Source organism: Rhinoderma darwinii, chromosome 3, assembly GCF_050947455.1.
Source record: "Rhinoderma darwinii isolate aRhiDar2 chromosome 3, aRhiDar2.hap1, whole genome shotgun sequence".
In the NCBI taxonomy this organism is placed as follows: domain Eukaryota; kingdom Metazoa; phylum Chordata; class Amphibia; order Anura; family Rhinodermatidae; genus Rhinoderma; species Rhinoderma darwinii.
In genome coordinates this window covers 351,102,134-351,234,440 of record NC_134689.1, presented here as the reverse complement: position 1 = coordinate 351,234,440, position 132,307 = coordinate 351,102,134, and the positions used below count along the sequence as shown (strand labels likewise).

The 132,307-nt window shown below is 43.8% G+C and overlaps 1 long non-coding RNA gene across 8 annotated transcripts; it reads right to left on the bottom strand.

The window, feature by feature from the left end:
- Nucleotides 1–21,010: 21,010 nt before the first annotated feature.
- Nucleotides 21,011–129,923, bottom strand: LOC142748222 (uncharacterized). 8 transcript variants are annotated; one of them, XR_012882188.1, is made up of 14 exons: nucleotides 129,849–129,923; nucleotides 126,431–126,504; nucleotides 119,708–119,781; nucleotides 79,482–79,555; nucleotides 75,803–75,876; nucleotides 55,315–55,388; nucleotides 51,113–51,186; nucleotides 46,781–46,854; nucleotides 42,474–42,547; nucleotides 38,193–38,266; nucleotides 33,901–33,974; nucleotides 29,608–29,681; nucleotides 25,324–25,397; nucleotides 21,011–21,081 (listed from the first exon to the last, which is right to left on the bottom strand). It is a non-coding gene; the product is annotated as an uncharacterized LOC142748222 (long non-coding RNA). The 8 variants fall into 8 exon arrangements; XR_012882191.1 differs by lacking the exon at nucleotides 42,474–42,547; XR_012882190.1 differs by lacking the exon at nucleotides 75,803–75,876.
- Between the last annotated feature and the right edge of the window lie 2,384 nt (nucleotides 129,924–132,307).

The window sequence follows — 132,307 nt, the reverse complement described above, 5'->3', positions numbered from 1 at the left end:
TGGACCATTTACAACTCATATATGACATGGGCCTAAATGTGACCTAGAGAGGACACAATATAGCTATTATCAGTCATCATGAAGAATATCACACATTCAACAAAGACCTCACATGCGCCAGGTTAAGACACAAAGTGATATCACTAGTAGCGAAAATAGCTAGATGCTGACTTGCAACTTGTGGCCAAATCCCTAGAGAGGCAAAGAAAATTAGACACATCAACTATACTGTGCCACTCATAGTAAAAAAAGAAACATCGTCCACGCAAACCCTAAATCAAAAAGCCACGACAGTCATAGTTTTCCAATGACAGCCAAAATGCACCTATGACAGCTACATTGTCCCACCAGATCTAAATGGCTCAAATGACAGCCACAAAGTCCTCAGTGCCAGCCACATTTCCCGCACATGACAACCACAAAGTCATCAATGCCCCCTATGCAAATCACCATGCCTTCAATACCTGCTAAGCCAACCAAAATTCCCACATGACAACCGTAGTGCCTGCCGTGCCAGCTACAAGACCTTAAAAAAAGCCACAATGCTTTTCAGGTTAGCCACAATGTACTCATAACACCCACAATGCACCTTATTCCATCTACAATGTGCCATGCCAGCCACAAGGTTCTTATAATAGCCACATTATGCCCCATGTCATTTACATGGTCTCCTAAGTCACTAAAACCCCATGACACCCCCATTGATCCCATGACACACGCAATCTACGTTATCTCCACAAAAATGCCTTAATGGCAGCAACCACGCGGTCAGTGGCCACTATGCCAGCCACAAAGTCCCCATGCCAGCTACAGTGTACTTTATCCCAGCAGCAATGCCGGTGATACCCCTTATCCAAGCTACAATGACCACCCAAATGTCCTTTATTCAACACACAATGGCCTCAGTATCTATATGCAAACTACAATTAACCACATGACAGCCACAAAGCTCCCATGTAAGGCACAATGCGCCAATGACAATGACATTGCGCTCAATGACACCAAGGCATTTACAATGCCCAATGCTGGCAATAATGCTCCTATAAGAGTGACTATGCCTTTATGAAACCCACAATGTCATTTATAAGGGACACAATGCCACTATGACAGTCAAATGCCCTCCATGACAGCCACAAAGCCACCAGAAAATCAACAATCATGCGACCACAATGTACTTTATCCATGCAACAATGCCGTCAATGCCCCTTATGCCAGCCCGAAGGTCAAAATGGAAACCACCAAATGTCAATGCTCCTTTGCAAGCCACTATGCCTTTATTAAAGCCACAATGAACTCACTTTCCCCTTTGCTAACCAAGACATGACAGACACAAGTCCCCGTGCCAGCCATAATGACACCTGCAAGCCACAATATCCTCATGACACTCGCTATGTCCCATATCCCAGTCATAATATCCTCAATGTTAGCCACAACTTCCTCCCTGCCAGCCAACCACAAAGCCCCCATTACATCCAATACCACGTGACAGCCATAATGCTTCTAACCAATATCCCATATGGCAGCTAAAATGTCCCCATGACAGATACAAAGTCCAGTGTCCCTTATTCCTTTCACAATGCCCCTTATCCAAACCACATTGCTCTCAATGCCGCCTAAGTTAACTGCAATACAACCATGACAGCCACAATGGCTTCAATAGCCCTATGACAACTACAATGTCCCATGACAGTCATTATGCCAGGAGCCACAATGCCACTATGCGAGCCACAATGTACTTTAGCGCAGACACAGTGCTGCCAATGCCTCTTCTGCCAGCCCCAATGCCCCCATGATCGTAAATTGTCCTCCATGCCAGCCACTGTGCTCTAAATGCCAGCTAAATTGCCCCCATGAAATCAACAATGTCCCATTTCCCAGACAAAATGCAGCCATGACATCTGCAAGGTCCACAATGTCCCTTATCCCAGCCACTATGCTCCATGATAATCTAATGCTCTCAATGCCAGCCATATTGTCCTCAATGCTCCCTAAGCCAACATCAATAGAACCAGGACAACTAAAATGCCCCATGACAACCACTATGTCCTCATTGTCCACTTTACCAGACACAATGCTTACCTAAAATCCACAATGCCCCCCATGACAGCCACTATCCCCAAATTACTCATATGCGAGCCACAATGCCCTAAGTGCCAATTACAAATTTATCGAACAACCAGAAATCCCTCAATTCTATCTATGCCAGCATCAATGCCACCACAAACGCCACATTGCACTCCATATCAGCCACAATGGCCTGAATGGCTTTTTTGCTGCCTTTTTTGCATACCTCAACGCTCCCATAACAACTACAAAGTCCCTATGTCAATCACAATTCCTCCTATGGCAGCAATGCGCACGTGCCAGCCACAGTGTTCCTCTGGAGCCATTATGCCCACATGTCTGCCACACTGTCCCTGAGCCCAGGCACAATATCTCCATTACAGCCACAATGTTCTCAATTCCCCTTTTGCCAACGAAAATGAAGAAATGGCACAATGCCCTCCATGCCTTTCACAATGCCATTAATAGCCCTATTCCAACTAGATTGCCCCCATTCTACGCACAATGCCCCCAATGCAAGAAGAAATGCCCACAGAACACCCACTATATATCTTATCCAAATAGCCAAATACCAGCCACAATGGCTCCCATTCAAGCAACAATGCACTCATAAGAGCCACTATGCCCCCATGACATCCACAATGTCCCTTATCCCAGCTACAAAAGCTCTATTACAGCCACAAGTCCCACAATGCCAGCCACATTATCCTTAATGCCCCCTTAGCCGTCCCACAATGCCACACACATTATCCTTAATGCCCCCTTAGCCATTCGGAATACAACCATGACAACCACAATTCACTTATTGCCTCTTAAGAGAACCATAATGCCCCAAGACAAACAAAATGATTTCATGACAACTACCACTTTCCCAAACACAATGCCCATTTTAATACCACATCTCCAACTAAGTCACAATGCCATCTAATGACAGCAACAATGCCTTCAATGCTAATTACAATTCTGCGAGGACAGTTACAATGTCCACATGACACCGGCTATATGTCTTATCCAAATAGCCAAATACCAGCCAAAATGGCTCCCATTCATCAAACAATGCCCTCATGAGAGCCACTATGCCACATGACATCCAAAATGTCCCTTATCCCAGCCACATTACTCTCCATGCCCTCTTAGCCATTCGGAATACAACCATGGCAACCACAATTCACTTATTGCCTCTTAATAATGCCCCAAGACAAACAAAATGCTCTCATGACAACTACCACATTCCCAAACACAATGCCCATTTTAATACCACATCTCCAACTAAGTCACAATGCCCTCATTGTTCACTTTACCAGTCACAATCCCAACACAAATATCACAATGCCTCCAAAAAAGTCACAATGTCCTCATGACAGCCACACTATCCCTAATTCCCAGTCACGATGTTACCATAAAAGCCACAATGTCCTCTGACAACAACAATCACGGAATGCATCGTATTACAGCAACAATGTCTTCAATGCTAATTACAATTCCGCGAGGACAGACCCTATGCCCTCAATTCTCCCTATGCCAGCCACAATACTCTCCATATCAGCCAAAAATTTCCCATTGGGGAAGTGGAGATGGTGATGAATGTGTATGTTGGAATGTAAATGCAGTGCACCCATGTGTAGAACACAAAGGCATTTACAATGCCCTTAAATATCTATAGCCAATATATGTACAACTAGACATATATCCTTATATACCGGGAAGGTATTACCACACCTCTGAAAGTCCAGAGCTAGAAACTAGCCTGATAATTATCAGTAATTAATAATAATATTAATTACCAGTCATTTGATTCCTCTATTGCCGCTGTCTGGAGGATTCCATATCTTGCTTCTCTTCACTTTCAAATAGACACCTAGAAAAAAAAATCAAGAAAGAGGTGTGATAATACATTCCTGGTATATGCTATAGATGTATTGGAAACAGTAAAGAGATTTTAGTGTACCTAGTTTCTAATGAAACCCCCAAATATTTTAAGGGCCAATTAAACCCTTTCTGTGATACATTCTGAGGAGCCAAATTAGAGATCCAACCCCAAGTCTTCCTATCCAAGAGTATGCACAAACCACCCCATCTTGACTAGAAGCTATAAGTAGGATATAATCAACTCTGATCACAACCCCAAAATTAGTCACCAATCACATCAAAGATCAGATGTCTAGAAGAAATAGCACTCTCCTCCACATCTGTATAAAACAGAAAACCATTCTACAATCTATTCAGTGGACCATTTACAACTCATATATGACATGGGCCTAAATGTGACCTAGAGAGGACACAATATAGCTATTATCAGTCATCATGAAGAATATCACACATTCAACAAAGACCTCACATGCGCCAGGTTAAGACACAAAGTGATATCACTAGTAGCGAAAATAGCTACATGCTGACTTGCAACTTGTGGCCAAATCACTAGAGAGGCAAAGAAAATTAGACACATCAACTATACTGTGCCACTCATAGTAAAAAAAGAAATATCGTCCACGCAAACCCTAAATCAAAAAGCCACAACAGTCACAATTTTCCAATGACAGCCAAAATGCACCTATGACAGCTACATTGTCCCACCACATCTAAATGGCTCCAATGACAGCCACAAAGTCCTCAGTGCCAGCCACATTTCCCGCACATGACAACCACAAAGTCATCAATGCCCCCTATGCAAATCACCATGCCTTCAATACCTGCTAAGCCAACCAAAATTCCCACATGACAACCGTAGTGCCTGCCGTGCCAGCTACAAGACCTTAAAAAAAGCCACAATGCTTTTCAGGTTAGCCACAATGTACTCATAACACCCACAATGCACCTTATTCCATCTACAATGTGCCATGCCAGCCACAAGGTTCTTATAATAGCCACATTATGCCCCATGTCATTTACATGGTCTCCTAAGTCACTAAAACCCCATGACACCCCCATTGATCCCATGACACACGCAATCTACGTTATCTCCACAAAAATGCCTTAATGGCAGCAACCACGCGGTCAGTGGCCACTATGCCAGCCACAAAGTCCCCATGCCAGCTACAGTGTACTTTATCAAAGCAGCAATGCCGGTGATACCCCTTATCCAAGCTACAATGACCACCCAAATGTCCTTTATTCAACACACAATGGCCTCAGTATCTATATGCAAACTACAATTAACCACATGACAGCCACAAGGCTCCCATGTAAGGCACAATGCGCCAATGACAATGACATTGCGCTCAATGACACCAAGGCATTTACAATGCCCAATGCTGGCAATAATGCTCCTATAAGAGTGACTATGCCTTTATGAAACCCACAATGTCATTTATAAGGGACACAATGCCACTATGACAGTCAAATGCCCTCCATGACAGCCACAAAGCCACCAGAAAATCAACAATCATGCGACCACAATGTACTTTATCCATGCAACAATGCCGTCAATGACCCTTATGCCAGCCCGAAGGCCAAAATGGAAACCACCAAATGTCAATGCTCCTTTGCAAGCCACTATGCCTTTATTAAAGCCACAATGAACTCACTTTCCCCTTTGTTAACCAAGACATGACAGACACAAGTCCCCGTGCCAGCCATAATGACACCTGCAAGCCACAATATCCTCATGACACTCGCTATGTCCCATATCCCAGTCATAATATCCTCAATGTTAGCCACAACTTCCTCCCTGCCAGCCAACCACAAAGCCCCCATTACATCCAATACCACGTGACAGCCATAATGCTTCTAACCAATATCCCATATGGCAGCTAAAATGTCCCCATGACAGATACAAAGTCCAGTGTCCCTTATTCCTTTCACAATGCCCCTTATCCAAACCACATTGCTCTCAATGCCGCCTAAGTTAACTGCAATACAACCATGACAGCCACAATGGCTTCAATAGCCCTATGACAACTACAATGCCCCATGACAGTCATTATGCCAGGAGCCACAATGCCACTATGCGAGCCACAATGTACTTTAGCGCAGACACAGTGCTGCCAATGCCTCTTATGCCAGCCCCAATGCCCCCATGATCGTAAATTGTCCTCCATGCCAGCCACTGTGCTCTAAATGCCAGCTAAATTGCCCCCATGAAATCAACAATGTCCCATTTCCCAGACAAAATGCAGCCATGACATCTGCAAGGTCCACAATGTCCCTTATCCCAGCCACTATGCTCCATGATAATCTAATGCTCTCAATGCCAGCCATATTGTCCTCAATGCTCCCTAAGCCAACATCAATAGAACCAGGACAACTAAAATGCCCCATGACAACCACTATGTCCTCATTGTCCACTTTACCAGACACAATGCTTACCTAAAATCCACAATGCCCCCCATGACAGCCACTATCCCCAAATTACTCATATGCGAGCCACAATGCCCTAAGTGCCAATTACAAATTTATCGAACAACCAGAAATCCCTCAATTCTATCTATGCCAGCATCAATGCCACCACAAACGCCACATTGCACTCCATATCAGCCACAATGGCCTGAATGGCTTTTTTGCTGCCTTTTTTGCATACCTCAACGCTCCCATGACAACTACAAAGTCCCTATGCCAATCACAATTCCTCCTATGGCAGCAATGCGCACGTGCCAGCCACAGTGTTCCTCTGGAGCCATTATGCCCACATGTCTGCCACACTGTCCCTGAGCCCAGGCACAATATCTCCATTACAGCCACAATGTTCTCAATTCCCATTTTGCCAACGAAAATGAAGAAATAGCACAATGCCCTCCATGCCTTTCACAATGCCATTAATAGCCCTATTCCAACTAGATTGCCCCCATTCTACGCACAATGCCCCCAATGCAAGAAGAAATGCCCACAGAACACCCACTATATATCTTATCCAAATAGCCAAATACCAGCCACAATGGCTCCCATTCAAGCAACAATGCACTCATAAGAGCCACTATGCCCCCATGACATCCACAATGTCCCTTATCCCAGCTACAAAAGCTCTATTACAGCCATAAGTCCCACAATGCCAGCCACATTATCCTTAATGCCCCCTTAGCCGTCCCACAATGCCAGCCACATTATCCTTAATGCCCCCTTAGCCATTCGGAATACAACCATGACAACCACAATTCACTTATTGCCTCTTAAGAGAACCATAATGCCCCAAGACAAACAAAATGATTTCATGACAACTACCACTTTCCCAAACACAATGCCCATTTTAATACCACATCTCCAACTAAGTCACAATGCCATCTAATGACAGCAACAATGCCTTCAATGCTAATTACAATTCTGCGAGGACAGTTACAATGTCCACATGACACCGGCTATATGTCTTATCCAAATAGCCAAATACCAGCCAAAATGGCTCCCATTCATCTAACAATGCCCTCATGAGAGCCACTATGCCACATGACATCCAAAATGTCCCTTATCCCAGCCACATTACTCTCCATGCCCTCTTAGCCATTCGGAATACAACCATGGCAACCACAATTCACTTATTGCCTCTTAATAATGCCCCAAGACAAACAAAATGATCTCATGACAACTACCACATTCCCAAACACAATGCCCATTTTAATACCACATCTCCAACTAAGTCACAATGCCCTCATTGTTCACTTTACCAGTCACAATCCCAACACAAATATCACAATGCCTCCAAAAAAGTCACAATGTCCTCATGACAGCCACACTATCCCTAATTCCCAGTCACGATGTTACCATAAAAGCCACAATGTCCTCTGACAACAACAATCACGGAATGCATTGTATTACAGCAACAATGTCTTCAATGCTAATTACAATTCCGCGAGGACAGACCCTATGCCCTCAATTCTCCCTATGCCAGCCACAATACCCTCCATACCAGCCAAAAATTTCCCATTTTGGAAGTGGAGATGGTGATAAATGTGTATGTTGGAATGTAAATGCAGTGCACCCATGTGTAGAACACAAAGGCATTTACAATGCCCTTAAATATCTATAGCCAATATATGTACTACTAGACATATATCCTTATATACCGGGAAGGTATTACCACACCTCTGAAAGTCCAGAGCTAGAAACTAGCCTCATAATTATCAGTAATTAATAATAATATTAATTACCAGTCATTTGATTCCTCTATTGCCGCTGTCTGGAGGATTCCATATCTTGCTTCTCTTCACTTTCAAATAGACACCTAGAAAAAAAAATCAAGAAAGAGGTGTGATAATACATTCCTGGTATATGCTATAGATGTATTGGAAACAGTAAAGAGATTTTAGTGTGCCTAGTTTCTAATGAAACCCCCAAATATTTTAAGGGCCAATTAAACCCTTTCTGTGATACATTCTGAGGAGCCAAATTAGAGATCCAACCCCAAGTCTTCCTATCCAAGAGTATGCACAAACCACCCCATCTTGACTAGAAGCTATAAGTAGGATATAATCAACTCTGATCACAACCCCAAAATTAGTCACCAATCACATCAAAGATCAGATGTCTAGAAGAAATAGCACTCTCCTCCACATCTGTATAAAACAGAAAACCATTCTACAATCTATTCAGTGGACCATTTACAACTCATATATATTACATGGGCCTAAATGTGACCTAGAGAGGACACAATATAGCTATTATCAGTCATCATGAAGAATATCACACATTCAACAAAGACCTCACATGCGCCAGGTTAAGACACAAAGTGATATCACTAGTAGCGAAAATAGCTAGATGCTGACTTGCAACTTGTGGCCAAATCACTAGAGAGGCAAAGAAAATTAGACAAATCAACTATACTGTGCCACTCATAGTAAAAAAAGAAACATCGTCCACGCAAACCCTAAATCAAAAAGCCACAACAGTCACAATTTTCCAATGACAGCCAAAATGCACCTATGACAGCTACATAGTCCCACCACATCTAAATGGCTCCAATGACAGCCACAAAGTCCTCAATGCCAGCCACATTTCCTGCACATGACAACCACAAAGTCATCAATGCCCCCTATGCAAATCACCATGCCTTCAATACCTGCTAAGCCAACCAAAATTCCCACATGACAACCGTAGTGCCTGCCGTGCCAGCTACAAGACCTTAAAAAAAGCCACAATGCTTTTCAGGTTAGCCACAATGCACTCACAACACCCACAATGCACCTTATCCCATCTACAATGTTCCATGCCAGCCACAAGGTTCTTATAATAGCCACATTATGCCCCATGTCATTTACATGGTCTCCTAAGTCACTAAAGCCCCATGACACCCCCATTGATCCCATGACACACGCAATCTACGTTATCTCCACAAAAATGCCTTAATGGCAGCAAGCACGCTGCCAGTGGCCACTATGCCAGCCACAAAGTCCCCATGCCAGCTACAGTGTACTTTATCCCAGCAGCAATGCCGGTGATACCTCTTATCCAAGCAACAATGACCACCCAAATGTCCTTTATTCAACACACAATGGCCTCAGTATCTATATGCAAACTACAATTAACCACATGACAGCCACAAAGCTCCCATGTAAGGCACAATGCGCCAATGACAATGACATTGCGCTCAATGACACCAAGGCATTTACAATGCCCAATGCTGGCAATAATGATCCTATAAGAGTGACTATGCCCTCATGAAACCCACAATGTCATTTATAAGGGACACAATGCCACTATGACAGTCAAATGCCCTCCATGACAGCCACAAAGCCACCAGAAAATCAACAATCATGCGACCACAATGTACTTTTATCCATGCAACAATGCTGTCAATGCCCCTTATGCCAGCCCGAAGGCCAAAATGGAAACCACCAAATGTCAATGCTTCTTTGCAAGCCACTATGCCTTTATTAAAGCCACAAAGAACTCACTTTCCCCTTTGCTAACCAAGACATGACAGACACAAGTCCCCGTGCCAGCCATAATGACACCTGCAAGCCACAATATCCTCATGACACTCGCTATGTCCCATATCCCAGTCATAATATCCTCAATGTTAGCCACAACTTCCTCCCTGCCAGCCAACCACAAAGCCCCCATTACATCCAATACCACGTGACAGCCATAATGCTTCTAACCAATATCCCATATGGCAGCTAAAATGTCCCCATGACAGATACAAAGTCCAGTGTCCCTTATTCCTTTCACAATGCCCCTTATCCAAACCACATTGCTCTCAATGCCGCCTAAGTTAACTGCAGTACAACCATGACAGCCACAATGGCTTCAATAGCCCTATGACAACTACAATTCCCCATGACAGTCATTATGTCAGGAGCCACAATGCCACTATGCGAGCCACAATGTACTTTAGCGCAGACAGTGCTGCCAATGCCTCTTATGCCAGCCTCAATGCCCCCATGATCGTAAATTGTCCTCCATGCCAGCCACTGTGCTCTAAATGCCAGCTAAATTGCCCCCATGAAATCAACAATGTCCCATTTCCCAGTCAAACTGCAGCCATGACATCTGCAAGATCCACAATGTCCCTTATCCCAGCCACTATGCTCCATGATAATCTAATGCTCTCAATGCCAGCCATATTGTCCTCAATGCTCCCTAAGCCAACATCAATAGAACCAGGACAACTAAAATGCCCCATGACAACCACTATGTCCTCATTGTCCACTTTACCAGACACAATGCTTACCTAAAATCCACAATGCCCCCCATGACAGCCACTATCCCCAAATTACTCATATGCGAGCCACAATGCCCTAAGTGTCAATTACAAATTTATCGAACAACCAGAAATCCCTCAAATCTATCTATGCCAGCATCAATGCCACCACAAACGCCACATTGCACTCCATATCAGCCACAATGGCCTAAATGCCTTTTTTGCATACCTCAATGCTCCCATGACAACTACAAAGTCCCTATGTCAACCAAAATTCCTCCTATGGCAGCAATGCCCACGTGCCAGCCACAGTGTCCCTCTGGAGCCATTATGCCCACATGTCTGCCACACTGTCCCTGAGCCCAGGCACAATATCTCCATTACAGCCACAATGTTCTCAATTCCCCTTTTGCCAACGAAAATGAAGAAATGGCACAATGCCCTCCATGCCTTTCACAATGCCATTAATAGCCCTATTCCAACTAGATTGCCCCCATTCTAAGCACAATGCCCCCAATGCAAGAAGCAATGCCCACAGAACACCCACTATAAATCTTATCCAAATAGCCAAATACCAGCCACAATGGCTCCCATTCAAGCAACAATGTACTCATAAGTCACTATGCCCCCATGACATCCACAATGTCCCTTATCCCAGCTACAATAGCTCTATTACAGCCACAAGTCCCACAATGCCAGCCACATTATCCTTAATGCCCCCTTAGCCGTCCAACAATGCCAGCCACATTATCCTTAATGCCCCCTTAGCCATTCGGAATACAACCATGACAACCACAATTCACTTATTACCTCTTAAGAGAACCATAATGCCCTAAGACAAACAAAATGATTTCATGACAACTAATACCACATCTCCAACTAAGTCACAATGCCATCTAATGACAGCAACAATGCCTTCAATGCTAATAACAATTCCGCGAGGACAGTTACAATGTCCACATGACACCGGCTATATGTATTTTCCAAATAGCCAAATACCAGCCACAATGGCTCCCATTCATGCAACAATGCACTCATGAGAGCCACTATGCCACATGACATCCACAATGTCCCTTATCCCAGCCACAATATCTCTATTACAGCCACAAGTCCCTCAATGACAGCCACATTACTCTCCATGCCCTCTTAGCCATTCGGAATACAACCATGGCAACCACAATTCACTTATTGCCTCTTAATAATGCCCCAAGACAAACAAAATGCTCTCATGACAACTACCACATTCCCAAACACAATGCCCATTTTAATACCACATCTCCAACTAAGTCACAATGCCCTCATTGTTCACTTTACCAGTCACAATCCCAACACAAATATCACAATGCCTCCAAAAAAGTCACAATGTCCTCATGACAGCCACACTATCCCTAATTCTCAGTCACGATGTTACCATAAAAGCCACAATGTCCTCTGACAACAACAATCACGGAATGCATCGTATTACAACAACAATGTCTTCAATGCTAGTTACAATTCCGTGAGGACAGACCCTATGCCCTCAAATCTCCCTATGCCAGCCACAATACCCTCCATACCAGCCAAAAATTTCCCATTGGAGAAGTGGAGATGGTGATGAATGTGTATGTTGGAATGTAAATGCAGTGCACCCATGTGTAGAACACAAAGGCATTTACAATGCCCTTAAATATCTATAGCCAATATATGTACTACTAGACATATATCCTTGTATACCGGGAAGGTATTACCACACCTCTGAAAGTCCAGAGCTAGAAACAAGCCTGATAATTATCAGTAATTAATAATAATATTAATTACCAGTCATTTGATTCCTCTATTGCCGCTGTCTGGAGGATTCCATATCTTGCTTCTCTTCACTTTCAAATAGACACCTAGAAAAAAAAATCAAGAAAGAGGTGTGATAATACATTCCTGGTATATGCTATAGATGTATTGGAAACAGTAAAGAGATTTTAGTGTGCCTAGTTTCTAATGAAACCATCAAATATTTTAAGGGCCAATTAAACCCTTTCTGTGATACATTCTGAGGAGCCAAATTAGAGATCCAACCTCAAGTCTTCCTATCCAAGAGTATGCACAAACCACCCCATCTTGACTAGAAGCTATAAGTAGGATATAATCAACTCTGATCACAACCCCAAAATTAGTCACCAATCACATCAAAGATCAGATGTCTAGAAGAAATAGCACTCTCCTGCACATCTGTATAAAACAGAAAACCATTCTACAATCTATTCAGTGGACCATTTACAACTCATATATGACATGGGCCTAAATGTGACCTAGAGAGGACACAATATAGCTATTATCAGTCATCATGAAGAATATCACACATTCAACAAAGACCTCACATGCGCCAGGTTAAGACACAAAGTGATATCACTAGTAGCGAAAATAGCTAGATGCTGACTTGCAACTTGTGGCCAAATCCCTAGAGAGGCAAAGAAAATTAGACACATCAACTATACTGTGCCACTCATAGTAAAAAAAGAAACATCGTCCACGCAAACCCTAAATCAAAAAGCCACGACAGTCATAGTTTTCCAATGACAGCCAAAATGCACCTATGACAGCTACATTGTCCCACCAGATCTAAATGGCTCAAATGACAGCCACAAAGTCCTCAGTGCCAGCCACATTTCCCGCACATGACAACCACAAAGTCATCAATGCCCCCTATGCAAATCACCATGCCTTCAATACCTGCTAAGCCAACCAAAATTCCCACATGACAACCGTAGTGCCTGCCGTGCCAGCTACAAGACCTTAAAAAAAGCCACAATGCTTTTCAGGTTAGCCACAATGTACTCATAACACCCACAATGCACCTTATTCCATCTACAATGTGCCATGCCAGCCACAAGGTTCTTATAATAGCCACATTATGCCCCATGTCATTTACATGGTCTCCTAAGTCACTAAAACCCCATGACACCCCCATTGATCCCATGACACACGCAATCTACGTTATCTCCACAAAAATGCCTTAATGGCAGCAACCACGCGGTCAGTGGCCACTATGCCAGCCACAAAGTCCCCATGCCAGCTACAGTGTACTTTATCCCAGCAGCAATGCCGGTGATACCCCTTATCCAAGCTACAATGACCACCCAAATGTCCTTTATTCAACACACAATGGCCTCAGTATCTATATGCAAACTACAATTAACCACATGACAGCCACAAAGCTCCCATGTAAGGCACAATGCGCCAATGACAATGACATTGCGCTCAATGACACCAAGGCATTTACAATGCCCAATGCTGGCAATAATGCTCCTATAAGAGTGACTATGCCTTTATGAAACCCACAATGTCATTTATAAGGGACACAATGCCACTATGACAGTCAAATGCCCTCCATGACAGCCACAAAGCCACCAGAAAATCAACAATCATGCGACCACAATGTACTTTATCCATGCAACAATGCCGTCAATGCCCCTTATGCCAGCCCGAAGGTCAAAATGGAAACCACCAAATGTCAATGCTCCTTTGCAAGCCACTATGCCTTTATTAAAGCCACAATGAACTCACTTTCCCCTTTGCTAACCAAGACATGACAGACACAAGTCCCCGTGCCAGCCATAATGACACCTGCAAGCCACAATATCCTCATGACACTCGCTATGTCCCATATCCCAGTCATAATATCCTCAATGTTAGCCACAACTTCCTCCCTGCCAGCCAACCACAAAGCCCCCATTACATCCAATACCACGTGACAGCCATAATGCTTCTAACCAATATCCCATATGGCAGCTAAAATGTCCCCATGACAGATACAAAGTCCAGTGTCCCTTATTCCTTTCACAATGCCCCTTATCCAAACCACATTGCTCTCAATGCCGCCTAAGTTAACTGCAATACAACCATGACAGCCACAATGGCTTCAATAGCCCTATGACAACTACAATGTCCCATGACAGTCATTATGCCAGGAGCCACAATGCCACTATGCGAGCCACAATGTACTTTAGCGCAGACACAGTGCTGCCAATGCCTCTTCTGCCAGCCCCAATGCCCCCATGATCGTAAATTGTCCTCCATGCCAGCCACTGTGCTCTAAATGCCAGCTAAATTGCCCCCATGAAATCAACAATGTCCCATTTCCCAGACAAAATGCAGCCATGACATCTGCAAGGTCCACAATGTCCCTTATCCCAGCCACTATGCTCCATGATAATCTAATGCTCTCAATGCCAGCCATATTGTCCTCAATGCTCCCTAAGCCAACATCAATAGAACCAGGACAACTAAAATGCCCCATGACAACCACTATGTCCTCATTGTCCACTTTACCAGACACAATGCTTACCTAAAATCCACAATGCCCCCCATGACAGCCACTATCCCCAAATTACTCATATGCGAGCCACAATGCCCTAAGTGCCAATTACAAATTTATCGAACAACCAGAAATCCCTCAATTCTATCTATGCCAGCATCAATGCCACCACAAACGCCACATTGCACTCCATATCAGCCACAATGGCCTGAATGGCTTTTTTGCTGCCTTTTTTGCATACCTCAACGCTCCCATAACAACTACAAAGTCCCTATGTCAATCACAATTCCTCCTATGGCAGCAATGCGCACGTGCCAGCCACAGTGTTCCTCTGGAGCCATTATGCCCACATGTCTGCCACACTGTCCCTGAGCCCAGGCACAATATCTCCATTACAGCCACAATGTTCTCAATTCCCCTTTTGCCAACGAAAATGAAGAAATGGCACAATGCCCTCCATGCCTTTCACAATGCCATTAATAGCCCTATTCCAACTAGATTGCCCCCATTCTACGCACAATGCCCCCAATGCAAGAAGAAATGCCCACAGAACACCCACTATATATCTTATCCAAATAGCCAAATACCAGCCACAATGGCTCCCATTCAAGCAACAATGCACTCATAAGAGCCACTATGCCCCCATGACATCCACAATGTCCCTTATCCCAGCTACAAAAGCTCTATTACAGCCACAAGTCCCACAATGCCAGCCACATTATCCTTAATGCCCCCTTAGCCGTCCCACAATGCCACACACATTATCCTTAATGCCCCCTTAGCCATTCGGAATACAACCATGACAACCACAATTCACTTATTGCCTCTTAAGAGAACCATAATGCCCCAAGACAAACAAAATGATTTCATGACAACTACCACTTTCCCAAACACAATGCCCATTTTAATACCACATCTCCAACTAAGTCACAATGCCATCTAATGACAGCAACAATGCCTTCAATGCTAATTACAATTCTGCGAGGACAGTTACAATGTCCACATGACACCGGCTATATGTCTTATCCAAATAGCCAAATACCAGCCAAAATGGCTCCCATTCATCAAACAATGCCCTCATGAGAGCCACTATGCCACATGACATCCAAAATGTCCCTTATCCCAGCCACATTACTCTCCATGCCCTCTTAGCCATTCGGAATACAACCATGGCAACCACAATTCACTTATTGCCTCTTAATAATGCCCCAAGACAAACAAAATGCTCTCATGACAACTACCACATTCCCAAACACAATGCCCATTTTAATACCACATCTCCAACTAAGTCACAATGCCCTCATTGTTCACTTTACCAGTCACAATCCCAACACAAATATCACAATGCCTCCAAAAAAGTCACAATGTCCTCATGACAGCCACACTATCCCTAATTCCCAGTCACGATGTTACCATAAAAGCCACAATGTCCTCTGACAACAACAATCACGGAATGCATCGTATTACAGCAACAATGTCTTCAATGCTAATTACAATTCCGCGAGGACAGACCCTATGCCCTCAATTCTCCCTATGCCAGCCACAATACTCTCCATATCAGCCAAAAATTTCCCATTGGGGAAGTGGAGATGGTGATGAATGTGTATGTTGGAATGTAAATGCAGTGCACCCATGTGTAGAACACAAAGGCATTTACAATGCCCTTAAATATCTATAGCCAATATATGTACAACTAGACATATATCCTTATATACCGGGAAGGTATTACCACACCTCTGAAAGTCCAGAGCTAGAAACTAGCCTGATAATTATCAGTAATTAATAATAATATTAATTACCAGTCATTTGATTCCTCTATTGCCGCTGTCTGGAGGATTCCATATCTTGCTTCTCTTCACTTTCAAATAGACACCTAGAAAAAAAAATCAAGAAAGAGGTGTGATAATACATTCCTGGTATATGCTATAGATGTATTGGAAACAGTAAAGAGATTTTAGTGTACCTAGTTTCTAATGAAACCCCCAAATATTTTAAGGGCCAATTAAACCCTTTCTGTGATACATTCTGAGGAGCCAAATTAGAGATCCAACCCCAAGTCTTCCTATCCAAGAGTATGCACAAACCACCCCATCTTGACTAGAAGCTATAAGTAGGATATAATCAACTCTGATCACAACCCCAAAATTAGTCACCAATCACATCAAAGATCAGATGTCTAGAAGAAATAGCACTCTCCTCCACATCTGTATAAAACAGAAAACCATTCTACAATCTATTCAGTGGACCATTTACAACTCATATATGACATGGGCCTAAATGTGACCTAGAGAGGACACAATATAGCTATTATCAGTCATCATGAAGAATATCACACATTCAACAAAGACCTCACATGCGCCAGGTTAAGACACAAAGTGATATCACTAGTAGCGAAAATAGCTACATGCTGACTTGCAACTTGTGGCCAAATCACTAGAGAGGCAAAGAAAATTAGACACATCAACTATACTGTGCCACTCATAGTAAAAAAAGAAATATCGTCCACGCAAACCCTAAATCAAAAAGCCACAACAGTCACAATTTTCCAATGACAGCCAAAATGCACCTATGACAGCTACATTGTCCCACCACATCTAAATGGCTCCAATGACAGCCACAAAGTCCTCAGTGCCAGCCACATTTCCCGCACATGACAACCACAAAGTCATCAATGCCCCCTATGCAAATCACCATGCCTTCAATACCTGCTAAGCCAACCAAAATTCCCACATGACAACCGTAGTGCCTGCCGTGCCAGCTACAAGACCTTAAAAAAAGCCACAATGCTTTTCAGGTTAGCCACAATGTACTCATAACACCCACAATGCACCTTATTCCATCTACAATGTGCCATGCCAGCCACAAGGTTCTTATAATAGCCACATTATGCCCCATGTCATTTACATGGTCTCCTAAGTCACTAAAACCCCATGACACCCCCATTGATCCCATGACACACGCAATCTACGTTATCTCCACAAAAATGCCTTAATGGCAGCAACCACGCGGTCAGTGGCCACTATGCCAGCCACAAAGTCCCCATGCCAGCTACAGTGTACTTTATCAAAGCAGCAATGCCGGTGATACCCCTTATCCAAGCTACAATGACCACCCAAATGTCCTTTATTCAACACACAATGGCCTCAGTATCTATATGCAAACTACAATTAACCACATGACAGCCACAAGGCTCCCATGTAAGGCACAATGCGCCAATGACAATGACATTGCGCTCAATGACACCAAGGCATTTACAATGCCCAATGCTGGCAATAATGCTCCTATAAGAGTGACTATGCCTTTATGAAACCCACAATGTCATTTATAAGGGACACAATGCCACTATGACAGTCAAATGCCCTCCATGACAGCCACAAAGCCACCAGAAAATCAACAATCATGCGACCACAATGTACTTTATCCATGCAACAATGCCGTCAATGACCCTTATGCCAGCCCGAAGGCCAAAATGGAAACCACCAAATGTCAATGCTCCTTTGCAAGCCACTATGCCTTTATTAAAGCCACAATGAACTCACTTTCCCCTTTGTTAACCAAGACATGACAGACACAAGTCCCCGTGCCAGCCATAATGACACCTGCAAGCCACAATATCCTCATGACACTCGCTATGTCCCATATCCCAGTCATAATATCCTCAATGTTAGCCACAACTTCCTCCCTGCCAGCCAACCACAAAGCCCCCATTACATCCAATACCACGTGACAGCCATAATGCTTCTAACCAATATCCCATATGGCAGCTAAAATGTCCCCATGACAGATACAAAGTCCAGTGTCCCTTATTCCTTTCACAATGCCCCTTATCCAAACCACATTGCTCTCAATGCCGCCTAAGTTAACTGCAATACAACCATGACAGCCACAATGGCTTCAATAGCCCTATGACAACTACAATGCCCCATGACAGTCATTATGCCAGGAGCCACAATGCCACTATGCGAGCCACAATGTACTTTAGCGCAGACACAGTGCTGCCAATGCCTCTTATGCCAGCCCCAATGCCCCCATGATCGTAAATTGTCCTCCATGCCAGCCACTGTGCTCTAAATGCCAGCTAAATTGCCCCCATGAAATCAACAATGTCCCATTTCCCAGACAAAATGCAGCCATGACATCTGCAAGGTCCACAATGTCCCTTATCCCAGCCACTATGCTCCATGATAATCTAATGCTCTCAATGCCAGCCATATTGTCCTCAATGCTCCCTAAGCCAACATCAATAGAACCAGGACAACTAAAATGCCCCATGACAACCACTATGTCCTCATTGTCCACTTTACCAGACACAATGCTTACCTAAAATCCACAATGCCCCCCATGACAGCCACTATCCCCAAATTACTCATATGCGAGCCACAATGCCCTAAGTGCCAATTACAAATTTATCGAACAACCAGAAATCCCTCAATTCTATCTATGCCAGCATCAATGCCACCACAAACGCCACATTGCACTCCATATCAGCCACAATGGCCTGAATGGCTTTTTTGCTGCCTTTTTTGCATACCTCAACGCTCCCATGACAACTACAAAGTCCCTATGCCAATCACAATTCCTCCTATGGCAGCAATGCGCACGTGCCAGCCACAGTGTTCCTCTGGAGCCATTATGCCCACATGTCTGCCACACTGTCCCTGAGCCCAGGCACAATATCTCCATTACAGCCACAATGTTCTCAATTCCCATTTTGCCAACGAAAATGAAGAAATAGCACAATGCCCTCCATGCCTTTCACAATGCCATTAATAGCCCTATTCCAACTAGATTGCCCCCATTCTACGCACAATGCCCCCAATGCAAGAAGAAATGCCCACAGAACACCCACTATATATCTTATCCAAATAGCCAAATACCAGCCACAATGGCTCCCATTCAAGCAACAATGCACTCATAAGAGCCACTATGCCCCCATGACATCCACAATGTCCCTTATCCCAGCTACAAAAGCTCTATTACAGCCATAAGTCCCACAATGCCAGCCACATTATCCTTAATGCCCCCTTAGCCGTCCCACAATGCCAGCCACATTATCCTTAATGCCCCCTTAGCCATTCGGAATACAACCATGACAACCACAATTCACTTATTGCCTCTTAAGAGAACCATAATGCCCCAAGACAAACAAAATGATTTCATGACAACTACCACTTTCCCAAACACAATGCCCATTTTAATACCACATCTCCAACTAAGTCACAATGCCATCTAATGACAGCAACAATGCCTTCAATGCTAATTACAATTCTGCGAGGACAGTTACAATGTCCACATGACACCGGCTATATGTCTTATCCAAATAGCCAAATACCAGCCAAAATGGCTCCCATTCATCTAACAATGCCCTCATGAGAGCCACTATGCCACATGACATCCAAAATGTCCCTTATCCCAGCCACATTACTCTCCATGCCCTCTTAGCCATTCGGAATACAACCATGGCAACCACAATTCACTTATTGCCTCTTAATAATGCCCCAAGACAAACAAAATGATCTCATGACAACTACCACATTCCCAAACACAATGCCCATTTTAATACCACATCTCCAACTAAGTCACAATGCCCTCATTGTTCACTTTACCAGTCACAATCCCAACACAAATATCACAATGCCTCCAAAAAAGTCACAATGTCCTCATGACAGCCACACTATCCCTAATTCCCAGTCACGATGTTACCATAAAAGCCACAATGTCCTCTGACAACAACAATCACGGAATGCATTGTATTACAGCAACAATGTCTTCAATGCTAATTACAATTCCGCGAGGACAGACCCTATGCCCTCAATTCTCCCTATGCCAGCCACAATACCCTCCATACCAGCCAAAAATTTCCCATTTTGGAAGTGGAGATGGTGATAAATGTGTATGTTGGAATGTAAATGCAGTGCACCCATGTGTAGAACACAAAGGCATTTACAATGCCCTTAAATATCTATAGCCAATATATGTACTACTAGACATATATCCTTATATACCGGGAAGGTATTACCACACCTCTGAAAGTCCAGAGCTAGAAACTAGCCTCATAATTATCAGTAATTAATAATAATATTAATTACCAGTCATTTGATTCCTCTATTGCCGCTGTCTGGAGGATTCCATATCTTGCTTCTCTTCACTTTCAAATAGACACCTAGAAAAAAAAATCAAGAAAGAGGTGTGATAATACATTCCTGGTATATGCTATAGATGTATTGGAAACAGTAAAGAGATTTTAGTGTGCCTAGTTTCTAATGAAACCCCCAAATATTTTAAGGGCCAATTAAACCCTTTCTGTGATACATTCTGAGGAGCCAAATTAGAGATCCAACCCCAAGTCTTCCTATCCAAGAGTATGCACAAACCACCCCATCTTGACTAGAAGCTATAAGTAGGATATAATCAACTCTGATCACAACCCCAAAATTAGTCACCAATCACATCAAAGATCAGATGTCTAGAAGAAATAGCACTCTCCTCCACATCTGTATAAAACAGAAAACCATTCTACAATCTATTCAGTGGACCATTTACAACTCATATATATTACATGGGCCTAAATGTGACCTAGAGAGGACACAATATAGCTATTATCAGTCATCATGAAGAATATCACACATTCAACAAAGACCTCACATGCGCCAGGTTAAGACACAAAGTGATATCACTAGTAGCGAAAATAGCTAGATGCTGACTTGCAACTTGTGGCCAAATCACTAGAGAGGCAAAGAAAATTAGACAAATCAACTATACTGTGCCACTCATAGTAAAAAAAGAAACATCGTCCACGCAAACCCTAAATCAAAAAGCCACAACAGTCACAATTTTCCAATGACAGCCAAAATGCACCTATGACAGCTACATTGTCCCACCACATCTAAATGGCTCCAATGACAGCCACAAAGTCCTCAATGCCAGCCACATTTCCTGCACATGACAACCACAAAGTCATCAATGCCCCCTATGCAAATCACCATGCCTTCAATACCTGCTAAGCCAACCAAAATTCCCACATGACAACCGTAGTGCCTGCCGTGCCAGCTACAAGACCTTAAAAAAAGCCACAATGCTTTTCAGGTTAGCCACAATGCACTCACAACACCCACAATGCACCTTATCCCATCTACAATGTTCCATGCCAGCCACAAGGTTCTTATAATAGCCACATTATGCCCCATGTCATTTACATGGTCTCCTAAGTCACTAAAGCCCCATGACACCCCCATTGATCCCATGACACACGCAATCTACGTTATCTCCACAAAAATGCCTTAATGGCAGCAAGCACGCTGCCAGTGGCCACTATGCCAGCCACAAAGTCCCCATGCCAGCTACAGTGTACTTTATCCCAGCAGCAATGCCGGTGATACCTCTTATCCAAGCAACAATGACCACCCAAATGTCCTTTATTCAACACACAATGGCCTCAGTATCTATATGCAAACTACAATTAACCACATGACAGCCACAAAGCTCCCATGTAAGGCACAATGCGCCAATGACAATGACATTGCGCTCAATGACACCAAGGCATTTACAATGCCCAATGCTGGCAATAATGATCCTATAAGAGTGACTATGCCCTCATGAAACCCACAATGTCATTTATAAGGGACACAATGCCACTATGACAGTCAAATGCCCTCCATGACAGCCACAAAGCCACCAGAAAATCAACAATCATGCGACCACAATGTACTTTTATCCATGCAACAATGCTGTCAATGCCCCTTATGCCAGCCCGAAGGCCAAAATGGAAACCACCAAATGTCAATGCTTCTTTGCAAGCCACTATGCCTTTATTAAAGCCACAAAGAACTCACTTTCCCCTTTGCTAACCAAGACATGACAGACACAAGTCCCCGTGCCAGCCATAATGACACCTGCAAGCCACAATATCCTCATGACACTCGCTATGTCCCATATCCCAGTCATAATATCCTCAATGTTAGCCACAACTTCCTCCCTGCCAGCCACAATGCCAACCAACCACAAAGCCCCCATTACATCCAATACCACGTGACAGCTATAATGCTTCTAACCAATATCCCATATGGCAGCTAAAATGTCCCCATGACCGATACAAAGTCCAGTGTCCCTTATTCCTTTCACAATGCCCCTTATCCAAACCACATTGCTCTCAATGCCGCCTAAGTTAACTGCAATACAAGCATGACAGCCACAATGGCTTCAATAGCCCTATGACAACTACAATGCCCCATGACAGTCATTATGCCAGGAGCCACAATGCCACTATGCGAGCCACAATGTACTTTAGCGCAGACACAGTGCTGCCAATGCCTCTTATGCCAGCCCCAATGCCCCCATGATCGTAAATTGTCCTCCATGCCAGCCACAGTGCTCTAAATGCCAGCTAAATTGCCCCCATGAAATCAACAATGTCCCATTTCCCAGTCAAAATGCAGCCATGACATCTGCAAGGTCCACAGTGTCCCTTATCCCAGCCACTATGCTCCATGATAATCTAATGCTCTCAATGCCAGCCATATTGTCCTCAATGCTCCCTAAGCCAACATCAATAGAACCAGGACAACTAAAATGCCCCATGACAACCACTATGTCCTCATTGTCCACTTTACCAGACACAATGCTTACCTAAAATCCACAATGCCCCCCATGACAGCCACTATCCCCAAATTACTCATATGCGAGCCACAATGCCCTAAGTGCCAATTACAAATTTATCGAACAACCAGAAAGCCCTCAAATCTATCTATGCCAGCATCAATGCCGCCACAAACGCCACATTTCACTCCATATCAGCCACAATGGCCTGCATGCCTTTTTTGCATACCTCAATGCTCCCATGACAACTACAAAGTCGCTATGTCAACCACAATTCCTCCTATGGCAGCAATGCCCACGTGCCAGCCACAGTGTTCCTCTGGAGCCATTATGCCCACATGTCTGCCACACTGTCCCTGAGCCCAGGCACAATATCTACATTACAGCCACAATGTTCTCAATTCCCCTTTTGCCAACGAAAATGAAGAAATGGCACAATGCCCTCCATGCCTTTCACAATGCCATTAATAGCCCTATTCCAACTAGATTGCCCCCATTCTACGCACAATGCCCCCAATGCAAGAAGAAATGCCCACAGAACACCCACTATATATCTTATCCAAATAGCCAAATACCAGCCACAATGGCTCCCATTCAAGCAACAATGCACTCATAAGAGCCACTATGCCCCCATGACATCCACAATGTCCCTTATCCCAGCTACAATCGCTCTATTACAGCCACAAGTCCCACAATGCCAGCCACATTATCCTTAATGCCCCCTTAGCCGTCCCACAATGCCAGCCACATTATCCTTAATGCCCCCTTAGCCATTCGGAATACAACCATGACAACCACAATTCACTTATTGCCTCTTAAGAGAACCATAATGCCCCAAGACAAACAAAATGATTTCATGACAACTACCACTTTCCCAAACACAATGCCCATTTTAATACCACATCTCCAACTAAGTCACAATGCCATCTAATGACAGCAACAATGCCTTCAATGCTAATTACAATTCCGCGAGGACAGTTACAATGTCCACATGACACCGGCTATATGTCTTATCTAAATAGCCAAATACCAGCCACAATGGCTCCCATTCATGCAACAATGCACTCATGAGAGCCACTATGCCACATGACATCCACAATGACCCTTATTCCAGCCACAATATCTCTATTACAGCCACAAGTCCCTCAATGACAGCCACATTACTCTCCATGTCCTCTTAGCCATTTGGAATACAACCATGGCAACCACAATTCACTTATTGCCTATTAATAATGCCCCAAGACAAACAAAATGCTCTCATGACAACTACCTCATTCCCAAACACAATGCCCATTTTAATACCACATCTCCAACTAAGTCACAATGCCCTCATTGTTCACTTTACCAGTCACAATCCCAACACAAATATCACAATGCATCCAAAAAAGTCACAATGTCCTCATGACAGCCACACTATCCCTAATTCCCAGTCACGATGTTACCATAAAAGCCACAATGTCCTCTGACAACAACAATCACGGACTGCATCGTATTACAGCAACAATGTCTTCAATGCTAATTACAATTCCGCGAGGACAGACCCTATGCCAGCCACAATACCCTCCATAGCAGCCAAAAATTTCCCATTGGGGAAGTGGAGATGGTGATGAATGTGTATGTTGGAATGTAAATGCAGTGCACCCATGTGTAGAACACAAAGGCATTTACAATGCCCTTAAATATCTATAGCCAATATATGTACTACTAGACATATATCCTTATATACCAGGAAGGTATTACCACACCTCTGAAAGTCCAGGGCTAGAAACTAGCCTGATAATTATCAGTAATTAATAATAATATTAATTACCAGTCATTTGATTCCTCTATTGCCGCTGTCTGGAGGATTCCATATCTTGCTTCTCTTCACTTTCAAATAGACAACTAGAAAAAAAATCAAGAAAGAGGTGTGATAATACATTCCTGGTATATGCTATAGATGTATTGGAAACAGTAAAGAGATATTAGTGTGCCTAGTTTCTAATGAAACCCCCAAATATTTTAAGGGCCAATTAAACCCTTTCTGTGATACATTCTGAGGAGCCAAACTAGAGATCCAACCTCAAGTCTTCCTATCCAAGAGTATGCACAAACCACCCCATCTTGACTAGAAGCCATAAGTAGGATATAATCAACTCTGATCACAACCCCAAAATTAGTCACCAATCACATCAAAGATCAGATGTCTAGAAGAAATAGCACTCTCCTCCACATCTGTATAAAACAGAAAACCATTCTACAATCTATTCAGTGGACCATTTACAACTCATATATGACATTGGCCTAAATGTGACCTAGAGAGGACACAATATAGCTATTATCAGTCATCATGAAGAATATCACACATTCAACAAAGACCTCACATGCGCCAGGTTAAGACACAAAGTGATATTACTAGTAGCGAAAATAGCTAGATGCTGACTTGCAAGTTGTGGTCAAATCACTAGAGAGGCAAAGAAAATTAGACACATCAACTATACTGTGCCACTCATAGTAAAAAAAACAAACATCGTCCACGCAAACCCTAAATTAAAAAGCCACGACAGTCACAATTTTCCAATGACAGCCAAAATGCACCTATGACAGCTACATTGTCCCACCACATCTAAATGGCTCCAATGACAGCCACAAAGTCCTCAGTGCCAGCCACATTTCCGCCACATAACAACCACAAAGTCATCAATGCCCCCTATGCAAATCACCATGCCTTCAATACCTGCTAAGCCAACCAAAATTCCAACATGACAGCCGTAGTGCCTGCCGTGCCAGCTACAAGACCTTAAAAAAAGCCACAATGCTTTTCAGGTTAGCCACAATGCACTCACAACACCCACAATGCACCTTATTCCATCTACAATGCGCCATGCCAGCCACAAGGTTCTTATAATAGCCACATTATGCCCCATGTCATTTACATGGTCTCCTAAGTCACTAAAACCCCATGACACCCCCATTGATCCCATGACACACGCAATCTACGTTATCTCCACAAAAATGCCTTAATGGCAGCAACCACGCTGTCAGTGGCCACTATGCCAGCCACAAAGTCCCCATGCCAGCTACAGTGTACTTTATCCCAGCAGCAATGCCGGTGATACCCCTTATCCAAGCTACAATGACCAACCAAATGTCCTTTATTCAACACACAATGGCCTCAGTATCTATATGCAAACTACAATTAACCACATGACAGCCACAAAGCTCCCATGTAAGGCACAATGCGCCAATGACAATGACATTGCGCTCAATGACACCAAGGCATTTACAATGCCCAATGCTGGCAATAATGCTCCTATAAGAGTGACTATGCCCTCATGAAACCCACAATGTCATTTATAAGGGACACAATGCCAGTATGACAGTCAAATCCATGACAGCCACAAAGCCACCAGAAAATCAACAATCATGCGACCACAATGTACTTTATCCATGCAACAATGCCGTCAATGCCCCTTATGCCAGCCCGAAGGCCAAAATGGAAACCACCAAATGTCAATGCTCCTTTGCAAGCCACTATGCCTTTATTAAAGCAACAATGAACTCACTTTCCCCTTTGCTAACCAAGACATGACAGACACAAGTCCCCGTGCCAGCCATAATGACACCTGCAAGCCACAATATCCTCATGACACTCTCTATGTCCCATATCCCAGTCATAATATCCTCAATGTTAGCCACAACTTCCTCCCTGCCAGCCAACCACAAAGCCCCCATTACATCCAATACCACGTGACAGCCATAATGCTTCTAACCAATATCCCATATGGCAGCTAAAATGTCCCCATGACAGATACAAAGTCCAGTGTCCCTTATTCCTTTCACAATGCCCCTTATCCAAACCATATTGCTCTCAATGCCGCCTAAGTTAACTGCAATACAACCATGACAGCCACAATGGCTTCAATAGCCCTATGACAACTACAATGTCCCATGACAGTCATTATGCCAGGAGCCACAATGCCACTATGCGAGCCACAATGTACTTTAGCGCAGACACAGTGCTGCCAATGCCTCTTATGCCAGCCCCAATGCCCCCATGATCGTAAATTGTCCTCCATGCCAGCCACTGTGCTCTAAATGCCAGCTAAATTGCCCCCATGAAATCAACAATGTCTCATTTCCCAGTCAAAATGCAGCCATGACATCTGCAAGGTCCACAATGTCCCTTATCCCAGCCACTATGCCCCATGATAATCTAATGCTCTCAATGCCAGCCATATTGTCCTCAATGCTCCCTAAGCCAACATCAATAGAACCAGGACAACTAAAATGCCCCATGACAACCACTATGCCCTCATTGTCCACTTTACCAGACACAATACTTACCTAAAATCCACAATGCCCCCATGACAGCCACTATCCCCAAATTACTCATATGCGAGCCACAATGCCCTAAGTGCCAATTACAAATTTATCGAACAACCAGAAATCCCTCAATTCTATCTATGCCAGCATCAATGCCACCACAAACGCCACATTGCACTCCATATCAGCCACAATGGCGTGAATGGCTTTTTTGCTGCCTTTTTTGCATACCTCAACGCTCCCATGACAACTACAAAGTCCCTATGTCAACCACAATTCCTCCTATGGCAGCAATGTGCACGTGCCAGCCACAGTGTTCCTCTGGAGCCATTATGCCCACATGTCTGCCACACTGTCCCTGAGCCCAGGCACAATATCTTCATTACAGCCACAATGTTCTCAATTCCCCTTTTGCCAACGAAAATGAAGAAATGGCACAATGCCCTCCATGCCTTTCACAATGCCATTAATAGCCCTATTCCAACTAGATTGCCCCCATTCTACGCACAATGCCCCCAATGCAAGAAGAAATGCCCACAGAACACCCACTATATATCTTATCCAAATAGCCAAATACCAGCCACAATGGCTCCCATTCAAGCAACAATGCACTCATAAGAGCCACTATGCCCCCATGACATCCACAATGTCCCTTATCCCAGCTACAAAAGCTCTATTACAGCCACAAGTCCCACAATGCCAGCCACATTATCCTTAATGCCCCCTTAGCCGTCCCACAATGCCACACACATTATCCTTAATGCCCCCTTAGCCATTCGGAATACAACCATGACAACCACAATTCACTTATTGCCTCTTAAGAGAACCATAATGCCCCAAGACAAACAAAATGATTTCATGACAACTACCACTTTCCCAAACACAATGCCCATTTTAATACCACATCTCCAACTAAGTCACAATGCCATCTAATGACAGCAACAATGCCTTCAATGCTAATTACAATTCTGCGAGGACAGTTACAATGTCCACATGACACCGGCTATATGTCTTATCCAAATAGCCAAATACCAGCCAAAATGGCTCCCATTCATGTAACAATGCACTCATGAGAGCCACTATGCCACATTACATCCACAATGTCCCTTATCCCAGCCACATTACTCTCCATGCCCTCTTAGCCATTCGGAATACAACCATGGCAACCACAATTCACTTATTGCCTCTTAATAATGCCCCAAGACAAACAAAATGCTCTCATGACAACTACCACATTCCCAAACACAATGCCCATTTTAATACCACATCTCCAACTAAGTCACAATGCCCTCATTGTTCACTTTACCAGTCACAATCCCAACACAAATATCACAATGCCTCCAAAAAAGTCACAATGTCCTCATGACAGCCACACTATCCCTAATTCCCAGTCACGATGTTACCATAAAAGCCACAATGTCCTCTGACAACAACAATCACGGAATGCATCGTATTACAGAAACAATGTCTTCAATGCTAATTACAATTCCGCGAGGACAGACCCTATGCCCTCAATTCTCCCTATGCCAACCACAATACCCTCCATACCAGCCAAAAATGTCCCATTGGGGAAGTGGAGATGGTGATGAATGTGTATGTTGGAATGTAAATGCAGTGCACCCATGTGTAGAACACAAAGGCATTTACAATGCCCTTAAATATCTATAGCCAATATATGTACTACTAGACATATATCCTTATATACCGAGAAGGTATTACCACACCTCTGAAAGTCCAGAGCTAGAAACTAGCCTGATAATTATCAGTAATTAATAATAATATTAATTACCAGTCATTTAATTCCTCTATTGCCGCTGTCTGGAGGATTCCATATCTTGCTTCTCTTCACTTTCAAATAGACACCTAGAAAAAAAAAATCAAGAAAGAGGTGTGATAATACATTCCTGGTATATGCTATAGATGTATTGGAAACAGTAAAGAGATTTTAGTGTGCCTAGTTTCTAATGAAACCCCCAAATATTTTAAGGGCCAATTAAACCCTTTCTGTGATACATTCTGAGGAGCCAAATTAGAGATCCAACCTCAAGTCTTCCTATCCAAGAGTATGCACAAACCACCCCATCTTGACTAGAAGCTATAAGTAGGATATAATCAACTCTGATCACAACCCCAAAATTAGTCACCAATCACATCAAAGATCAGATGTCTAGAAGAAATAGCACTCTCCTCCACATCTGTATAAAACAGAAAACCATTCTACAATCTATTCAGTGGACCATTTACAACTCATATATATTACATGGGCCTAAATGTGACCTAGAGAGGACACAATATAGCTATTATCAGTCATCATGAAGAATATCACACATTCAACAAAGACCTCACATGCGCCAGGTTAAGACACAAAGTGATATCACTAGTAGCGAAAATAGCTACATGCTGACTTGCAACTTGTGGCCAAATCACTAGAGAGGCAAAGAAAATTAGACACATCAACTATACTGTGCCACTCATAGTAAAAAAAGAAACATCGTCCACGCAAACCCTAAATCAAAAAGCCACAACAGTCACAATTTTCCAATGACAGCCAAAATGCACCTATGACAGCTACATTGTCCCACCACATCTAAATGGCTCCAATGACAGCCACAAAGTCCTCAGTGCCAGCCACATTTCCCGCACATGACAACCACAAAGTCATCAATGCCCCCTATGCAAATCACCATGCCTTCAATACCTGCTAAGCCAACCAAAATTCCCACATGACAACCGTAGTGCCTGCCGTGCCAGCTACAAGACCTTAAAAAAAGCCACAATGCTTTTCAGGTTAGCCACAATGTACTCATAACACCCACAATGCACCTTATTCCATCTACAATGTGCCATGCCAGCCACAAGGTTCTTATAATAGCCACATTATGCCCCATGTCATTTACATGGTCTCCTAAGTCACTAAAACCCCATGACACCCCCATTGATCCCATGACACACGCAATCTACGTTATCTCCACAAAAATGCCTTAATGGCAGCAACCACGCGGTCAGTGGCCACTATGCCAGCCACAAAGTCCCCATGCCAGCTACAGTGTACTTTATCCCAGCAGCAATGCCGGTGATACCCCTTATCCAAGCTACAATGACCACCCAAATGTCCTTTATTCAACACACAATGGCCTCAGTATCTATATGCAAACTACAATTAACCACATGACAGCCACAAAGCTCCCATGTAAGGCACAATGCGCCAATGACAATGACATTGCGCTCAATGACACCAAGGCATTTACAATGCCCAATGCTGGCAATAATGCTCCTATAAGAGTGACTATGCCTTTATGAAACCCACAATGTCATTTATAAGGGACACAATGCCACTATGACAGTCAAATGCCCTCCATGACAGCCACAAAGCCACCAGAAAATCAACAATCATGCGACCACAATGTACTTTATCCATGCAACAATGCCGTCAATGCCCCTTATGCCAGCCCGAAGGCCAAAATGGAAACCACCAAATGTCAATGCTCCTTTGCAAGCCACTATGCCTTTATTAAAGCAACAATGAACTCACTTTCCCCTTTGCTAACCAAGACATGACAGACACAAGTCCCCGTGCCAGCCATAATGACACCTGCAAGCCACAATATCCTCATGACACTCTCTATGTCCTATATCCCAGTCATAATATCCTCAATGTTAGCCACAACTTCCTCCCTGCCAGCCAACCACAAAGCCCCCATTACATCCAATACCACGTGACAGCCATAATGCTTCTAACCAATATCCCATATGGCAGCTAAAATGTCCCCATGACAGATACAAAGTCCAGTGTCCCTTATTCCTTTCACAATGCCCCTTATCCAAACCACATTGCTCTCAATGCCGCCTAAGTTAACTGCAATACAACCATGACAGCCACAATGGCTTCAATAGCCCTATGACAACTACAATGTCCCATGACAGTCATTATGCCAGGAGCCACAATGCCACTATGCGAGCCACAATGTACTTTAGCGCAGACACAGTGCTGCCAATGCATCTTATGCCAGCCCCAATGCCCCCATGATCGTAAATTGTCCTCCATGCCAGCCACTGTGCTCTAAATGCCAGCTAAATTGCCCCCATGAAATCAACAATGTCTCATTTCCCAGTCAAAATGCAGCCATGACATCTGCAACGTCCACAATGTCCCTTATCCCAGCCACTATGCTCCATGATAATCTAATGCTCTCAATGCCAGCCATATTGTCCTCAATGCTCCCTAAGCCAACATCAATAGAACCAGGACAACTAAAATGCCCCATGACAACCACTATGCCCTCATTGTCCACTTTACCAGACACAATGCTTACCTAAAATCCACAATGCCCCCCATGACAGCCACTATACCCAAATTACTCATATGCGAGCCACAATGCCCTAAGTGCCAATTACAAATTTATCGAACAACCAGAAATCCCTCAATTCTATCTATGCCAGCATCAATGCCACCACAAACGCCACATTGCACTCCATATCAGCCACAATTGCCTGAATGGCTTTTTTGCTGCCTTTTTTGCATACCTCAACGCTCCCATGACAACTACAAAGTCCCTATGTCAACCACAATTCCTCCTATGGCAGCAATGCGCACGTGCCAGCCACAGTGTTCCTCTGGAGCCATTATGCCCACATGTCTGCCACACTGTCCCTGAACCCAGGCACAATATCTCCATTACAGCCACAATGTTCTCAATTCCCCTTTTGCCAACGAAAATGAAGAAATGGCACAATGCCCTCCATGCCTTTCACAATGCCGTTAATAGCCCTATTCCAACTAGATTGCCCCCATTCTACGCACAATGCCCCCAATGCAAGAAGAAATGCCCACAGAACACCCACTATATATCTTATCCAAATAGCCAAATACCAGCCACAATGGCTCCCATTCAAACAACAATGCACTCATAAGAGCCACTATGCCCCCATGACATCCACAATGTCCCTTATCCCAGCTACAAAAGCTCTATTACAGCCACAAGTCCCACAATGCCAGCCACATTATCCTTAATGCCCCCTTAGCCGTCCCACAATGCCACACACATTATCCTTAATGCCCCCTTAGCCATTCGGAATACAACCATGACAACCACAATTCACTTATTGCCTCTTAAGAGAACCATAATGCCCCAAGACAAACAAAATGATTTCATGACAACTACCACTTTCCCAAACACAATGCCCATTTTAATACCACATCTCCAACTAAGTCACAATGCCATCTAATGACAGCAACAATGCCTTCAATGCTAATTACAATTCTGCGAGGACAGTTACAATGTCCACATGACACCGGCTATATGTCTTATCCAAATAGCCAAATACCAGCCAAAATGGCTCCCATTCATGTAACAATGCACTCATGAGAGCCACTATGCCACATTACATCCACAATGTCCCTTATCCCAGCCACATTACTCTCCATGCCCTCTTAGCCATTCGGAATACAACCATGGCAACCACAATTCACTTATTGCCTCTTAATAATGCCCCAAGACAAACAAAATGCTCTCATGACAACTACCACATTCCCAAACACAATGCCCATTTTAATACCACATCTCCAACTAAGTCACAATGCCCTCATTGTTCACTTTACCAGTCACAATCCCAACACAAATATCACAATGCCTCCAAAAAAGTCACAATGTCCTCATGACAGCCACACTATCCCTAATTCCCAGTCACGATGTTACCATAAAAGCCACAATGTCCTCTGACAACAACAATCACGGAATGCATCGTATTACAGCAACAATGTCTTCAATGCTAATTACAATTCCGCGAGGACAGACCCTATGCCCTCAATTCTCCCTATGCCAACCACAATACCCTCCATACCAGCCAAAAATGTCCCATTGGGGAAGTGGAGATGGTGATGAATGTGTATGTTGGAATGTAAATGCAGTGCACCCATGTGTAGAACACAAAGGCATTTACAATGCCCTTAAATATCTATAGCCAATATATGTACTACTAGACATATATCCTTATATACCGAGAAGGTATTACCACACCTCTGAAAGTCCAGAGCTAGAAACTAGCCTGATAATTATCAGTAATTAATAATAATATTAATTACCAGTCATTTAATTCCTCTATTGCCGCTGTCTGGAGGATTCCATATCTTGCTTCTCTTCACTTTCAAATAGACACCTAGAAAAAAAAATCAAGAAAGAGGTGTGATAATACATTCCTGGTATATGCTATAGATGTATTGGAAACAGTAAAGAGATTTTAGTGTGCCTAGTTTCTAATGAAACCCCCAAATATTTTAAGGGCCAATTAAACCCTTTCTGTGATACATTCTGAGGAGCCAAATTAGAGATCCAACCTCAAGTCTTCCTATCCAAGAGTATGCACAAACCGCCCCATCTTGACTAGAAGCTATAAGTAGGATATAATCAACTCTGATCACAACCCCAAAATTAGTCACCAATCACATCAAAGATCAGATGTCTAGAAGAAATAGCACTCTCCTCCACATCTGTATAAAACAGAAAACCATTCTACAATCTATTCAGTGGACCATTTACAACTCATATATATTACATGGGCCTAAATGTGACCTAGAGAGGACACAATATAGCTATTATCAGTCATCATGAAGAATATCACACATTCAACAAAGACCTCACATGCGCCAGGTTAAGACACAAAGTGATATCACTAGTAGCGAAAATAGCTACATGCTGACTTGCAACTTGTGGCCAAATCACTAGAGAGGCAAAGAAAATTAGACACATCAACTATACTGTGCCACTCATAGTAAAAAAAGAAACATCGTCCACGCAAACCCTAAATCAAAAAGCCACAACAGTCACAATTTTCCAATGACAGCCAAAATGCACCTATGACAGCTACATTGTCCCACCACATCTAAATGGCTCCAATGACAGCCACAAAGTCCTCAGTGCCAGCCACATTTCCCGCACATGACAACCACAAAGTCATCAATGCCCCCTATGCAAATCACCATGCCTTCAATACCTGCTAAGCCAACCAAAATTCCCACATGACAACCGTAGTGCCTGCCGTGCCAGCTACAAGACCTTAAAAAAAGCCACAATGCTTTTCAGGTTAGCCACAATGTACTCATAACACCCACAATGCACCTTATTCCATCTACAATGTGCCATGCCAGCCACAAGGTTCTTATAATAGCCACATTATGCCCCATGTCATTTACATGGTCTCCTAAGTCACTAAAACCCCATGACACCCCCATTGATCCCATGACACACGCAATCTACGTTATCTCCACAAAAATGCCTTAATGGCAGCAACCACGCGGTCAGTGGCCACTATGCCAGCCACAAAGTCCCCATGCCAGCTACAGTGTACTTTATCCCAACAGCAATGCCGGTGATACCACTTATCCAAGCTACAATGACCACCCAAATGTCCTTTATTCAACACACAATGGCCTCAGTATCTATATGCAAACTACAATTAACCACATGACAGCCACAAAGCTCCCATGTAAGGCACAATGCGCCAATGACAATGACATTGCGCTCAATGACACCAAGGCATTTACAATGCCCAATGCTGGCAATAATGCTCCTATAAGAGTGACTATGCCTTTATGAAACCCACAATGTCATTTATAAGGGACACAATGCCACTATGACAGTCAAATGCCCTCCATGACAGCCACAAAGCCACCAGAAAATCAACAATCATGCGACCACAATGTACTTTATCCATGCAACAATGCCGTCAATGCCCCTTATGCCAGCCCGAAGGCCAAAATGGAAACCACCAAATGTCAATGCTCCTTTGCAAGCCACTATGCCTTTATTAAAGCAACAATGAACTCACTTTCCCCTTTGCTAACCAAGACATGACAGACACAAGTCCCCGTGCCAGCCATAATGACACCTGCAAGCCACAATATCCTCATGACACTCTCTATGTCCTATATCCCAGTCATAATATCCTCAATGTTAGCCACAACTTCCTCCCTGCCAGCCAACCACAAAGCCCCCATTACATCCAATACCACGTGACAGCCATAATGCTTCTAACCAATATCCCATATGGCAGCTAAAATGTCCCCATGACAGATACAAAGTCCAGTGTCCCTTATTCCTTTCACAATGCCCCTTATCCAAACCACATTGCTCTCAATGCCGCCTAAGTTAACTGCAATACAACCATGACAGCCACAATGGCTTCAATAGCCCTATGACAACTACAATGTCCCATGACAGTCATTATGCCAGGAGCCACAATGCCACTATGCGAGCCACAATGTACTTTAGCGCAGACACAGTGCTGCCAATGCCTCTTATGCCAGCCCCAATGCCCCCATGATCGTAAATTGTCCTCCATGCCAGCCACTGTGCTCTAAATGCCAGCTAAATTGCCCCCATGAAATCAACAATGTCCCATTTCCCAGACAAAATGCAGCCATGACATCTGCAAGGTCCACAATGTCCCTTATCCCAGCCACTATGCTCCATGATAATCTAATGCTCTCAATGCCAGCCATATTGTCCTCAATGCTCCCTAAGCCAACATCAATAGAACCAGGACAACTAAAATGCCCCATGACAACCACTATGTCCTCATTGTCCACTTTACCAGACACAATGCTTACCTAAAATCCACAATGCCCCCCATGACAGCCACTATCCCCAAATTACTCATATGCGAGCCACAATGCCCTAAGTGCCAATTACAAATTTATCGAACAACCAGAAATCCCTCAATTCTATCTATGCCAGCATCAATGCCACCACAAACGCCACATTGCACTCCATATCAGCCACAATGGCCTGAATGGCTTTTTTGCTGCCTTTTTTGCATACCTCAACGCTCCCATGACAACTACAAAGTCCCTATGTCAATCACAATTCCTCCTATGGCAGCAATGCGCACGTGCCAGCCACAGTGTTCCTCTGGAGCCATTATGCCCACATGTCTGCCACACTGTCCCTGAGCCCAGGCACAATATCTACATTACAGCCACAATGTTCTCAATTCCCCTTTTGCCAACGAAAATGAAGAAATAGCACAATGCCCTCCATGCCTTTCACAATGCCATTAATAGCCCTATTCCAACTAGATTGCCCCCATTCTACGCACAATGCCCCCAATGCAAGAAGAAATGCCCACAGAACACCCACTATATATCTTATCCAAATAGCCAAATACCAGCCACAATGGCTCCCATTCAAGCAACAATGCACGCATAAGAGCCACTATGCCCCCATAACATCCACAATGTCCCTTATCCCAGCTACAAAAGCTCTATTACAGCCATAAGTCCCACAATGCCAGCCACATTATCCTTAATGCCCCCTTAGCCGTCCCACAATGCCAGCCACATTATCCTTAATGCCCCCTTAGCCATTCGGAATACAACCATGACAACCACAATTCACTTATTGCCTCTTAAGAGAACCATAATGCCCCAAGACAAACAAAATGATTTCATGACAACTACCACTTTCCCAAACACAATGCCCATTTTAATACCACATCTCCAACTAAGTCACAATGCCATCTAATGACAGCAACAATGCCTTCAATGCTAATTACAATTCTGCGAGGACAGTTACAATGTCCACATGACACCGGCTATATGTCTTATCCAAATAGCCAAATACCAGCCAAAATGGCTCCCATTCATCTAACAATGCCCTCATGAGAGCCACTATGCCACATGACATCCAAAATGTCCCTTATCCCAGCCACATTACTCTCCATGCCCTCTTAGCCATTCGGAATACAACCATGGCAACCACAATTCACTTATTGCCTCTTAATAATGCCCCAAGACAAACAAAATGCTCTCATGACAACTACCACATTCCCAAACACAATGCCCATTTTAATACCACATCTCCAACTAAGTCACAATGCCCTCATTGTTCACTTTACCAGTCACAATCCCAACACAAATATCACAATGCCTCCAAAAAAGTCACAATGTCCTCATGACAGCCACACTATCCCTAATTCCCAGTCACGATGTTACCATAAAAGCCACAATGTCCTCTGACAACAACAATCACGGAATGCATTGTATTACAGCAACAATGTCTTCAATGCTAATTACAATTCCGCGAGGACAGACCCTATGCCCTCAATTCTCCCTATGCCAGCCACAATACCCTCCATACCAGCCAAAAATTTCCCATTGGGGAAGTGGAGATGGTGATGAATGTGTATGTTGGAATGTAAATGCAGTGCACCCATGTGTAGAACACAAAGGCATTTACAATGCCCTTAAATATCTATAGCCAATATATGTACTACTAGACATATATCCTTATATACCGGGAAGGTATTACCACACCTCTGAAAGTCCAGAGCTAGAAACTAGCCTCATAATTATCAGTAATTAATAATAATATTAATTACCAGTCATTTGATTCCTCTATTGCCGCTGTCTGGAGGATTCCATATCTTGCTTCTCTTCACTTTCAAATAGACACCTAGAAAAAAAAATCAAGAAAGAGGTGTGATAATACATTCCTGGTATATGCTATAGATGTATTGGAAACAGTAAAGAGATTTTAGTGTGCCTAGTTTCTAATGAAACCCCCAAATATTTTAAGGGCCAATTAAACCCTTTCTGTGATACATTCTGAGGAGCCAAATTAGAGATCCAACCCCAAGTCTTCCTATCCAAGAGTATGCACAAACCACCCCATCTTGACTAGAAGCTATAAGTAGGATATAATCAACTCTGATCACAACCCCAAAATTAGTCACCAATCACATCAAAGATCAGATGTCTAGAAGAAATAGCACTCTCCTCCACATCTGTATAAAACAGAAAACCATTCTACAATCTATTCAGTGGACCATTTACAACTCATATATATTACATGGGCCTAAATGTGACCTAGAGAGGACACAATATAGCTATTATCAGTCATCATGAAGAATATCACACATTCAACAAAGACCTCACATGCGCCAGGTTAAGACACAAAGTGATATCACTAGTAGCGAAAATAGCTAGATGCTGACTTGCAACTTGTGGCCAAATCACTAGAGAGGCAAAGAAAATTAGACACATCAACTATACTGTGCCACTCATAGTAAAAAAAGAAACATCGTCCACGCAAACCCTAAATCAAAAAGCCACAACAGTCACAATTTTCCAATGACAGCCAAAATGCACCTATGACAGCTACATTGTCCCACCACATCTAAATGGCTCCAATGACAGCCACAAAGTCCTCAATGCCAGCCACATTTCCCGCACATGACAACCACAAAGTCATCAATGCCCCCTATGCAAATCACCATGCCTTCAATACCTGCTAAGCCAACCAAAATTCCCACATGACAACCGTAGTGCCTGCCGTGCCAGCTACAAGACCTTAAAAAAAGCCACAATGCTTTTCAGGTTAGCCACAATGCACTCACAACACCCACAATGCACCTTATTCCATCTACAATGTGCCATGCCAGCCACAAGGTTCTTATAATAGCCACATTATGCCCCATGTTATTTACATGGTCTCCTAAGTCACTAAAACCCCATGACACCCCCATTGATCCCATGACACACGCAATCTACGTTATCTCCACAAAAATGCCTTAATGGCAGCAACCACGCTGTCAGTGGCCACTATGCCAGCCACAAAGTCCCCATGCCAGCTACAGTGTACTTTATCCCAGCAGCAATGCCGGTGATACCCCTTATCCAAGTTACAATGACCACCCAAATGTCCTTTATTCAACACACAATGGCCTCAGTATCTATATGCAAACTACAATTAACCACATGACAGCCACAAAGCTCCCATGTAAGGCACAATGCGCCAATGACAATGACATTGCGAGCAATGACGCCAAGGCATTTACAATGCCCAATGCTGGCAATAATGCTCCTATAAGAGTGACTATGCCCTTATGAAACCCACAATGTCATTTATAAGGGACACAATGCCACTATGACAGTCAAATGCCCTCCATGACAGCCACAAAGACACCAGAAAATCAACAATCATGCGACCACAATGTACTTTATCCATGCAACAATGCTGTCAATGCCCCTAATGCCAGCCCGAAGGCCAAAATGGAAACCACCAAATGTCAATGCTCCTTTGCAAGCCACTATGCCTTTATTAAAGCCACAATGAACTCACTTTCCCCTTTGCTAACCAAGACATGACAGACACAAGTCCCCGTGCCAGCCATAATGACACCTGCAAGCCACAATATCCTCATGACACTCGCTATGTCCCATATCCCAGTCATAATATCCTCAATGTTAGCCACAACTTCCTACCTGCAAGCCAACCACAAAGCCCCCATTACATCCAAAACCACGTGACAGCCATAATGCTTCTAACCAATATCCCATATGGCAGCTAAAATGTCCCCATGACAGATACAAAGTCCAGTGTCCCTTATTCCTTTACCAATGCCCCTTATCCAAACAACATTGCTCTCAATGCCGCCTAAGTTAACTGCAATACAACCATGACAGCCACAATGGCTTCAATAGCCCTATGACAACTACAATTCCCCATGACAGTCATTATGCCAGGAGCCACAATGCCACTATGCGAGCCACAATGTACTTTAGCGCAGACACAGTGCTGCCAATGCCTCTTATGCCAGCCCCAATGCCCCCATGATCGTAAATTGTCCTCCATGCCAGCCACTGTGCTCTAAATGCCAGCTAAATTGCCCCCATGAAATCAACAATGTCCCATTTCCCAGTCAAAATGCAGCCATGATATCTGCAAGGTCCACAATGTCCCTTATCCCAGCCACTATGCTCCATGATAATCTAATGCTCTCAATGCCAGCCATATTGTCCTCAATGCTCCCTAAGCCAACATCAATAGAACCAGGACAACTAAAATGCCCCATGGCAACCACTATGTCCTCATTGTCCACTTTACCAGACATAATGCTTACCTAAAATCCACAATGCCCCCTCATGACAGCCACTATCCCCAAATTACTCATATGCGAGCCACAATGCCATAAGTGCCAATTACAAATTTATCGAACAACCAGAAATCCCTCAATTCTATCTATGCCAGCATCAATGCCACCACAAACGCCACATTGCACTCCATATCAGCCACAATGGCCTGAATGTCTTTTTTGCATACCTCAATGCTCCCATGACATCTACAAAGTCCCTATGTCAACCACAATTCCTCCTATGGCAGCAATGCCCACGTGCCAGCCACAGTGTTCCTCTGGAGCCATTATGCTCACATGTCTGCCACACTGTCCCTGAGCCCAGGCACAATATCTCCATTACAGCCACAATGTTCTCAATTCCCCTTTTGCCAACGAAAATGAAGAAATGGCACAATGCCCTCCATGCCTTTCACAATGCCATTAATAGCCCTATTCCAACTAGATTGCCCCCATTCTACGCACAATGCCCCCAATGCAAGAAGCAATGCCCACAGAACACCCACTATATATCTTATCCAAATAGCCAAATACCAGCCACAATGGCTCCCATTCAAGCAACAATGCACTCATAAGAGCCACTATGCCTCCATGACATCCACAATGTCCCTTATCCCAGCTACAATAGCTCTATTACAGCCACAAGTCCCACAATGCCAGCCACATTATCCTTAATGCCCCCTTAGCCGTTTCACAATGCCAGCCACATTATCCTTAATGCCCCCTTAGCCATTCGGAATACAACCATGACAACCACAATTCACTTATTGCCTCTTAAGAGAACCATAATGCCCCAAGACAAACAAAATGATTTCATGACAACTACCACTTTCCCAAACACAATGCCCATTTTAATACTACATCTCCAACTAAGTCACAATGCCATCTAATGACAGCAACAATGCCTTCAATGCTAATTACAATTCCGCGAGGACAGTTACAATGTCCACATGACACCGGCTATATGTCTTATCCAAATAGCCAAATACCAGCCAAAATGGCTCCCATTCATGTAACAATGCACTCATGAGAGCCACTATGCCACATGACATCCACAATGTCCCTTATCCCAGCCACATTACTCTCCATGCCCTCTTAGCCATTCGGAATACAACCATGGCAACCACAATTCACTTATTGCCTCTTCATTATGCCCCAAGACATACAAAATGCTCTCATGACAACTACCACATTCCCAAACACAATGCCCATTTTAATACCACATCTCCAACTAAGTCACAATGCCCTCAAAGTTCACTTTACCAGTCACAATCCCAACACAAATATCACAATGCCTCCAAAAAAGTCACAATGTCCTCATGACAGCCACACTATCCCTAATTCCCAGTCACGATGTTACCATAAAAGCCACAATGTCCTCTGACAACAACAATCACGGAATGCATCGTATTACAGCAACAATGTCTTCAATGCTAATTACAATTCCGCGAGGACAGACCCTATGCCCTCAATTCTCCCTATGCCAGCCACAATACCCTCCATAGCAGCCAAAAATTTCCCATTGGGGAAGTGGAGATGGTGATGAATGTGTATGTTGGAATGTAAATGCAGTGCACCCATGTGTAGAACACAAAGGCATTTACAATGCCCTTAAATATCTATAGCCAATATATGTACTACTAGACATATATCCTTATATACCAGGAAGGTATTACCACACCTCTGAAAGTCCAGAGCTAGAAACTAGCCTGATAATTATCAGTAATTAATAATAATATTAATTACCAGTCATTTGATTCCTCTATTGCCGCTATCTGGAGGATTCCATATCTTGCTTCTCTTCACTTTCAAATAGACACCTAGAAAAAAAATCAAGAAAGATGTGTGATAATACATTCCTGGTATATGCTATAGATGTATTGGAAACAGTAAAGAGATATTAGTGTGCCTAGTTTCTAATGAAACCCCCAAATATTTTAAGGGCCAATTAAACCCTTTCTGTGATACATTCTGAGGAGCCAAACTAGAGATCCAACCTCAAGTCTTCCTATCCAAGAGTATGCACAAACCACCCCATCTTGACTAGAAGCCATAAGTAGGATATAATCAACTCTGATCACAACCCCAAAATTAGTCACCAATCACATCAAAGATCAGATGTCTAGAAGAAATAGCACTCTCCTCCACATCTGTATAAAACAGAAAACCATTCTACAATCTATTCAGTGGACCATTTACAACTCATATATGACATGGGCCTAAATTTGACCTAGAGAGGACACAATATAGCTATTATCAGTCATCATGAAGAATATCACACATTCAACAAAGACCTCACATGCGCCAGGTTAAGACACAAAGTGATATCACTAGTAGCGAAAATAGCTAGATGCTGACTTACAAATTGTGGCCAAATCACTAGAGAGGCAAAGAAAATTAGACACATCAACTATACTGTGCCACTCATAGTAAAAAAAGAAACATCGTCCACGCAAACCCTAAATCAAAAAGCCACGACAGTCACAATTTTCAAATGACAGCCAAAATGCACCTATGACAGCTACATTGTCCCACCACATCTAAATGGCTCCAATGACAGCCACAAAGTCCTCAGTGCCAGCCACATTTCCCCCACATGATAACCACAAAGTCATCAATGCCCCCTATGCAAATCACCATGCCTTCAATACCTGCTAAGCCAACCAAAATTCCCACATGACAACCGTAGTGCCTGTCGTGCCAGCTACAAGACCTTAAAAAAAGCCACAATGCTTTTCAGGTTAGCCACAATGCACTCACAACACCCACAATGTACCTTATTCCAGCTACAATGCGCCATGCCAGCCACAAGGTTCTTATAATAGCCACATTATGCCCCATGTCATTTACATGGTCTCCTAAGTCACTAAAGCCCCATGACACCCCCATTGATCCCATGACACACGCAATCTACGTTATCTCCACAAAAATGCCTTAATGGCAGCAAGCACGCTGCCAGTGGCCACTATGCCAGCCACAAAGTCCCCATGCCAGCTACAGTGTACTTTATCCCAGCAGCAATGCCGGTGATACCTCTTATCCAAGCAACAATGACCACCCAAATGTCCTTTATTCAACACACAATGGCCTCAGTATCTATATGCAAACTACAATTAACCACATGACAGCCACAAAGCTCCCATGTAAGGCACAATGCGCCAATGACATTGCGCTCAATGACACCAAGGCATTTACAATGCCCAATGCTGGCAATAATGCTCCTATAAGAGTGACTATGCCCTCATGAAACCCACAATGTCATTTATAAGGGACACAATGCCACTATGACAGTCAAATGCCCTCCATGACAGCCACAAAGCCACCAGAAAATCAACAATCATGCGACCACAATGTACTTTTATCCATGCAACAATGCTGTCAATGCCCCTTATGCCAGCCCGAAGGCCAAAATGGAAACCACCAAATGTCAATGCTTCTTTGCAAGCCACTATGCCTTTATTAAAGCCACAAAGAACTCACTTTCCCCTTTGCTAACCAAGACATGACAGACACAAGTCCCCGTGCCAGCCATAATGACACCTGCAAGCCACAATATCCTCATGACACTCGCTATGTCCCATATCCCAGTCATAATATCCTCAATGTTAGCCACAACTTCCTCCCTGCCAGCCACAATGCCAACCAACCACAAAGCCCCCATTACATCCAATACCACGTGACAGCTATAATGCTTCTAACCAATATCCCATATGGCAGCTAAAATGTCCCCATGACAGATACAAAGTCCAGTGTCCCTTATTCCTTTCACAATGCCCCTTATCCAAACCACATTGCTCTCAATGCCGCCTAAGTTAACTGCAATACAAGCATGACAGCCACAATGGCTTCAATAGCCCTATGACAACTACAATGCCCCATGACAGTCATTATGCCAGGAGCCACAATGCCACTATGCGAGCCACAATGTACTTTAGCGCAGACACAGTGCTGCCAATGCCTCTTATGCCAGCCCCAATGCCCCCATGATCGTAAATTGTCCTCCATGCCAGCCACAGTGCTCTAAATGCCAGCTAAATTGCCCCCATGAAATCAACAATGTCCCATTTCCTAGTCAAAATGCAGCCATGACATCTGCAAGGTCCACAGTGTCCCTTATCCCAGCCACTATGCTCCATGATAATCTAATGCTCTCAATGCCAGCCATATTGTCCTCAATGCTCCCTAAGCCAACATCAATAGAACCAGGACAACTAAAATGCCCCATGACAACCACTATGTCCTCATTGTCCACTTTACCAGACACAATGCTTACCTAAAATCCACAATGCCCCCCATGACAGCCACTATCCCCAAATTACTCATATGCGAGCCACAATGCCCTAAGTGCCAATTACAAATTTATCGAACAACCAGAAAGCCCTCAATTCTATCTATGCCAGCATCAATGCCGCCACAAACGCCACATTTCACTCCATATCAGCCACAATGGCCTGCATGCCTTTTTTGCATACCTCAATGCTCCCATGACAACTACAAAGTCGCTATGTCAACCACAATTCCTCCTATGGCAGCAATGCCCACGTGCCAGCCACAGTGTTCCTCTGGAGCCATTATGCCCACTTGTCTGCCACACTGTCCCTGAGCCCAGGCACAATATCTCCATTACAGCCACAATGTTCTCAATTCCCCTTTTGCCAACGAAAATGAAGAAATGGCACAATGCCCTCCATGCCTTTCACAATGCCATTAATAGCCCTATTCCAACTAGATTGCCCCCATTCTACGCACAATGCCCCCAATGCAAGAAGCAATGCCCACAGAACACCCACTATATATCTTATCCAAATAGCCAAATACCAGCCACAATGGCTCCCATTCAAGCAACAATGCACTCATAAGAGCCACTATGCCCCCATGACATCCACAATGTCCCTTATCCCAGCTACAATCGCTCTATTACAGCCACAAGTGCCACAATGCCAGCCACATTATCCTTAATGCCCCCTTAGCCGTCCCACAATGCCAGCCACATTATCCTTAATGCCTCCTTAGCCATTCGGAATACAACCATGACAACCACAATTCACTTATTGCCTCTTAAGAGAACCATAATGCCCCAAGACAAACAAAATGATTTCATGACAACTACCACTTTCCCAAACACAATGCCCATTTTAATACCACATCTCCAACTAAGTCACAATGCCATCTAATGACAGCAACAATGCCTTCAATGCTAATTACAATTCCGCGAGGACAGTTACAATGTCCACATGACACCGGCTATATGTCTTATCTAAATAGCCAAATACCAGCCACAATGGCTCCCATTCATGCAACAATGCACTCATGAGAGCCACTATGCCACATGACATCCACAATGACCCTTATTCCAGCCACAATATCTCTATTACAGCCACAAGTCCCTCAATGACAGCCACATTACTTTCCATGTCCTCTTAGCCATTTGGAATACAACCATGGCAACCACAATTCACTTATTGCCTCTTAATAATGCCCCAAGACAAACAAAATGCTCTCATGACAACTACCTCATTCCCAAACACAATGCCCATTTTAATACCACATCTCCAACTAAGTCACAATGCCCTCATTGTTCACTTTACCAGTCACAATCCCAACACAAATATCACAATGCATCCAAAAAAGTCACAATGTCCTCATGACAGCCACACTATCCCTAATTCCCAGTCACGATGTTACCATAAAAGCCACAATGTCCTCTGACAACAACAATCACGGACTGCATCGTATTACAGCAACAATGTCTTCAATGCTAATTACAATTCCGCGAGGACAGACCCTATGCCAGCCACAATACCCTCCATAGCAGCCAAAAATTTCCCATTGGGGAAGTGGAGATGGTGATGAATGTGTATGTTGGAATGTAAATGCAGTGCACCCATGTGTAGAACACAAAGGCATTTACAATGCCCTTAAATATCTATAGCCAATATATGTACTACTAGACATATATCCTTATATACCAGGAAGGTATTACCACACCTCTGAAAGTCCAGGGCTAGAAACTAGCCTGATAATTATCAGTAATTAATAATAATATTAATTACCAGTCATTTGATTCCTCTATTGCCGCTGTCTGGAGGATTCCATATCTTGCTTCTCTTCACTTTCAAATAGACAACTAGAAAAAAAATCAAGAAAGAGGTGTGATAATACATTCCTGGTATATGCTATAGATGTATTGGAAACAGTAAAGAGATATTAGTGTGCCTAGTTTCTAATGAAACCCCCAAATATTTTAAGGGCCAATTAAACCCTTTCTGTGATACATTCTGAAGAGCCAAACTAGAGATCCAACCTCAAGTCTTCCTATCCAAGAGTATGCACAAACCACCCCATCTTGACTAGAAGCCATAAGTAGGATATAATCAACTCTGATCACAACCCCAAAATTAGTCACCAATCACATCAAAGATCAGATGTCTAGAAGAAATAGCACTCTCCTCCACATCTGTATAAAACAGAAAACCATTCTACAATCTATTCAGTGGACCATTTACAACTCATATATGACATTGGCCTAAATGTGACCTAGAGAGGACACAATATAGCTATTATCAGTCATCATGAAGAATATCACACATTCAACAAAGACCTCACATGCGCCAGGTTAAGACACAAAGTGATATCACTAGTAGCGAAAATAGCTACATGCTGACTTGCAACTTGTGGCCAAATCACTAGAGAGGCAAAGAAAATCAGACACATCAACTATACTGTGCCCCTCATAGTACAAAAAAGAAACATCGTCCATGCAAACCCTAAATCAAAAAGCCACGACAGTCACAATTTTCCAATGACAGCCAAAATGCACCTATGACAGCTACATTGTCCCACCACATCTAAATGGCTCCAATGACAGCCACAAAGTCCTCAGTGCCAGCCACATTTCCCCCACATGACAACCACAAAGTCATCAATGCCCCCTATGCAAATCACCATGCCTTCAATACCTGCTAAGCCAACCAAAATTCCCACATGACAACCGTAGTGCCTGTCGTGCCAGCTACAAGACCTTAAAAAAAGCCACAATGCTTTTCAGGTTAGCCACAATGCACTCACAACACCCACAATGTACCTTATTCCAGCTACAATGCGCCATGCCAAGCCACAAGGTTCTTATAATAGCCACATTATGCCCCATGTCATTTACATGGTCTCCTAAGTCACTAAAACCCCATGACACCCCCATTGATCCCATGACACACGCAATCTACGTTATCTCCACAAAAATGCCTTAATGGCAGCAACCATGCTGTCAGTGGCCACTATGCCAGCCACAAAGTCCCCATGCCAGCTACAGTGTACTTTATCCCAGCAGCAATGCCGGTGATACCTCTTATCCAAGCAACAATGACCACCCAAATGTCCTTTATTCAACACACAATGGCCTCAGTATCTATATGCAAACTACAATTAACCACATGACAGCCACAAAGCTCCCATGTAAGGCACAATGCGCCAATGACAATGACATTGTGCTCAATGACACCAAGGCATTTACAATGCCCAATGCTGGCAATAATGCTCCTATAAGAGTGACTATGCCCTCATGAAACCCACAATGTCATTTATAAGGGACACAATGCCACTATGACAGTCAAATGCCCTCCATGACAGCCACAAAGCCACCAGAAAATCAACAATCATGCGACCACAATGTACTTTTATCCATGCAACAATGCTGTCAATGCCCCTTATGCCAGCCCGAAGGCCAAAATGGAAACCACCAAATGTCAATGCTTCTTTGCAAGCCACTATGCCTTTATTAAAGCCACAAAGAACTCACTTTCCCCTTTGCTAACCAAGACATGACAGACACAAGTCCCCGTGCCAGCCATAATGACACCTGCAAGCCACAATATCCTCATGACACTCGCTATGTCCCATATCCCAGTCATAATATCCTCAATGTTAGCCACAACTTCCTCCCTGCCAGCCACAATGCCAACCAACCACAAAGCCCCCATTACATCCAATACCACGTGACAGCTATAATGCTTCTAACCAATATCCCATATGGCAGCTAAAATGTCCCCATGACCGATACAAAGTCCAGTGTCCCTTATTCCTTTCACAATGCCCCTTATCCAAACCACATTGCTCTCAATGCCGCCTAAGTTAACTGCAATACAAGCATGACAGCCACAATGGCTTCAATAGCCCTATGACAACTACAATGCCCCATGACAGTCATTATGCCAGGAGCCACAATGCCACTATGCGAGCCACAATGTACTTTAGCGCAGACACAGTGCTGCCAATGCTTCTTATGCCAGCCCCAATGCCCCCATGATCGTAAATTGTCCTCCATGCCAGCCACAGTGCTCTAAATGCCAGCTAAATTGCCCCCATGAAATCAACAATGTCCCATTTCCCAGTCAAAATGCAGCCATGACATCTGCAAGGTCCACAGTGTCCCTTATCCCAGCCACTATGCTCCATGATAATCTAATGCTCTCAATGCCAGCCATATTGTCCTCAATGCTCCCTAAGCCAACATCAATAGAACCAGGACAACTAAAATGCCCCATGACAACCACTATGTCCTCATTGTCCACTTTACCAGACACAATGCTTACCTAAAATCCACAATGCCCCCCATGACAGCCACTATCCCCAAATTACTCATATGCGAGCCACAATGCCCTAAGTGCCAATTACAAATTTATCGAACAACCAGAAAGCCCTCAATTCTATCTATGCCAGCATCAATGCCGCCACAAACGCCACATTGCACTCCATATCAGCCACAATGGCCTGCATGCCTTTTTTGCATACCTCAATGTTCCCATGACAACTACAAGTCCCTATGTCAACCACAATTCCTCCTATGGCAGCAATGCCCACGTGCCAGCCACAGTGTTCCTCTGGAGCCATTATTCCCACATGTCTGCCACACTGTCCCTGAGCCCAGCCACAATATCTCCATTACAGCCACAATGTTCTCAATTCCCATTTTGCCAACGAAAATGAAGAAATGGCACAATGCCCTCCATGCCTTTCACAATGCCATTAATAGCCCTATTCCAACTAGATTGCCCCCATTCTACGCACAATGCCCCTAATGCAAGAAGCAATGCCCAGAGAACACCCACTATATATCTTATCCAAATAGCCAAATACCAGCCACAATGGCTCCCATTCAAGCAACAATGCACTCATAAGAGCCTCTATGCCCCCATGACATCCACAATGTCCCTTATCCCAGCTACAATATCTCTATTACAGCCAAAAGTCCCACAATGCCAGCCACATTATCCTTAATGCCCCCTTAGCCGTCCCACAATACCAGCCACATTATCCTTAATGCCCCCTTAGCTATTCGGAATACAACCATGACAACCACAATTCACTTATTGCCTCTTAAGAGAACCATAATGCCCCAAGACAAACAAAATGATTTCATGACAACTACCACTTTCCCAAACACAATGCCCATTTTAATACCACATCTCCAACTAAGTCACAATGCCATCTAATGACAGCAACAATGCCTTCAATGCTAATTACAATTCCGAGAGGACAGTTACAATGTCCACATGACACCGGCTATATGTCTTTTCCAAATAGCCAAATACCAGCCACAATGGCTCCCATTCATGCAACAATGCACTCATGAGAGCCACTATGCCACATGACATCCACAATGTCCCTTATCCCAGCCACAATATCTCTATTACAGCCACAAGTCCCTCAATGACAGCCACATTACTCTCCATGCCCTCTTAGCCATTTGGAATACAACCATGGCAACCACAATTCACTTATTGCCTCTTAATAATGCCCCAAGACAAACAAAATGCTCTCATGACAACTACCACATTCCCAAACACAATGCCCATTTTAATACCACATCTCCAACTAAGTCACAATGCCCTCATTGTTCACTTTACCAGTCACAATCCCAACACAAATATCACAATGCCTCCAAAAAAGTCACGATGTCCTCATGACAGCCACACTATCCCTAATTCCCAGTCACGATGTTACCATAAAAGCCACAATGTCCTCTGACAACAACAATCACGGAATGCATCGTATTACAGCAACAATGTCTTCAATGCTAATTACAATTCCGCGAGGACAGACCCTATGCCCTCAATTCTCCCTATGCCAGCCACAATACCTTCCATACCAGCCAAAAATTTCCCATTGGGGAAGTGGAGATGGTGATGAATGTGTATGTTGGAATGTAAATGCAGTGCACCCATGTGTAGAACACAAAGGCATTTACAATGCCCTTAAATATCTATAGCCAATATATGTACTACTAGACATATATCCTTATATACCAGGAAGGTATTACCACACCTCTGAAAGTCCAGAGCTAGAAACTAGCCTGATAATTATCAGTAATTAATAATAATATTAATTACCAGTCATTTGATTCCTCTATTGCCGCTGTCTGGAGGATTCCATATCTTGCTTCTCTTCACTTTCAAATAGACACCTAGAAAAAAAAATCAAGAAAGAGGTGTGACAATACATTCCTGGTATATGCTATAGATGTATTGGAAACAGTAAAGAGATTTTAGTGTGCCTAGTTTCTAATGAAACCCCCAAATATTTTAAGGGCCAATTAAACCCTTTCTGTGATACATTCTGAGGAGCCAAATTAGAGATCCAACCTCAAGTCTTCCTATCCAAGAGTATGCACAAACCACCCCATCTTGACTAGAAGCTATAAGTAGGATATAATCAACTCTGATCACAACCCCAAAATTAGTCACCAATCACATCAAAGATCAGATGTCTAGAAGAAATAGCATCTCCTCCACATCTGTATAAAACAGAAAACCATTCTACAATCTATTCAGTGGACCATTTACAACTCATATATGACATGGGCCTAAATGTGACCTAGAGAGGACACAATATAGCTATTATCAGTCATCATGAAGAATATCACACATTCAACAAAGACCTCACATACGCCAGGTTAAGACACAAAGTGATATCACTAGTAACGAAAATAGCAAGATGCTGACTTGCAACTTGTGGCCAAATCACTAGAGAGGCAAAGAAAATTAGACACATCAACTATACTGTGCCACTCATAGTAAAAAAAGAAACATCGTCCACGCAAACCCTAAATCAAAAAGCCACGACAGTCACAATTTTCCAATGACAGCCAAAATGCACCTATGACAGCTACATTGTCCCACCACATCTAAATGGCTCCAATGACAGCCACAAAGTCCTCAGTGCCAGCCACATTTCCCGCACATGACAACCACAAAGTCATCAATGCCCCCTATGCAAATCACCATGCCTTCAATACCTGGTAGGCCAACCAAAATTCCCACATGACAACCGTAGTGCCTGCCGTGCCAGCTACAAGACCTTAAAAAAAGCCACAATGCTTTTCAGGTTAACCACAATGCACTCACAACACCCACAATTTACCTTATTCCAGCTACAATGCGCCATGCCAGCCACAAAGTTCTTATAATAGCCACATTATGCCCCATGTCATTTACATGGTCTCCTAAGTCACTAAAACCCCATGACACCCCCATTGATCCCATGACACACGCAATCTACGTTATCTCCACAAAAATGCCTTAATGGCAGCAACCACGCTGTCAGTGGCCACTATGCCAGCCACAAAGTCCCCATGCCAGCTACAGTGTACTTCATCTGAGCAGCAATGCCGGTGATAACCCTTATCCAAGCTACAATGACCACCCAAATGTCCTTTATTCAACACACAATGGCCTCAGTATCTATATGCAAACTACAATTAACCACATGACAGCCACAAAGCTCCCATGTAAGGCACAATGCGCCAATGACATTGCGCTCAATGACACCAAGGCATTTACAATGCCCAATGCTGGCAATAATGCTCCTATAAGAGTGACTATGCCCTCATGAATCTCACAATGTCATTTATAAGGGACACAATGCTACTATGACAGTCAAATGCCCTCCATGACAGCCACAAAGCCACCAGAAAATCAACAATCATGCGACCACAATGTACTTTATCCATGCAACAATGCTGTCAATACCCCTTATGCCAGCCCGAAGGCCAAAATGGAAACCACCAAATTTCAATGCTCCTTTGCAAGCCACTATGCCTTTATTAAAGCCACAATGAACTCACTTTCCCTTTTGCTAACCAAGACATGACAGACACATTTCCCCGTGCCAGCCATAATGACACCTGCAAGCCACAATATCCTCATGACACTCGCTATGTCCCATATCCCAATCATAATATCCTCAATGTTAGCCACAACTTCCTCCCTGCCAGCCAACCACAAAGCCCCCATTACATCCAATACCACGTGACAGCCATAATGCTTCTAACCAATATCCCATATGGCAGCTAAAATGTCCCCATGACAGATACAAAGTCCAGTGTCCCTTATTCCTTTCCCAATGCCCCTTATCCAAACCACATTGCTCTCAATGCCGCCTAAGTTAACTGCAATACAACCATGACAGCCACAATGGCTTCAATAGCCCTATGACAACTACAATTCCCCATGACAGTCATTATGCCAGGAGCCACAATGCCACTATGCGAGCCACAATGTACTTTAGCGCAGACACAGTGCTGCCAATGCCTCTTATGCCAGCCCCAATGCCCCCATGATCGTAAATTGTCCTCCATGCCAGCCACTGTGCTCTAAATGCCAGCTAAATTGCCCCCATGAAATCAACAATGTCCCATTTCCCAGTCAAAATGCAGCCATGACATCTGCAAGGTCCACAATGGCCCTTATCCCAGCCACTATGCTCCATGATAATCTAATGCTCTCAATGCCAGCCATATTGTCCTCAATGCTCCCTAAGCCAACATCAATAGAACCAGGACAACTAAAATGCCCCATGACAACCACTATGTCCTCATTGTCCACTTTACCAGACATAATGCTTACCTAAAATCCACAATGCCCCCCCATGACAGCCACTATCCCCAAATTACTCATATGCGAGCCACAATGCCCTAAGTGCCAATTACAAATTTATCGAACAACCAGAAATCCCTCAATTCTATCTATGCCAGCATCAATGCCACCACAAACGCCACATTGCACTCCATATCAGCCACAATGGCCTGAATGCCTTTTTTGCATACCTCAATGCTCCCATGACAACTACAAAGTCTCTATGTCAACCACAATTCCTCCTATGGCAGCAATGCCCACGTGCCAGCCACAGTGTTCCTCTGGAGCCATTATGCCCACATGTCTGCCACACTGTCCTTGAGCCCAGGCACAATATCTCCATTACAGCCACAATGTTCTCAATTCCCCTTTTGCCAACGAAAATGAAGAAATGGCACAATGCCCTCCATGCCTTTCACAATGCCATTAATAGCCCTATTCCAACTAGATTGCCCCCATTCTACGCACAATGCCCCCAATGCAAGAAGCAATGCCCACAGAACACACACTATATATCGTATCCAAATAGCCAAATACAAGCCACAATGGCTCCCATTATCCCAGCTACAATAGCTCTATTACAGCCACAAGTCCCACAATGCCAGCCACATTATCTTTAATGCCCCCTTAGCCGTCCCACAATGCCAGCCACATTATCCTTAAAGCCCCCTTAGCCATTCGGAATACAACCATGACAACCACAATTCACTTATTGCCTCTTAAGAGAACCATAATGCCCCAAGACAAACAAAATGATTTCATGACAACTACCGCTTTCCCAAACACAATGCCCATTTTAATACCACATCTCCAACTAAGTCACAATGCCATCTTATGACAGCAACAATGCCTTCAATGCTAATTACAATTCCGCGAGGACAGTTACAATGTCTACATGACACCGGCTATATGTCTTATCCAAATAGCCAAATACCAGCCAAAATGGCTCCCATTCATGTAACAATACTCATGAGAGCCACTATGCCACATGACATCCACAATGTCCCTTATCCCAGCCACATTACTCTCCATGCCCTCTTAGCCATTCGGAATACAACCATGGCAACCACAATTCACTTATTGCCTCTTCATAATGCCCCAAGACAAACAAAATGCTCTCATGACAACTACCACATTCCCAAACACAATACCCATTTTAATACCACATCTCCAACTAAGTCACAATGCCCTCATTGTTCACTTTACCAGTCACAATCCCAACACAAATATCACAATGCCTCCAAAAAAGTCACAATGTCCTCATGACAGCCACACTATCCCTAATTCCCAGTCACGATGTTACCATAAAAGCCACAATGTCCTCTGACAACAACAATCACGGAATGCATCGTATTACAGCAACAATGTCTTCAATGCTAATTACAATTCCGCGAGGACAGACCCTATGCCCTCAATTCTCCCTATGCCAGCCACAATACCCTCCATACCAGCCAAAAATTTCCCATTGGGGAAGTGGAGATGGTGATGAATGTGTATGTTGGAATGTAAATGCAGTGCACCCATGTGTAGAACACAAAGGCATTTACAATGCCCTTAAATATCTATAGCCAATATATGTACTACTAGACATATATCCTTATATACCGGAAAGTCCTCTGAAAGTCCAGAGCTAGAAACTAGCCTGATAATTATCAGTAATTAATAATAATATTAATTACCCGTCATTTGATTCCTCTATTGCCGCTGTCTGGAGGATTCCATATCTTGCTTCTCTTCACTTTCAAATAGACACCTAGAAAGAAAAATCAAGAAAGAGGTGTGATAATACATTCCTGGTATATGCTATAGATGTATTGGAAACAGTAAAGAGATTTTAGTGTGCCTAGTTTCTAATGAAACCCCCAAATATTTTAAGGGCAAATTAAACCCTTTCTGTGATACATTCTGAGGAGCCAAATTAGAGATCCAACCTCAAGTCTACCTATCCAAGAGTATGCACAAACCACCCCATCTTGACTAGAAGCTATAAGTAGGATATAATCAACTCTGATCACAACCCCAAAATTAGTCACCAATCACATCAAAGATCAGATGTCTAGAAGAAATAGCACTCTCCTCCACATCTGTATAAAACAGAAAACCATTCTACAATCTATTCAGTGGACCATTTACAACTCATATATGACATGGGCCTAAATGTGACCTAAAGAGGACACAATATAGCTATTATCAGTCATCATGAAGAATATCACACATTCAACAAAGACCTCACATGCGCCAGGTTAAGACACAAAGTGATATCACTAGTAGCGAAAATAGCTAGATGCTGACTTGCAACTTGTGGCCAAATCACTAGAGAGGCAAAGAAAATTAGACACATCAACTATACTGTGCCACTGGGGGGGCGGAGCTAACCGCACTGTGAGATGGTCGCTTGATCCCGGCGCTCCTCACTGAGACGCAGATTTCCACGGCTGGAGGGCTGTTAACTACACGACAATGGTCCGTACAAGTCGGGACAAATCGAGTGACTCCCGGGGGACTCCGAAAACCGGTAAAGCGCAGTCGGAGATGGAGAAATTCCTCCATAAAAAGCATCTCTCCCCGGCCGGGAAAAGCAAGATGGCGCCGGAGAAATCACTCCCGCCGGAAGCACCCCGCGGCGATGACTCTGATGAAGAGAGCTCCTGTACGCACTCTGATGCTGGAGGTGGGTCAGATCCCTTACCCATTACTAGAGCTTTCTTGAAAAAAGCATTGGCTAGCGCGATGTCCCCAGTCCTAAAGGAATTGTCTTCCATTAATGTGGACATACAGCACGTGGGGCAAAGAGTGGCAGTATTGGAGGACACTCAATCCGCCATTATTCAACAAGTGGAGGCCGTGCAAGGTGCAGTAGCTTCACATTTCTCCCATCTAAATCACACTTACCTACAGCTGGAGGATCAGGAGAACCGCAGCAGGCAGAAAAATGTTAGGTTGAGAGGCATCCCAGAGACGGTATCCACAGAGGAGATTTTGCCAACAGTGAGGATCATTTTCTCGACCATTCTGGGACAGGAAAAAGCGGCGCAGGTCATTATTGAGAGGGCCTACCGAGCACTACGACCTAAGCCATCCCGAGACGAACCTCCCAGAGATGTTATCTGCGGTCTGCTCAATTTTTTGGACACGGCTGCCATTCTCTCGGCTGCACGAGTGATTCCCGACTTGACATTTGAGGATAGCAAGATACTGGTCTTCCAGGATCTAGCTGCCAGCACCTTGGCCAAACGACGGCTGCTGAAGCCCTTGACCGAAGCCTTGAGGCTAAGGAAGATACCCATACGATGGCTGTTCCCGTTTGGCCTGGCGATTCTGAGGGAGGGTCGACAGATTACTATCAGGACGCCAGAGGATCTCGCTAAAGCCTGGCCGAAAATAGGCATGGAGAAAATCGTCATACCGGACTGGATGCCGATACAGCGAGATGCCCCGGCATGCGAGGTTCCTGATCCGCACACTTGGCAGAAACCCCAGAAGTTTAAGGCCCCGCGTAACAACACAAGGAGAGGGTTTGGACAGCATCTGGAAGCCCCCTGAGCCCGTTCGGGGTCCCTGCTAGAGGGGATTTGACCACTGTATATCCTTTATTTGTTGGCAAAGATGTTGTAGGATTTATGCCCTACCATTGTGTTATTATGGTGTTCATCAGTATGTTCACCCTCCTTCTATTGCACAAGATTTGTAGCTTATATAGAAGTCTGTGTTCTCTCTTAACATTGAATGAGGTTGGTTTCCTCGTTTCAACCCCCCCCCCGCAACTCTATAGTCGGGCCGCGACATTTTAAGACAAGGGACATCCTCTGTGGGATAGGAGGTTCCCCCTTAATCCCTTTTTGCCTCTGGAATGTCGCTGCCTCACTACATCTTTTTCTATTTTCTCATTTGTATATAGTTTTATGTGTGTTCTGCATCTCTCCGGTGTTCACGCCTACATTGTATTATGAAGCTAATTGTTTTCTGAATGGGTCATGGCCCCGATTACTTTCTTGACACTAAATGTAAATGGGTTTGGTACGCCGCAAAAGAGGTCTCAAGTTTTCAAAATGCTTAAACAGGATAAGCCGGACGTCTTGATGTTGCAGGAGACTCATTTCCGCCATGAGCGGCTACCACGCTTGCCGCTGTCCTCATACAGCCAGTGGTTCCATAGTACCCATACATCGGCCTCTAGAGGTGTGACTGTTGGTATTCATAAAGATTTTCCATTTAAAGTAGAAAATTCAAAGGCTGACCCGGCAGGCCGATATATTTTTCTTAAGGGTTCTCTCTGCAACACCAAAATGACTTTAGCATGTTTATATGCCCCGAATGATAAACAGATTCCGTGGTTGCTGAAGACATTACGTATACTTAAGGGTTTTGGGGAGGGGATGTCAGTTGTGGGAGGGGATCTAAATGTGGCGCTGGAATCTGATCTTGACTCTACCTCGACCGCCCGTGTGTTCACTCATCGAGCTATGCACAAACTTAAATTGATGTTATATAATTGCCAACTAACGGATGTATGGCGTCTCTCCCATCCACAGGAGAGAGATTATACTTTTTATTCACATCGACATAAAGTATATCGCAGACTAGACTACATCTTTATGTCTACGCCGCACCTTTCAAATTTGCAGTCAACATCCATAGGGCATATTACAGTTTCAGATCATGCCCCGGTGCTAGCTAAAATACACGTTCGAGATCTGCCGGCCAGATCTTGGTCTTGGCGGCTTAATGACACGATACTCTCAGATGAGGTGCACGCGGGGGTCATGGGTGCGAAATTGGAGGAATAATTTGCCTGAATAGTACACCTGATGTTGCAGTGCCAGTAATATGGGAAGCCCATAAAGCATTTATCCGAGGTGAATTTATTGCATTATGCTCTCGTTTGAAGAGGGATAGAAATAAGAAAATGCAGTCTTTGCTGGCGCAGATCTCGGCTCTTGAACGACTGCATCAGCAAACTCTGACAGCTCCCTTACGCACGGACTTAGACTCCCTCCGTCATCAACTTAAAGATATGCTAAATATACAGGCGGCAAAAGCCTTCCAGAGACTCAAATGTCGTATATACTTACATGGGGATAGGGGCTCAAAATTGATGTCCAAAATGCTCAAGACACAGACGGAGAAATCCTTTGTTTCCTCTGTTAGAACTGCCTCGGGTCAGCGGGTTTCTACCACTCCTCAAGTGGCTGAAGCCTTTAGACAGTTCTACGCTAACTTATACAATTTAGATGCTCAAGGTCCAGCGAGTTCATTAGCCTCAGCACATGAAGACAGAGAGGTGGCGGTTCGGTCTTTTCTCAGCAAACTGACTTTTCCCCAATTATCAGATAGTGAAAATACATCCTTATTGGCCCCCTTCACGATAGACGAGTTGCAGGCCAGTTTAACTAGCATCCCCTCGGGGAAATGTCCAGGGCCAGACGGCCTACCCATTACGTATTACAAAAAATTTAGTAGCATACTTCTCCCACACTTTCTGGAGGTGTGTAATTCTCTCCTGAGTGGTACTTCCCTCCCACCGCAGGCTCTGGAAGCCTTCATTACTCTCATTCCAAAAGAAGGAAAGAGTCCTGATGACTGTGCAAGCTATAGGCCGATTTCACTGTTAAACACAGATGTGAAGTGGTGGGCCAAACTATTGGCTAGCAGAATAGCTAAATTTTTACCGAAATTGATAGCAGAGGAGCAGGTGGGGTTTGTCCCGCGGCGGGAAGGGAAGAATAATATCACTAGAGTTATAAATGCGATCCACCTCGCGCGAGGGAAGGGGGTTCCTCTTGTCCTTCTGGGAACTGACGCTGAAAAGACCTTCGATAGGGTCGACTAGAGGTTTATTCAAAGTGCCTTAGAAAAATTTAAGTTTCCCCAGCCCTTTATAAGTGCTATATTCTCCCTATACTCAAAGCCTTCAGCCAAAATTAGAGTAAATGGAATATTGTCCGCCCCTTTCTTCATAAAAAATGGTACCAGACAGGGCTGTCCCCGGGGGGCGTGGCTTAGCGGCATATGTGAGCAGACGCAGGAACCGGAGCTCCCGCTGCCGATATCCTGAAATACATCCTGTGGCTGAATTTCTCTAACAAAGACATACCTGTGCAGAGAGGGGAGAAGGAGGAGAACCTGGTGACACTATTCTGCAGAATCTGGAGGCTGTAATGACCCGTTCAAGGAAGTCTAAGGCGGCAGAGGAAGGTGAGCTGGGATTACAAGATGGCGCCGACATGTGCGTGATGGCAGAGAGCAGAGACTTGAGAGGGGCGGCGGCATCCCGACTGGAGCGCTTTGCCAGAAAGACACCCGTGAAGGCAGATGCTGGAGGAGAGATGACAGGAGGAGGGAAAAAGCAGGCAGGCTGCTCCGGGTCCAGATATGAACCGCTGCGGGCACAGGTGGACTCAGAGGAGGAGGAGGAGAATGGAGAAGATGTTGCAGGCAGCTCAGGAGGAGGGCTGGATCGAGGCCCGCACAATTCAAATAAGCCTGGGCCTACGTTGGCAGATGTTTTTTCGGCGGTAAGCCTATGTAATGCCACGCTAGCTAAACTCACTTGCCAGGTGGGCGGAATAAAGGAGGATATTTCCATAATACGGCACGATCTGCAGAAGGTGTCGGAGCGTACAACAGCGGTGGAAGGTAGAGTCAGTGATGTGGAAGACAGAATGCTGCCCATGAGGAGAGATGTAAATGCGGTAGCTGTGGATGTTACTTATTTGTTATCTAAAACGGATGACCTGGAGAACCGTCTACGTCGCAATAACGTACGGATGGTGGGAATACCCGAAAAAGTGGAAGGGTCCAATCCGGATTCCTATTTCGAAAAATGGTTACTGGAGGTGTTTGGCAAGGAGTCGTTGACACCATTGTTTGCGGTGGAAAGAGCCCATAGAATACCAACTCGCCCGGGTCCACCTGGACGGCCGCCAAGACCTGTGCTGGTAAAGCTGCTTCATTATAAGGACAGAGATTTAATTCTTCGCCAGGCCCGGGAAAAGCAAGATATACGGGTGAATGGTGTGAAAGTGTCATTTTACCCGGATTTTTCTGTAGAGGTCCAGAAAAGAAGGATGCAATTTCTGGATATCAAACGACGACTGAGGGATCTGCGTGTTCAATACTCCATGCTGTACCCGGCGAAACTTCGAGTTGCGGCGCTGGGATCTGTACAATTTTTTGAGAACTCAAAAGATGCGTTAAGATGGCTGGACAGTCACGAGGATCGACTTCGTCAGAATCGAGAGGAAGCTGCTGCGTGATTATCAGGTGGATGGTTGAAGAGGGGACTCTGCTTACTATGAAAAAGGAGGATGCGCCGCACAGGGGAATAAGGCATTGTTTTTTCTGCATTTTATTTACTGTTCTAATTTGGGGCTGCAGCCTCTAGGTTTATAATGCTGAAGGAAAGAGAGATGTCAGGTTAATTGAAGATGTTGGAGTCACTAAAATGCTATATGTCTATGGTAGTAAGGTGGCGGGAGGTTTGTGGTTCTCAGGTTTATATTGTGGGAAAAGATGTGTTTCTGCAGTGTAAATGGGAAGCTGAACAGTCACATTGGTGGAGATTTCTTCACCAGCCCGGGCCCTCTTTGGAGGGTAAGTTTCTGGAATGTTGGGCGGGCTAGGGAGGGGGGAGGAGGGAGGAGAATGTTTTGGAGGGAAAGGGAGTTGGAAATGCAGTACGCTCTGATTGGCACTGGATTCAAGGGTAATGGCCTCTGTCAGTTCATAAAAAAAATGGATAGATGGGGGGTAGGGTAAATCTTTTGTCCTGGAATGTGAGAGGTATGGGAGAGGCAACAAAACGGCGAGCTATATTTGACTTTCTGAAAGGGCAGTCTGCTGGAGTGATGGGACTACAGGAGACGCATCTTACCGCTGATACTGTGCAACAGGCACATAGGGTGTGGATTAGACACAGCTTTCACTCCTATCATTCCACATATTCAAGGGGGGTTAGTCTCCTGGTTCATAGGGATGTACCTTTTTGCTGTTTGGCTTCCTTTAAAGATGGAGAGGGCAGATATGTAGGGGTACATTGTAAGTTGTTTAATTGGGAATGTATAATTGTGGTACTGTATGTGCCTCCCCCATACTCGGTGGTTCCAATAAGAGAAGTGTTGGAAAGGCTGGCTAGTTGGCCGATGGTCCCGACTATACTTATGGGAGACTTCAACAATGTAATGGATATAAGACGTGATAAATTTCCAAAAGGGGGGGGGGGTAGGTGAGGCTGTTCTGACGCGGTTTGGGAAGTACATGATAGAGGTGGGGTACACGGATATTTGGCGGGCAAAGTGGCCCTCTACTACGCAATATTCTTGTGTGTCATCTACTTATGGATCGTTGTCTAGAATAGATTTGATGTTTAGTAACGGGTTAGGGATTGAGTGTGTGGAAGGGGTGGAATATCTGCCAAGGTCACTGTCTGATCACTCCCCAATGATATTGAAAGTTCGAACTAGTCCGCAGATAGGGGGGCTAAGACTGCATTGGAGGCTAAATCCGTTCTGGATACGACTAGTGGGGGAGGAGATAATAACTGCGAGCTTGCAGGAGTACTTTGAGTTTAATAAAGGTACGGTACCTATAGATATCTTATGGGATGCTATGAAGGCGAATATCAGGGGGGTGTATATCCGTGAAATCACGACCATTAAAAATAGATCACGACAGGTGGGAAAACATCTACTGGAAAGGGTGACATTATCCGAGGAGACTCATGTAGCTAATAATACAGCAGAAACGAAGGCCCAGTGGAAGGTAGCCCTAAAATTACTAAAGGAACATCAACTAGAACAGGCAGCTAATAAAAGGTTGTTTTTGCAGCAAAAATATTATGAGGAGGGGGAAATGACGGGCAGATTGTTGGCAAATATGGCTAGGCCTCAGCGGGAGGGTGCGTTCATCCACCAATTGCAGGATAAAGAGGGGACACTGGTTGGAGAAACAGGGGACATACTGGATGTGTTGAAGTCCTTCTATACCGAGCTGTATCGTACGAGGGTAGATTATCCGGAAGATCTATTGACAGACTATCTAGAGGAAATGGAGTGGGTTACCTTAGGGGAGGAGGAGAGAGAGTGGCTGGAAGAGCCAATTACATTGGAGGAATTGCAGGAAGCAGTGAGTTCTATGGCAAATGAAAAGGCTCCAGGCATGGATGGTATACCTACTGAGATGCACAAAACATATGGGGGGGAGCTTCTGCCAGAGTTATTAGAGGTGTTCCAAGATAGTTTTGCCAGGGGACGATTGCCACAGACTATGTATGAAGCGGCAATAGTAGTCATTCCTAAAGAGGGGAAGGATCGAGCACAGCCGGATTCTTATAGACCAATATCCCTGCTGTCCGCAGATGTAAAAATTTTGGCAAAGGTTCTGGCTAATAGGCTGACAAGAGTGGTGACTAAGATAGTGGGCCCGGATCAGTCGGGATTTATGCCATCAAGATCTACAGCAGTTAATCTGAGAAGATTATTCTTGAATTTGCAGACAGAGGCTGCAGATACACAAGGTAGAGCAGTGTTGTCCTTAGACGCGGCTAAGGCATTTGATAGTGTGGAGTGGGGGTATCTGTGGGCTGTTTTGGAGCGGTTCGGATTTGGGAATAATTTTATAACATGGGTAAAATTGCTGTATAAGGAACCGGTGGCTAGGATTCGAGCCAATGGGCGGATGTCAGATTCCTTTAGACTAGAGAGGGGGACGCGTCAGGGATGTCCACTTTCCCCGCTATTATTCGCTCTAGCGATCGAACCTCTGGCAAATGTGGTAAGGCAACATCCGGGTATAGAAGGGTTTCGATGTGGGGAGCTGGAGGAACGCATAGCATTATATGCGGATGATATTTTACTATTCCTGGGAGAGATAGTTCGGTCACTGCCGTTGATAATGACCATATTGGAACGGTTTGGCAAATTTTCAGGGCTTCAAATTAATTGGAGTAAGTCGACATTGCTGCCACTCAAACCATTGGAGGGGCCACTGGTGGTGGGGGGAATTGCTGTACCTTGTGTTAAGGAATTTAAATATCTGGGGATTAAGGTCTCGGGGAGGGTGCAGGATTTTGTTGCGCTGAATGTGAAACCATTATTGGACAAACTAAAAGATAAGACCAGAATATGGCTTGGACTACCACTTTCAGCGCTAGGAAGAGCAAACCTGATTAAAATGATTCTGATGCCTCAGGTTCTTTATGTGGTGTATAATGCCCCAGTGTGGTTGCCTAAATACTGGTTCAGGAGAATACATAATCTGTTTAGGGACTTAGTGTGGAAAAGGGGGATCCCCAGGATTAAATTGGAAAAATTACAATTACCAACGGAAAAGGGAGGATTAGCTATTCCAAATGCGTGGATATATTACTTAGCAGCCCAAGCACAACATTTTAAAGGTTGGAAGAATAGGGAAGAGTGGGACTCTAGTGGGAAACTGGTGCATCATTTGAGTCGGGGCGAGGATATACTAGAGGCAATGGAGTCTCATAAACTGAGGAGGGAGGCGAAAGGGAAACCGACTTTGTTATTGATACATAGGGTCTGGTGGGAATGCAAAAAAATACTGGGCGTTACTGGGTGCTCCAATTATATGCCTCTATGGGATAATCCATACTTATGGGAATTCCATATCTTGGACGGCTTTCAGGAGTGGGAACAAGCTGGGGTCAGATATGTATACCAGGTATATGAGGGGGGAAGTCTCAAATTGTTCTCACAGTTACAGGAGGAGTTCGGACTCCCACATCGGATGTTTTATCAATACCTCCAGTTGCGGCATGCGGCGCAGGCCCAGGGTAGATTGGTGGACTTGGGCTGCTCTACTATGGGAGTGATGGAGCAGGTATTGGGAGCAAAAGACACTAAAGGGATTATTTCTGTGATCTATGGTACATTACTTTCCAAATTCCTTGGAGATCCGATGGGGGTGATCAGATGCAAATGGGAAGAGGATGTGGGGAATATAACTGATGATGAGTGGGAGGAGATACTGGAATCGCCCAAAATGCTCTCCATTAATGTAGCACACAGGAGGTCACAACTTTTTCTCCTACATAGAGTGTACAGGACACCTAAGGTGTTAATGCAAATGAGACTCAGACCAACGCAGGAGTGTCCCAGGTGTTCGTTTGAGGGGGCAGACATAAAGCATATGTTCTGGAGTTGTCCGAAGCTGAATGATTACTGGAAGGAGGTTGGAGGCATGGTAGAGAGGGTATTTGGGAGAGTTTTTCCGTTGGAACCTAAGATCTATGTTTTGGGCTGCATGGGGGAGGAGGGAGGTGATGGAGCTGAATTGCTGGCTATAAAAAAGGTTTTGTATCATGCTAGGAAACTAATAGCAAAATATTGGTTGAATGCGGATCCCCCGGAGGGGTCTGAGCTAGTGGAATACGTTAATCACACGGTGGCATTGGAACATCGGATATACCTAAAACGTGGGGCAATACACAAATACGATAAGCAATGGGGAAAATGGGAACACAATTATGGCACTGCAGGGAGGTAGAATACACCTTAAGGTGGAATGATCAGGAGGCAAGTATGGATATATCAGTAGGAGGCAGGAGAGAGAATGGTTATAGGAGTCAGGGAAAGGAGGAGGTACTGCGGGGGGGGGGGGGGGGGGGAGTTGGGATGGAGGGAAGTGGGAGTTAGGATACATATAACTGTATATGTTGTACAAAACTGAAAATGTATTGACGGTTGGAACCAAGTTAATGTACATGAGTTGTATGATATATGTTGTATTATCAATAAAAACTGGTTTGATTTAAAAAAAGACAGGGCTGTCCCCTCTCCCCGGCTCTTTTTATTTTGGCTCTAGAGCCACTATTATTACATATTAGACAACATGAAGAGGTTAGAGGATTGAAGGTAGGGGCGGTAGTGCATAAAATTGCAGCATTCGCCGATGATCTCCTTTTATTTATCACCAACCCACTGTCGGCCCTGCCACACCTACTGACGCTATTCGATGAGTTTGGTTTTGTTTCCAACTTCAAAATAAATCTCAGCAAGTCGGAAGCGTTAAATATTAATGTCTCCTCCCGGACCATTCTTAAATTGCAAAGTTGTACCCCCTTCAGGTGGCCACCCAGGGCTATAAAATTTCTGGGGGTTATGATTCCTGCTGACCTGAGGGAGCTCTTTAGTCTCAATTATAAAGCCCTCTTTGCCAAGATCCGTAAGCAATTGTTATCCATGAGACTACCGTTTCTGTTGTGGTTTGGTAGGAAGAACTTACTCGCCACTTACATACTTCCGCAGATTACGTATCTGGTGTGTGCTTTACCTATAGATGTTCCGAAGAGCTACTTTAGGAACTTCAAGTCCCTGTTCATTTCCTTTCTATGGGGTTCTAAGAGGTCCAGATTAGCATACTCCTTCCTGATACAAAAGAAGGAGCAAGGGGGCATCTCCTTACCGGATCTGGAAACATATTTTATAGCGAACCATTTAGCCCGCTGGACGCAACTGGCAGACGGGGGTAATACCTCTCTGTCTGTGGTTATGGAAAGAATCCTCATGGGACCAGAGATGCTTGGATTGCTATGGGTTCGTTCTGCCTCGCACTACCCAAAGGGATATTTTTGCCCAATCATTTTTGCCCATTTTTGCCCAGGGGAACGATGGCGGTGTGTCACACGGCAAGAGCCTTGAATATGTCAAAACAGCTCCTCTCACCCCTTGCTCCCTTGAGTGTCCTGCCCTCATATTTGGGTAGACCGTCCGATAGAACAGCAGATTTTTGGAGGTGCTTAAATAAGGTACAAATATCTGAATTGTGGGGGCTAGATGGGCCGCCTGACTTGCGCTCGGTCTTTAGGGGACGGGATCTGAAACAACCAAACGCACTACAACTGGCAGATTATACAACTACCATTGCTATGTTCAAAGCTCAGTCACCTCCTTTAAAAGTAGACCCGACCTGGTTAGAAAACTATATATTATTACCGGCCACCCCGCCTAAGGTTCTGTCTAAATTGTATAAAGGCATTCTATTGGAGACATCTTCGCAAAAACCTCATTTTGTGAGACAGTGGGAAAGGGAGTTGGGCTTGTCTTTCTCCAAAGAGGAAGTAGGGTTTATATTAAAAGCCGCTCAGGGGTTTTCTACGTGTGTACGCATACGAGAGAATTCCTACAAGCTGGTTACGCGTTGGTACCGAACCCCGGACTTCCTATCCTCTATAGGTTTAGTCCCTGAGAATTTATGTTGGAGGTGCCGAGAGGGTCCAGGCACCTTCCTTCACATCTGGTGGTCGTGCCCCAAAATGTTAAGCAATTGGAGGGGGGTTGAAAAAATAATAAATTCTGTCTGCTCTACAAATATTACACTAACACCTGCATTGGTACTGCTCTGGTTGCCAATACCTGATTTTACTCCGTCTGTACACAGTCTCCCGACCCACATGATCTCTGCTGCTAAATTGCTAGTACCTACCTTTTGGAGACAGCCTTACCCGCCGACAGTGGAGCTATGGTTAGATAAAATGCAGCAGATATGTAGATTGGAGGAAATGGCTGCCTGGATAAATCATTCAAGGGAGAGATATCTGAAGATATGGAAACCATGGTTGGTCAGGGGGGTGGGGGGGTCATAAGAACAAGCGTGATCCGCTTGCCTGCTCCTCTTCACGAGTAGATTGGGGGAGGTATGTACTACTGGATGGTCTGGGGTAGGGGTGCGAAGGGGCATGATATATGATATACGATATGTGGACAGGAGGGGAGAGTATACCATGTGTGTTATATTTTCTTTATGCATTTTTTGAGTCCGGCCTACACTGTATCCATAAACACTGTCTCCATAACTCAGCACAATCTGTTATTCACGTTATGTTATGCATTAAGAGACCCTTCAATTCAAGTCAAGTCAAGTCGAGTCCTGTTTGCATATTTTCGACCATTGTAATATGGTAAAGTGACATAAAGGCGTGACACCGGAGGATGCTACTACCATGTTTTTATTTCCTCGTATTATGTCTTAGCTATTTTGAACCCTTACCTGAGATGCATGTCAGTTCAGGGTTTTTGTGGGTTAGCTTGTATTGTGAGGATGTTGTTTCCTTTGCGATGTCTATCTGACGTCATTTTCAGAGAGGTGTAATGACACCCATGACTCGTATTCCTGCTTTGTTTTCATTTTGCAAACCCTGATACCTGACCTGTATTGTATCGTATGATGTCTTCCCTTGTATGTTATGTTTATCAGTTTAATAAAAAGAGATTTTGCAAAAAAAACTATACTGTGCCACTCATAGTAAAAAAAGAAACATCGTCCACGCAAACCCTAAATCAAAAAGCCACGACAGTCACAATTTTCCAATGACAGCCAAAATGCACCTATGACAGCTACATTGTCCCACCACATCTAAATGGCTCCAATGACAGCCACAAAGTCCTCAGTGCCAGCCACATTTCCGCCACATAACAACCACAAAGTCATCAATGCCCCCTATGCAAATCACCATGCCTTCAATACCTGCTAAGCCAACCAAAATTCCCACATGACAACCGTAGTGCCTGCCGTGCCAGCTACAGGACCTTAAAAAAAGCCACAATGCTTTTCAGGTTAGCCACAATGCACTCACAACACCTACAATGCACCTTATTCCATCTACAATGCGCCATGCCAGCCACAAGGTTCTTATAATAGCCACATTATGCCCCATGTCATTTACATGGTCTCCTAAGTCACTAAAACCCCATGACACCCCCATTGATGCCATGACACACGCAATCTACGTTATCTCCACAAAAATGCCTTAATGGCAGCAACCACGCTGTCAGTGGCCATTATGCCAGCCACAAAGTCCCCATGCCAGCTACAGTGTACTTTATCCCAGCAGCAATGCCGGTGATACCCCTTATCCAAGCTACAATGACCACCCAAATATCCTTTATTCAACACACAATAGCCTCAGTATCTATATGCAAACTACAATTAACCACATGACAGCCACAAAGCTCCCATGTAAGGCACAATGCGCCAATGACAATGACATTGCGCTCAATGACACCAAGGCATTTACAATGCCCAATGCTGGCAATAAGGCTCCTATAAGAGTGACTATGCCCTCATGAAACCCATAATGTCATTTATAAGGGACACAATGCCACTATGACAGTCAAATGCCCTCCATGACAGCCACAAAGCCACCAGAAAATTAACAATCATGCGACCACAATGTACTTTATCCATTCAACAATGCTGTCAATGCCCCTTATGCCAGCCCGAAGGCCAAAATGGAAACCACCAAATGTCAATGCTTCTTTGCAAGCCACTATGCCTTTATTAAAGCCACAATGAACTCACTTTCCCCTTTGCTAACCAAGACATGACAGACACAAGTCCCCGTGCCAGCCATAATGACACCTGCAAGCCACAATATCCTCATGACACTCGCTATGTCCCATATCCCAGTCATAATATCCTCAATGTTAGCCACAACTTCCTCCCTGCCAGCCAACCACAAAGCCCCCATTACATCCAATACCACGTGACAGCCATAATGCTTCTAACCAATATCCCATATGGCAGCTAAAATGTCCCCATGACAGATACAAAGTCCAGTGTCCCTTATTCCTTTCACAATGCCCCTTATCCAAACCACATTGCTCTCAATGCTGCCTAAGTTAACTGCAGTACAACCATGACAGCCACAATGGCTTCAATAGCCCTATGACAACTACAATGCCCCATGACAGTCATTATGCCAGGAGCCACAATGCCACTATGCGAGCCACAATGTACTTTAGCGCAGACACAGTGCTGCCAATGCCTCTTATGCCAGCCCCAATGCCCCCATGATCGTAAATTCTCCTCCATGCCAGCCACTGTGCTCTAAATGCCAGCTAAATTGCCCCCATGAAATCAACAATGTCCCATTTCCCAGTCAAAATGCAGCCATGGCATCTGCAAGGTCCACAATGTCCCTTATCCCAGCCACTATGCTCCATGATAATCTAATGCTCTCAATGCCAGCCATATTGTCCTCAATGCTCCCTAAGCCAACATCAATAGAACCAGGACAACTAAAATGCCCCATGACAACCACTATGTCCTCATTGTCCACTTTAGCCAGACACAATGCTTACCTAAAAACCACAATGCCCTCCCATGACAGCCACTATCCCCAAATTACTCATATGCGAACCACAATGCCCTAAGTGTCAATTACAAATTTATCGAACAACCAGAAATCCCTCAATTCTATCTATGCCAGCATCAATGCCACCACAAACGCCACATTGCACTCCATATCAGCCACAATGGCCTAAATGCATTTTTGCATACCTCAATGCTCCCATGACAACTACAAAGTCCCTATGTCAACCACAATTCCTCCTATGGCAGCAATGCCCACGTGCCAGCCACAGTGTTCCTCTGGAGCCATTATGCCCACATGTCTGCCACACTGTCCCTGAGCCCAGGCACAATATCTCCATTACAGCCACAATGTTCTGAATTCCCCTTTTGCCAACGAAAATGAAGAAATGGCACAATGCCCTCCATGCCTTTCACAATGCCATTAATAGCCCTATTCCAACTAGATTGCCCCCATTCTACGCACAATGCCCCCAATGCAAGAAGCAATGCCCACAGAACACCCACTATAAATCTTATCCAAATAGCCAAATACCAGCCACAATGGCTCCCATTCAAGCAACAATGTACTCATAATTCAGTATGCCCCCATGACATCCACAATGTCCCTTATCCCTGCTACAATAGCTCTATTACAGCCACAAGTCCCACAATGCCAGCCACATTATCCTTAATGCCCCCTTAGCCGTCCAACAATGCCAGCCACATTATCCTTAATGCCCCCTTAGCCATTCGGAATACAACCATGACAACCACAATTCACTTATTACCTCTTAAAAGAACCATAATGCCCCAAGACAAACAAAATTATTTCATGACAACTACCACTTTCCCAAACATAATGCCCATTTTAATACCACATCTCCAACTAAGTCACAATGCCATCTAATGACAGCAACAATGCCTTCAATGCTAATAACAATTCCGCGAGGACAGTTACAATGTCCACATGACACCGGCTATATGTATTTTCCAAATAGCCAAATACCAGCCACAATAGCTCCCATTCATGCAACAATGCACTCATGAGAGCCACTATGCCACATGACATCCACAATGTCCCTTATCCCAGCCACAATATCTCTATTACAGCCACAAGTCCCTCAATGACAGCCACATTACTCTCCATGCCCTCTTAGCCATTCGGAATACAACCATGGCAACCACAATTCACTTATTGCCTCTTAATAATGCCCCAAGACAAACAAAATGCTCTCATGACAACTACCACATTCCCAAACACAATGCCCATTTTAATACCACATCTCCAACTAAGTCACAATGCCCTCATTGTTCACTTTACCAGTCACAATCCCAACACAAATATCACAATGCCTCCAAAAAAGTCACAATGTCCTCATGACAGCCACACTATCCCTAATTCCCAGTCACGATGTTACCATAAAAGCCACAATGTCCTCTGACAACAACAATCACGGAATGCATCGTATTATAACAACAATGTCTTCAATGCTAGTTACAATTCCGTGAGGACAGACCCTATGCCCTCAATTCTCCCTATGCCAGCCACAATACCCTCCATACCAGCCAAAAATTTCCCATTGGGGAAGTGGAGATGGTGATGAATGTGTATGTTGGAATGTAAATGCAGTGCACCCATGTGTAGAACACAAAGGCATTTACAATGCCCTTAAATATCTATAGCCAATATATGTACTACTAGACATATATCCTTATATACCGGGAAGGTATTACCACACCTCTGAAAGTCCAGAGCTAGAAACTAGCCTGATAATTATCAGTAATTAATAATAATATTAATTACCAGTCATTTGATTCCTCTATTGCCCGTGTCTGAAGGATTCCATATCTTGCTTCTCTTCACTTTCAAATAGACACGTAGAAAAAAAAAATCAAGAAAGAGGTGTGACAATACATTCCTGGTATATGCTATAGATGTATTGGAAACAGTAAAGAGATTTTAGTGTGCCTAGTTTCTAATGAAACCCCCAAATATTTTAAGGGCCAATTAAACCCTTTCTGTGATACATTCTGAGGAGCCAAATTAGAGATCCAACCTCAAGTCTTCCTATCCAAGAGTATGCACAAACCAACCCATCTTGACTAGAAGCTATAAGTAGGATATAATCAACTCTGATCACAACCCCAAAATTAGTCACCAATCACATCAAAGATCAGATGTCTAGAAGAAATAGCATCTCCTCCACATCTGTATAAAACAGAAAACCATTCTACAATCTATTCAGTGGACCATTTACAACTCATATATGACATGGGCCTAAATGTGACCTAGAGAGGACACAATATAGCTATTATCAGTCATCATGAAGAATATCACACATTCAACAAAGACCTCACATGTGCCAGGTTAAGACACAAAGTGATATCACTAGTAACGAAAATAGCAAGATGCTGACTTGCAACTTGTGGCCAAATCACTAGAGAGGCAAAGAAAATTAGACACATCAACTATACTGTGCCACTCATAGTAAAAAAAGAAACATCGTCCACGCAAACCCTAAATCAAAAAGCCACGACAGTCACAATTTTCCAATGACAGCCAAAATGCACCTATGACAGCTACATTGTCCCACCACATCTAAATGGCTCCAATGACAGCCACAAAGTCCTCAGTGCCAGCCACATTTCCCCCACATAACAACCAAAAAGTCATCAATGCGCCCTATGCAAATCACCATGCGTTCAATACCTGCTAGGCCAACCAAAATTCCCACATGACAACCGTAGTGCCTGCCGTGCCAGCTACAAGACCTTAAAAAAAGCCACAATGCTTTTCAGGTTAGCCACAATGCACTCACAACACCCACAATTTACCTTATTCCAGCTACAATGCGCCATCCCAGCCACAAGGTTCTTATAATAGCCACATTATGCCCCATGTCATTTACATGGTCTCCTAAGTCACTAAATCCCCATGACACCCCCATTGATCCAATGACACACGCAATCTACGTTATCTCCACAAAAATGCCTTAATGGCAGCAACCACGCTGTCAGTGGCCACTATGCCAGCCACAAAGTCCCCATGCCAGCTACAGTGTACTTCATCCGAGCAGCAATGCCGGTGATACCCCTTATCCAAGCTACAATGACCACCCAAATGTCCTTTATTCAACACACAATGGCCTCAGTATCTATATGCAAACTACAATTAACCACATGACAGCCACAAAGCTCCCATGTAAGGCACAATGCGCCAATGACATTGCGCTCAATTACACCAAGGCATTTACAATGCCCAATGCTGGCAATAATGCTCCTATAAGAGTGACTATGCCCTCATGAATCTCACAATGTCATTTATAAGGGACACAATGCTACTATGACAGTCAAATGCCCTCCATGACAGCCACAAAGCCACCAGAAAATCAACAATCATGCGACCACAATGTACTTTATCCATGCAACAATGCTGTCAATGCCCCTTATGCCAGCCCGAAGGCCAAAATGGAAACCACCAAATGTCAATGCTCCTTTGCAAGCCACTATGCCTTTATTAAAGCCACAATGAACTCACTTTCCCCTTTGCTAACCAAGACATGACCGACACAAGTCCCCGTGCCAGCCATAATGACACATGCAAGCCACAATATCCTCATGACACTCGCTATGTCCCATATCCCAGTCATAATATCCTCAATGTTAGCCACAACTTCCTCCCTGCCAGCCAACCACAAAGCCCCCATTACATCAAATACCACGCGACAGCCATAATGCTTCTAACCAATATCCCATATGGCAGGTAAAATGTCCCCATGACAGATACAAAGTCCAGTGTCCCTTATTCCTTTCACAATGCCCCTTATCCAAACCACATTGCTCTCAATGCCGCCTAAGTTAACTGCAATACAACCATGACAGCCACAATGGCTTCAATAGCCCTATGACAACTACAATGCCTCATGACAGTCATTATGCCAGGAGCCACAATGCCACTATGCGAGCCACAATGTACTTTAGCGCAGACACAGTTCTGCCAATGCCTCTTATGCCAGCCCCAATGCCCCCATGATCGTAAATTGTCCTCCATGCCAGCCACTGTGCTCTAAATGCCAGCTAAATTGCCCCCATGAAATCAACAATGTCCCATTTCCCAGTCAAAATGCAGCCATGACATCTGCAAGGTCCACAATGTCCCTTATCCCAGCCACTATGCTTCATGATAATCTAATGCTCTCAATCCCAGCCATATTGTCCTCAATGCTCCCTAAGCCAACATCAATAGAACCAGGACAACTAAAATGCCCCATGACAACCACTATGTCCTCATTGTCCACTTTACCAGACACAATGCTTACCTAAAATCCACAATGCCCCCCCATGACAGCCACTATCCCCAAATTACTCATATGCGAGCCACAATGCCCTAAGTGCCAATTACAAATTTATCGAACAACCAGAAATCCCTCAATTCTATCTATGCCAGCATCAATGCCACCACAAACGCCACATTGCACTCCATATCAGCCACAATGGCCTGAATGCCTTTTTTGAATATCCTCAATGCTCCCATGACAACTACAAAGTCCCTATGTCAACCACAATTCCTCCTATGGCAGCAATGCCCACGTGCCAGCCACAGTGTTCCTCTGGAGCCATTATGCCCACATGTCTGCCACACTGTCCCTGAGCCCAGGCACAATATCTCCATTACAGCCACAATGTTCTCAATTCCCCTTTTGCCAACGAAAATGAAGAAATGGCACAATGCCCTCCATGCCTTTCACAATGCCATTAATAGCCCTATTCTAACTAGATTGCCCCCATTCTACGCACAATGCCCACAATGCAAGAAGCAATGCCCACAGAACACCCACTATATATCTTATCCAAATAGCCAAATACCAGCCACAATGGCTCCCATTCAAGCAACAATGCACTCATAAGAGCCACTATGCCCCCATGACATCCACAGTGTCCCTTATCCCAGCTACAATAGCTCTATTACAGCCACAAGTCCCACAATGCCAGCCACATTATCCTTAATGCCCCCTTAGCCGTCCCACAATGCCAGCCACATTATCCTTAATGCCCCCTTAGCCATTCGGAATACAACCATGACAACCACAATTCACTTATTGCCTCTTAAGAGAACCATAATGCCCCAAGACAAACAAAATGATTTCATGACAACTACCACTTTCCCAAACACAATGTCCATTTTAATACCACATATCTAACTAAGTCACAATGCCATCTAATGACAGCAACAATGCCTTCAATGCTAATTACAATTCCGCGAAGACAGTTACAATGTTCACATGACACCGGCTATATGTCTTATCCAAATAGCCAAATACCAGCCAAAATGGCTCCCATTCATGTAACAATGCACTCATGAGAGCCACTATGCCACATGACATCCACAATGTCCCCTATCCCAGCCACATTACTCTCCATGCCCTCTTAGCCATTCGGAATACAACCATGGCAACCACAATTCACTTATTGCCTCTTAATAATGCCCCAAGACAAACAAAATGCTCTCATGACAACTACCACATTCCCAAACACAATGCCCATTTTAATACCACATCTCCAACTAAGTCACAATGCCCTCATTGTTCACTTTACCAGTCACAATCCCAACACAAATATCACAATGCCTCCAAAAAAGTCACAATGTCCTCATGACAGTCGCACTATCCCTAATTCCCAGTCACGATGTTACCATAAAAGCCACAATGTCCTCTGACAACAACAATCACGGAATGCATCGTATTACAGCAACAATGTCTTCAATGCTAATTACAATTCCGCGAGGACAGACCCTATGCCCTCAATTCTCCCTATGCCAGCCACAATACCCTCCATACCAGCCAAAAATTTCCCATTGGGGAAGTGGAGATGGTGATGAATGTATATGTTGGACTGCAAATGCAGTGCACCCATGTGTAGAACACAAAGGCATTTACAATGCCCTTAAATATCTATAGCCAATATATGTACTAGACATATATCCTTATATACCGGGAAGGTATTACCACACCTCTGAAAGTCCAGAGCTAGAAACTAGCCTGATAATTATCAGTAATTAATAATAATATTAATTACCAGTCATTTGATTCCTCTTTTGCCGCTGTCTGGAGGATTCCATATCTTGCTTCTCTTCACTTTCAAATAGACACCTAGAAAAAAAAATCAAGAAAGAGGTGTGATAATACATTCCTGGTATATGCTATAGATGTATTGGAAACAGTAAAGAGATTTTAGTGTGCCTAGTTTCTAATGAAACCCCCAAATATTTTAAGGGCCAATTAAACCCTTTCTGTGATACATTCTGAGGAGCCAAATTATAGATCCAACCTCAAGTCTTTCTATCCAAGAGTATGCACAAACCACCCCATCTTGACTAGAAGCTATAAGTAGGATATAATCAACTCTGATCACAACCCCAAAATTAGTCACCAATCACATCAAAGATCAGATGTCTAGAAGAAATAGCACTCTCCTCCACATCTGTATAAAACAGAAAACCATTCTACAATCTTTTCAGTAGACCATTTACCACTCATATATGACATGGGCCTAAATGTGACCTAGAGGGGACACAATATAGCTATTATCAGTCATCATGAAGAATATCACACATTCAACAAAGACCTCACATGCGCCAGGTTAAGACACAAAGTGATATCACTAGTAGCGAAAATAGCTAGATGCTGACTTGCAACTTGTGGCCAAATCACTAGAGAGGCAAAGAAAATTAGACACATCAACTATACTGTGCCACTCATAGTAAAAAAAGAAACATCGTCCACGCAAACCCTAAATCAAAAAGCCACGACAGTCATAGTTTTCCAATGACAGCCAAAATGCACCTATGACAGCTACATTTTCCCACCACATCTAAATGGCTCCAATGACAGCCACAAAGTCCTCAGTGCCAGCCACATTTCCACCACATAACAACCACAAAGTCATCAATGCCCCCTATGCAAATCACCATGCCTTCAATACCTGCTAAGCCAACCAAAATTCCCACATGACAACCGTAGTGCCTGCCGTGCCAGCTACAAGACCTTAAAAAAAGCCACAATGCTTTTCAGGTTAGCCACAATGCACGCACAACACCTACAATGCACCTTATTCCATCTACAATGCGCCATGCCAGCCACAAGGTTCTTATAATAGCCACATTATGCCCCATGTCATTTACATGGTCTCCTAAGTCACTAAAACCCCATGACACCCCCATTGATCCCATGACACACGCAATCTACGTTATCTCCACAAAAATGCCTTAATGGCAGCAACCACGCTGTCAGTGGCCACTATGCCAGCCACAAAGTCCCCATGCCAGCTACAGTGTACTTTATCCCAGCAGCAATGCCGGTGATACCTCTTATCCAAGCTACAATGAACACCCAAATGTCCTTTATTCAACACACAATGGCCTCAGTATCTATATGCAAACTACAATTAACCACATGACAGCCACAAAGCTCCCATGTAAGGCACAATGCGCCAATGACAATGACATTGCACTCAATGACACCAAGGCATTTACAATGCCCAATGCTGGCAATAATGCTCCTATAAGAGTGACTATGCCCTCATGAAACCCACAATGTCATTTATAAGGGACACAATGCCACTATGACAGTCAAATGCCCTCCATGACAGCCACAAAGCCACCAGAAAATCAACAATCATGCGACCACAACGTACTTTATCCATGCAACAATGCTGTCAATGCCCCTTATGCCAGCCCGAAGGCCAAAATGGAAACCACTAAATGTCAATGCTCCTTTGCAAGCCACTATGCCTTTATTAAAGCCACAATGAACTCACTTTCCTCTTTGCTAACCAAGACATGACAGAAATAAGTCCCCGTGCCAGCTATAATGACACCTGCAAGCCACAATATCCTCATGACACTCGCTATGTCCCATATCCCAGTCATAATATCCTCAATGTTAGCCACAACTTCCTCCCTGCCAGCCAACCACAAAGCCCCCATTACATCCAATACCACCTGACAGCCATAATGCTTCTAACCAATATCCCATATGGCAGATAAAATGTCCCCATGACAGATACAAAGTCCAGTGTCCATTATTCCTTTCACAATGCCCCTTATCCAAACCACATTGCTCTCAATGCCGCCTAAGTTAACTGCAATACAACCATCACAGCCACAATGGCTTCAATAGCCCTATGACAACTACAATGCCCCATGACAGTCATTATGCCAGGAGCCACAATGCCACTATGCGAGCCACAATGTACTTTAGCGCAGACACAGTGCTGCCAATGCCTCTTATGCCAGCCCCAATGCCCCCATGATCGTAAATTGTCCTCCATGCCAGCCACAGTGCTCTAAATGCCAGCTAAATTGCCCCCATGAAATCAACAATGTCCCATTTGCAGCCATGACATCTGCAAGGTCCACAATGTCCCTTATCCCAGCCACTATGCTCCATGATAATCTAATGCTCTCAATGCCAGCCATATTGTCCTCAATGCTCCCTAAGCCAACATCAATAGAACCAGGACAACTAAAATGCCCCATGACAACCACTATGTCCTCATTGTCCACTTTACCAGACACAATGCTTACCTAAAATCCACAATTACCCCCCATGACAGCCACTATCCCCAAATTACTCGTATGCGAGCCACAATGCCATAAGTGCCAGTTACAAATTTATCGAACAACCAGGAAGCCCTCAATTCTATCTATGCCAGCATCAATGCCACCACAAACGCCACATTGCACTCCATATCAGCCACAATGGCCTGCATGCCTTTTTTGCATACCTCAATGCTCCCATGACAACTAGAAAGACCCTATGTCAACCACAATTCCTCCTACGGCAGCAATGCCCGCGTGCCAGCCACAGTGTTCCTCTGGAGCCATTATGCCCACATGTCTGCCACACTGTCCTTGAGCCCAGCCACAATATCTCCATTACAGCCACAATGTTCTCAATTCCCCTTTTGCCAACGAAAATGAAGAAATGGCACAATGCCCTCCATGCCTTTCACAATGCCATTAATAACCCTATTCCAACTAGATTGCCCCCATTCTACGCACAATGCCCCTAATGCAAGAAGCAATGCCCACAGAACACCCACTATATATCTTATCCAAATAGCCAAATACCAGCCACAATGGCTCCCATTTAAGCAACAATAAACTCATAAGAGCCACTATGCCCCCATGACATCCACAATGTACCTTATCCCAGCTACAATAGCTCTATTACAACCACAAGTCCCACAATGCCAGCCACATTATCCTTAATGCCCCCTTAGCCGTCCCACAATGCCAGCCACATTATCCTTAATGCCCCCTTAGCCATTCGGAATACAACTATGACAACCACAATTCACTTATTGCCTCTTAAGAGAACCATAATGCCCCAAGACAAACAAAATGATTTCATGACAACTACCACTTACCCAAACACAATGCCCATTTTAATACCACATCTCCAACTAAGTCACAATGCCATCTAATGACAGCAACAATGCCTTCAATGCTAATTACAATTCCGCGAGGACAGCCACAATGCTCACAATTCTCCCTATGCAAGCCCACCCATGTCAAATGCAGCCCACCCATGTGTAGAACACAAAGGCATTTACAATGCCCTTACATATCTATAGCCAATATATGTACTACTAGACATATATCCTTATATACCAGGAAGGGATTACCACATCTCTAAAAGTCCACAGCTAGAAACTAGCCTGATATTTATCAGTAATTAATAATATGAATTACCCATCCTCTGATTCCTCTATTGCCGCTGACTGGAGAATTCCATATCTCGCTTCTCTTCACTTTCAAATAGACACCTAGAAAAAAGAAAGAAAGAGGTGTGATAATACATTCCTGGTATATGCTATAGATGTATTGGATCAGTAAAGAGATGTTACTGTGCCTAGTTTCTGATAAAACAAAAATTATTTCATAAGGGGCAATCAAACCCTTTCTGGGATACCTTCTGAGGAGTCAAACTAGAGATCCCGCCTCAAGTCTTACAATGCAAGGATGCACAGACCACCCCATCCTGACCATAAGCCTCAAGAAGCCACAAGTAGCATGTATTTGGTTCTGAGCAAAACCCCTAAATGAGGCCCCATGCACATGACCAAAGTTTCTATCTGTAATTACAAATACATAATTAAGGATAATCTGGTGACCCACAAATTTCTATTGGCCAAGGACACCTTTCCGTATATTTACGGATGTGTGTCCGGGCCGTAGAACTAAAAAGCAAAATATAGAACATATCCTATTCCTGTCTGCAATTGCGGCACAGACTCACCCATAGAAGTCTAACGGAGCATGCAAAATTTTGGACGGCTATAGTATATAGTGGATCGCTAGTTGAAGTCCCCTAGAGGGGACTAATAAAAAAAAAAGTAAAAATTAGTAAAATAAAGTATTTTTTGTTAATGTAATAAAAAAAAAATATTATAAGTAAAAAAAAAAAACACTTTTCGCATTTACCCACTAAAGCATTGGAAAAAAATAAAAAAAAATAAACATAATTGGTATCGCCACATCCGTAAAGGTCTGAACTATTACAATATATTCTTATTTAACCCGTACGATGTACGCCGTAAAAAACAAAAAATGTAAATGCGAGAATTTATATTTTTTGGTCACCTCATCTCCCACAAAAAATGTAATGAAAAGTGTTCAAAATCTTACATGTACTCCAAAAATTGTAGCATTAAAAACTACAGCTTAAACCCGCAAAAAATAAGCCCTTATACCACTTAATCGACGGAAAAAGAAAAAAGTTATGGCTCTCAGAATTTGGCAACACAAAATAATTTTTATTTTTTTTACGCTTAATTTTTTCCTTGTAAAAGTAGTAAAGCATAGAAAAAACTATATATATTTAGTATCGCCGTAATCGTATTGACCCACAGAAAAAAGTTAACATATTTTAATTGAAAGGTGAATTCCATAAAAATGAAGCGCAAAAATCAATGGAGGAATCCATGTGTTTTTCATTTTCTACCCCACAAATAATCTTTTTCCTGTTTCCTAGTACATTATATGGCACAATAAATGGTGCAACGAAAAACTACAACTCGTCCCACAAAAATCAAGCCCCCATAGGACTATATCGATGGAAAAATTAAAAAGTTATGGCTTTTGGAAAGTGGGGAGGAAAAAATGAAAATTAAAATCTGATAATTGTTCACGACTGTAAGGGGTTAACACTTTTTTAATTCACTGCGGGCTGATATGTCGCTGACGTGTCGCTTAACGACACATACACAGATGAAATATGGCAGCTATAGGGCATAACGAACGGGAGCCGATTGTTACATACTGTGCTTCTGCCGTCTCGCACTGTAATGCGCATGCTCAGTTCAGAGCGACCCAGCAGAGAAGCTGGCTTGTTGGGGGGAAAGACGGCGCCACTTTGGAGAAGACCAGCTGCCGGTAAGGTGTGTACGTGTGAGCGCGTGGGGATTGTTCGTGTACGTTTGTGTGTGTGTGTGGGGGGGGGGATCTGGCGCGGTTTCATGTTTTGGGGGATTTGTTTGTGCTCACCGCTGTTCCTTCAAACAAGCTGATTGGCGACTATGAAGGATCAGCGGCACCCGAGCGTCGCTGATCCTTCACAGTCGCCTATCAGCTGTTTTGAAGGATCAGCGGCGAGTACCTCTGCTCTGTCGAGTGCCCCCCCCCACACACAAACCCCCCCAAACATTTAGGTAAGGTGTGTGTGCGTGCAGGGAAGTTTGTGTGTGTGTGCAAGGGGGGGGGATTTTGTGTTTGTTGGGGTCTGTGTTTGGTGCGGTTGCATGTTTGGGGGGGTTTGTGTATGGGGGGGGGGTGCTCGACGGAGCAGCAGTGCTTGCCACAGTTCCTTCAAAACAGGTGATTGGCGTCTATTCAGGATCAGCTGCACACGAACGCCGCTGATCCTTCGCAGCCGCATATCAACTGTTTTGAAGGATCAGCCGCGAGCACCGCTGCTCCGTCGAGCACCTCCCACGCATTCACACACACACACACACACACACACACACACCCCAAACATGCAGGTAAGGTGTGTGCGTGCATGGTTTTGTGTGTGGCGCGGTTGCAAGTTTGTGGGGGGGGGGGTTTAGTGTGCGTGTGGGGGGGCACTCTATGGAGCAATGGTGCTCGCCTCTGTTCCTTCAAAACAGCTGATTGGCGGCTGTTTTGAAGGATTAGCGGCGAGCACTGCTGCTCCGTCATTCTTTGCTCCAACTGTGAGCCGCCGTGTAACTACATGGCGATTCACAGTAGAAGCGAGGAAAGAAGAAACAGCAGCATATTATTAACTGTTATTTTTTTTGTTTTGCAGGTTCCACTTGACCGTTTGGACTTCGTCGTAGATTCGTTGGACTACTTCGATGATCTTCTTTTTTTTTTCTTTTAAATAAGATGTTGAAAGAGGGTTGTGTGGGAATTTTTCTTTCAATAAAAAATGATTTTCTTATGTCTCTGTGTTTTTTTTAATGCTTTATTACCACCTTAGTAATGGCAGTTGTCTGTTTGATGACGTCCATTACTAAGGCGGGGCTTAGTGTTAACCAGTAGAAAAAGCTGGCACTAACCCATTATTACTACGGCACCCACCGCCACCAGGTATATCGGGAAGAGCCGGGTACGATCCAGTATCCAACCATCTGTAGTTATGCTGGGCACTGGGGCAGCCTTTTGGTCTGTCCTGTAGCTTCTGCCAAAAATACTCCCAAAATGGGAGCTGGACACTGCTTAGCAAATTGAAGACACCTTTTCTTGGCTTGTAGTCAAAAATAGAGAGCGGGTGAGTCTCCCTCCCACATTTACAGCAGCTGTAAGTCAGGTTGCATTGCCTGATCCCCCTTGCTGTAATTTTGGGAAGTGCTCCCCCTGGTGGCCAACATAGGAAAACGTCACATTAAAATTGTATTTTTAATACTTTCCACCCTGTGGAAGAAAAAAAAATACAGCAAAAAAGCCTTAAAAAATATAATACAAATAAGTAACTTACTAAATTTTTTAATTCGCGACACATTCCCTTTAATTTAGGGAAGAGTTTCATGGACACTGCTGATAACCAGAAAGATTGTGTAACATACTGACAAACAAAATATACTGGGCTTGGAAATGTCATTGTCATTAGGCAAAGGAATTATTAAATCAAGAATAACTCAACCAAACCGCATCTGACCAGCGAAGTCCAACTCAAAATCATTTTATTCTCAAAAGTGAATGAACTATTTCTATCACACCTACTTTACTTCATGATAATACATTCTATAGGAATTTTATCAGCATTTAATGTGTAAAAAAACTTTACACATTTCAGTAGCATATCAGAACTATTGATCAGTGGTTGTCTGAGCACTCAGACCCCCACCGATCGCTAAAACGTACAAAGCGAAAGAAGTACTCGGGCGAGTGCTTTGTCGCTTAGTTTCTGATCAGCTTTTCTCGGAAAGGTTAGCGAGCTGTGTACGGACTTTCTATTGAGCCTGTACAACTCTTTCTCGGCTTTCCGACTAAAATTTATTTTTATTCTTTGCTCTCCTAAATTAACAAATCATGACAGCCACAATGCTCCAATGACAGCCAAAATGCTGGGGTGTGTCCGCGGCATCATCCACAGGGGCTGTGCGCGGCATCATCATCCACAGGGGCTGTGTGCGGCATCATCATACACAGGGGGTGTGCGCGGCATCATCCACAGGGGGTGTGCGCGGCGCCATCTACAGAGGGTGTGCGCGGCACCATCTACAAGCTGTGTGTGCGGCGCCATCTACAGGGGGTATATGCAGCGTCATCTACAGGCTACATACAGGGTGTCTGTGCGGCGTCATCTACAGGGGATGTGTGTGGCGTCATCTTCAGGGGGTGTGTGGCGTCATCTACATGGGGCCTGTGTGGCGCCATCTACAGGGGGTATGTGTGGTGACATCTACAGTGGTGCTGTGTGGCACTATCTACAGAGGGTATTGTGGTATTATCTACAGGGGGCACTGGGGCACTATCTACAGGCGGCACTGTGACGTTATCTACAAAGAGCAGTGTTTTGGTACAATTTACAGGGAGCAGTGTGTGGCAATATCTTCTGGGGGCAGTGTGGGGCACCATCTACAAGGGTTACTGAGTGTGGCACTATATACGCTGGTTCTTACGCTACCAGTAGTGGTCAGCACAGTTTGCCTAGCCCTAGTGATAAAGTGAGACATCACCTGCCTGTAAACAACCGGATAACCAGAGACATAGCGGCTACCATAGTAATTGTCGGCCAAACTAGTGCAGACATTTTGTTCGCACACCCACCAAAGACACCACACCCTAAGTGTCCCTGGAAAAAAAATTCAAATGTTGGAAACTGTGTACCTGCCATATTTGCGGTCAGTTATATATAAACATCGTCTCTTACACAGACCTCGTGTCTCTCGCTGTCTATTATCCGCTCAACTTACATCTGCATTTCTATGGAGATGGCTGGTGCAGTGGAACTCTGAGGAAGGTATCATTCAAACTGTCCAATCAGATGCTGCCAACTGGTTTATACCACTGAGTAAACTACAAGGGTGGGCTCGGTTCAAACCAATGACTGCTTTTGTTTTGTTTTAATAAAGCAACAAGCTTTTATATGTGTGTGGAAAGGAAATGATTTATTCTATCTCAAACAGAAAATGGTGACATTACAGATTTGTGTCCGTATTTAGTTTCTTGGAAACTGCTGCACTTTTTGAGTCTTTATTTCTGTGGTGTTTTTCCCTATTGACTTTATAAGGAAAAGTTATAACTGAGGTAAAACAAGAATTTTCCTACGACATGTGCTCTTGCATATATGTAGTATTACACCTGCAATATCCGGTCTCTGCACAAACAGCGGCTCTTATGTTTCGCATGACTCCATGATCTTATGTGTGAAATCACAGGATACAATTATTTGCTCAGTTGCATTTTTCTATGCAGTTTATAAGGTAAGCAAGTTAATTGTAAAAATGAAGATTTGCCCAATAGCCACATTTTAGTGTTATGTTAGTGCCTTTATCATACTGGATGGGTGAGATAATGTGACTGATCAAAGATAAGTGGCGGTTTCCCTATTTATGGAGGTGTCACACATTGGCCTCTCACATTATTGCTGAATTGCTGCGAGGCGTCCCCTCCTGAACGGTAGATGTATGTAACTTATAGGGTAAGTGCACACAAGCGGGATACAATGCGTATAAGCACACAGCATATACGTCATGGAAGCTGCAGAGAATACCGCCAGAAAAACCGCACCAAATTGTGGTGCAGTTTTTTGGGCGGAATCTCCGCTGTGGAAATACTGGTAGAAAAAAAAGTTAATACTTATCCCGTTATCCTTTGTCATAGCGACGTGTCCCTCCAGCGTCGGACTGGAATGCCTTGGGCCCACTAGAAAAAAATCTCCTGAGGGCCCACTCTCCATCTACGCAGAAAATGAGCATGTCCACTTTGATTTGTATCATAATCTTTGTTATCTTTGCACATACAGTCATATATAGTCATATACAAATGGGGTTGTCCTCGGCTAGACCTTTTGGGCCCATCATTGTGTTAAAGTTTGATCACACCAGAGGATCCTCTGGTGGGACAGTCCGACCCAGCATCCCTCTGCTCTGGGTACAGCCAGGCCTCCTGAAATGACGCTGCAGGCTTTGATTGGCTGCAGCAGTCACATGAGACGAAACTTCATCTCAGGAGCCCGAGCTGCACTTAGAATAGAGAATCGCGTCGCTATAACAACACCCGGGGGTAAGTATGAAGTTCTTTATTATATTTAAACTGAAAAAAAGCTTCTTATTTTCTCTGGATTTACGATTTTTGCAGTGGAATTGCAGCATTTCCACCACAAAAATCACCAAATTTGCCTATATGTTGTGACTATTACCTCCCCATTGAATTCGATGGGGAAAACCCGCAACAGAAGAGCAGCGATTCCGCAACATGAATTAACAGGCTGCAAAATGATAAAACAGCACCGCAGGTCAATATAAGAACGATTTCTTCGTTTTTTTGTTTTTTTTTTAATCTCATCCACTCTGCTGCTACTGTAATACGCTGCAGATTTTCCACAATGAAATCCCTAGCGGAAAATCCGCAGTGTTTTACGCTGTGTGTCCCTACCCATAGTCATCAAATTTCACCGTTGAGTCCACTCCCCTTCATAACACTATATGACATGTCTACACTCCTCTTTACACTAGTATTTTAACCCTTAAGAGGGAATGTCTCCTCAGAAAATGACCTATTGTTTAAATAAACCCTGTTCTGTAGAGATCACTTCTCAGCAGTCAAATCATTATGCTCACAGGCAAGGCCAAACTAGAACTAAAAAGCTGCCCCTGTATACAAATCCCACCAGCCCACATACAATATGGCCCCCGTCACCCACATAATGCAGAAAAATAGCAGCGACTATTGCGTTACTTTGGTCACACCCCTCGCTACTCACTTCAATATGTAAATGACATCATCAACACAAGAAGGAAAATAAAAGTAAACATAGAAATACCTAGTCACATGGTCAGGGACAGGCGTATGCTGCCACTAAACAAGCACCAAAATAACCAATGATACCGCCATACAGTGACCATGTATTGGTCAGATACCCGTTCTATGCTGACACTCTGCATACTATTATTACACTGCAGACTATAGAGGAGAATACAGCACTGATCAGACGCAGTAACTGGCAGAATACATAACAATTGAAGAGGACCTATCAGCTCTCCTGACATGTCTGTTTTAGTAAATGCTTGTATTACCCATTAAATAACAATTCTGGAGCACAATTTCTTAGGACCCTACAATGTGCTATTTCTCTGTTATCATACCTCCCAACTTTAAAGTATCACAAAGAGGGACAACTGATGCGGTGCCCGTAGTGCATCGCGGCAATTTTTTTTCTGTTTAAGCCCAGCCTCTAATCCCACCCAATCCCCGCCCATACACACCTGGTTCAGCCCACACAGTATCATGCTCCCATAGTGCCTCCCACACAGTATAATATCCCCATAGCTGCCACCATACAGTATAATGCCCCATAGATGCCCCATACAGTATAAAGCCAACACAGATGCCCCAATACATTATAATGCCCACACAGGTTCTCCCATGCAGTATATTGCCCACACAGATGCCCTCATACACTATAATGCCCACACAGATTGCCCCATTAAGTATAATGCCCCAAAAAATCTCCCATACTGATAATGCCCCATACGGTGGGATGCCCACAGATGCCCTCATACATTATAATGCCCACACAGGTTCTCCCATGCAGTATATTGCCCACACAGATGCCCTCATACAATATAATGCCCACACAGATTGCCCCATTAAGTATAATGCCCCAAAAAATCTCCCATACTGCATAATGCCCCATACGGTGGGATGCCCACAGATGCCCTCATACATTATAATGCCCACACAGGTTCTCCCATGCAGTATATTGCCCACACAGATGCCCTCATACAATATAATGCCCACACAGATTGCCCCATTAAGTATAATGCCCCCAAAAAATCTGCCATACTGCATGATGCCCCCATACATTATAATGCCCACACAGGTTCTCCCATGCAGTATATTGCCCACACAGATGCCCTCATACAATATAATGCCCACACAGATTGCACCATTAAGTATAATGCCCCCAAAAATCTCCCATACAGCATAATGTGCCTCATAGCTGCTCCATAGAGCATAATGCCCCCATAGCTGCCCCATACAGCATAATGCCCCCATAGCTGCCCCCATACAGCATAATGCCCCCCATAGCTGCCCCCATACAGCATAATGGCCCCATACAGCATAATGCCCCCAAAGCTGCCCCCATACAGCATAATGCCCCCAAAGCTGCCCCCATGCAGTATAATGCCCCCTAGCTGCCATAGATGCACCATACAGTATAATTCCTCCATACCTGGCACCATACAGTATAATTACACCATAGCTGCCCCATACAGTATAATGCCCCCATTGCTGCCACAATACAGTATAATGCCCCCACAGCTTCCCCATACAGTATAACGCCCCCACAGCTTCCCCATACATTATAATGCCCCCTTAACTGCCCATAGTGCCAGTGCCCACATATAAAGTGCCCTGATAGTGCCACAGTGCCCATGTAGACCGTGCCACAGTGTCCCCTTTAGAATAGTGCCCATATATAGCACCACAGTGTCCATGTAGATAGTGCCCCCCACTGTAGATGGCGCCATTGGGACTTTAATGCATGGAAACTGACGTCAAGGGCTATTTCTGGAGCGGAATCCCCTGCCAGAGCGTTGCCGACGCTCTGTCAGGGGATTCTGCTCCAGGAGTAACCCCTGATGTCACTGTCCGTAAATGGACAGGGACGTCAAGGGCTTCCCCTGGCACAGTGCTTAAAGTAGCGCTGTGCCCAGGGAGTCCTCGGCGAGTGGAGGAGCTCCCTCTGCTCCTTCGCTCTGAACTAATGCTGCAGCAGGGATCTGATGGTTCCCTACTTAAGCACTGGGTTCAACTGTATCTGCGTCCTGAGGATGCAGACACAGTTAACAGCAAGATATACCCCTGGCCGCCCGGGACAGCAGGACACCGCCCGGAATCCGGAACTGTCCCTCTGAATCCGGGGCATTTGGGAGGTATGTGTTATTCCTACTGGATATAAATTGACAACTGGGTGTTGCCTTTCCTCTTGTCAAACGGCTGTGTCTCTACACACTCTTAAGCCTTATTCAGACGAACGTAGGGAAAATCGGACATGAAAAATCAAATTTTTTCACGTCTGAGTAGCCCCGTGGAGATCCCGTTTTCACGTATCCCCATAGACTTAGGTCTATGGACAGATCCGTGAAAACGGAAGAAAATAGGACATGTTCTATGTGTCAACGGACCCTTCACACAGTCTGTTGAAACAACGACCATGTGAACGGTCTCATTGAAATACATGCGTCCGTGTGACGGCCGTTGTTTTAATGGCTGTCACACGGACACGTATTCTACGTACGTTCATCTGAATACGGCCTAAAATTGTTGAATCATCACCGACAGTATAATTTTTTTTTTTACTTTTTGAGATGCAGCTTCCATGTATCCTGTATACATAGACGCTGTATCCTGTCGTCAAAGCCCATTCCGACAGCTCAGCTGCACTCACAGGTCCGGTGAAAGCTGGTTAAGTCACGCAGGATCCAGCTCATAATGATTACACCTAAATTCATGAACCTTCTGACCTGACCGAATCGGCTTTGACGGCAGGATACAGCTAACATGTATAAAAAATACATAGAAGCTGTATCTCAAAAAGACAATTTGTTTAAAATCAAATAAAACATTGATTAATTAAAGGAAAATTATCTTTAAACATGTACATAGCCTTTACGTGTTTTAAAGGCTCTATTTTGAGTGTGCTTTTTATTATATCTTTGTAAAAAAGAGTGAACGTTAAATTACTTGGTGTGGGAGAATTTCATATATTCCTTGATTTGCTTTCTTTTTCTTATTTTTTTTTTTTTTTGGGAGTGTATTATGCTTGTACTGTGTTGTTTACTGTGTCAATTTTTTGTGGAATATGTCATCAACAGAAGTGCAAAAATTTGTAACAGGACCCCCCCCCACACCTACCATGTTCCATGTATATTAATTGTATGCTATGTTTCAAATGGGTCTTTGGGCTACAGTGCCCAGGTGCAACTGCTAACTCTGCACCCCTAGCTACTACGCCCTAAGTCATCTGGGTTACCTCTATCAAGAACAAGGATGGGGATACATGAGTGATCGCTGGCAGCGATAAGGAGAACAGGGGACCGAAAGTCCCCCGAAGGTCTCCATGAGAAACCTCGGACTTCCGGGGTCAGCGCAGTTCAATAAAAATGAAAGGAACGCTGGTCACGCATGCGCACAAGCGCGACCAGTGCACAATTAATTTCTATGGAGCTGCCGACAAACCCCCCGGAAGTCCGAGGTTTGTCATGGAGAATTTCGGGGGACTTTGCCTCGTTCTCCTTATCGCTGGGCGTCCCAGCGTACCCACATGTATCCCCTATCCTGTGGATAGGGGATGCATGTCTTTAGTAGGAACAACCCCTTTAGTGGCGTCGTGCTGTAGCAGCCATAGCGGGGGAATGCGTGCCCGTTACGGCTGCTACAGAGGTAATTATGCCATTGCCTGTGCATATGCATATTAGGACACATGGACGTCATAGTGGCAGCTGGCCGGCTCTGCTGAATCCGGCGCTTCCATTCATTACATGGATAGTTATTCGTTTGAACGACCGGTATGTAGTGATACATTTCCCTTGCAACAGTCACTTTACATTTTATCTTTTGTCTCTTCAGTAGGATCCAAACATATAGGGAATATTCACATGTTGGGATGACATCACATCAAAATTTAAGCAAAACCACAATATGACCACGTGTGAATACACCCATACTGTTTAAATGTATGCAAACGTATACCTATGATTTGTTGTCCATTGACGTCCATTATGAAACATAGTGGCATACACTTTGCAGTATCCTAAGAAAAAAGTTATCCAGACGCAATACTGTCAATCATCAGTCAAAAGGAAATATTTTGCATAAGTCTGCACAATAGAACCCTATGAATGCTGTACAGTATTAGGCCTTATTCACACGACAGTGAAAAAAAATGTCCATTTAAAACTGATCAACTGTCAGTTTTTCATGGCCATTTTGCATCAGTGTGTCTCTAAATTTTCATCCATTTCAAGTCCGTCTGTCCGTTTTTAATGGCCGTTTGACATCCATTTTGCATCAGTTTTTCATGGCCGTTAAAAAAACTGATGAATTTCATTGGTCAGGCTTTTTTTGTCCCAACCCCCTGAAAACAACCAAAGGAAGGTCACATGTTCACCTAGACACTATTTACAGCCTCCCTGTAGATGATGCCACACGCCCCCTGTATATGATGCCACACCTCCCTGTATATGATGCCACACGCCTCCCTGTATATGATGCCACACCTCCCTGTATATGATGCCACACGCCTCCCTGTAGATGATGCCACACGCCTCCCTGTATATGATGCCACACACCTCCCTGTATATGATGCCACACGCCTCCCTGTAGATGATGCCACACGCCTCCCTATAGATGATGCCACACGCCTCCTTGTATATGCCACACACCTCCCTGTAGATGCTACACGCCTCCCTGTATATGATGCCACACGCCTCCCTGTATATGATGCCACACGCCTCCCTGTAGATGATGCCACACGCCTCCCTATAGATGATGCCACACGCCTCCTTGTATATGCCACACACCTCCCTGTAGATGATGCCACACCAGCCTCCATGTAGATCGTGCCACACCAGCCTCCCTGTAGATCGTGCCACACCAGCCTCCCTGTAGATCGTGCCACACCAGCCTCCCTGTAGATCGTGCCACACCAGCCTCCCTGTAGATCGTGCCACACCAGCCTCCCTGTAGATCGTGCCACACCAGCCTCCCTGTAGAGCGTGCCACACCAGCCTCCCTGTAGATCGTGCCACACCAGCCTCCCTGTAGATCGTGCCACACCAGCTTCCCTGTAGATGCCACACCAGCCTCTTTGTAGATGCCACACCAGCCTCCTTGTAGATGCCACACCAGCCTCCCTGTAGATCGTGCCACACCAGCCTCCCTGTAGATCGTGCCACACCAGCCTCCCTGTAGATCGTGCCACACCAGCCTCCCTGTAGATCGTGCCACACCAGCCTCCCTGTAGATCGTGCCACACCAGCCTCCCTGTAGATGCCACACCAGCCTCCTTGTAGATGCCACACCAGCCTCCTTGTAGATGCCACACCAGCCTCCCTGTAGATGCCACACCAGCCTCCCTGTAGATGCCACACCAGCCTCCCTGTAGATGCCACACCAGCCTCCCTGTAGATGCCACACCAGCCTCCCTGTAGATGCCACACCAGCCTCCCTGTAGATGCCACACCAGCCTCCCTGTAGATGCCACACCAGCCTCCCTGTAGATGCCACACCAACCTGCCTGTAGATGCCACACTAGCCTGCCTGTAGATGCCACACCACCCAGCCTGTAGATGCCACACCAGCCTGCCTGTAGATGCCACACCAGCCTCCCTGTAGATGCCACACCAGCCTCCCTGTAGATGCCACACCAGCCTCCCTGTAGATGCCACACCAGCCTCCCTGTAGATGCCACACCAGCCTGCCTATAGATCATGCAACATACTCACGAGAGCAGCGCCGTCTCTCCTCTTCTTCAGGTATTGTCACTCGTCTGCATGGGATCTGGCAAGGCAGCGCGACGGGGCGATGACGTCATCGAGGCGCCTTCAAACCCGAGTGACCACAGACTAGTGACCACACCTGAAGAAGCGCCGCAAACGTGAGTATGCCAACGATAGCCAGCAAGGGAACTAGTAGTTCCCTTGCCAATCCCCATGTAACAGATCCATTTTTAACGGTTGTTACATGTATTGACAGCCGTTAAAAACGGATCCATTGACTTCTATGGGGGCCGTCAGGCCGTTAAAGCGGCCAAAAATAGGACATGTCCTATTTTTTGACGGCCATTATTCACGGGCCGTTAAAAAAACGGCCGTGTGAATGCACCCATAGAATATCATTGTTCTGAAAACGGCCATGTGAAAGCCGTTAAAAGGACGGCCATCACATGGCCGTTTTTCACTGTCGTGTGAAAGAGGCCTAAGTGTATGTGTGGATACCTTTTTTTTCTATTTTTGTATATGTTTTTCCCTTCTACCTGCACAGCACTGACAGCATGGCCCCCAGAAGAGCCTACTCTTCCAGGAGGCCTCCCCCTTTTTATAAGAGTCTCCTGGACATTCCCAGCAGAGTTTGCGTTCAACTAATGGGTACAGGGCAATACATTGTTACAGTTCATATCATATTTCATTCTTAGCCCTTGTTGACACAGAGTTTTTTGCAGGCAGACTTCAGGAATTTTGAGGCAGACTGTGACCTGCCTGCGCTTTTTTCCCTGCGTTTTATGCAGCATATTTCGTGGCGTTTTTTGCCATGCGCAACTGAAGGTAAAAACAACGTTAAAAATGCTCAGAAGCGGGCGGCGTGGGGTTTTTCTGCTTCTTAATGGGAGGTCAGTGGCGGAAACCACGACTTGCCACTTTTTTTCCCCGCAAGAGGCTATAAGCTGCTTGGGGGAAAAAAAACACGTCTCTGCCTCCGATTGAAATCAAAGGGGTCGATTTTGGCTGGTTTTTTTAGCACTGATTCTGATACGGATTCCGCATCAAAGTCAGCGCCAAAAAAACTTTGTGTGAACAGGGCCTAAAAAAGAAACATTGTACTTACATGAAGAAAACGTATACCGAGGATCATAGGCACAGTGGAGTTCCTGCTAGTTACTTCATCATGCATGTACACAGTAGGGAATTATAAGCTCCATGATGATGTCACAATGTTAGTTACAATAATCAGAATTCTACCTATAATCATAAAGCAACCTAAATTATTGGTTGTTATGGGCAACCAGGCCACTTTTTTTGTAGCAAAACTAATTATTTGTAGTAGCAGTGCGAGTTTTTTTTTCTTTTTTAATTTATTTTTAGACGGTTTTCCTTTAATGTATTGAGAGTAGGGTTCTGATGACAAACAGATTAATACATTTTACTTTTATACTTTTCATGCTTTTACTGTATATTTGACATAAATGTTGAGTTCTATTTTTATTTAGCCAACAATGTGACCTGTTCCTTTTTTGTTTCCTTTTTTAGGTCAGTGCCATCAGATACTTTACTGAGTACATGCCAGCTTCAAAATGTGTTATATTTAAAGAGTAACTACACTACACTATCATCAAACGTTTAAAATTGCATTGTGTTTGGTCCGGGACTTGCGGCCCAAATACGATCCGTCCATTACGGATGTAACATGGTCGTGTGAAGCCAGCCTTATACCTCAAATAGATCCCGTGCAGTCTGATTCTGCAGTTATACTTCACTCCATCTATCCTCTAATTGGTCCTAATATACATTCAGTAGGTTAGCGAGAAAAATGGGACAAATGAAAGGGAGTATGACTGCGGAATAAGACTACACGTAAAAGGGTTTGTTTAGTGTCAGTTACCATGGAGACCCTAAGACCTGCATAGGACCTGTAGACACGGATCGGTAGGGAATTTACAAGATTTACAAGGTGGCTTCATTTTTAATTTTAAATGCACTGGAGCAATAAAAATCAAAATTGGCTACAAAAAGTGTACATAGTGGAAAAGTTCATAAGACTAAGGCCTTATTCACACGAACGTGTTAAACGTCCGTGTGACGGCCTTGTTTCAACGGCCGTCATACGGACCTATATAATTCAATCTGGTCGTTCACACGGCCGTTGTTTCAACAGACCATGTGAAGGGTCTGTAAGAAAATAGGACATGTCCTATTTTGTCACGCATCCCTCCAGAGACTCCAGTCTATGGGGGATGCGTGATATCGCATCCCGCAGTGCAGAGCACTGATGCACCTCAGACGTGAAAAACTACAGTTTTTCACGTCCGAGATGCACAATGCCCGGGTGAATCTAGCCTTACTGCTTTTATATAATAAAAGATGACTAAGTCTGGTTTTAAAAAACGTGTTACGCTAGTCTGAAACTGGCCTTGGTCTACCTATGAACCCTGATACGACCACAACACGTGGGGTTTTTGGTTAAAGAGGCTCTGTCACCACATTATAAGTGCCCTATCTCCTACAAAAGGAGATTGGCGCTATAATGTAGGTGACAGCAGTGTTTTTTATTTAAAAAAACGATCTGTTTTCACCACTTTATTAGATTTATGCTAATGAGTTTCTTAATGTCCAAGTGGGCGTGTTTTTACTTTAGACCAAGTGGGCGTTGTACAGAGGAGTGTATGACGCTGACCAATCAGCGTCATGCACTCCTCTCCATTCATTTAGGCAGCGCATAGGGATCCTTTTAGATCAGTATGTGCTGTCTTAGGGCTTATTCAGACGAACGGGATATACGTCCAAGCAACGCGAGTGACCTATATTAGTCTATGGGGCCGTACAGACAGCTGCGTGATTTTTATGCAGCGTGAGTCCGCTGCGAAAAAGTCACGACATGTCCGTTCTTTGGGCGTATTTCGCGCATCACTCACCCATTGAAGTCAATGGGCGCGTGAAAATCACGCGCACCACACGGAAGCACTTCCGTGGGACGAGCGTGATTCGGGCAACAGCTGTCAAATTATGAATGTAAACAGAAAAGCACCACATGCTTTTCTGTTTATAAACATCCAAACGGGGTGTCATAATGATGGCGGCTGCGTGAAAATCACGCAGCCGCGCATCATATGGGGCTGACACACGGAGCTGTTAAGTGCCTTTTGTGCACGCAAAACGCCACATTTTTTGCGTGCGCAAAAGGCACACGTTCGTGAGAATCCGGCCTTATAGTAACACATTAACGATACTGAAGTGTTTAGACAGTGAATAGACATTCCACGGGATGTCTATTCACAATCTCTGCACTTCGTTACTCTGTCTGTAGTAGTTACAGCAGAGGAAGCGTAATCTCGTTGTAACCTGTCATTTACGGCGTAATCACGCGAGATTACACTTCCTCTGCTGTAACTACCACAGAAACGCATAGAAATGCATAGATTGTGAATAGACATCCCGTGGAATGTCTATTCACTGTCTAAACACTTCAGTATCGTTAATGTGTTAGTATAAGACCGCACAACCTAAAAGGATCCCTATGCGCTGCCTAAATGAATGGAGAGGAGTGTATGACGCTGATTGGTCACTGATTGGTCAGCGTCATACACTCCTCTGCACAACGCTCACTTGGTCTGAAGTAAAAACACGCCCACTTGGGCATTAAGAAACTCATTAGCATAAATCTAAAATCAATGATAAAGTGGTGAAAACAGATCGTTGTTTGTAAATAAAAAGCACTGCTGTCACCTACATTATAGCGTCGATCTCTTTATGTAGGAGATAGGGCACTTATAATGTGGTGACAGAGCCTCTTTTAAAAAAAAAAAAAAAAGAAGAGGCAAAAATTACTTTTAGGGCAAAGCCGCACGTGGCCGAATTGCTCTTGAATTCTGCTGCGGACACTCCGCAGCGTTAATCCGCAGCGGAGCCGTTTCTCCATTGCCTTCCACTTCTTTTTAGTAGGCTTCATTTAGACGTGGCTGAAAATTCCGCTGCGGAGCATAGGCTGCGGTGCGGAATTTGGTGTCCGCAGAATACAATGGATGTTGCGGACCAGTGGCGGACTGGTTGCGGACTCATTGCGGAAGTTCTCTATTGACTTCAATGGAGATTCTAAATTCCGCAATGAAGTCCGCAGATGTCATGCACATGTTATGTGTGCTGCGGATGTGTCTTGCTTTTTTGACATGACATTTCTTCATTCTGGCTGGACCTATGTATTTCTAGGTCTACAGCCAGACTGAGGAAGTCAATGGGGCTCCCGTAATTACGGGAGCGTTGCTAGGAGACGTTAGTAAATAGTCACTGTCCAGGGTGCTGAAAGAGTTAAGCGATCGGCAGTAACTGTTTCTGCACCCTGGACAGTGACTACCGATGCCAATATACAGCAACCTGTAAAAAAAATAGAAGTTCATACTTACCGAGAACTCCCTGCTTCTGTCTCCAGTCCGGCTTCCCAGGATGACGTTTCAGTCTAAGTGACGGCTGCAGCCAATCACAGGCTGCAGCAGTCACATGGACTGCCGCGTCATCCAGGGAGGTCGGGCTGGATGCCGAAAGAGGGACGCGTCACCAAGACAACGGCCGGTAAGTATGAAATTCTTTTACTTTCACTAGGGAAAGTGCTGTCCCTTCTCTCTATCCTGCACTGATAGAGAGAAGGGAAGCACTTTTACCGCAGTACGCAGCAGCTAGTCCGCATCAATTTACTGAACATTTTGGGCAGATCCGCCGCAGAATCTGCAACGCAGATTCTCTGCGGCATTGATGCGGACAGCTGCGGAGGAAAACCGCCACGTGGGGCCATGCCCTTAACGAGCATTGCGGTTTTTTTTTCTGCCTCCCATTGCCCTTAATGGTCAGAGGTGGAAACCAATCCAAAGAAAAAGCATGCCGCCCAGGAAAAACACTGCATCTGCCTCTCTTTAAAATCAATGCGCGGCGATTTAGGGCGCTGATTCAGAGCTGTTAAAATCGCACCACGTCAATATAAGCACCAAAAAATGCAGTGTGAACTGACCCTTAGGGCTCATTTACACGAGCGTGTTATACGTTCGTGCAGCGCACGTGATTTTCACGCGCGTCGCACAGACTTATGATAGTCTATGGGTCCGTGCAGACAGGTGCGTGATTTTTACGCTGCGTCAGTCAGCTGCGAAAAACTCCCGACCTGTTCTATATTTGTGCGCTGTTCGCGCATCACGCACCCATTGAAGTCAATGGGTGCGTGAAAACCACGCATGTCACACGGAAGCACTTCCGTGGGACAAGCGTGATTCGCGCAACAGCACTGAAAAGGATGAATGAAAACAGAAAAGCACCACGTGCTTTTCTGTTTACAAACATCCAAACGGAGAGTCATAATGAAGGCGGGTGCGCGAAAATCACGCAGTCGCGCATCATACGGGGCTGACACACGGATCTGTTAAGTGCCATTTGCGCACGCAAAACGTATAAACCCGGCCTTAGGGTATCTTCCCACACACCGGATACACTGCAGATTTTCTGTCAAAAAATGGTTACAAATCTTTCTCAGAAATCCTCAGCAAATAGTGAATTTTTGCTGCGCACATTGCTGCAGAAACGCTGCGATTTAGTGTCAAGAATTGATTATAGCAAACTATATGTGCACCTTCAGATTTTCAGCGGTTTTCAACTGAGTTTCCGCTGTGTAAACACTGTTTAAAACTTAACTTGCATATTTTAGTGTGGAATTTATGCTCCACATTCAAGTCTATGGGCCAAAAATGCAGCATCTCCGTTTAGAATACACAGCCTAAATTGATGTGGCTAAGATTTGCTAAATCTCATTCGCTTTGCTGTACCGTAAATTGCAGTGTTTTCATGCTGCATGTTTTGGTGCGATTTTCCTCTGCACTAGGCAGATAGAATTCGTCATTTTAAAATCCGTACCGCAGGACAATTTATGTGCGGGAAAATACCGCAGCATGTAGATTTCCTGGAATCTCATTGTTTATGCTGGTACTGTATTACGTTGCGTTTTTCCCGCATGTAATAAGTATCGTGCGCATTTGCCTGGTTCCCACGGGATGGATACGCTGCGTAAAAACCACGAAGCGTATCTGACCTGGAACTCGTAGTACATTCCGTCCAAAAACCGCACCACATTGTGGTGGAAAATCAACAAAAACGCAGCATAAATTGACATGCTGCGGAATTAAATTCTGCACCGCAGATCAATTTCTTAAAGTTTACGCTGCGTTTCTTCCCCGCAGCGTGGGCATTAGATTTTCGGAATCTCATCCACTTTGCTTCTACTGTAAATGCTGTGGAATTTTACGCTACGTGGGAACCCGGCCTTGGGGTTTGTTTTCTTGCGGGGTGAGTTGTATTCTTTATTGGTACCATTTTGGGGTACAAACAACATTTTGATCACTTTTTATTAAATTTTTTTGAGGAGCAAGGTAACCAAAAAACAGCAATCCTGACATAGTGATTTTTTTTTTCCTACGGTGATAACAGTGCGCGTTAAATTCCGTAATATTTTAATAGTTTGGATTTTTACGGATGCGGCAATACCAATTACATATTTTTTTTTATTATTTTACATGAAAAATGGTAAAAGGTTTATTTCTTAAAGTAAGGGCTTATTCAGACGAACGGGATATAGGTCCGTGCGACGCGCGTGATTTTCACGTGTGTCGCACGGACCTATATTAGTCTATCGGGCTGTGCAGACAGTTGCGTGATTTTTACGCAGCGTGAGTCCGCTGCGAAAAACTCACGACATGTCCGTTCTTTGCGCGTATTTTGCGCATCACGCACCCATTGAAGTCAATGGGTGCATGAAAATCACGCGCACCACACGGAAGCACTTCCGTGGGACGAGCGTGATTCGCGCAACAGCTGTAAAACTATGAATGAAAACAGAAAAGCACCACGTGCTTTTCTGATTACAAACATCAAATTGGAGTGTCATAATGATGGCGGCTGTGCGAAAATCACGCAGCCGCGCATCATACGGGGCTGACATACGGAGCTGTTAAGTGCCTTTTGCGCACGCAAAACAGCGCGTTTTTTGCGTGCGCAAAACGCACACGCTCGTGTGAATCCGGCCTTTTACTGTTTTTTTGTAATTAAAGGGGTTATCCAGTCCCTAAAAAAAAAAAAAAAAAAAAAAAACATCATCAATAGCTGCTTACTCTTCATTTCTACTTGCTCACTATGAATCGTCGACACAGATGTAAAGGCGATTCACAGGTATTGCAGCCGCCTTCTCCCATTCACTTCAATAGAAAGCGCTATATTGTGAGGGCGCACATCCACCGTACACGTACGGTGGATGTTGCCAAGAGGTTAACAGAAATTGTAACCTACAATAAAACTTTGTTTACTACAACTATATACAATTTATAATTAAAACTGAAAGAAAAAAATTGAAAAAAAGACGCTTTAGGCTATGTTCACACGGGGTATTTTGACGCGGAAACCGCGTCGCAAAACTCGGCAAAAACGGCCCGAGAACGCCTCGGGCCGCAAAAAGTGTCTAAAACATAATTAATTTGGTGTAAGGCTATTTACTCCACTTTCTTGGCGCATTTTGCTTAGCAATTCTCCCTTCATGTTTCCCAATGGAAGAAAAAGTCGCAAGTGACTTTGCAACCGTAAAAAAAATGTCAACCAATGGCGGACTTTATGCCATAGTTGCAAGGAACCTCGTGACTTTGTTTCTATAGCGAAGCACTGAAGTCGCTTTGTGGGCGATTGTATTTTGTCATGTAGCCCTAGCCAAAGAGGGATCTGTTCTTTAGGTGTTATGGCTTAGGGTATGTTCACACGTAGTCAACAAAAACGTCTGAAAATCCAGAGCTGTTTTCAAGGGAAAACAGACCCTGCTTTTCAGACGTTTTTTTACCAACTCGCATTTTTCGCGGCGTTTTTCGCGCCGTTTTCGCGGCGTTTTTTACGTCCGTTTTTGGAGCTGTTTTCATTGGAGTCTATGAGAAAACAGCTCCAAAAACGTCTGAAAGAAGTGTCCTGCACTTCTTTTGACTAGGCTGTATTTTTACGCGTCGTCGTTTGACAGCTGTCAAACGACGACGCGTAAATAACAGGTCGTCTGCACTGTACGTCGGCAAACCCATTCAAATGAATGGGCAGATGTTTGCCGACGTATTGGAGCCGTATTTTCAGACGTAAAATGAGGCATAATACGGCTCGTATACGTTTGAAATTTGGCCGTGTGAACATACCCTTACATAAGTCATGTTACAAATAACCTGTCCTGATAGTAAAGAGATGTCCACCAGAAGACAAAATACCCTTAATGTACACTGAAAACGTGAAAAAGATCATTTAATAACTTACTTCTGTGCGGAGATATGATCACTTCAAGACACAGACCCAAAGCCCATGAAGTAAAACTGCCAACTTCCTGATGTGATTTTTGTCAGTTGCAGGGTTGTCATGGAGACCATGTGTGGATCCAAATCACCAAATACAGGATGGCTCCATTCAGGGCCGGCCTTAGGGTAGATGGCGCCCCGTGCGAAATTATCTTTCGGCGCCCCACGCCATTATAAAAAATGCCCCATAAAAAAGCATAATTCCTCCCCACAGTATAATGCCCTATATTGTGCCCCCACACAGTGTAATGCCCCTTTAGTGCCCCACACAGTGTAATGCCCCTTTAGTGCCCCACACACAGTATAATAATAATATTTAATAATGTAATATATTATAACGCCTTCAAGGACACAGTATTTTGTCCTCTAATTGTGCCCACACAGTGTTATGCCCCCTAAGTGCCACACACATTATATTGCCTTCTGTAGTGCCCCTACACAGTATGATGTCCTCCACAGAGTATAATGCCCCCACAGCCCCCCTAGTAGAAAGTGCCCCCTGTAGATTGTGCCGTACAGCCTCCCTGTAGACAGTGCCATAATCCTCCACCTCCTCCTTGTAGACAGTGCCATACAGCCGCTATCTGCCCCTTGTAGTGTCATACAGGCCCCATCTGCCCCTTGTAGTGCCATACAGCCCCCCATCTGCCCCTTGTAGTGTCATACAGCCCCACCTCCCTCTTGTACACAGTGCCCCCCACCGCCCCCTTGTAGACAGTGTCATACAGCACCCACCTCCCCATTGTAGAAAGTGACATACAGCCCCCACCTCCCCCTTGTAGACAGTGCCATACTGCCCCCCACCTCCACCTGACAGGATCCTTGAGTAGGCCGGCTTGATCCAGAGATGTCATCACGCCGACTGCGCAGGGATCCTGTCCCTGCGCCTCATAGGCTGCAGGCGCCACTGTAGCCTGCTACAGAGTTTCCCAACCTTTTCGGACTTGAGCCACCACTGGAAAAAAAAAATTCCTCAGGGCCCCCCTACCAAAAATTGTTTAGAGAAAGACAGAAAATAGCTAAAAATAAGCACTACATTCTTAGGGTATGTTCACACAGCGTTTTTTGTAAGGCAGAAAAAAATCTGATTTTGAATTGACAGCGTTATTTGATGGGGGTTTTTTTAGCGTTTTTTTTTAAGCCGTTGAAGCGAATGCAAAAGACACAGCAAAAAAAGCTCCAAACGAGTGCCACAGCTATTTTCTTCCTACTATTAATTTCAATTGGAGGTCAGAGGTGGAAACCACCTGTGGGGGGACTCACAGTAAAATTACCATCAGCCCCTCCACTCACAGTAAGGCTGGGTTCACACACACTATTTACGGACGTAATTTGGGCGTTTTAGCCCCGAATTACGTCCGAAAATGCGGCTCAAAAGAGTCGGCAAACATCTGCCCATTCATTTGAATGGGTCTTACGATATTCTGTGCCGACGGTCATTTTTTTTACGCGCCGCTGTCAAAAGACGGCGCGTAAAAGAGACGCCCGCGTCAAAGAAAAGCCTGTCACTTGGAGCCGTTTTCCCCCACTCACAGTAAAACTACCATCAGCCCCCACTCACAGTAAAATGACCATCAGCCCCCCTCTCACAGTAAAACTACCATCAGCCCCCCACTCACAGTAAAACTACCATCAGCCCCCACTCACAGTAAAACTACCATCAGCCCCCACTCACAGTAAAATGACCATCAGCCCCCTACTCACAGTAAAACTACCATCAGCCCCGCACTCACAGTAAAACTACCATCAGCCCCCACTCACAGTAAAACTACCATCAGCCCCCACTCACAGTAAAATGACCATTAGCCCGCCACTCACAGATGCCACCTGTAGATAGTACCACACAGCCCATTGTAGGTAGTGCCACACAGCCCCCTTGTAGGTCGTGCCACACAGCCCCCTTGTAGGTCGTGCCACACAGCCCCCTTGTAGGTCGTGCCACACAGCCCCCTTGTAGGTCGTGCCACACAGCCCCCTTGTAGGTCGTGCCACACAGCCCCCTTGTAGGTCGTGCCACACAGCCCCCTTGCGTCACAGCCCCCTTGTAGGTCGTGCCACACAGCCCACTTTTAGTTCGTGCCACACAGCCCCCTGTAGGTCGTGCAACACAGCCCCTTTGTAGGTAATAGGGATGTCACGATACCTGAATTTGGACTTCGATACCGATACTTTGTCTAGTATTGCAATTTCGATACCAAAACGATACTTTGCCAACAGTAATAAAAAAAAGTTCTTCCATTTTCTGATGTGAGGCGCGAGGTGTGATGCTGAATTTAACCTCCATGTGCCACACATTAATAGTAATTAACCCCATCATGTTTCTCAATCATAATGGGTTAATGTGTAAGGTACAAGATGTGGTTAATTACTATTAATTTAAGCCACATGGAGGTTAAATTCATCACACCTCGTGCCCCACATTAATAAGTGAAAGAAGTTTTTTCTTATTTATTTTTTACAGTGTACACATCATAAATTACGCAAAAAAATTGTTGTGCAGGTTATTACGGCCGCGCCAATACTGAATGTGTGTATATTTTATGTATTGAGATTTATTTTAATGCTTATTGTAAAAAAGGCGTATGTGTATTTTTTTTAAATTTAACATTACTTTATGTTTTTACTTTATTTTTAAACTTTAATATACTGGCATATATCAGATATATGCCAGTACATTAGCCTGTGTATGTATAGTACACAGGCAGTTGTTAGGACATACTTGGGTATGCCCTAACAACAGGAAATATGGTAGGACAGCCCTGGGGTCCTTCAATGGACCCTGGGCTGTCTGCCCATATATGGTATGGCCCTCGATCGCATCACAGGAATTCCCTGTGACGCGATCCAGGGGCATCCCCCCTCCTCACTTTCCCCTGAATGCTGCAGTCAGCTTTGATCGCAGCATTCAGGAGAATAGCAGCGGAGATGAGCGGTTTCTCTGATCTCCGCCGTTATAGAGCGGGGCTGCGGCTGTGTAATACAGTCATTGCCCCGCTCCTGACAGAAGTGTGCACGCGGTCAGCATGAGGTAATGCGGTTGGCACTGCACTAATGAGCGGCGGCGCAGACACCGAAGACAGAACATGGGGGTGTTTTGCAGTGCGGCCGCCATGTTCTGTTTTCAGTGCCGCCGCTCATTAGTTCAGCGCTGGCTGCATCGCATCATCCTCGCGGCACGCACTTGTCAGGACTCAGGAGCGGGGCAATGGATGTATTACACAGCCGCAGCCCCGCTCTCATTCATCATGTATTACTATACTTAGCTGTGTGGCTCGAACCATTTGGGGATGCACAGTATAGAAGTTTCGATGCATTGTGCATCCCTAGTAAGTAGTGCCACAAATCCCCCCCTTGCCGCACAGCCCCCTTGTAAGTAGTGCTACACAGATCCCTTGTAGTGCCACACACACCCTTGTAGGCAGTGCCACACACACCCTGTGTAGGTAGCACTCCCTTCCTGTAGATAGCGCCACTGTAGCTCCCTGTGGCTGGGGATTCTGCTCCTTGACGGAGTGCTTGATGTCTCTGTCCATATATGAACAGAGACATCAGGGGCAACTAACTCCTGAAGCGGAATCCCTGTCCTCAGCGTTGCCGACGCTGTGACCGGGGATTCCACTCCAGGAGAAGCCCCTGACGTCTCTGTCCATTTAGTCAGGGGGTGCTATCTAAAGGGGTTCTGCAAAAAAATCTCCTCCTCCTCACATCCACTTTGCGCTATGAGGAGGAGGAGAGAAAGCACGTCCGTGGCAGTTGTCCAGAGGAGTGTCGCGGCACCCCTGGAGGGTTCTCATGGGAACCTCATGCTGGGAACCACCAGCCTAGTAGATCGCAGAGCAGGGGATACCTCCCTGCTCTGCTATAGTGTTCAATAGTATCTGCGTCTTTAGCAGGGCCGTATTTACAACTCACGCTGCCCTAGGAACTAAGCCTGAATATACCCCCATATACCCGTTAGTGACCGCCAATACGCCTTTTAACGGCGGCCACTAACGGGCTTTATTCTGATGCATATGCCTTTTTACGGCGCTGCATCAGGATAAAGTAAACAGAGCAGGGAGCGTCAAATCTCCCTGCTCTCAGCTGCCAGAGGTAGCTGAGGGCTGGGGGCGTCCCTGCTCTGCCGGGTGAGATCGATATTAGTATCGATCTCACCCGTTTAACCCCTCCGATGCGGTGCACAATAGTGTGCACCGCATCTGAGTGGTTTTGGAGAGAGGGAGGGAGCTCCCTCTCTCTCCCACCGACACCCGGCGATACGATCGCCGAGTGTCTGTGTCTCTAATGGCAGCCGGGGGCATAATAAAGGCCCCCAGGTCTGCCTGGAGTGAATGCCTGCTAGATCATGCCGGAGGCATGACCTAGCAGATACCTGTCCGTTTTAAACGGACAGGAAGTAGCACACTGCAATACAAAAGTATTGCAGTGTATTATAATAGCGATCGGAGAATCGCATATTAAAGTCCCCTAGTGGGACTAGTAAAAAAGTTAAAAAAAAGTTTTATAAAGTAAATTAAAAAAAAAGTGTGAAAAAAAATGAAAAACACAGCTTTTCCCCTTACAAAATGCTTTACTGTTAAAAAACCAAAATAAAGTTACAAAGTTACACATATTTGGTATCGCCGCGTCCGTAACGACCCCGACTATAAATCTATTACATTATTTAACCCGCACGGTGAACGCCGTAAAAAATGTAATAAAAAACTATGGAAAAATTGCTGTTTTCTGTGAATCCTGACTTTAAAAAAAATTGATAAAAAGTGATCCAAAAGTCGCATCTACTCCAAAATGGTACCAATAAAAGCTACAAGTCTTCCCGCAAAAAAAAAGCCCTCATACAACCGCATCGGCGAAAAAATAAAAACGTTACGGCTCTTCAAATATGGAGACACAAAAACAAATAATTTTGAAAAAAAAGCGTTTTTACTGTGTAAAAGTAGTAAAACATACAAAAACGATACAAATTTGGTATCGTTGCAATCGTAACAACCCGCTGAATAAAGTTACTGTGTTATTTATATCACACGGTAAACGGCGTAGATTTAAGACGTGAAAAAGGGTGGCGAAATTTCAGGTTTTTTTCTATTCCCTCCCAAAAAAAAGTTTATAAAAGTTAATCAATAAATAATATGTCCCCCAAAATGGTGCTATTAAAAAATACAACTTGTCCCGCAGAAAACAAGACATTATAGAGCCATGTCGACGCAAAAATAAAAAGGTTATAGGTCTTGGAATGCGACGATGGAAAAACGTAAAAAATGGAATGGTCATTAAGGTTTAAAATAGGCCGGTCATTAAGGGGTTAAAGGCCTATTTAGTTTAGCCAATTATCATCATGATTCGCCAGTTTCTGACCAATTATAATGATATTTGGTCAGTGTTAGCAAAGGGGAAGATCAATGATAAAAACTTTGCTTATCGTTAATCTCTAATGAGAAAAAAAAAGGGTAGTACACCCGGCCGTAGTCATAGCGATGCGTATTCTGTTCTGAGCGTAGCCCGGCCTCCAGGGATGACGATGCATCCCATGTGACAGCTGTAGCCAATCAAAGGCTGCAGCGGTCACATGGACGACAGCGTCATCGCAGGAGGCGGGGCTACGCTCAGAGAGAGAGGGACTACGGCTGGGAGTATTAGCTTTTTTTAAAATTTATTTCTGCATTCTTTCCGCCCAAAAAACGACAACAAAATTTGGTGCTGTTTTTCAGGTGAAATTCCCTGCGGTTCTTAGGACGTATACACTGTGTTGTTTTACGTATCCGCCCTGTGTGTTCCTACCCTTACAATCAAGTTGCTCTCCCCACAAATATTATCTCTAATGGCTTATTCAGACGAACGGGAATTACGTCCGTGCAATGAGTCCGCTGCGTAAATGTCCGTTCTTTGAGCGTTTTTTGCGCATCATGCACCCATTGAAGTCAATGGGTGCGTGAAAACCACGCATGCCACACGGAAGCACTTCCATGCGAACAGCGTGATTCGCGCAACAGCTGTGAAAAGGATGAATGAAAACAGAAAAGCACCACGTGCTTTTCTGTTTACAAACATCCAAATGGAGTGTCATAATGATGGCGGCTGCGCAAAAAGCACACAGCCGCGCATCATACGGGACTGACACACGCAGCTGTCAAATGCATTTTGCGCAGGCAAAACGCCGCGTTTTTTGCGTGCGCAAAAGGCACACGCTCGTGTGAATCCAGCCTAAGGGTAAGGCCACACAGAGTGGCCCTGACACGGTCGCAACGCAGCTAACAACCACGCCGGCACCATGTTCAGTGCGGCTGTCAAACAGCCTGTTAATGGCCGCACGTATTCCGGTTACACGCTCATGCGCACTGCCGCATTCATTCTCTATGGGAGCGCCGGAGATAGCCGAGTGCAGTGTTCTGCTTTTTCCGGCGCTCCCATAGAGAATGAACAGGGAGTAAGCTGTTGTAATTTGCAAAATCGTGCGGCCATAAAGGGCGTATTCATTCATGGCCGCACGATTTTCCAGATAAAGGGACGGTTTACCCGCGTTAACGTGCGGCCATGAATGAATACGCCCTTTATGGCCGCACGATTTTGCAAATTACAACAGCTTACTCCCTGTTCATTCTCTATGGGAGCGCCGGAAAAAGCAGAACACTGCACTCGGCTATCTCCGGCGCTCCCATAGAGAATGAATGGAGCGGCAGTGCGGAGGCGAATGTAACCGGAATACCCCTTAACGAGGTATTTGACAGCCGCACCTACATAGTGCCAGCGCGGTTGTTGGCCGCGTTGCGACGGTGTGAGGGCCGCTCCGTGTGGCCGTACCCTAAAGAATCCTTTCTCCCCATACATAACGCTAAGTTCCCCTCCCCCATGATTCATAATAAGCTCCAACACCACAAAATAAACTATACAGAAGTCCCCCTCCCCACAAAATACATGTATAAAGAATCCCCCCACACTCCTATAGCATTTAGGGCAATGTCCCCTCACCTTCAAAATCGATCTGTAAAAAATACACACACAAAGTACCTCTAACCTAGTCTCCCCTCCCCCACAAAATCGATCTTTAAAAAAAAAAACATCCTGTTACACATCACTAAAAGCCCCCTCTTCCCTCCTCCCTCACACAGCACATAAATAGACATAAATTAAGCTAAAGCTGCTGCTCTTCTTATCTGACTCTGGAGCTCCGTGGAGGAGTCTTCACTGGGGCAGCAGCACAGAAGGAAGGAGATGATGAGGTACTGAGTGTGTGTGACACTGCAATACAGGCTGTGCCGATTGGTGGAGCAGACAGAAGCACCTGCTGCTCCTCCAATCAGCGCTCACTTCACGCAGCAGTGCAGAGGGAGGAACATTTCTCCTCTCTTGTGCTCGTACCCACTGGCGCCCCCCTTACAGCATGGTGGCCGGCGCCCTGTGCGACCGCACGTGTCGCACATAGCTAAGGCCGGCCATGTACATACCACAACCAGAGATGTAACTAGACTTTCTTTCACCCAGGCAAAAGCTTCATTGTGCCACTCCCCTGATAAAATGTAAAGGGGTGTTCTTTTGGGGAGGATTTACAGGATAGATAGATAGATAGATAGATAGATAGATAGATAGATAGATAGATAGATAGATAGATAGATAGATAGATAGATAGATAGATAGATAGATAGATAGATAGATAGATAAGATAGATAGATAGATAGATAGATAGATAGATAGATAGATAGATAGATAGATAGATAGATAGATAGATAGATAGATAGATAGATAGATAGATAGATAGATAGATAGATAGATAGACATAGTTATATTCAGTATATATATATATATATATGTATATATATATATATATATATATATATATATATGTGTGAATATATAAAAGCAAACAGTAAAACCTCCCCAGAAGACCACCCTATATACACACACACACACACACACACACACACACTAATGCAGAGTTACACTTAAATAATGTGTTAAAATGGGTTCCCATTTACAGAGGCAGGATTACAGTTACAATTTGGATTGACAGTAACACATCAATTGTGGTGCTGTATATCGCACACATAAATAGTGCGCTATACAGTACACATAAATAGTACCACTATACCAATAAACCCCCAAATTAAGACCCCTAACCAAACCCCAAAATGAATCCATACCTCAGAACAGACCCCAAAATTAATTCAGACCCAGAACAGACCCAAAAATAAATCCTTTCCTCGGAATAGACTCCTCAATTGATTTAGACCCCAGACCTTACCCCTAAATTAATTCTGACCCAGACCCAAGACTTTATTTCAGACCCCAGACCATATACTTACCCTCCTTGCTCCCGGCTCTTTTCAGCTCTGAGCGCCTGTGGATTAGTTCTTAACACCATCCAGCATCAGGAAGTTGTGTGCACCGCTGATTAATCTAATATTTCTTACTTTATTGTTTTTAAATATGGAGTGGGCCCACTTCACAATCCACACTTTGGGCAAGCACTCCAGTAGCCTCCCTAGCTATTCCCATGCCACAACTGCTGCATACATCAAGTGTAAAATGAAACGTATACAAATGTCTACTAATGTGCCCCTAGCTTTCTAAGGCGCAAACCTATGTCAAAAGGGTGTTCTGGAGATATATATATATATATATATATATATATATATATATATATATATATATATATATATATATATATATATATGTATATATATATATATATATATGTATATATATATGTATTTAGCAAAATCCAAGATACAAGACAGCACTCCAAACTCAGTGAAAAAATAGGATCACTTTAATCACCCTTTGCGATGTTTCAGCCCTACTCCATGGGGCCTTTATCAAGCAATACATCTCAGTGAACAGTGCACATATAAATACATAATTTACCAAAATACATAATAGAGCAATACAAAATACAATATTGCATGGTTCTCTGATTCAAATACACAGTGTACAGTAAAAAAATCTCCAATGTGTTAAACAGGATCTGATAATCACTTTATGCAAAAATTATTAGGAGGGCATATCGCCCATACTGTATAAAAAATGCCTAAATATGATCGAATTGGGTAAGTGCCAATAAGTAAAGTGCAGGTGTGCAAAATTAGAAACTTTTAATCATTCATATTGGGCTCACCAACCGGTGGATCCCCTCACTTCCTCCATGTTGTTTCAGTTTCTCGGTGTCTTCCGAGAGTGACTGCGCATGCGCTAGACCTAATGTCTCGCGCAGGACTGCTCCTACCCGTCAATTCCAAAATGAATCATGACACGCACTGGTAAGTGGAACGCATCTCGCGAATGCTATGATGAACTAATCTCATTCATGATAATTTCACTGAAAAATTAACCCTATATTGTACTGCTTCTACTCTCCCTCACTAGTGGTTATAATGGCCCCTTTGGGATGACATATGCACGGTCTGTGGTAAAACGGATTCCATGGGGTTTGTCACCTCTCTTTGGGCCTTAAACTAACCCAGAGGGTAGAGGCTTTATATCTTTGCTTTTTAGAAAAATAATTGACTCAAATTGTCTTGTTCCCGAGTTTGACTTATAGGGTTAATTTTTCAGTCGTACAGTGCCTAAATAGTGAAGGAATTCATCATAAATTCCCCGGTGGTTCAAGGTAGTAAAGGTTTACATAGTCCACGCTCATGTTGTAAGGAATTAGTCCTTTGGGAGCACCCTAGGAAATGAGCGCTGGGCATTAGACTAAGTTGTCACACCCAAAGACCAGCACTGGAGGACATACTGGTCTTGAACAGGGGCCCTCTACTTTCTATATCTACCTCAGTCTTCAGCTTTGATTTTCTTGATCTGTAGGAATATTTGTGTAAAATAAACTGCTATGGAAAAGATTGGATTTTTATTTCTATTATCGCAAACAGAAGTGAACCTGATACATGATGCTATTTAATTTGTGGTGGGATATATGTTGTCTTGATATTTAAAAAAAAATTCTTACTGCTGTCCCTTATCCCAGCTACAATAGCTCTATTACAGCCACAAGTCCCACAATGCCAGCCACATTATCCTTAATGCCCCCTTAGCCGTCCCACAATGCAAGCCACATTATCCTTAATGCCCCCTTAGCCGTCCCACAATGCCAGCCACATTATCCTTAATGCCCCCTTAGCCATTCGGAATACAACCATGACAACCACAATTCACTTATTGCCTCTTAAGAGAACCATAATGCCCCAAGACAAACAAAATGATTTCATGACAACTACCACTTTCCCAAACACAATGCCCATTTTAATACCACATCTCCAACTAAGTCACAATGCCATCTAATGACAGCAACAATGCCTTCAATGCTAATTACAATTCCGCGAGGACAGTTACAATGTCCACATGACACCGGCTATATGTCTTATCCAAATAGCCAAATACCAGCCAAAATGGCTCCCATTCATGTAACAATGCACTCATGAGAGCCACTATGCCACATTACATCCACAATGTCCCTTATCCCAGCCACAATATCTCTATTACAGCCACAAGTCCCTCAATGACAGCCACATTACTCTCCATGCCCTTGTTATGGTATAAATATATGTATAATGTATCTGGGGCCCCAAGGAGTGAAATGTTATAGAGGAGAACATGTGTTACAATAGAATGGGTATTTTAGAAAGGTTAAGAGAGGAAATAGTTTGCAGCTGCTTCTGCCGTCTCTTGAAATTGCGAACAGATGGTGGTCAATCACTTGACCAACCCCCCTAAGCATAAAAGGAAACCTAAGGGAATACCTTGTGTTCCACCAATGAGTTTTATGGGAAAGAAGGATGTAAGGATTGAATATACAGATGACTCATATGTTATGGAATGTTCTTTGTTCTGATGCTATAAAAGCGACCACTACGGTTAAATAAAGTCAGAAGGATTTTTACTTTGAGAAACGTCTCAGTGTATCTGTTGCTTCTCCGAGCTCGCACCCCCCCACCTGATTTGAACCTGCATGGAGATCAAGGCGTAACGTGACTCAAATTGCGATCACAGAAATTGGCGCCCGAACCAGGGACTTGACCAGAAGGACGGCACCCCACCTAGGGGATCTCCCGGGACTAGAGTGGCGACCACCCGGACGAAGGAACGTGCAGACCACTGCTGCAGCAAGGTAAGAAGACTTAATTCTTACAAACTCTGCTCTGCACCTTCCTGTCTGGTAGGTCACCTTCCCGGTAGTACTCCTGAGGGATAGAGGGGCCACATGAGGGTATTTTTAGTGTAAAAATCTGGTCAAGTCTATATGTAATCCTACCCTCAGGATAAAGTGCCTGATCTCCATGACAGTATTTGTATGAATGTTGTAGAAACCCAGTTTTGTGTCACAAATGCATTTTAGAATAAGGAAATTGTTTTTGGAAAAAACTTCCGATAATCCGGCAAATTACCAAAAACATGTGTACATGCTTCAGGTGACTACGGGGATTATGATAGGCTAAATTTTAGCCCGAAAATCGAAAATTTTGTGCAATCTGATAATCCGGCAAAATACCGAAAATGTGTGTACAGCATTGAGGTACTTGCGGGGATTATCATGCACTGATTTTCAGCTCAAAATTCCAGAATTTTCTGCAATCCGATAATCCGGCATGTCAAATGAACAGCTTGATTTTACGTTTTCCTTATTATTTGGATCAGGAATATTTGTCATATTACTGTTATGGTGTGGAGGATATCTCCTTGAGTGGTGTTTAAAGTGAATAAGAAGAAAGTAAGCTAGTTATAAAAGGAATTTAATTCTCTGGCCAGAGTAGAAGAAGGTTTAAAAGGGTTTTGAGGGGATAAGTAACTGTATAAAATAGGTGAGAAAGGTAGTGTGGGACTTTCCCTAACAGCCAATAGCCATAGTGTTTGTTAGTGAAGATAAAAACTGAGAGAGAAGGAAAGAGTCCCCTCCATCATAGCAGGGCTATGGGAAACAGTCACGGCAAACGAGAGTTTGAGGTATGGCATATGGGTGAGCAAGCACCTGTTAAAAGGGTGTAAGCTTACTAGGGGATCGTAAATCCAGAAATTCACCTATCAGGAAAACTACCCCCTACATAACTTAGGGTCTGCCTATAGGCGACCACTTATAACTAGACAATGGGGAACTGGTGTCCCTATTAAGTACGGAGACTAGAAACTGTCTAAAACAGATGAGAATGGAATTCGTCTGTCAGCTAGAATCTGTAATAAGAGTAAGTACGGAAATTAGAAACTGTCTAAAACAGATGAGAATGGAATTCATCTGTCAGTAGCTAAAATCTGTAACAAGAGTAAGTACGGAAACTAGAAACTGTCTAAAACAGATGAGAATGGAATTCATCTGTCAGTAGCTAGAATCTGTAACAAGAGTACGAGATGAGCACCCCAAAGGACAAACCGCCAAACAGGTAGTAGCAGAAAGAGAAGGTAAAAAGGCAACGCAGGGAACAAAAAAATAAATAAATAAATAAATAAAAAAAAATAAAAAAAATTAATGAAAGCATGTGGTCTAGAATCCCATGGACGGTTAGACGCAGAAAAATGGAATGAATGTTGTGACACAAAACGTGGATGGCTGAAAGATGAAAAGTGTCAGAGGAAATTCATATTTTATAAAGTAAAGTTTAAAGCAAAGGAAGTGATAGAAGTAGTAGTTGTTTTAATGTTGCAAATGACCTTATAGTAAATTCCCATATGGTATAATTTAGAATCAACTAGTGTGATAAGAGAAGGGGGAGGTGGAGAACAGCTGCTAGTGAGATAAGAAATGTAATCTTGTTCTTGAAATGAATGGACACAACATTAAATGCTGATATAGATATTTTGTATGACTTTGTGTCATTTTGTATGTATTAGAAAACAGGACCAGCCGACGCCCGGTAATGGCGTCCGTACCTCATGTTGAGTGTGTCCTCATTGTTGGTGGGAAACCCCCTGCGCACTGTTTCTAATGGGAGAGGCTGCCCCCCCCCCTGCCCCTGATGTGGCCACGCCCGGCCCATCCAAATCAGTATGAAATAATCACCTTGTTAATTTTGTCATTTGTAGTGTTTTTTTCTATTTACAGAAGTTCCAGTCTAGTTTACTGATGAAACAACACGTCATCATAATATAGAGATGGTGGCCGACAGATTGTACGGTTAAACATTAACGTAGCTAATTCCTATACAATGGTGTGATAAATGATTGCAGATACGTATGTTGTTTTGCCGGCATTGAAAGTGTTAAGATTGTGAGAGAAGAAGTTGTGAGAAGCTGCGAGTTTGTGACCCCCCTCCCTCCCCCCTAGAGTGTGCTGTGTTTGGGAGGAGGAGGAGGGGGGCTGACTGGGTGCAGTCTGCAGGGCTGATGAGACAAAGGGATCTCAATATGCACTGCTGAGATATATATATATATATATATATATATATATATATATATATCAGTAATGTGTACAAACTGAAATAAATTTCTTCTCTTTTGCGCAAGCGCTGTTGGTTATAAAAGTTACGATATTTATGTGTTATGATGTGATCAGATTTCATGTGTTTTGATAATTCAGATGTATTAAACTACAGATACTGTGAGACACGGGGGGTTTTGAAAATGTATGTGCCCCCACCGTTATACTGTTTATTGGTTTGCAGTAATTAATGTTATCAGAGATAATATTTTCTGTTTTATTGAATAACTAACTACAATTGTTTTATTTTTTTGATTTCATACATGAGTTATGTCATTGTAAAGATCAAATGTTTGTCAGGAAAAAGTCATTTTTGTTTCAGGCTGTTGTACATTACAAGGGGTTAAACTAGTGTTATGTTGAGATGTAGTTTTGAACTCTGCTACATCACTCTCGCAGAGTCCACAAAGGGGGGAAGGGTGAAGGAACTGATCAGGTACAATTGTGGTTTATGTGTAAGAGACCATCCCCCTCCAGCAAAGTTACACAGGAGGCGATGTGACGTCACTCACACGAGTTTTTATGGATTTAGATGAGGGAGAAGGCAAAACAAAACTTGTCTGGACATTGTTAATTTGATGTAAAGTTTTTGGGAATGTTTTATTTTTATTTGTTTTTGTATTAATCAAGTATTTGCAGAACCTGATAAAAGTGAGATTCTCAAAGTATTTTGGATTATCAGCTGAATGAGGAGGAGTTGTGTTTGGTAGCGGCTTGTGACACCAATCCATGGAGTACCTCTACGCAATCATATACTTTGTACTGGACTGAACAAAATGGACATGCCACTGCAGTTCTCACACAAAGTCATGGACCACAGCAGCGCCCGGTAGCATATTATTCAGCTAGACTAGACCCTGTGGCCCGAGGTTCCCCATCATGTGTGAAAGTTATTATTGCTGTAAATTCAATGCTAAACAAGGCCTCAGATTTGGTCCTGGCATTTCCACCACATGATATTACTGCTATTCTAACTCAAGTACAACCTAAGCATTTGTCCACTGCAAGACATTTGAGATTAACCTGTGCTCTTCTTCTTCCTGAGCAGGTTACTTTACACCGCTGTACTACATTGAACGCATCTACCTTACTGCCTTTGGAGCAAGGGGGAGAAGACGTAGGTAAAGTATGGTCACAATTTTTGTCTGAAACTGATGAACATGATTGTATGGCCCTTATGGCCCAGGAAACAGTGGGGTTCGCACATGTAAAAGATACCCCACTCCAAAACCCAGACCTAATACTCTTTGTGGATGGTTCAAGGTATTGTGTAGAAGGATCTTTTCTTACAGGATATGCAGTAACCACCGAAGATGTAGTCCTAGAAGCAGCCTCCTTACCAGCGTCCCGCTCAGCACAAGAAGCGGAGCTTAAGGCCCTGGCAGCAGCATGCCAACATGCAGAAGGAAAGACAGCAAATATATACACTGACTCTCGATATGCTTTTGGGATTGCACACGATTATGGCCCCATATGGAGGGCTAGACAGTTTTTGACCTCTGCAGGTACACCTGTAAAGAATGCAGACTTTGTAAAATACTTGATGGAGACCCTGATGTTACCCACAGAAGTAGCAGTAGTAAAAATTAAAGCTCACACTAAGGTGAGTTCACCAGAGACAAAAGGGGAAATGCCCTGGCAGACGAAGCGGCAAAGCAAGCAGCACAGAAGCTACCCGTGTTAGCAGCCGTATATCAGATAAAAGATCCAGAGGAAACAAGACCAGCTGTAAGCCCGGAACTACTGCAAAAACTTCAAGGACAAGCAACAGAAGAAGAAAAAGACAAGTGGACGGCCCAAGGAGCAACGCTACGAAAAGATGGCCTCTGGCAGTGCCAGAATAAACTGTGCCTGCCTAAGACAATGTTCCCAATGATGGCCCAGATAACACATGGAGAGACACACCAGTCAAAAACGGCAATGATGGACTTGGTTAACAAAACCAGGTATGCTCCAGGGTTTAGTGTGATGGCCAGCAGTTTTACACAAGGATGCATGATCTGTGCAACACATAATATTGGAAGAACTGTAAAAGTACCACAGAAGCACACACCCAGACCTATATATCCGTTCCAGAGACTGCAGATAGACTATATTCAACTACCCAAAGTTGGTACCTATGAGTATGTGCTTGTTTGTATTGATCTCTTTTCAGGATGGCCAGAAGCTTTTCCAGTAACCAAAGCTACAAGCCGTAGCCACAGCAAAGAAACTGATCAACGAGGTGGTGTGCAGATATGGAGTTCCAGAGATGATGGAGAGCGACAGAGGAACTCATTTTACGGGTGAAATCATGAACTATGTGTTGTCAGCTCTAGGCATAAGTCAAGCCCTACATACACCATACCATCCACAAAGTAGTGGGAAGGTTGAGAGACTAAATGGGACTCTCAAATTGAAAATCCAAAAAGTAATGGTAGAAACCGGGAAACCATGGACCGAGTGTCTACCATTAGCCTTGTTCTCAGTAAGATACACGCCCACAAAAAGAACAGGTCTCAGCCCATATGAGATCTTATTTGGGTCGGCTCCCAGATTAGGATGTTATTTTCCACAGGTGCTCCAAATGCAGTATGGTAGACTAACAGATTATGTATAAACGCTGAACAAACAATTGACCAAGGTGTATGCACAAGTTTTTGCTTCCATTCTAGATCCCGATTCAGTTGAAGGGACGCATAAGCTAGAACCAGGAGATTGGGTCGTTGTCAAAAGACACGTGAGGAAAAGTCTAGACCCAAGATTTGACGGACCGTTTCAAGTCCTTTTCAAGTCCTACTCGTTACAAGCACCTCAGTGAAGCTCGAAGGAAAGGCAAGCTGGATTCACACCAGTCATTGTAAAAAGGTTCTTCAGCCAGAAGAATGAAGATCTTTGCGGTTGTTGCGGCGGTTGTTGCGTGTGCTCTTATACAAAAAGGCAGAACTGCTACTCCTGTACACGTAATCAGTACAGAATCACTGGAACAGTTCAGGACAGTGTGGGCGAATGCCACAGTGGATAGAAAGCAGGGTAACTACACCTGTAAGGCCAATGACCCGTGTTATACTACAAATGTGACTACAACCGAAGGGACTTGGAGAAAAGGACCACATGGAGGGACTGTGTACCTTCACATAGACAAAACAGCCAACATTAGCATACAAGAAGAGACGCCGGGGCTGTTGTTTTGTTGTTATGAACCAGATTTACAGTATCTATAGAAATATACAACCAGTAAAAATAGAAATGAAATGATAAATAAGATTTATGAAAGATGCAACAAGGAGAGGCTCAACTCTACGATTGTAATAAAAGAAACTGATGGGATGATATTATGTATGAATAATAGCCAAATAAGAAATAGAAGATATTTTGTATTCTTGATAACAATTTTAAGAGATAGTTTTAAGCCACATATAACAGTACAAAGTCTGGAAAGAATCCCACACACTTGTAAGAGCGCTGTAACCCAACAGCAGAAAAAGAATGTACACTTCAATATTTCCTTCCCTGAATCCCCCAGCTGTCATAGACAAAAAAAAGAGAATGGTATGACCCGCTATTAGGAGGGGTAGGAACGGGATTAGGAGTATTGAATGGTATACAGGTAGAAACAGTTATGAACAAATTAAACTCAGTGGGAGACGACACATCTACTGCATTAAGGATAGGTGCCTCATGGTTACCTACTACCTTTCACTTACAGCAAAAAGGGTTAGCTATAGATGAACTGTTTCTAAATGTTTTTAATGAAAGTATGCTAACCGAATATAGAACATTACAGAATGTATCAACTTTTGTAAATTGGACAGTATGTACGCTTAAAACGATGTGGCAACAAGAACAGATGAATAATTTTAAGAATAAATTGTTTAGTAGTCATGTTAGGCAATGGACAGACATTCTGCCCATAGGAGAGAGAAATGATACGTGGTTATTGTTACAGCCTGAGTATACTGAGTGTACACCTAAATGGTGCGCAGGAAGACTAATAGCATTTCATGTGAAAAATCCTACTCTATTATGCAAATTTATTGTTATGCCAATGGTAATGATTGATCCGGTGACATTATTAGGAAAATATTGGATGCCAGAAATGAAAGGAACACACATAGATTCTCAAAATAAGACAAGGAATATAGATTTGTGCCAGTTAACAGAGCATGGATATGTATGTAATCAGCAGTCAGGGATATATGAACCCTGTCTAATGCAGCACCAGGATAATGTATGCGCACTCACTATAATCCCAGAAGCTAACCTACAGGTTTATATTGAAGTAGGTCCACAGCATGTATGTTTAATAACTAACAACAAGCAGACCCTTAGCCAGTTTAATCTCATAGGACCATTTTCAGGATGTCTATACAATGTGACGCATTTGACTTGGGGGAACCAAACTATAGTGTTCCTGCCTACTTTAGAAGAAATAATGTCCACTATATGGGTACCTGAACCTTTGCCCTATGGAAATTTTAGTTTGCCACTGGAAGAGTTAAAACAAGTGTTACAAAAGTCTAAAGACGTAAAGAAATTGATAGCAGCCCATAATGTAACTCTAAGTAAAGTGAAAGTATTGGCTACAATAGCAGCTAAGGAAGTAATACATTTATCGTCAGCAATAAAAGATGCTAGTGCCCATCATTGGTATGACATATTTACAGGATTTTCCCCCACTGCCACTAAGATACTGCATGTGTTATTCCAACCATTGATTTGTTTAATGATATTATTTGTATTGCTTACATGTTTTAATTGTTATACATTTTGCAAAATAAGGGAAGCATTCAATCAGGGGCCTATACATTATGATGAAAGAATGTTGTGAGATTACCCCACCTACATACCTGTGTGAATCAAGTGAAGAAATGGATCGAAGCCTTGCTATCAGGAGATAGAAGTAGCATTGGAATTTAGGTGTTGGTAAAATCACAAAAGGAGGGATTGTTATGGTATAAATATATGTATAATGTATCTGGGGCCCCAAGGAGTGAAATGTTATAGAGGAGAACATGTGTTACAATAGAATGGGTATTTTAGAAAGGTTAAGAGAGGAAATAGTTTGCAGCTGCTTCTGCCGTCTCTTGAAATTGCGAACAGATGGTGGTCAATCACTTGACCAACCCCCCTAAGCATAAAAGGAAACCAAAGGGAATACCTTGTGTTCCACCAATGAGTTTTATGGGAAAGAAGGATGTAAGGATTGAATATACAGATGACTCATATGTTATGGAATGTTCTTTGTTCTGATGCTATAAAAGCGACCACTACGGTTAAATAAAGTCAGAAGGATTTTTACTTTGAGAAACGTCTCAGTGTATCTGTTGCTTCTCCGAGCTCGCACCCCCCCACCTGATTTGAACCTGCATGGAGATCAAGGCGTAACGTGACTCAAATTGCGATCACACCCTCTTAGCCATTCGGAATACAACCATGGCAACCACAATTCACTTATTGCCTCTTCATAATGCCCCAAGACATACAAAATGCTCTCATGACAACTACCACATTCCCAAACACAATGCCCATTTTAATACCACATCTCCAACTAAGTCACAATGCCCTCATTGTTCACTTTACCAGTCACAATCCCAACACAAATATCACAATGCCTCAAAAAAAGTCACAATGTCCTCATGACAGCCACACTATCCCTAATTCCCAGTCACGATGTTACCATAAAAGCCACAATGTCCTCTGACAACAACAATCACGGAATGCATCGTATTACAGCAACAATGTCTTCAATGCAAATTACAATTCCGCGAGGACAGACCCTATGCCCTCAATTCTCCCTATGCCAGCCACAATACCCTCCATACCAGCCAAAAATTTCCCATTGGGGAAGTGGAGATGGTGATGAATGTGTATGTTGGAATGTAAATGCAGTGCACCCATGTGTAGAACACAAAGGCATTTACAATGCCCTTAAATATCTATAGCCAATATATGTACTACTAGACATATATCCTTATATACCGGGAAGGTATTACCACACCTCTGAAAGTCCAGAGCTAGAAACTAGCCTGATAATTATCAGTAATTAATGATAATATTAATTACCATTCATTTGATTCCTCTATTGCCGCTGTCTGGAGGATTCCATATCTTGCTTCTCTTCACTTTCAAATAGACACCTAGAAAAAAAAATCAAGAAAGTGGTGTGATAATACATTCCTGGTATATGCTATAGATGTATTGGAAACAGTAAAGAGATTTTAGTGTGCCTAGTTTCTAATGAAACCCCCAAATATTTTAAGGGCCAATTAAACCCTTTCTGTGATACATTCTGAGGAGCCAAATTAGAGATCCAACCTCAAGTCTTCCTATCCAAGAGTATGCACAAACCACCCCATCTTGACTAGAAGCTATAAGTAGGATATAACCAACTCTGATCACAACCCCAAAATTAGTCACCAATCACATCAAAGATCAGATGTCTAGAAGAAATAGCACTCTCCTCCACATCTGTATAAAACAGAAAACCATTCTACAATCTATTCAGTGGACCATTTACAACTCATATATGACATGGGCCTAAATTTGACCTAGAGAGGACACAATATAGCTATTATCAGTCAATCATGAAGAATATCACAAATACAACAAAGACCTCACATGCGCCAGGTTAAGACACAAAGTGATATCACTAGTAGCGAAAATAGCTAGATGCTGACTTGCAACTTGTGGCCAAATCACTAGAGAGGCAAAGAAAATTAGACACATCAACTATACTGTGCCCCTCATAGTAAAAAAAGAAACATCGTCCACGCAAACCCTAAATCAAAAAGCCACGACAGTCACAATTTTCCAATGACAGCCAAAATGCACCTATGACAGCTACATTGTCCCACCACATCTAAATGGCTCCAATGACAGCCACAAAGTCCTCAGTGCCAGCCACATTTCCGCCACATAACAACCACAAAGTCATCAATGCCCCCTATGCAAATCACCATGCCTTCAATACCTGCTAAGCCAACCAAAATTCCCACATGACAACCGTAGTGCCTGCCGTGCCAGCTACAAGACCTTAAAAAAAGCCACAATGCTTTTCAGGTTAGCCACAATGCACTCACAACACCCACAATGCACCTTATTCCATCTACAATGCGCCATGCCAGCCACAAGGTTCTTATAATAGCCACATTATGCCCCATGTCATTTACATGGTCTCCTAAGTCACTAAAACCCCATGACACCCCCATTGATCCCATGACACACGCAATCTACGTTATCTCCACAAAAATGCCTTAATGGCAGCAACCACGCTGTCAGTGGCCACTATGCCAGCCACAAAGTCCCCATGCCAGCTACAGTGTACTTTATCCCAGCAGCAATGCCCAATGCTGGCAATAATGCTCCTATAAGAGTGACTATGCCCTCATGAAACCCACAATGTCATTTATAAGGGACACAATGCCACTATGACAGTCAAATGCCCTCCATGACAGCCACAAAGCCACCAGAAAATCAACAATCATGCGACCACAATGTACTTTATCCATGCAACAATGCTGTCAATGCCCCTTATGCCAGCCCGAAAGCCAAAATGGAAACCACCAACTGTCAATGCTCCTTTGCAAGCCACTATGCCTTTATTAAAGCCACAATGAACTCACTTTCCCCTTTGCTAACCAAGACATGACAGACAGAAGTCCCCGTGCCAGCCATAATGACACCTGCAAGCCACAATATCCTCATGACACTCGCTATGTCCCATATCCCAGTCATAATATCCTCAATGTTAGCCGCAACTTCCTCCCTGCCAGCCAACCACAAAGCCCCCATTACATCCAATACCACGTGACAGCCATAATGCTTCTAACCAATATCCCATATGGCAGCTAAAATGTCCCCATGACAGATACAAAGTCCAGTGTCCCTTATTCCTTTCACAATGCCCCTTATCCAAACCACATTGTTCTCAATGCCGCCTAAGTTAACTGCAATACAACCATGACAGCCACAATGGCTTCAATAGCCCTATGACAACTACAATTCCCCATGACAGTCATTATGCCAGGAGCCACAATGCCACTATGCGAGCCACAATGTACTTTAGCGCAGACAGTGCTGCAAATGCCTCTTATGCCAGCCCCAATGCCCCCATGATCGTAAATTGTCCTCCATGCCAGCCACTGTGCTCTAAATGCCAGCTAAATTGCCCCCATGAAATCAACAATGTCCCATTTCCCAGTCAAAATGCAGCCATGACATCTGCAAGGTCCACAATGTCCCTTATCCCAGCCACTATGCTCCATGATAATCTAATGCTCTCAATGCCAGCCATATTGTCCTCAATGCTCCCTAAGCCAACATCAATAGAACCAGGACAACTAAAATGCCCCATGACAACCACTATGTCCTCATTGTCCACTTTACCAGACACAATGCTTACCTAAAATCCACAATGCCCCCCAATGACAGCCACTATCCCCAAAAATTACTCATATGTGAGCCACAATGCCCTAAGTGCCAATTACAAATTTATCGAACAACCAGAAATCCCTCAATTCTATCTATGCCAGCATCAATGCCACCACAAGGTTGAAACCTTGTGGGTGGAACTAGAAAGGGAGGTAAACACTGAAAAAATTACTTTTGGTGTAATCTATAGACCCCCCAATATAACTGAGGAGATGGAAGTTCAGCTATATAAACAGATGGAGCGGGCTGCACAGGCGGGTACTGTAGTGATAATGGGAGATTTTAATTTCCGGGATATTAATTGGTGTCATGGTTCGGCTTCAACTGCAAAGGGGAGACATTTCCTCAACCTGTTGCAGGAAAATTTTATGGGCCAGTTTGTGGAAGACCCGACTAGAGGTGAAGCTCTGTTGGATCTGGTCATTTCTAATAATGCAGATCTTGTTGGGAATGTCAATGTTCGTGAAAACCTCGGTAACAGTGATCATAATATAGTTACATTTTACCTATACTGTAAAAAACAAACGCAGGCTGGGAGGGCAAAAACATTTAATTTTAAGAAAGCCAATTTCCCCAGGATGAGGGCTGCAATTCAGGATATAGACTGGGAAGAACTAATGTCAAATAATGGAACAAATGATAAATGGGAGATTTTCAAATCTACTTTGATTTATTATAGTGCAAAATTTATTCCTACAGGTAACAAGTATAAACGACTCAAATTAAACCCCACATGGCTTACACATTCTGTGAAAGGGGCAATACATGACAAAAAAAGGGCATTTAAAAAATACAAATCTGAGGGTACAGCTGTAGCCTTTGTAAAATATAAGGAGCTTAATAAAATCTGTAAAAATGTAATAAAATTAGCAAAAATACAAAATGAAAGGCAGGTGGCCAAGGATAGTAAAACAAATCCCAAAAAATTCTTCAAGCATATAAATGCAAAAAAGCCCAGGTCTGAACATGTGGGACCCCTAGATAATGGTAATGGGGAGTTGATCACAGGGGATCAAGAGAAGGCAGAGTTACTAAATGGGTTCTTTAGCTCTGTATATACAACTGAAGAAGGAGCAGCTGATGTAGCCGGTGCCAGTGCTGTTAATATATCAGTTGATATACTGAATTGGATGAATGTAGAGATGGTCCAAGCTAAATTAAATAAAATAAATGTGCACAAGGCCCCGGGACCAGATGGGTTACACCCTAGAGTTCTTAAAGAGCTTAGTTCAGTTATTTCTGTCCCCCTTTTCATAATATTCAGAGAATCTCTAGTGACTGGTATAGTGCCAAGGGACTGGCGCAGGGCAAATGTGGTGCCTATTTTCAAAAAGGGCTCTATGTCTTCCCCGGGTAATTATAGACCAGTAAGCTTAACATCCATCGTGGGGAAAATGTTTGAGGGGCTATTGAGGGAATATATACAGGATTATGTGACAATAAATAGCATTATAAGTGACAGCCAGCACGGTTTTACTAAGGACAGAAGTTGTCAAACTAACCTAATCTGTTTTTATGAAGAGGTGAGCAGAAGTCTAGACAGAGGGGCCGCTGTGGATTTAGTGTTTTTGGACTTTGCAAAGGCATTTGACACTGTCCCCCATAGACGCCTAATGGGTAAATTACGGACTATAGGTTTAGAAAATATAGTTTGTAATTGGATTGAGAATTGGCTCAAGGACCGTATCCAGAGAGTTGTGGTCAATGATTCCTACTCTGAATGGTCACCGGTTATAAGTGGTGTACCCCAGGGTTCAGTGCTGGGACCCCTATTATTCAACTTATTTATTAATGATATAGAGGATGGGATTAATAGCACTATTTCTATTTTTGCAGATGACACCAAGCTATGCAATATAGTTCAGACTATGGAAGATGTTCATGAATTACAGGCAGATTTAAACAAACTAAGTGTTTGGGCGTCCACTTGGCAGATGAAGTTTAATGTAGATAAATGTAAAGTTATGCATCTGGGTACCAACAACCTGCATGCATCATATGTCCTAGGGGGAGCTACACTGGCGGATTCACTTGTTGAGAAGGATCTGGGTGTACTTGTAAATCATAAACTCAATAACAGCATGCAGTGTCAATCAGCTGCTTCAAAGGCCAGCAGGATATTGTCGTGTATTAAAAGAGGCATGGACTCGCGGGACAGGGATGTAATATTACTTTACAAAGCATTAGTGAGGCCTCATCTAGAATATGCAGTCCAGTTCTGGGCTCCAGTTCATAGAAAGGATGCCCTGGAGTTGGAAAAAATACAAAGAAGAGCAACGAAGCTAATTAGGGGCATGGAGAATTTAAGTTATGAGGAAAGATTGAAAGAATTAAACCTATTTAGCCTTGAAAAAAGACGACTAAGGGGGGACATGATTAACTTATATAAATATATTAATGGCACATACAAAAAATATGGTGAAATCCTGTTCCTTGTAAAACCCCCTCAAAAAAGAAGGGGGCACTCCCTCCGTCTGGAGAAAAAAAGGTTCAAGCTGCAGAGGCGACAAGGCTTCTTTACAGTGAGAACTGTGAATCTACGGAATAGTCTACCGCAGGAGCTGGTCACAGCAGGGACAGTAGATGGCTTTAAAAAAGGGTTAGATAATTTCCTAGAACAAAAAAATATTAGCTCCTATGTGTAGAAATTTTTCCTTCCCTTTTCCCTTCCCTTGGTTGAACTTGATGGACATGTGTCTTTTTTCAGCCGTACTAACTATGTAACTATGTAACTATGTAACAAACGCCACATTGCACTCCATATCAGCCACAATGGCCTGAATGCCTTTTTTGCATACCTCAATGCTCCCATGAACACTACAAAGTCCCTATGTCAACCACAATTCCTCCTATGGCAGCAATGCCCACGTGCCAGCCACAGTGTTCCTCTGGAGCCATTATGCCCACATGTCTGCCACACTGTCCCTGAGCCCAGGCACAATATCTCCATTACAGCCACAATGGTCTCAATTCCCCTTTTGCCAATGAAAATGAAGAAATGGCACAATGCCCTCCATGCCTTTCACAATGCCATTAATAGCCCTATTCCAACTAGATTGCCCCCCCATTCTACGCATAATGCCCCCAATGCAAGAAGCAATGCCCACAGAACACCCACTATATATCTTATCCAAATAGCCAAATACCAGCCACAATGGCTCCCATTCAAGCAACAATGCACTCATAAGAGCCACTATGCCCCCATGACATCCAAAATGTCCCTTATCCCAGCTACAATAGCTCTATTACAGCCACAGGTCCCACAATGCCAGCCACATTATCCTTAATGCCCCCTTAGCCGTCCCACAATGCCAGCCACATTATCCTTAATGCCCCCTTAGCCATTCGGAATACAACCATGACAACCACAATTCACTTATTGCCTCTTAAGAGAACCATAATGCCCCAAGACAAACAAAATGATTTCATGACAATTACCACTTTCCGAAACGTAATGCCCATTTTAATACCACATCTCCAACTAAGTCACAATGCCATCTAATGACAGCAACAATACCTTCAATGCTAATTACAATTCCGCGAGGACAGTTACAATGTCCACATGACACCGGCTATATGTCATCCAAATAGCCAAATATTAGCCAAAATGGCTCCCATTCATGTAACAATGCACTCATGAGAGCCACTATGCCACATGACATCCACAATGTCCCTTATCCCAGCCACATTACTCTCCATGCCCTCTTAGCCATTCGGAATACAACCATGGCAACCACAATTCACTTATTGCCTCTTCATAATGCCCCAAGACAAACAAAATGCTCTCATGACACCTACCACATTCCCAAACACAATGCCCATTTTAATACCACATCTCCAACTAAGTCACAATGCCCTCATTGTTCACTTTACCAGTCACAATCCCAACACAAATATCACAATGCCTCCAAAAAAGTCACAATGTCCTCATGACAGCCACACTATCCCTAATTCCCAGTCACGATGTTACCATAAAAGCCACAATGTCCTCTGACAACAACAATCACGGAATGCATCGTATTACAGCAACAATGTCTTCAATGCTAATTACAATTCCGCGAGGACTGACCCTATGCCCTCAATTCTCCCTATGCCAGCCACAATACCCTCCATACCAGCCAAAAATTTCCCATTGGGGAAGTGGAGATGGTGATGAATGTGTATGTTGGAATGTAAATGCAGTGCACCCATGTGTAGAACACAAAGGCATTTACAATGTCCTTAAATATCTATAGCCAATATATGTACTACTAGACATATATCCTTATATACCGGGAAGGTATTACCACACCTCTGAAAGTCCAGAGCTAGAAACTAGCCTGATAATTATCAGTAATTAATAATAATATTAATTACCAGTCATTTGATTCCTCTATTGCCGCTGTCTGGAGGATTCCATATCGTGCTTCTCTTCACTTTCAAATAGACACCTAGAAAAAAAAATCAAGAAAGAGGTGTGATAATACATTCCTGGTATATGCTATAGATGTATTGGAAACAGTAAAGAGATTTTAGTGTGCCTAGTTTCTAATGAAACCCCCAAATATTTTAAGGGCCAATTAAACCCTTTCTGTGATACAGTCTGAGGAGCCAAATTAGAGATCCAACCTCAAGTCTTCCTATCCAAGAGTATGCACAAACCACCCCATCTTGACTAGAAGCTATAAGTAGGATATAATCAACTCTGATCACAACCCCAAAATTAGGCACAAATCACATCAAAGATCAGATGTCTAGAAGAAATAGCACTCTCCTCCACATCTGTATAAAACAGAAAACCATTCTACAATCTATTCAGTGGACCATTTACAACTCATATATGACATGGGCCTAAATGTGACCTAGAGAGGACACAATATAGCTATTATCAGTCAATCATGAAGAATATCACAAATACAACAAAGACCTCACATGCGCCAGGTTAAGACACAAAGTTATATCACTAGTAGCGAAAATAGCTAGATGCTGACTTGCAACTTGTGGCCAAATCACTAGAGAGGCAAAGAAAATTAGACACATCAACTATACTGTGCCTCTCATAGTAAAAAAAGAAACATCGTCCACGCAAACCCTAAATCAAAAAGCCACGACAGTCACAATTTTCCAATGACAGCCAAAATGCACCTATGACAGCTACATTGTCCCACCACATCTAAATGGCTCCAATGACAGCCACAAAGTCCTCAGTGCCAGCCACATTTCCGCCACATAACAACCACAAAGTCATCAATGCCCCCTATGCAAATCACCATGCCTTCAATACCTGCTAAGCCAACCAAAATTCCCACATGACAACCGTAGTGCCTACCGTGCCAGCTACAAGACCTTAAAAAAAGCCACAATGCTTTTCAGGTTAGCCACAATGCACTCACAACACCCACAATGCACCTTATTCCATCTACAATGCGCCATGCCAGCCACAAGGTTCTTATAATAGCCACATTATGCCCCATGTCATTTACATGGTCTCCTAAGTCACTAAAACCCCATGACACCCCCATTGATCCCATGACACACGCAATCTACGTTATCTCCACAAAAATGCCTTAATGGCAGCAACCACGCTGTCAGTGGCCACTATGCCAGCCACAAAGTCCCCATGCCAGCTACAGTGTACTTTATCCCAGCAGCAATGCCGGTGATACCCCTTATCCAAGCTACAATGACCACCCAAATGTCCTTTATTCAACACACAATGGCCTCCAGTATCTATATGCAAACTACAATTAACCACATGACAGCCACAAAGCTCCCATGTAAGGCACAATGCGCCAATGACAATGACATTGCGCTCAATGACACCAAGGCATTTACAATGCCCAATGCTGGCAATAATGCTCCTATAAGAGTGACTATGCCCTCATGAAACCCACAATGTCATTTATAAGGGACACAATGCCACTATGACAGTCAAATGCCCTAAATGACAGCCACAAAGCCACCAGAAAATCAACAATCATGCGACCACAATGTACTTTATCCATGCAACAATGCTGTCAATGCCCCTTATGCCAGCCCGAAAGCCAAAATGGAAACCACCAACTGTCAATGCTCCTTTGCAAGCCACTATGCCTTTATTAAAGCCACAATGAACTCACTTTCCCCTTTGCTAACCAAGACATGACAGACACAAGTCCCCGTGCCAGCCATAATGACACCTGCAAGCCACAATATCCTCATGACACTCGCTATGCCCCATATCCCAGTCATAATATCCTCAATGTTAGCCACAACTTCCTCCCTGCCAGCCAACCACAATGCCAACCAACCACAAAGCCCCCATTACATCCAATACCACGTGACAGCCATAATGCTTCTAACCAATATCCCATATGGCAGCTAAAATGTCCCCATGACCGATACAAAGTCCAGTGTCCCTTATTCCTTTCACAATGCCCCTTATCCAAACCACATTGCTCTAAATGCCGCCTAAGTTAACTGCAATACAACCATGACAGCCACAATGGCTTCAATAGCCCTATGACAACTACAATGCCCCATTACAGTCATTATGCCAGGAGCCACAATGCCACTATGCGAGCCACAATGTACTTTAGCGCAGACACAGTGCTGCCAATGCCTCTTATGCCAGCCCCAATGCCCCCATGATCGTAAATTGTCCTCCATGCCAGCCACTGTGCCACAATGCCCTAAGTGCCAATTACAAATTTATCGAACAACCAGAAAGCCCATTGATCTATGCCAGCATCAATGCCACCACAAACGCCACATTGCACTCCATATCAGCCACAATGGCCTGAATGCCTTTTTTGCATACCTCAATGCCCCCATGACAACTACAAAGTCCCTATGTCAACCACAATTCCTACTATGGCAGCAGTAATGCCCACGTGCCAGCCACAAAGCTCCTATAAGAGCCATTAAGCCCACATGACTGCCACACTGTCCCTGAGCCCAGCGACAATATCTCCATTACAGCCACAATGCTCTCAATTCCCCTTTTGCCTACGAAAATGCGGAAATTACACAATGCCCTCCATGCCAGTTACAATGCCATTAATGGCCCTATTCCAACTAGATTGCCCCCATTCTACGCACAATGTTTCTAATGCAAGACGCAATGCCCACAGAACACCCGCTATATGTCTTATCCAAATATCCAAATACCAGCCACAATGGCTCCCATTCAAGCAATAATGCACTCATAAGAGCCACTATGCCACGTGACAACCATAATGTTCCTTATCCCAACTACAATAGCTCTATTACAGCCACAAGTTCCTCAAAGTGAGCCACATTATCCTCCATGCCCCCTTTGCTATTCGGAATACAACCATGACAACCACAATTCACTTATTGCCTCTTAAGAGAACCATAATGCCCCAAGACAAACAAAATGTTCTCATGACAACTATCACTTTCCCAAACACAATGCCAATTTTAATACCATATCTCCAACTAAGTCACAATGCCATCTAATGACAGCAACAATGCCTTCAATGCTAATTACAATTCCGCGAGGACAGCCACAATGCTCACAATTCTCCCTATGCAAGCCACAATACCCAACATGCCAGCCAAAAATTTCCCATTGGGGAAGTGGAGATGGTGATGAATGTGTATGTTGGAAAGTCAAATGCAGCCCACCCATGTGTAGAACACAAAGGCATTTACAATGCCCTTACATATCTATAGCCAATATATGTACTACTAGAAATATATCCTTATATACCAGGAAGGGATTACCACACCTCTAAAAGTCCACCGCTAGAAACTAGCCTGATATTTATCAGTAATTAATAATATGAATTACCCATCCTCTGATTCCTCTATTGCCGCTGACTGGAGAATTCCATATCTCGCTTCTCTTCACTTTCAAATAGACACCTAGAAAAAAGAAAGAAAGAGGTGTGATAATACGTTCCTGGTATATGCTATAGATGTGTTGGATCAGTAAAGAGATGTTACTGTGCCTAGTTTCTGATAAAACAAAAATTATTTCAAAAGGGGCAATCAAACCCTTTCTGGGATACCTTCTGAGGAGTCAAACTAGAGATCCCGCCTCAAGTCTTACAATGCAAGAGGATGCACAGACCACCCCATCCTGACCATAAGCCTCAAGAAGTCACAAGTAACATGTATTTGGCTCTGAGCAAAACCCCTAAATGAGGCCCCATGCACATGACCAAAGTTTCTATCTGTAATTACAAATCCATAATTAAGGATAATCTGGTGACCCACAAATTTCTATTGGCCAAGGACACCTTTCCGTATATTTACGGATGTGTGTCCGGGCCGTAGAACTAAAAAGCAAAATATAGAACATATCCTATTCCTGTCTGCAATTGCGGCACAGACTCACCCATAGAAGTCTAACGGAGCATGCAAAATTTTGGACGGCTATAGTATATAGTGGATCGCTAGTTGAAGTCCCCTAGAGGGGACTAATAAAAAAAAAAGTTAAAATTAGTAAAATAAAGTCTTTTTTGTTAATGTAATAAAAAAAAAATATTATAAGTTAAAAAAAAAACACTTTTCGCATTTACCCACTAAAGCATTGGAAAAAAAATAAAAAAAATAAACATAATTGGTATCGCCGCATCCGTAAAGGTCTGAACTATTACAATATATTCTTATTTAACCCGTACGATGTACGCCGTAAAAAACAAAAAATGTAAATGCCAGAATTTATATTTTTTGGTCACCTCATCTCCCACAAAAAATTTAATGAAAAGTGTTCAAAATCTTACATGTACTCCAAAAATTGTAGCATTAAAAACTACAGCTTAAACCCGCAAAAAATAAGCCCTTATACCACTTAATCGACGGAAAAATAAAAAAGTTATGGCTCTCAGAATTTGGCAACACAAAATAATTTTTATTTTTTTTACGCTTAATTTTTTCCTTGTAAAAGTAGTAAAGCATAGAAAAAACTATATATATTTAGTATCGCCGTAATCGTATTGACCCACAGAAAAAAGTTAACATATTTTAATTGAAAGGTGAATTCCATAAAAATGAAGCGCAAAAATCAATGGAGGAATCCATGTGTTTTTCATTTTCTACCCCACAAATAATTTTTTTCCTGTTTACTAGTACATTATATGGCACAATAAATGGTGCAACGAAACACTACAACTCGTCCCACAAAAATCAAGCCCTCATAGGACTATATCGACGGAAAAATTAAAAAGTTATGGCTTTTGGAAAGTGGGGAGGAAAAAATGAAAATTAAAATCTGATAATTGTTCACGTCTGTAAGGGGTTAACACTTTTTTAATTCACTGGGGGCTGATATGTCGCTGACGTGTCGCTTAACGACACATACACAGATGAAATATGGCAGCTATAGGGCATAACGAACGGGAGCCGATTGTTACATACTGTGCTTCTGCCGTCTCGCACTGCAATGCGCATGCTCAGTTCAGAGCGATCCAGCAGAGAAGCTGGCTTGTTGGGGGGAAAGACGGCGCCACTTTGGAGAAGACCAGCTGCCGGTAAGGTGTGTACGTGTGAGCGCGTGGGGATTGTTCGTGTGCGTTTGTGTGTGTGTGTGTGGGGGGGGGGGGCGTTTTTGTGTGTGTGTGGGGGGGGATCTGGCGCGGTTTCATGTTTTGGGGGATTTGTTTGTGCGCACCGCTGTTCCTTCAAACAAGCTGATTGGCGACTATGAAGGATCAGCGGCACCCGAGCGTCGCTGATCCTTCACAGTCGCCTATCAGCTGTTTTGAAGGATCAGCGGCGAGTACCTCTGCTCCGTCGAGTGCTCCCCCCACACACAAACCCCCCCAAACATTTAGGTAAGGTGTGTGTGTGTGCATGTGCGTGCAGGGAAGTTTGTGTGTGTGTGCATGGGGGGGAATTTTGTGTGTGTTGGGGTCTGTGTTTGGTGCGGTTGCATGTTTGGGGGGGTTTGTGTATGGGGGGGCGCTCGACGGAGCAGCAGTGCTTGCCACAGTTCCTTCAAAACAGCTGATTGGCGTCTATTCAGGATCAGCTGCACACGAACGCCGCTGATCCTTCGCAGCCGCATATCAACTGTTTTGAAGGATCAGCCGCGAGCACCGCTGCTCCGTCGAGCACCTCCCCCACATTCACACACACACACACCCCAAACATGCAGGTAAGGTGTGTGCGTGCATGGTTTTGTGTGTGGCGCGGTTGCAAGTTTGTGGGGGGGGGGGGTTTAGTGTGCGTCTGGGGGGGCACTCTATGGAGCAATGGTGCTCGCCTCTGTTCCTTCAAAACAGCTGATTGGCGGCTGTTTTGAAG